We start from the raw sequence: 130,741 nt of genomic DNA, 5'->3' as shown, positions 1-130,741 counted from the left end.
AAAACGTGAGTTACACGAATCAAAAACCGCAGAGATTGAGAGCGTCACACCGCGAGGGAACAGGCAAGACCCTCATGCTGGTCAAGATACAGAGCAAAGGAACCAGCGAGACTTCAAGAGGAAGCCCTTCCAAACAAGTGGCCGGAACTGTGGGTATTGCAACCGCCGACACCCCCCTGGCAAGAAGAACTGCCCAGCGGCAGATACACGATGCAGCAAGTGCAACAAAATGGGACATTTCCCTATCATATGCAAGAGTGTACCTCCAAGGACAGTCAACGAAGTTCTTGAAACTGAGGATAACTTTAGCCTCACATTTGTGGGAGGGGCTTATACACCCACTAGTCCAAACACCTCCAGGGCCGAACCAGCAATAAACTCTCAAACCAGTAGGTCCGACCCTGGATGGCATGTCAACCTCAAGATTCAAGACCAAGAGACGCTGGCATGGTGCATCGACACAGGAGCACAAGTGTCTGTGATGCCTGAGCACATCTACAAGTCTTCATATGGAACACTTTCAAAATCTGACAGAGAACTTGTCGGAGCAGGGGATGTTCCTTTAAAGACCCTTGGATGTGCAGTCATGAACCTCCAACAAGACGAAACAGTCATTAAAGAACGAGTGTACGTAGTCAGTGGGGCATCCAAGTTGCTTCTGGGGATACCCGCCATCCGAAGTCTTGGTCTTATCCATGAAATCCCTGGGACATACAGTGTTAAAGCTGTCCATCAAATGCCTGATAGCCATCCACTCCACTCAGGGACCAAGGAGGACATTGTCAAGCAGTACCCATCACTTTTTCAAGGCCTTGGCAAATTGGAGGGTGAGCATACAATTCAATTGAAGGAAGGGGCCACACCCTTTTGTTTGACCACTCCCAGGCGAGTACCACTGCCACTAATGAAGCAAGTGCAAGAGGAGATCAAGCGTATGGAACAACTGGACGTTATTGAACCAGTGGATGAGCCGACAGAATGGTGTTCACCGATTGTGGTAGTGCCAAAGGCCGACGGCAGGGTGCGGATATGTGTTGATCTTACCAGGCTTAACCAAGCGGTCCGCCGAGAAGTCTATCAAATGCCAACAGTTGAAGAGACCCTGAGAAGCCTAACAGAAGGCTCAGTATTCTCCAAACTTGATGCCAACTCAGGGTTTCATCAGATAGTCCTAAACCCAGAAAGTGCCAAGCTAACTACCTTTATCACGCCCTTCGGCCGTTACATGTTCAAGCGTCTTCCCTTCGGCATATCCTCAGCCCCAGAACATTTCCAAAAGAGGATGGACAAAGAACTCTCTGGAATAGAAGGGGTCAAGTGCCGCATGGATGATATTCTAATCATCGGGAAAGACCAAGCGGAACATGACAAACGACTTAAGCAAGTCCTGGACAGGCTAGTCGAGAGGAAACTCACACTCAACCTTGAGAAGTGTTTATTTTCTCAATCCAGGTTGCAATACTTGGGCCAAATCATTGACAGTGATGGAATCAGGAAAGACCCCTCCAAGATCAAAGCCATCACCGACATGGCAGAACCCCAGAACATTGCAGACCTGAGACGTTTCCTGGGTTTGGTCAACCACCTTATGAAGTTCTGCCCAAATCTGGCTGAGACGACGAAACCCTTAAGAGACTTGCTCAAGAAGGAGAACGCGTGGGTGTGGGGCACCGCCCAACAAGAAGCCTTCCGACAGCTGAAAGTAGACATGGCATCCGACCAAGTTCTTGCACTGTACGATCCAGAGAAGGAGACCGTGGTCTCATCTGATGCCAGCAGTTTTGGACTTGGTGCGGTCCTCGTGCAGAAGCAGCCGTCCGGTGAAATGAGGCCAGTGGCTTATGCTAGCAGATCAATGACCGAGACAGAGCGTCGTTATGCCCAGATCGAAAAAGAGGCCTTGGCTATCACATGGGCACTTGAACACTGGGCTGAATTCTTGATCGGAATGAGATTTAAAGTGGAAACCGATCACAAGCCATTGATTCCATTGTTTTCCACAAAGCTGATTGACGAGCTACCAGTACGCATACAACGCTTCAGGATGAGACTCATGAGATTTGACTTTGCCATCGCACATGTTCCTGGTAAACTCTTGTACACAGCTGATTCATTGTCTCGATCCCCCCAGGAGGGTAAAGCCCAGGAGCCTAAGTCATGGGACGACCTACATGACGAAGTCGAGTGCTATGTGAATGCTGTATTGGTAACCCTACCTGCCTCCGACCAGCGGTTAGATGAGATACGTTCTGAGTTGAAGAGTGATGACACACTTAAAACTGTGATGCAGTATGTGCAGAATGGATGGCCTGAAGAGAAACGAAGAGTCCACGGGCCAATAGCTAAATACTGGAGTGAACGTGGCAACATCTCCCTCCACGACGGCCTGCTCCTGAGAGGACGACGAATCATCATTCCTCCGAGGCTGCGGGCAGATGTATTAAGGCGTCTTCATGATGGTCATCAAGGAATTACCAAAACACGTGCAAATGCGGCCTCCTCAGTGTGGTGGCCTGGAATCTCCCAAGACATCACAAGAGTCGTGCAGAACTGCGCCATGTGCGAGAAATATCGCAGAGAACGCATTGAGCCAATGAAAGGTACTGAGTTTCCAGAACGACCGTGGAGCAGAGTTGGCGTAGACTTCTTTCAGCACAAGGATAAACATTACCTCCTAGCCGTAGATTACTTTTCAAGAGATGTAGAGATAAGTCAAGTGTCCAAGAATGTAAACTCTGCCCAGACTATCCTGCAACTTAAGAAGATCTTCAGTCGACATGGGATTCCAGACATCTTATTTAGCGACAATGGCCCCCAGTTTGATTCACACGAGTTCACTAACTTTTCCACAGACTGGCAGTTTCAACACATAACATCGTCTCCACGATACCCCCAGTCCAACGGTGAAGTGGAAAGGGCGGTCCAAACTATGAAGGCGGTCTTGAATAAGAGTAATGACGAATACTTGGCTCTCCTGAATTACAGAGATACTCCATTGCACCACGGTTACTCTCCAGCACAATTGAGCATGGGTCGGAAACTTCGTACAAGAGTCCCCTGTCACCCGGAGGAGCTAAAGCCAGAGACCCCAGACCGTGATCACATCAGAAGGAAAGAGAAGGAGTACCGAGCTAAGATGAAATTCGATTATGACCATAGACACAAAGTAGTAGAGGGAAAGGAACTGTCACCCGGTGACCGCATTTGGATCCCCGATTTAAAAGAGGAAGGAACAGTGATTAAGCCACACGAGAGTCCAAGATCTGTAATCATACAGACCCAAAACGGACAAGTGAGAAGAAACCGCCGGATGACAAGAAGAGTTCTGGTGGGAAGTTCTCCGGTCCCACCCCAGAATGAAGACTATGAGAATCATGAGCCGATACCAACAAGAGAGAGGAACCCAGACGTATCCTCAGCTCCTGGAGCCAGCCAAGAAGATTATGTAGAACTACCTGTCCCTGGGGACCAACCAGCAGTGGACAAGCCCTTGCAGCCTGAACCGATGCTGACACGCCTTAGACCTAGAGGAGCTCTAAGAAGACCGGACAGACTTATCGAACAATGCTAAGATTAGTTTCACTTTAGGACACTGGAGAACTGCGTTGTCCTTATTGACATTTAGTCAACTTAAAAAAAAAAAAAAGGAAGATGTAGTAACATGAAGTACTAACTGACCGCTGACCGGCGGTAGAGCTGTCATTCGAGAGAGCTGTATGAATCTATCGTATTAAAGTATGTTGTGTTGATGCTGTCGTCTCTGTACCTCTTCGGACTCAACAATGTGATGAAGGCCATCAAGCAAACTGTTGCTAGTGGAAAGATCACTCCTGAACTCAGTCAATTGTATGAGAATTAAGTTTTAGTTCAAAGCTTTATTCAAGTTTGGTGCAGTGTCTGAACAAATTTTTCCACTAACACAGCAGTTGACTTGAAGACACTTGTTAGTAGTACCTCAAGCATAAATCTATAGACATACATGTAAACAGACCTTGAACCCCAAAGTAACCTAGATTATTTCTTTTTTAGGCCCGGGTCAAATAACGTACTTAGGTGGACCCAACATAATTATGTTTTCTTGCCAAATCAAACTCCAAACTTAATTCAAAGGTGATCCAGCCAAACTGAACTCTAGCCGTTCTTCACAATGGATAGCCAATCCAAATAAAATCGCTCGAACCTAACTTAAATGTTCATGTGAAGTCTTAAGTTTGACCCAGGCCTAACATCAATCCAATTTAATATCAACAGAAATATATAATTGAGTAATAAGAAATTAATTATTGTATTATATGTAATAAATTGTCAAGTCAAGTTTGTTCAGTGCTGCGGGACGCCACTTGCATTCCAGTATCCGTAATGAAATTTCAGTTCAAACAACTCCTTTGGCTTATTAAATTTGATCTCCATTGGCTTTTCATTCGACACCAACACCTCACACCTCTCAAGGCTATTTTGCACAGGTGCCATACGCCTTTTTAAAATCACATCAGGATCGACTTCTGTACCATCTAAATCCATCCTCGCGAATAAATATTTCGCTTTTCGCATATCTGTTATCTCGTATACAACTTGTGTATTTGTTTCCCTAAATCGTTGACCGAAGCTTGTGCGTTGCATAAGGTCTTTAGAAATGCATTCAAACACCTCTTGCGGCATGTCCATTTGAAAATCTCCACGCCATGGATTGGCAAGTCTTGGCCTTGTACTCAGGCGGCGAATTATTTTGGCGTGAATCTTTCGTAGGGACCTTGCAACCATCCCTCTTGCTGGTAATAATCTTTGCACGGTCGAAAATCTCCCTCCACGATGACTGTATTTGGTATCCAACACGGATACAGCAGCTTCTAGCTCTCCGAAAAATTTACTGATCCGTTGTATACCATCGCCAGTATCAACCCTTCCCAATAGATCAAGTTTGCAACGTTGAATTGGTTGTCGAAGGCTTTCTGCAAATTGTAAATTGGCCGCCATATTGGATTTTACCCGTTATTCATTGCGCGCCTCTAATGCAACATCGATGGGGTGGTTTGGCCCCACCGTGGATTTACGGAGTGAGGCTATGCCACGCCGTCCTCTGAAGTAAAGATGCACATATCGAATCGGTGTTGTTATTTCAACGGATAGCATTTCGTGTCGGTACGAAAAGCTATAAGGTATAAAGTGAAAATCTGAGCCTCAATGGTATGGATTGTCACTACCTAAGAGCAAATTAAGGATGCATTCTTTATAGTTGCATGCAGGTAGCTTGCGAAAAATCAATTATACTTTTCTGCGTTCGTTGTTTTTCCTTATATTTTGCTAAATTTGAAGACGACAATTAAAACATACTAATGGTACAACACCAGTCCCATGAAACGATTTTTAAAAAATTTTATCAAATTAATTCATACTGGATCTACAAAAGAAAATGGAACTTTAATGAGTGCCCTAGTCAAATGTTCTCTGTCAAATTAGAGAAAAGTTAATTAGTTGTGTCAAACAAATAAGAGCTGCATCAAATTATTATCTTTTTATTAAGCCGTTAGAAAAGCTCGGGTTAATTCAGTCCTGGTGTTTTCTCTAACTATCGATCTACAAAACACAGATTGTGTGATATGTAGTTATTGTACTATACATGCACTCTACGTAGTTTCCCAGATAGACCTTTTTAGGTAAAAAATGTAATATCAATAAATTGTTATTATTATTATTATTATTATTATTATTATTGTTATTATTAGTATTAGTATTGTTATTATTATTATTATATTATTGTTATTATCATTATTATCTAATTTAAGCTACCAGCTGATGGTCCAGTGCTGGCAAGTGAAACCAAATGATCGACCGACATTTTCCGTACTGAAGGACAAGATCACAAGCATGATGAAAAATAATAACGTAAGTTGATTATCGATAATAAGATAAATTGTCACTTAACTGTTGAAAGAGATGTATTTACAGAATAGAACAGAAAACAAAACAAAAATAGAAACACAAACAAAGATCACTTACACAAACAAATGCAGCTCAGCCTCCTATAGCCTTAACGATCGGGCCTTAACGACAGTTCACTAACATGAGGTATTGGTTCAACTCCGAACCAATTCAGGCACCTTGAAGCTCGGTCAATCGCAAAATTCTCGAATCCGATTGGTTGTCAGCAGCCTTTATTTCTTGCTTTCTTTGGCTGACAAAGTCGTATTGGTATTCAATAAAATATCAGCTGACCATCTGCCAAATTTTCAGCACAGGCAGCCCAGACTTTATGAGAGTTCGTTGGAATTTGAATTTTAAAGCTACAATCGTGGACAAAAGTCCTTTGGACAGTGCTGCACTATTCATATTTTTCTTTCATCTCTCGGTTCCCTCATAAAATAGTGCATCCTTTTCAAAATTTTTTTGCAGTTCGCCCTCCCCCTACCCTACACAAAGTTGAAACTCGGAAAAAAAATTCTGGATACACGCGTCCAACATTGATTGTGGGGTGAGGGGAGGGGTTGGACTGGTGTGAATTGGAAAACGCCCCCGAAATGCAAAGTGTCCCAAGACTTTTGTCCATGACTGTAGTTGGGTAAATTATCGGCCTCGCACGCGAGTTTGCCTGTTGCACCCAGTCAAATCGACCCAGGTAACCTTCCACCGTGCAACTCGTGTCCGATTCCGAGCGAAGGCAAATTGTCGAGCTGACGCTAGCTTTAAGTGACCGTTGATTACGTCAAGTCCAGGTGTCCAAAGCATCGGGAAAAAAAAATCCGATAGAAATAAGTTTGAAATCCAGCGCTTTGTGAGCGGTTATGATGAGACTACAGAAGCATAAGAGAGAAAGACACATTGTCGGCAGATCCGTTATCGGCAATCTTGGTAAGTTTAGACCATTTTTATCGGATTTATGGAGCTTTAAGTCATAGACGGTAGGATTCAGACTCAAGAACCTTTCCTTTTTTTTTTTTATTGTAAGGACAACTGAATCAAAATCTAAAACAAGCCAAAACGACTTACACGTAGATTGTTCCAATGTTTTTCTCTTCCCCGTGCTCGTTTCTGTTCCCCGTTCCCCTTTTTAGTAACTGCCGTTCAAAGGGTAAGCACGATACTTTTATATTTTAGGAGACTTAGATGAACATGGAAAAGTATGACACCAGCGAATATGGTTTCATTGCCGACTTCTTGGAATAGAAGCGGATCAAATCCGTTCTTACTGAGTCTTTCACTCAAGATACCTTTTTTCAGGAACTTGCTCAGTTTTATTTGTGGGCAACTACTTGCTGTCAGCTTACACGCTCTCAAGTCTTAAGGAGAGGCATTTTTTTTAATAATGTAGCGCGCAGTCTAAGGGAGTATAAATGACGTTAACATATCTAGTATTCATTAATGAATAAATGCAACATGGCATAAACAGGAACGAACGATCTACGTTGTACCTTTATTGCTTCAAAGGCTGCTGATACTATAATTGGTTACAACCTAATTATGTCCCTGAAAAATATAATGAGCTGAGAGTTACACCGGTAAAAACTGTTAAGCCTTCTTTTTAAATTTGGTAAAATTAACCCTAGTCAGGCTCTGGAGGCCCATTTAATGAAAACAAAAATAAAAAATAAAAAACTGGTCAAGCCATGACCTCAAGACCTAACGGCTTCATCTTAAACGTGTTTGATCTAGAAACATTTTGAAGTCGTACGTAATGACGTGCTCGTCAACAATAACGTTACCGAAGAAACCGAGTCTTGACAGCCATGTTTTTACAAAACTTGCAGCTTCTTCTACAAAAGGGTTATATTTCTATTTTTACTTATTGTATCTGATCAATTGAACATAATTAAGTATTATTTTATCAAATTAATCACTACTGTGATCCAGGCTTTTTAAAGACTAATTTGAGGAAAAAAACGTGTATATAGAGTGACCGAATAGCAGATCCTGAATTCAATTTTAGCAGTGTTCATTTCTCTCGCTTCCTTTTTAAGATGTTCTTCAAAAGCCTTAACACTTACGAAGATCGAAAGCCAATTACTTGTATTATCTGATATTCAGGCGAAAACTGCTCTCACAATTGCAACAGCTAAAAAAGTCGTCCCCACTGTAATAAAGGCTATCTTGAGACTTTTTACACTTGGTCTTGGAGCGCTGGAGGACTGCTGTGCGGTGGGTAATTGTGCAGCAGTTGAACTCAGGGAAGCTGATTGAGAAGGAAACGTAGACGCTATAAGAAGCTAGTCAAATTTTAATCTATATTCGAAGTATCAGGCTTGGCTGACATAGTGGAAATCTCTTTCTAGAGAGTAAGTCCTCGTCGCTGAGCAATATAAACTGTAATTACAGGGAATGGCCCGCTTTAACCTGTGATACAAAAAAATACTTCAAAACGTTTGTGTTATATTGCACACCCGAGGGCGGTTTTGTTGCAGATGAATCATGGGTAGATGGCTGAGGTGTAAGCGTCGTTTCCTGGGAAGGGGCAGTACCCGGATCGGAAGCTAAAGCAAAATATAATAGTAAAAAATACAGTTACTTAATATTTTTGACATATTCCCCCTTAACCGTTTCCCTTTCATTTGTCAACATGGGGAAAAATATTATCAAGAATATAAGACAATCGCAAAAAATAATTAATGTACTTCCAATCCTCTTGTTAATGCTTACTTTACACAGCTTACCAGTTTTTCTTTTCCCTTCCCCATGAGTTTTACCGTTTTCATTTTTTTTCCAAATTTCTATGGATAGGTAAGTTCTATGGGTTAGTAAAAACCCAAAGCAACTTAACCAATCACAAGAAAGTGAAATGTAGAAATCACGTGTTGTCTACGTGCTGTGTTCTGCCTGGCGCCAAATTCCTACGCGAAAACTGAACTTAAAGTTCGAAAATTCAGCAGGAGTTTGAGCCCTGCCGTGAATGTTTTTCAGGTTTTTACTTTGCCTTTAAACAAATTCAAACACTCGCAGTTTTTAAATCCGATTTAAAGAAATCTTTTATAATGAAGTCGTTGGAACCATTTACAATATGTAATTACGCGTACTTTTGACTTCTGAGCGAGAAATTATGGCTAGATTTTGCTTTTCTTTTAAGCGCGAAGGAGCCTGAACGTTTGTTTTTGTCTCAAAATTTAGGAATGCATAGCTCTTGCGAAGTTTAATCGATGTGTGATTTATTAAAAGGGTAAAAATGGTCGAAACGGTATACGATTTATGGCAGCCTTCAATGTTTACAACGACGTTTCGCGCTAAACCGGGTTTAAGGTTTTTCTTCCCCTTGGGCAGTTTATCCGTGTGTGACCTCAAACATGAAAGTGAGCAAAACCCAGACCGACCCCAACCCAAACTATTTCCACATGGGGAGCCTTGGGGAAGACCAGTGTGACTGCACCTGATGTAGTAACTTCTTAGTAACAAGATTTGTGGAGGAAATGTGAGGTATATTCCTGTATAACTTAGGTTATAGCTCGTAGACATGACATTATGACATTTAATAAAGAGTATCTCTTTTTTATCTCAAAAACTCCACCAAACGACAGCTTTATGCCTCAGACAATTGAAGACCCTAGGCAAGGCCCCGTCCACACGTGTCGGGATATTTTTGAGTCCGCAAATTTTTCTTTGCGGATTCAAAAGAATTTCTCGACTTTCTTTCTCAACAACTGTTTCGCCGACACTAGTTAGCTCGTTTAGCTCGTTTGGCATATTTTAAGTGTAAGCAGTAATTATTTTAGTAATAGCTAGGTTTAGCTGCACACGTTATAAGACTTAATTGAGATAAGTCCAAGATGTAAAGAAGCGATAAAGCAGATATCGTGAATATTCACGATCGGTCGGTCGGTCTTGTTACGTCATTGGTTAAAATATATCCGGATTTAGCGTCCACAAGATTCCGGATACATAGCGTATTAAGAAAGTTCCACTCTGTCGCGGAGAGCGGATTCAAAAAGTTGAGGATTAGTATGCCGGATTCACCGGATCATATATACGTTGTGGACGGACTGTCGAATCGACAAAGGAAAAGTTGCAGATTCAAAATTATCTGGATACGAGTGGAAGGGGCCTAAATTTAACCGACTAGGTTGTGAAATTAATTTTTAACTACACCAGGGATTGCGTTTACTACGCAACGCTACTATAGTCCTGAGTTCTTTGTATTTGTTTATTCAATTTAGGCGAAATTTAAGGTACTAATCTACCGTCCTGTTACCTTTCAAAAATGATACCGACGTTTCGCGAAACCACGTCCTTTCAAGAAAGGTGTTTTGGAAGCCACGGTAAAAAGGGGACGGATACTAAAACCAGCAACCTTTTTGCAACGTTTCCGCAAGACGACCTGTAAGCGACGCTGCCCGTGTTTTACCACCGAAAATTAAACCCGCTTTGAGACAAGGTTGTCGCAGGTTGGGAAAAGGGATTAAAGAAAGTAGAAAGTAGTCTGTCACTACTTTTTGGAACAACTTTTCGCAACCTCCCGTGGGAGAACCTAACTTGTTGCACTAAAAAAATTATTTTGCTTACCATTTTACATCGGTTTGGTTAAATGTTGTGGTATAATGTGCACAATCATGTAAACTGGGGATGCTAACTTTTTCAAAAGGTTACCTGCCATTTTTAATATAGGCGGTGTTGCCTAAATTAAACTGAATGGCAAGTCATGGCTTTTAATTGAAATCATTCTTAATCGGTGCAGTAGACAACGCATCTAGCTAGTTCACGATTCAATTAATTGATGTTGTGCTAAGAACATCAAATTTTGTATTCGCCTGTCTTTTTACTGCCAAAATGGTAACTTAAGTTAACTTTCATCAACATTTTTTATTGTGAATGAATAGATGCTTATAAAATACTTACTTATCACAACTGCAAGGCTTGAGCAGTTCCATGTCCATTATCAGCAATACAATTGTATGATCCAAGATCCTCTTTTTTGAACATTGAAAAGATATAGCCAGTTACCAGAGGCATTGAACTGTGCTGCTTTAACACCATCTTCAGTCCTAGCTGATATCAGGGAGAGGGTCACCAGATGCATTGCAGCTCAGGGTTACATTGCTCCCAATATTTACTCTGGAGTGGTTTTGAGGTAGCACAGTTATTTTTGAAGGAACTGAAATATAGTTTAAACAGTATTTCTGTTATACTCAGGCAAGCACCAACACCGCTTGTTATCTGTGCTCTACAAAATATGTACAAAACAAGCCAATTTTTCTAGACGGTGCGTATAACCCAACAACTTAGCTCTTTGTCCCCAGCCAGTTCACCAGCAAAAAAACGACATTTTAGCCCAAATTCTCCTGTTTGAACTATTCTTCGGCCAGTTAGTATTGGTATGACTAAAAAAGAAATTTCCAAGACTAAGGACATAATTTTCTGCTTGGATGTAATTACCAGCTTTTCCGTTTTTCTGCGCACAAGTCAAAATTTGAACTTTTTTTCGAATTTATTTCGAGTTTTTTCTCGCTCCCTTCTTTTTCCCTTTGCCTTTCTTTTTATAGCCAGTTTTGTTGCCCACTTCATCGTCTTTCTTTCGCATGAAATTTTGGCTGGCTTTCTTTCCAACAAAGGGCAAATTTAATTGTGTAGTAGGTAAATAGCAGAAATGGCATTGGATTTTTTCCCCAAATGTTGCTTGTTTTTTTTTGTCTGTAACTCTGTCATTAAGATTGGTCAAGAGTTGCTGAATGAGGTACCAGTGGAGAGATTTATCCTCGCTGATTTTGCTATTTAGTATTTTTTAAAACTATCTTTTAACCCTATTCAAACCGGGGAGGGGCTTTTCAGGTCCTCCTCACTAAAAAATTGAATAACTTCAAACCCGTTCAAGCTATGACCACCAAACTTGGCGACTTTTCCTAAAAACTATCTGGGGACATTTTAAAGTCGTCAGGACGAGTACGTTAAAATTGACGTTACTACGACAACCAAGTTTTAACAGCCATGTTTTCAAAATTTTCCTTTTTGAACAAAAAAGGTCAAGTTTTAGTTATGCTCATTCAATAAATTATAGCTTTACACTTAATTTAGCAATATTTTGTAAACTTTATTAAACCTGTTAGTGTAATCCGGCCTCTTTAGTGACTGATTTGAAAAAAAAAAACATGATTTTAAAATGACCCAATGGCAAAAGCTGTAGCTGAAGGATCCTTTTATGCAAAGGTGACTTTTTTCTATCACAATTACCTCGATTTCTACGCGTTTTAGTAAAATTGAATACATTTCAAAAATTCAAAATGGCGGATCCAAGATGAGGGACAGTTCCAGATTATTTTTAATAATAAATGACGTCATCATGACGTAACTGCTACTGTTGAAAGTCATTAATGTGTTAATCAACTTCTCGATTTTGTCAAACACCTAACTATTTATTTAGTATTTTTCGCCTCGAAGGGAAAAATTGATGCAATTTGGATTCTGCCCATACACCGTATTCACAAATGGCGGACGCGCGGGAAAAAACTGGTACCTAATCATGAAAACGAGGCGTTGGAGGATAACAAACACAAATTTCTCACTGATAGCACAGTTTTAGTCAACTCACAGAGCGGTGATTTCTTCTTTTTACAACGTTTCGGCGGACTTTTTTTACTGTAACAGGTTTCTTAGGATGTGGTCAAGTTCTAAAGTTTACTGTTGTGTTCCCCTTTGCAACCAAACAGGCCGCGTAGATCCGCAAGGAAACAGAGTGGGATTTTTTACTTTTCCGAAGGATCCAAACATTCGCCAGCAATGGCTACAGAAAATCCGAAGAGATGTTGGCCCTAACTTTTCATTAACGAAAGATACCAAGATCTGCTCGTTACATTTTCGTGAAGAAGAAATAAAAACAGGCATTTCCGGCAAAAAAATTGAATTGGTGAAGGGCACAATTCCTTCGAGGTTTGCGTGGCGTACTTCTCCACGGAAAAGACATTCGCCATTAGACGGAAGTCAAATACCTGAAAAAAGGAAGCAAATGGAGGATTTATCTACATGCAACGAGAATGGATGTGCGGCTGAAGACCTACACAGTGTACCGGTAGCTAGCACGAGCACAGTAGACAGCAGCAGTCTTTCAGACGATGATATGGTTTCAAACAACCTCGAAACTTCTGACCATGAAATTCAAGAAGAGTCACTCGAATCATTGAAAATGCAGCTGCTACATGCCCAGAAAGAGATTGCTTGTTTAAATGAAGATTTATCAAATTTGAAATCACGCTTAGCTAAAACTGAAGCTGAACTGGTGAATTCAGAAAAGGAACTCAAACGTCTATCGCAGGAAAACAATGACCTAAAATCACGTACGTTTTGCATAAACAATCTGTCAGACAACGATTCTATTTCATTTTACACTGGTTTCCCAAACTTAGAGACGTTCAAAGCAACGCTTTCATATCTGAATCCAGGGGAAAATGGTGAAAATATTCGATACTGGCGTTCAATTGATGTGAAAGTAGACGACGAAAGGAAAAGTCAACAAAGGGATTGTAACAAACCTGGGCGAAGAAGAACTCTTCAGCCAGAGGAAGAGTTTTTTCTGGTGTTGTGTCGATTGAGACAGGGATTTAACGAGAAACATTTAGCATTTTTATTTGGCATTTCTCAGCCGACAGTTAGTAGAATTTTTATTTCCTGGATTAACTTTATGTTTCTTCGTTTTGGCAATATAAACATTTGGCCTAGCCGGGAGGAAATTAACAAAACTATGCTTGAAGATTTCAAAGTTAAATATCCAAACACGCGTGTCATCCTAGACTGTACAGAAATAAAATGTCAAATGCCAAGCAGCCTGCTTCTTAACAGCAGATTATTTAGTTCCTACAAGAACCACACTACACTCAAAGGGCTTATTGGGATTGCCCCTTCAGGAGCAATAACATTTACAAGCCAGCTGTATACCGGCAGCATTTCAGACCGAGAAATTGTAGAAAGAAGTGGTATCCTGGACTTACCCTTCAGCGAGGGTGATGATATAATGGCAGACAAAGGTTTTACAATCGAGGACTTGCTTCCTCTGGGTGTTACATTAAATATACCTCCATTTCTTGGCCAAGCAGCTCAGATGTCGCCAGAGGATGTGGTTAAAACACAAGTAATTGCAGCATTACGTATCCATGTGGAGAGAGCTATTAATAAGATCAAAAATTTCCACATTTGGGACAGAGTAACCCCTCTATCTTTATTTCCTGTGATTAATCAAATGTGGGCAGTCTGCACCTTTTTGTGCAATGTCCAGGACTCCATTATAACTGAGTAATACGTACCAATGCCATACCTACCTATGAAAACTGAATTGCCAAAAACAAAAAGAGTGCAAGAGGCCTCATAATAATTGACTTATTTAAGAGTACTGTAATAGATAATGTGAGATCTGGAAAGTTTACTGACTTGATATATTGCTTTTGTTTTGTGAGTGCACATGTGAGTTACATTTGACATTGAAATTTAAATGGGACTTGCTGCCAGGGTGTAACAGATTAAAATTAACCTGCTTTTATTTTATGTTTACATGTAGGTGCTGCTCTTAGTTCTTTTAAACGTTAATCATGTCTGACTCACCTACACTTGGCACTTGAAATCCGAAAGTCAATTAACCCTATACAGGGAATACATAATCAGGCAAAAAAACTGACATGGAAGGAATGCTGTAAGTAGTCTATAAGGCCTCAACTATGGCAAACTTAATGAAATGTTCATAATAATAGTAAAGGAGTTTTCTCTCAAGCTCTTGCCAGTACAGCAGGTCAAAGAGGACTCTCTCGATTGATATTCCCTTTTTGGTAAAAATCACAAAATCGCACCATTCAGCACCAGTTATCCCCATTTGCCCTTGGATTTGTGCATAATAGGGATGTGTTACTTTCAATTTACAATTCCCATCAATGTTCTCACAACAAAAACTGGCATCTGAACAAGCATCCAAAGGAGTTACTAGAAACTTCGTTTCTGGACATTTAACTTCTAGTAAGCCAAATGGCTTGCTGCAACCTGCATCAAAAACTTTTCCGTCAGGTGAGCAAGCCAGTACTGGTTCCTTTTTGTACACAACCAGACCGCTTTTGAAAACCTCAACCGGGATTGATCTCTCATTCATATACTTCATATAGGCATGAACTGCTTCGGGCTCGTATTTAATTCCATGTCTCGTATGTCTTGATGTAAAGGGTTTTGGGTTCATAAGCGTGTTAGCGAAAGTCTCGTGATTTCTTTGTCTGTGAGAAATCAAGTGAAAATTCGACGCTGTAAATCTGTATTTACGTTCTGACCTCCACAACTCGCTATTCGCTTGGTCTCTCGTCGCAGCCTCTAATGCGTTGATTTCATCCTCATCGAGGTTAAACTTCTTTACAAATTCATTTTCCTCATCAGGAAGTTCACGTCGCTCACCTTCCCCTTGCTTTCGTAAGGGGAAGGAAGGAAATTGCTCTATTTGTTGATTACGAGGCATGTTACGGGGAACAGCGTCTATGTTAATAGAGACATCAAAATTTGATTCCGTAAATGATAACTGATAACTTGCATAGGAACCAACTGGGCTATTACCAAATTTAGTTTCGGTTAACACATTGTGATTGGCTGCTACGTTCGCTAGCCCCATTTTTGGATTGATACTTCTTAATGTATCTTTGAATTTTGTTTCTTCTGCTTCCTGTACTCTGTCATTTGTTCTCGCTTCATAGAGAAGACACTTTAATCCCTCTTTTTGGGTTTCATTATTGTTCGCCAGCTTTGTTTTTTTCACAACCAGATCCATAACTGGTTGGGGCACAATAGTATCTCCCCTCCCTTTTCGGTGCCATGTTTGTAGTTTTGAAGTGCAAGCTTCTTTACTATTTTGGTCCGCGTCATCATGCAAGTCGAGCGTGCTTTTGCTTTCGTACAGAGAATATTTGCACATTTTAAGCATCAGGGCTAAAGCATGGTTACAATAACCTGTTTTCCCCGCCACGCAAGAACATGTTGACTGAACAACTTCACCTTTTATAATACACAATGCCAGCTGAATGTTATGTGGGGCATCGTTTTTTCTGAAGGAATGGTGACACTTGCAGCGAAAATAGAAATGTTTATCGTCACTGGTACATTCAATGTTTTTAAGGTATTCGTCTTCCAAAAATGTCTTTCCCTTTCTCCAGCTTGTCGGGACGGAATGATTAGTGCTTCCCAAGCGCTTTCCGCTGTTAGAGATGAAACGATCCATCTCAGCTTTCGTAAAAAGTGGCATTTTTTCTAAATTAATTCCCCAGCCATGCTGAGGAAAACTAAAATTATTAGCAGTCGAAAACGTGATAACAGAGCTTGTGGTAGTGTTTGTGGCGGTGTTTGTTGCAGCCGATTCATTTTGCTTTGCGAGTTTTCGTTTCGTGTAAATTAAATCCGGGTCTGGGTCGACAAGAAAACCATCCTTACCCTGATTAATGTATTCTTCAACTCTAAAAATGTAAGAAACATATAATATAAAAAGATAAGCTTTAATTTAGAGTGAAAAAGCGACAATTCAACAATCGAAAATGATGATGGTGGTTTCATACCGCTTTACGAGTTGAGCTTTTGTGCGAAGTCCTTTTGCTGGATCGTTTCTACATTTAAGCCAAAACCGTAATTCTTCATTTTTCAGCTGTGCTGGATTTCTTCCAGCTAAAGATGACCCGGGAATATCTTCTTCGTTAAGGAAAACGGACATGTTTACCTATAACTTCTTCTATGATCTGTAAGTGTTATCCTCCAACGCCTCGTTTCCACGTTTGGCCGATCACTCGTCCCAGGACAGCCGCCATTTGTGAATACGGTGTATAAATCAACAATACGACGTCATAGGGACGTCATATTACGTAATTGCGTCAATCGAATTATGCCTAGATGTTAGAAATGACGAGTATATTATTGTAAGCTGACCGTTTTTGAAGTTATAGTGGGGTGGGAAGGCGGGGGGAGGGCTCAAGCAAAAAAATAGGGTCAAAATAGCTTAAATGGAAAGCTGAATAGGTCAGAAAGAATAATATGCATGGATCCTTATGGACCAAAAATGACCTAAGCGTACGTCAAAGAGTTTGTCAACATGAGAATTGCTTTTTTCTTGGATTTAATTTCCTGCCTTATGCTGAATTTGGTGAATTCGACAATTTTAAATGGAACCTGCCCAATTTCAAACAATTTGGAAACGTCCATTAGAAAAAATGTGTAAAGAAAGGGAAATAATTAAGTTATACTCAATTAGATTAGTATTTAGCGACTGTCATATCTGGGGATATGAATAAATATATTTGTGAATGAATGAATGAATGAATGAATGAATGAATGAATGAATGAATGAATGAATAGGTAATTAGCTATTACATAGTATTAACAGTATTGATTATTATCGTCCGCCTTAGAATACACTGTCTTTCTAATGTTATGTAGCAAAAAAATAATTTCAATTGACAGCTGTTGTAACACTTTTTCATAACAAACTGTGGGCAAATATATACCTTTGATAAGTTATTTCCTTTTCGAGTTAATTGGGATAAGAAAAGGTTCAACTGGTTATCATAGAGTAACTGAAAAAAATCTTTGTAATGCACAATAGTTATTTATTCATTGCGTAAAATTGCCTGACTAAAAAGGACTATTCAGTTGGTATAGAATTAATTTACTAATCTTAAAAAAGCTAGACGCTCATGAGAACAACTATAGCGACAATACTGTTCAAGTCATATTGTAGATAATTTTTTTTCAAACGTAGTTAAAAGTGGGATTGTAAATTAATCAAAACATTTGCAGTCTATCGATTTTCAAAGTTGCCGAAAAAAATCCAAGGTTAAGTTCTGGAATGCAAAGGAATTACTATGCGGTGCCTAATAGTTAATTGCATAAAGAGTCTCTACCTCAACTTAATATTGAGCGATCTGGACTTTGTTCATTCTATGACGCGTTTAAAATATGAGTGTGTAGATAGATAATGTCATGAAAATGATAATTTTGTAATAGACTGCTTAAAACTTCACAAAATTATTTTAAAAAAAGACTGTTAAACGTGAAGAGCTAAAAAAATTATAAGCAAAAATTTGAATCATCAAGAGCCACACAAGAACGAAGGCACGTTTTGATGAAGTAAATACTCGATTACTCAACTTACCAAAAAGGAATACTATTAAGAGAGGAAGAAATAACACATTTTTGACTTAACCATAATAAAGTTAATGTAGGCAGTTGAATATGAATTTTGCAAGAGGTAGTTAAAACACCTGACTGAATATGTAGAGCCCTCACAAACCTTGAACCATCACTTATACTTTATCTTTAAAACGTAGCCCGGTGTTGGCAAATTATTCTCGCGAAGCGAGTTTATAATCTCGTCGCGCGCAAAGCGCGCGTGCATCACGTGAACCGTGCGTGGTCTTAGCCAGATGCAAAATGCGATGCGCCGTAAATAAATAAATCTTCTTTCTCTGAATATATGCTTGGTGTCCGCCAATGACTTCATATAGCGCTACGTCATGGAGCATTTTGCGTTTCCAGGCAACATAGACTTTGCCGCTGATGACCAGCGCATTGCCATGTATTATTCATGAAAGGCTGATGCGTTTATTCATCTATGAAACAATGTTTACAATCGGTGAATCACGAGCAATTTCACATTCAAATTACACAGGACAACAAGCACAACAAGTGGCTGGAAATCCTCGATTTTCAACCGAAACACCTCTGGAGAACGCCGACCAAAATTCATCGCGAGCAGAGAAGACGACAACAACAAGAAGCCGCGTGCAAGGCACAGAGAACATCGCTTAGCCCAGCGAAGGCAACTTCGTCAACACAATGACGAAAAAATACTACAATTACGCTGCAAATGGAGCCGATGAAGAGAGAGAACACCGACTGCCGACGCTTCAAAAAGCGATAGGGACCCAAGCGATCCCAGACCTCATTGCACCGAAAGCTTATACTCAATCTCCCTATAGTTTCCGGAGTGAGGAATTTCAAGTGAGCATTTCAAGTGACCCTCCATTTCTCAAGTTTTGTGTTACTTTACTCCACTCCAGCTTTTTTGCTGGCCAGAATCCAACCGATTTCTAACCAGTAACCTAATCCAAATTTTTAACTTCGGAATATTCATTTATTGGGACGTAGATCGAAAGAGAGAGCAAAAAAGGCCGTATCTGAATCATATCGGTAAAACGTACGATTGCTTTTGTATTGCCCTTATTAGTAGCCATCGTATTCTTGGCGTTTTGGCAGAGGAGCGATATCATAGGTCATTTACAGATAGTACATGACACACTGGGGTTTTACAGTAAATCATTCAAGACATATGACGCAGGGTCTTACCGCTAAGATGGCCCCTAAAAACGCACATTTAATCTCATTGTCTTTAGAATAGAGTGGTCTTAAGAACGAGTTTTGTAGAAGTGACAATCAGGTCCTTTGTCAGTTGTCAGTAAAATGTTAGGCTATTTGTCAGGTGTCCGTTAAAATTTTGGCAATTCGTAACTTGTCAGTTAACCCCATCCAGTCCCTCTATTATGAATAGAAAAGCAAGCACAAAAAAATTACAGAGAGGTCATTTTCTTTATTTTAACATTTATTTGAAAACCCTAATTTTTCTGTACTCAAACAAAATTCGCGTTACAATTCCTATGTCATTGATCTTTCCACTCAACTACTGTGGCCGAAGCTTTCAAAGCTGTCTCGAATGTGAACGCGTTCCCTAAAATACCTGCTTCAATTTAACATGTCTAAAAGTCAGTAACACAATTCTTATTACTGCACGTTTATTTTCACATAATTTTGACTACATCGCACTAAATATACTTTAAATCCCGTGCTAAAAAACTTCACAAGTGAGTGTTTCAACTACCGTACAGTTCCCATAGTAGCGACCCTCCGAAAGTTACGACCCCCCGAAAGTAACCGAAAGTAGCGATTCCCCAAAAGTATCAGGACTAAGTTTTTTTCAATTATAAACATACCGAATCTTATGCCTTTAATGTTTTCCAATTGCAATCTATAGTCAAGTTTTTAATGTACAGTATTAAGATGTTCGTGCAGTTACAAATTTATCACTAAAAGGCACTTTACAACAAGGAAAACCTGGCATGCCTGAAACTATCATTCGTCGTTGACGTCAGTTCACAGATTTCACAATGTAAAAACTATACTGATATAGAGTTCATATAAAGAACAGGAACGTTTCTTCAAGTTAAAACTGAAACTTCTGCATACTGCACAATAAGAGGAGCCCATCACCCGGAGGGCTCCTGACTATAAAACGCATTTTTTTTGTCGTGGACTAAAAGCACTGAGTTTATTTTTCTTCGCCCCTGAGTCAGAGAAGAATTCGATTTCTTCTACATCGGCTGATTCACGCGTTCGGTAGTCCGATAGACCATCGATGTTAATGTCGGTTTTTGGTCCCCGAAAATAACGACCCCCCGAGGGTAACGACACCCCGAAAGTAACAAGCCCTGAGGACTACTAATTCCGAAAGTAACTAGGGTCGCTAGTATGGCCACTTTACAGTATTCCTTTATGTTTTCATGTTTTATTGGTTTATTTTTGTTCCCTTAAGGGAGGTGATCTGCTCCATTTGCCCCAATTTTACCGCACTACAACCAGTTGCAAACGTGTATAGACACTTCCACGAAAAAAACAACCTTTAAATGCTTCGCATCGCTGCTAGTCACAGGTCTATGAGATGTAATACTAACCTCCCTCCTCCCTTCCATTCAAAGTTGTTCCTCCAAGTTTTGAGCATGGTCTTGTATTGCTAGCAACTTTGATTAGGGGTGGAAGAGGCATCACAAGCATAAGATCGTGGACAGGCCATTTATGCCAAAATACAGTACAGTGTCTATAAACACACACACTATTATTATTAACAATCTACATTTACATAAAGTCCATTTCTGCCCGCAAATAGCAGGTGCTAGTCGAGGCGGGCGGAGATATTAGGTACAGCAGTTAGTAATAAATTACAAATAAACAGATAAATAAATAAATAAACAAAAAAATAACTAGATATATATAAATAAGTGAAATAAAGCTTAAAGATAACTGCGACACTAAATTAAGATATGTATACTTTATAAATTAAACTATGTAGAACTATTTTTTGAAGCAGAATGGGCGATTCAACATAATCGTCCCCGGCCTCTAATGACGAAAATAACATCAAGTACCTCAAGTACTTTTGCAGCTGGTTGTAAAAGTGTAAAATAACATCAAGTGTCTCAAGTACTTTTGCAACTGGTTGTAGCTTTTCATTGGCGTGCACTAATGGACAAATGGCTAACCGACCGATCAGAGCATTTGCGTTACTTTTGTTATGTTATAATTAAGGATTGCAGCATTCTAAAAGATCTGCAAAGATCGAGCTTAATGTTCATACTAATGATAAGGACATTAACTTTCTGATCTGAAACTATAACACGAGAACTATAACTATCGAATAAAGCATAAGTTGTCAATCATCTGCGTGCATGTGTTGTAGGTTAGGAGGATTTTTAATTAAAGCGAGCTTATTTTTCTCCTTTTCCTATTCCTCAGAAAAGCGGATATGGTGAGCCACCTGCAAAAAAAAAAACGTAGATTCATAAACTTCAAATGAGCGTTTAGAATACCATTTCCGCGTCAAAAATTTCTACCTAGCTTTATTTTCTGTATAGGGTTATTTAGGAAAAGCACTCCTTTAATTTGCATCTTGATAGTATAGCCATCTGTGATCTAACTAGAACCACCTTAAGTTAAATAAAGGATCAGTTTGACAGCAATTGTATCTACGAAAAACAGCTAATTAACTGTAGCAGAACATGGTTAAAAGGCAACAATGTTATTTCTATTTTCATTAACATTATCTTATCATTGTTAGGTATGATATGCGCTCAAAATGTGAAATTGGATTTGTTTTGCGTGATAACGTTTAACGTCTGCAATATCAAACATTAGATTACTTACCTTCATGTGCCGCCGATATATGACAATGTTAAGAGAAGTAAAGACCAACACAAAAGCTCCAACTGTGGCCATTCTGAGAAGAAGAGTAAAAAGACTCATTGAAATTAATACTATTAAAAAGAATCAGTAAGTGTTGTACACGGCTTAGAAAGTGGGGAAGATTTCTAACAGGATGCACCTCTGTCTGGTAAAAGAAAGCTTTACCTGTCCATTATCTAATAAAATATTGAAATGAACCTATGAAGGGAACTTGGACATGAATTCTCACTTACCATGGGTGGCGGTTGCTGTGTAAATGGTGGTTGGTAATGGAATTTTTGTTATGGAATCAGCATCAACAACAAAGCTGCCAAGTTTTCTTCCATCAGCAGCATTTTTCAGGGCAGTTATCACATTGTTGACATTCACGTTTTGATTGAACCACAGAAAAAGTTCGACGATCACGCCTGGGCTACAGAAGAGAATTAACAACAAGAGTTTCAAAACTGTGCCTAAAGGGATATATCTATGTTACACCAGCTGGCTAAAAACATGACTTACACAGGGATTGATCACTAAAAATTACACTTAGACTTATTGAACTGCAAAGGAATCACTAAGGGCCTATGCTTGCTGATAGGACTGCCCATCAAGAAGCTTTCCAGTAAACATTATTTCACTGAACAAGTGCCTAAATTGCTACCTACAGACTGAAAGTAGGAAATATGGAAACTTCTTACACAAGGACACTTATGTTTTACATAAATTTAAGAATAAACAACTACTGAATTCGCCTCCCGTTTGATATGAACAGTTATGCATAAGTCCTTCGTATCACGCGATTATCATAGAAAACAATTCCAAGCTCACAATATCCTTACCTCCCCGTACGGTACGTTTATTCAACCATTTGCTTGTTCCTCGGCAGTATCAGAATGTGTACGGATGCTTTTTCATTGCATTTATTCCTCAGAAAGACAATCTAGCAATATTTTGATCATGAACGAAATAGATACAAGTAGGGTAAATCTGTACCTCACATTTTCAATAGAAACCCTGATGACTCCAAAAGGAATAAGTTGCTGTTTAACCTGAAAACAAAAAAAAAAATTTGCAATGCGCCGAAAAGACTCAACCCTATTTGCTTTATACCTATATCTACGGCAGGTGTGTCGACGCAAATTTTTGTTTGGATGAAATTTAATTATTTTATTAATTTATTATTTTATCACTGTGTCATTGACGCTTGGGATCATGAGCTGGGGCAAAAGGTATCTGTATTTACATTTAATGGTAAATGCATTATAGTTAAACCTCTAGATCTCAGATCTCTTCGTTATGTATTTTTGTTGGCTTTCTTGGCTTCGACGGTGCACAGCATTCAGTACGCGTTGTAATCATGTTCATCTTTTTCCGCCAAAGAACGTCGAATAGATCAGTTATTCAGTCACGCTTTTTAAACTAAAAGCTATAAAGAATTATGCAAAATCAGGTAGCTCTGAACATAAACAGCACCGTTGTTTTTATCTTTTAGAAGCTTGCCGGCTTTCATTACTTGAGTAGGCCTACTCTGGGACCTTAACTCGCCTTAACTCGCTGTAACTCGCAACTTGAGATTATGTTCAAATTTCCTTATCTCGCCTTAACTCGCCTAAACTCGCATTATCTCGCACAAACTCGCCCAATCTCGCCACTGCCAAGTGGATACCAATTTTAATATCTCATCCTACTCTCAGTGTAATTTCACAATTACTCCATAAAGGGAAGATGCCAAAGAATACAAATTTCAAAAGTTTAAAAAATAGTGATTTTTAAGGAAAACAGGGTTTTTACCTTTAAAAAAATATGTACTTGACCAATCCCATCCTTCTGGAATTTCCAATAGCCTCTGTGGTAAGGGTATTTCACCACTAAAGATTCGATGAGGTTTTTCTTACTTAACATTGTCATGCCTTGGAGTCACAACTGGACTGTCAATGGAACTACCAGGAACAGCCTGAACATGCACTAACTCGTTGCCTAAGAAAAGGCTTCAATGCTAAGCATGGCAGAAATTCCAGAGGCATGGGGTCACAGGGTCTAACAAATCCCACATTCACTGTTTGTGTTTTGGTCCACAAAGTAAGTGACATTAACTAAAAGCACAAACAGTGAATCCACGAAAACGTTTTCAAAAAATAGTTTAAGTTTTAGTCTTACACTTCTATGCAAGACAAAGAACACTCTAAATTCAAGATTGCTTTGAATCTCTCAATTGAAGAAAAAATATTCTCCTATGATTTGTTTCTAATTTTTGGCTTAAAATAAGAAATCTTGAATTTAGAGTGAAATACAAAAACATAATACCAGAATATCAAATTTTTAGTTTTAAGCTGGTTAATGATTTACAAAAAAAGTTTACTTGTAAGATCTTGTAATGGAAAGTTTAATTACTTTGCAAATATAATGCATGCAAGCTGTTTATGACATATGAAGAGTATAGTAGCATACGTATCATCTTATAATCTGATGGAGCTTAATGAGGATTCCAGCTGACAATCATCAATGAAAGGCTAGGATGTAGCCAGAATCGAGAATCCTTTAAATAGTCCACATACTGATTGCAGTCCATATTTCTTATAAATAATTCTTATAAATATTTACCTCGTACTAGAAGATCTGTACATTGGTTCAACGAGACATCCTGTATGGGCTACATTGTAGTCAGACTGGCAACCATAACCCAGGCATGATTCAGAAGACTTGTTACATTTAGCCCTTTACTGAATAAAGGATTGCTAAAGGTACAATATTTTGCATTGATAGCCAACTTCGTTCGCCATCTTTGAAATTACCCAGAAGATACTGGTAACTCGTGTCTTCCCAGGGCCCTCTCGCTCAGCGTATTGTCCTCGATATGCGTTCTGGGTAATTTTCAAGATGGACGGGAAAACTTCTGAAGAAAAGGAGAAGAACTCGTGCAAAACTTTTGATGTTAAATCGAGAAGTTTCAAAATGTATCACATGCAGGTAAGCTAAGCTAAAGCCTTTTACCTTTGCAACGTTAACTCTATAAAAGCCTTGTTGATCCCAGTCCACTGGCAAGTTTTAGGTTGGAAGCTTCAATGTGGCGTACGTGACATGAAAACACGCACAAAACGCCTGAGCCGGTGATCATTTTGTAAAAATGCGAAGCAGGAAAGATTCATCAGTGACAGCTCTTAAGAGTTTGGAAGACAAAGCCGATAGTAGAGAGTGTTTTCTTGTCAATCAAGTTAATTAAGGTATAGTCCTCTGCACAACTATGAACACTTTCTGACATTTTGTGAAAAACAAGTAAGCCTGAACAGAAAATATGGTCATTTATTTTTTGCTGTTTTGCTAGGCTAAGAATCATCAAGAGTTTACTATCAAGTTAGCTTGATCCTCCTTTCTTTTGTAGAAATCAAGGTGTCTCTCACAGGATTGTCCAAGTTTAAGGAGGGAGTTTCTAAAATATGGGAACTGCTGTCTTTGCGAAAAGACATCAGCCTTCATTTGCAAGAAATTAGAATAGATTATCCGAGGAAACGAAAAGGCAATCATTTCTGGCAGTGAAAACAAAAAAACTGAGCTGGACTCCAAGGGAAACCATCAGTGAAGTGGAGAGAATGGATCAAATGGAAGACTTAAAGATAAGTCGTAATTTTCAAGGAGAAAGAAATTTCATTTCATTTCAGTAAAATTGATTGTGGCATAAAAATTTCCTCAGCTGAGTTGTAATTCGTCAGCTTCCCCTGATTTTTATACTAGTTCTTTGAAGATCATTGACAAAGACTGCAAAAACTTTTTTTTTTCAATTCTGGAGTTAGTGATAACAATTGATGACATGTCATGTGATACCTATTATGCTCACCTGCCTCTTAAAACATATTGTTATTGATTTGAAAAAATAAATAAAATAAAATAAAATATCCTACCTGTGCTTATACTAAAGCTACATTTTTTTTATCAATTCATGATTGTTTTGTTTTCATTTTTTTCCTCACTACTGGTAATTTATTACTCTGCCAAATAATTATATAGCTTAAATAAATAATATATGATGATGATGACAATGATTATTATTATGATGCAGCCACCAAATGGTCTAGTTTAGAGTCTAACTGCTATATAATTAATAAAGAACAGGACTCCATATCACTAGCATATCCATACTTAAGCTTGTCCAATTAGGAAAATATTTCAGTTAATAAATTTTATATTAACAAGATTTGGCTTCATTCAACTTTGGAGCTCATCTGAAATTTTTGGTTTAATTTTTTCGTAATTGGACAACATGGAGCCTACTATATATAAGAGATACAAAGATTCCAAGGCATCTTTATATGTATGTTACTAAAGCATATTATAAGTTTTAAGCCTTATAACCTCAACATAAGATGGATCATTTTCCCTTAACTCGCCTTAACTCGCCTTAACTCGCACAAACTCGCAACTGATAGGCGAGCTCAATTTTTCCTTATCTCGCCTTAACTCGCCTAAACTCGCATTAGCTCACACAATCTCGCGGCGAGTTAAGGTCCCAGAGTAGGCTTTTGAGTCTCCTCTACTAACTGTCATAAATCTGTCAAAACATTTCTTACCTTATTGCCAAACTCATCTTGCAATTGACGGTCTCTTTTAAATTCTTCAAAATCCTTGTTTATGATTATTAAACTTAGCGTCAGTAACTTCAGTATGGGATGCGTGTGTATGATTTCTGAAATAAAGTTGCCATCATGAAGGCTTTAATTTCATCATTTTAATGGTCCTTTCCTAAGAAGGCATAAACAACCTACACGGAGTGCTGTAATGCAACGTTGCTCCACTGTCTTCCGTAAATTATGAAATATCGGCTCACATGAAATAAACCGCCTGCAGACAACAACTCTAATGTCACATAAAAGCTAAATTTCTAAAAGTCCTCTTATAGATGAACAAAACATAATTAATCAGTAGAGTAAGAGTCACGATAATTGACCAATTAGAACGAGTTAGAATTTGTTTAGGTATTATTGCGTTTTTGCAATTAGCCTTTTTGAGAGGTGTAGGAGAGAAAGCTTTCAAAATTTTTGCCGCTGGCTAGTTTGATCTTCAAAGAAAGTTACCAGTTTGTTTCAAATTAGCATTTTTCCGTATAAATTTTTAAACTCAGGAGGCAAACTTCCAAAAACACAATAGCTTTATTTACGGTGTCACTTCTTTAAAAATGCTCTTCCAGTGAGCCGTTTGAACCCGTTCTTTAAACCCTCAGGATAAAGGTTATTCAGAGCTGCAAATAGCGTCTTTGTTCAAGGGTATGCCATCCCGCGTCTTGAAGAATACCCGCAAATCTTGTATTTAATGCCAGTGTTATAACTCGCCTTGCCCTTTTTTTACAACCTCTGGATTCTGTCACACAGGCCTTTTCCAATACATCTCCAAACTTCGGAGCAGTTATCTAAATAAGGAGCGACTAAAGCCTCATCCATTCACACTAAGGTTTGGCAAGGCACCAGGCAACGAAACAAACAATCCGCTTTCTTGATAACTTCCGACAGTTCAAATTCAAATACAAATCTAACGTACTTACACATACAAATAAAATTACAGTGTAACTCTTATATCCATCAGTACTTAAAACTGAAATAAACTCCTCGCATTCCGTAGAAATATCCAAGATAAAAATCCAGAGGCAGTCTGCAAACTGTGTGAATGGAGAGGTAGGTCGGTTACCGTCCGCCAGACGCAACGCAAGTCAGTGTACCTCGCAACCATCTTTCCTTTTAGTCTCTCTTTCGTTTTTTCTTTCTCCTTTTTTTCTCTTTTCTAACTCTTTTATTCGTTCGTTCGTTCGTTTGTTTAATTCATAGTAGCAGTAAATGCGATAGTAGAACTTGCCCTTACCTGTACCCGTGGTTGGTGACGGAGTGGCTGTTGATAGCACAAATGGAAAAGAAAACGAAAAACCAAACAAACAAACACCAAAAAAATATTAAACTAGTAATCTTTCTATACCATAAATATTTTTTCTTCAGAAAACTGTTATGGAATATCTATCGTATTTAATTTGCACTAAGTGTCTATAAAAATCACTAATAATGGCATAATGTTTCAGTACTTGTCAAATTTTGAAAAAAAAGTCAAAAAATAATAAACGAATTACTGGAATCGGCTCTTGGCTCTCGTATGATATAAACAAATGATTTCTTTTTTTACATCAGACGAAAGCCGAATCCGACAACTACTAGAAAGGACCACTGTTAAAAGTAAACGGAGGCATTTGTATGGTATATTGACAAACAATCCGGACATCCTGTGATAAAAAGTATGAGGGAGCGCAGCCCGTTCTCCCGGGATGAAAGTTCCAATTTACAAAATAATAAGTGTTACAGCACCCCAAATGATCCCTAGACCGCAAATGATCGTCGACCGTAAATGGTCCCTTGAAAAATTGAGGAATGGAATGGATCTTACTTGGATATTGGATGAAGAATGGGGCTGTTTACAAGGTAATATGCGTGGGAAAAAAGGAATCATAATCCTACTCGCCTTCTAAAGAAAAGGCAAGATCACCAGATCAGTACAGTACGTCTTTCTTTGGCAATTGCTTCAAAAATTTCGTTTCGTCGCTGTAAAAATTTTAAGACAGGCAGGACGTTACGGAGAAATAACTATTATTTTAACGCCTAGAAGCTCAACTTCATCATAGCAAGAGCTTTATTGACTTAGATGATTTTTTTTGGAAGTGTCGACTTAATTCTCAGAATAATTAATTTTGATTTTTCTTAAAAGTATTAATTCTACGTGTTCAACAGCAAGACATTTGTATACCTAAGTGCCCTTTACGAAACAGGACATGATAAAATAACGTCAAAATGCTCCAGAATTTATCAATCTGCACAGGTTTCCGTTTATTTCGAAATAGCAATGTGCTTACAGCCCTTGAAAATATCGCGAATGTTGTCGCTAATCTGTATATCTACTCTTGTGCCTTTGCTGGAGACACTTACCGAGAATCTAAACCTGGTAATGAAAAACCAAAAAGTGAGGTAAGCGGTTAAGTTATGTTATCCCAGAAAAATTGTCATCACTCGGATTACGGTAAGCAAGTGACTAGGGACTCCATTTAACAAACTTATTTAGACTGACCCCAAGTCCCACAGAATTTACGCTAGAATCGGGCCTTTTGGCTAGACCACAAATGTTTTCACCTGTTACCGAAAATGCACAAAGGGACCATTATACACAAACTACATGCTATTTAACTTAGGTAACTCGACCCAGTTATTTTGTGAGGGTACCATCCTACTTTGACGCTCTCTGCTATCCCCACCTTTACTTCGATCGTAAATCTAACATATAGCATGGATAACATATAGATCGATCTACAATATAGCCGAAAATTTTTGGCCATCGGAGTAAATGTCACGTGGTTATAGTGCCACGCCTCTTTGGAATCTGAGTCGCAATTCTGCTATTGCCGGCATTTTTTCGTGAAAATCTCTCGGCTACATATAGTGGGTATTAGTGCCTTGCGATGAACAGAGTTTCACCAAAATCGCAAAGACCCAACGCGAGAAATTCAGCGGTTTCCAAATTTAGGCCATAATTTATGAAATTTATCCCTTTATTTCGGGGATCGTCATAACAGATGGGTCCTTCCAAGTCAGCAAAAAGCTTTAGGGCCTTGTAAATGCGCGCTATTTATAGTTTTAGCTATTTGTTGACGTTTGTCAGCGTTTAAGAGTCCTTCTCCCGAAAAAAGCATTTTCTTAAAAATTCGTAGTTTTTTTCGATGGCGTGAAACATAGAGGTTAAACTCACGATTTTTAATCAATTCTTGTGCTTCTTGTGCCTTTGCAAAAAAACAAATGCTACACACTAAATCTACTTGCTATTAAAAGAAATATCAATTTTACATAGGTTTAATGCAAGCCAATAATTAAACCAACCCATTAACTACACTTGTAGGCACTGTCAGTTTTCTTGTGACTCTTGGTTTCGCTCTAGATTAACCAATGATCAGCAGTTGTTGTGACGGATTAAATTCCGTTATAACAATGACTGGTCAAAATAACTATTCATGACAGTCAAAATAACGAGACCAAATGGTTAAACAAATGGTATATTTTTGACTACAGCACGCGCGCGCGAGAGGCGAAGCCTCGTCAGGCGACGGCCATTTTCTTCTCTCAACGTTTCCCTCGACAGACTAGCGGAGAGAACTAATCGTCATCTCGGTTAAACGATTTTTCAAGATGTCCAGTACAGTTTATATAATTCAAACCAACGATGGGTGCCTCGAAAAGCCAGAAAATACAAAATTCCAGCGGGTTTCCGGTATTTGTCTTAAGTGACCTAAAGTAACACTATTTCGTCACACGTCAGGAACCCTAAAAGGCGTTAAAAGTTCTCAGAAAATCAAAAATCTTACTCAGTAACCGTTTTATAAGCTTCAACCATTTCATGGTTCGAAACATGTTAAGCGATTTTACTCGAGAAACAATTAACGGTTTTCAGAAAATGTTGCATTGTTCCTGTCAACTGTACTATATTACTTAACACCTTCGAATTTCTGCGGTTAAAATTCGAGTTGCACATTTTGAAACGCACACAACTCGAATTTCTGCGGTTAAAATTCGAGTTGCAAATTTTGAAATCGAACAACTTGGATTTTTGCAGTAAAAATTCGAATTGCAAACGTAAAGTGTCGTAAAAATAAATGGATGTCCTATATGAGCCACGGTATCTGTATGATAATTCATCCTCACTTTTCTAAATTCAAATAATTTTATACAGACACTCATTGAATATTAATTATCAGAAAAATGTCAGTAATAATAACTTAAAAGAATACAAAAACCTTTTTTGTGTCAACAGATTCAGTCACGACTAATCTTAGTAAATCTAACTAGTACGGTTTCTTTCTTATCAACTGTTTGCTGTAATAAGACCCTGTAACTGTCTGAATGGAGAGGTAGGTCGGTTTACACTCCCCCAGAAGCAACGCAAGTCAGTGTACCTCGCCACCATCTTTCCTTTTAGTCTTTCTTTCGTTTTTTCTTTCTCCTTTTTTTTTCTCTTTTCTAACTCTTTTATTCGTTCGTTTGTTTAATTCATAGTAACAGTAAATGCGATAGGAGAACTTGCCCTTACCTGTACCCGTAGTTGGTGGCGGAGTGGCTGTTGATAGCACCAATGGAAAAGAAAAAGAAAAAACAAACAAACAAATATTAAACTAGTAATCTTCCTATAAAATAAATATTTTTTCTTCAGAATGGAATATCTATCGTTTTTAATTTGCACTAAGTGTGTATAATAATCACTAACAATGGCATAATGTTTCAGTACTTGTCAAATTTTGAAAAAAGTCAAAAAATAATAAACGAATTACTGGAATCGGCTCTCGGCTCTCGTATGATATAAACAAATGATTTCTTTTTTTACATCAGACGAAAGCCGAATCCGAAAACTGCTAGAAAGGACCACTGTTAAAAGTAAACGAAGGCATTTGTATGGTATATTGACAAACAATCCGGACATCCTGTGATAAAAAGTATGAGTGAGCGCAGCCCGTTCTCCCGGGATGAAAGGTCCAATTTACAAAATAATAAGTGTTACAGCACCCCAAATGATCCCTAGACCGCAAATGATCGTCGACCGTAAATGGTCCCTTGAAAAATTGAGGAATGGAATGGATCTTACTTGGATATTGGATGAAGAATGGGGCTGTTTACAAGGTAATATGCGTGGGAAAAAAGGAATCATAATCCTACTCGCCTTCTAAAGAAAAGGCAAGATCACCAGATCAGTACAGTACGTCTTTCTTTGGCAATTGCTTCAAAAATTTCGTTTCGTCGCTGTAAAAATTTTAAGACAGGCAGGACGTTACGGAGAAATAACTATTATTTTAACGCCTAGAAGCTCAACTTCATCATAGCAAGAGCTTTATTGACTTAGATGATTTTTTTTGGAAGTGTCGACTTAATTCTCAGAATAATTAATTTTGATTTTTCTTAAAAGTATTAATTCTACGTGTTCAACAGCAAGACATTTGTATACCTAAGTGCCCTTTACGAAACAGGACATGATAAAATAACGTCAAAATGCTCCAGAATTTATCAATCTGCACAGGTTTCCGTTTATTTCGAAATAGCAATGTGCTTACAGCCCTTGAAAATATCGCGAATGTTGTCGCTAATCTGTATATCTACTCTTGTGCCTTTGCTGGAGACACTTACCGAGAATCTAAACCTGGTAATGAAAAACCAAAAAGTGAGGTAAGCGGTTAAGTTATGTTATCCCAGAAAAATTGTCATCACTCGGATTACGGTAAGCAAGTGACTAGGGACTCCATTTAACAAACTTATTTAGACTGACCCCAAGTCCCACAGAATTTACGCTAGAATCGGGCCTTTTGGCTAGACCACAAATGTTTTCACCTGTTACCGAAAATGCACAAAGGGACCATTATACACAAACTACATGCTATTTAACTTAGGTAACTCGACCCAGTTATTTTGTGAGGGTACCATCCTACTTTGACGCTCTCTGCTATCCCCACCTTTACTTCGATCGTAAATCTAACATATAGCATGGATAACATATAGATCGATCTACAATATAGCCGAAAATTTTTGGCCATCGGAGTAAATGTCACGTGGTTATAGTGCCACGCCTCTTTGGAATCTGAGTCGCAATTCTGCTATTGCCGGCATTTTTTCGTGAAAATCTCTCGGCTACATATAGTGGGTATTAGTGCCTTGCGTTGAACAGAGTTTCACCAAAATCGCAAAGACCCAACCCGAGAAATTCAGCGGTTTCCAAATTTAGGCCATAATTTATGAAATTTATCCCTTTATTTCGGGGATCGTCATAACAGATGGGTCCTTCCAAGTCAGCAGAAAGCTTTAGGGCCTTGTAAATGCGCGCTATTTAGTCTCGCTTGCTTTAGCAAAGCGAGAATCTTAAAATGCAGTTCGGTTTTTTTTTTTCGGTGGGACCTAGTTTGTAGGTCCCGCGTTCCTAGCGAAGACCGTGGAAACTGGGGATAAGAATCGTGACGACTTTCATTGTATGGAAATGAGTCTCGTGATGGGCATGTGGTTTATTTTGGGGGATGACTGGAATAACGCGCAATGTTTATCACGTTTAAGTGCTTTTCTTCCATGCAAGAAATCAGACTTTGTCTTTTGCGTTAAAACAGGTTACGTTTCATGCTTATGACATAGTAAGCCGATAACATCGTAAGTGCAAAACAGACATAACAAAAAGTAAAACTGTAAACTCTCTCTGATCTTATGGTAATTTGGTTCTGACCTTCACGATCACGTGCGAAAAAGTAAATACAGCTAAACGTGACAGAAAGAATAGTTTTGTAAAGACGTGTTCCGGGTCATGGTAGCGGAGAATCTGGGGATGAAAATCGACACGATGCTCTCAATCTCAGTGAACGCTTCGAAAAACAACGCGCAATTGTCCGAATGTTATGTTTTGAGACGAAAAATTTGGAAAGATTAATGGATTATACGGTGATGTCGCTTACAAATCCACACACCATTCGTGGTAGACCCATACTAAAAGATGTCGAGCGTTTTCGGAATGGTTCGTTCTACGAATTCTGTCGTTTGAAAGCGTTGATAACTTTGAAAGAAGTGAATACATCAGATGTTGAAACAAGGAAGAATGTTCATGAGCAGAACTTCGATGATGAGCTAAAAAACAACAAGCAAATCGTCGTTAATTTACCTCTCGTGTTCAACAGCCTGATTCTTTTCCTTTTTTCATGATGCTGGATACTTAATTGTAACGAACAACTTGATATTTCGTACATCATTAATATTATTGTACAGGTGATGATAAATGTCGAGGAAACAAATCTTGGGCCGATTTTGGAATCTTTGAAACTCAAATGAAATTCAATGAAATTGCCTGATTTGACTAACCTGATCTAGAATTCGTATGTATTTGCGAAATACTGTAGGAAAACGGCATAAAAAAGAATTCAAATTCATTTTCGGCGACCGAAATTTACGGCTTCGAGACAGCACTTCCGTTTGCTGTCCACTTGCTGTCCACCGCAACAGATGATGACGGAAATGACGTACTAAGGTAAAAGTGTTCAAGATCAGAGCAATAAAAGAAGATGGTAAACCTACACGACTTTTACGTCATGCCAAAATGCTGCTCGTTCCAATAAAGTTTTTTTCGTCTGCTGGGTAGATTATACTCTGGAAGGTTCTACATTTTCACTGAGTAAATGTTATTTTACCCGCATGTTTCACACTGAGAGATCATGACACACATATCGATTTACTGTGGCTATTAGCGGGGAAGAGCGTTGCGTGACGACATTAAAAACGGCTGTGTAGCAGACTATTTTGAAGCATGATGGTGAAGCTTTTTATTACGGCTGAATGAGGGTTCCAATTTTCTCCAAAGTATCTTCTGGATCTGAATAACTAAGCGATTTTCTTTAGTCCATGAATGTAATGTTTTTGTGCAATGCTGTATACGTTAAGCCCAACTCATTAGTTTTGTTTGGAAAATCTTAAATTATTACGGGTAGTGATTTACACGTCGTGTGTACTGTTGCAATAAAACGTAATACTGAGTAGAGCGGAGGTACAAGTTAAGGCAACTGTAATATCATCACGACTGAGCCATTCTTCGGTGGTTCCAACAATGTGATCACTTGCGTCTTTGGCTGTTCGTTTTGCGACTGGGAAGTGGGAAGCCTTTACACAAGCGAAACCTGCTTAAAGACATCGAAGACTGTTGGCATGTACACAACAAATCTTCAGTCTTGCAAGATCTTCACTTCACTTAAAACTCTGTTGCCTTCGCATAGATCTCTAAGATCTTTAAAACTCCCTCCGCAGCTGATGTTTTGATTCTCGAATTAGCAGCGGTCTGTTGCTTTTGCGTTTCCGGTGTCATTCACTTCCGTCACCGAGAGATGCGGTTCACAACGAACCAAGTCACGTGGTACAAGTATCCTCCCTTATCCTTTTTTTTACTCGCCACTTCGCGCTTCGGTCGCCCTTCTGGCGACGGTCTTCCGTCACCCTTCGGACGACCTGCTGTGCACCAACGAGAATATAGCTTGCGGTTATTGATTTTCAAAATGGCGAACAACAAAGTCGATCTGGATCAGGTAAAAAGCAAAGAAATCCTTTACAGTAGATTCATTAAGATCCCATTGGGCTAATTAATCGTTCTAAGCGACAGGTATAAACATTTTTCGAGGTGAGACTTTAAATAATTAATATATTTATTCACACGCAACTCCTCTGGACCCTGTGCAGTAGATTGAAATCATAATTCAACTTTTTCACTTGCGATCGGTGACTCTGAGGAATTATGACGAACCCCTGGGGAGGACGACTCTGCATATGAAAGGCAAGGGGATGCTCGTCGGAAATTTTGAATTAAACCCCTACAAGAGATCGATCCGGGCGTATCTCAAGCTTTTTTGACCCCTGAGAGACTATGTTACTGAAAACTCAGACAATACACTTATTTTTATATTTTTTCGCATGCAACCCTAAACAAGACCTTCACGGCTAAATATAATACCGTTTTGCCCAGAACACCGTAAGTGAGACCAAAATCCGAAATTTACACCCCGGCCTAAGCAAGACGACGAGCATCCCAAGCCCTTTTATATGCGGGGCGCCCCCCCCCCCCCCCCCACCCCCCGAGTGACGAACGCTCGCGCTCTATTCGCCTCCTCACTTCTTATCTTATCTACAAACAAGCGAGACTCAACGCTACTTAGAGCGTTCTTGTTATAGTTTTAGCTATTTGTTGACGTTTGTCAGCGTTTAAGAGTCCTTCTCCCGAAAAAAGCATTTTCTTAAAAATTTGTAGTTTTTTTCGATGGCGTGAAACATAGAGGTTAAGCTCACGATTTTTAATCAATTCTTGTGCTTCTTGTGCCTTTGCAAAAAAATCAAATGCTACACACTAAATCTACTTGCTATTAAAAGAAATATCAATTTTACATAGGTTTAATGCAAGCCAATAATTAAACCAACCCATTAACTACACTTGTAAGCACTGTCAGTTTTCTTGTGACTCTTGGTTTCGCTCTAGATTAACCAATGATCAGCAGTTGTTGTGACGGATTAAATTCCGTTATAACAATGACTGGTCAAAATAACTATTCATGACAGTCAAAATAACGAGACCAAATGGTTAAACAAATGGTATATTTTTGACTACAGCACGCGCGCGCGAGAGGCGAAGCCTCGTCAGGCGACGGCCATTTTCTTCTCTCAACGTTTCCCTCGACAGACTAGCGGAGAGAACTAATCGTCATCTCGGTTAAACGATTTTTCAAGATGTCCAGTACAGTTTATATAATTCAAACCAACGATGGGTGCCTCGAAAAGCCAGAAAATACAAAATTCCAGCGGGTTTCCGGTATTTGTCTTAAGTGACCTAAAGTAACACTATTTCGTCACACGTCAGGAACCCTAAAAGGCGTTAAAAGTTCTCAGAAAATCAAAAATCTTACTCAGTAACCGTTTTATAAGCTTCAACCATTTCATGGTTCGAAACATGTTAAGCGATTTTACTCGAGAAACAATTAACGGTTTTCAGAAAATGTTGCATTGTTCCTGTCAACTGTACTATGTTACATAACACCTTCGAATTTCTGCGGTTAAAATTCGAGTTGCACATTTTGAAACGCACACAACTCGAATTTCTGCGGTTAAAATTCGAGTTGCAAATTTTGAAATCGAACAACTTGGATTTTTGCAGTAAAAATTCGAATTGCAAACGTAAAGTGTCGTAAAAATAAATGAATGTCCTATATGAGCCACGGTATCCGTATGATAATTCATCCTCACTTTTCTAAATTCAAATAATTTTATACAGACACTCATTGAATATTAATTATTAGCAAAATGTCAGTAATAATAACTTAAAAGAATACAAAAACCTTTTTTCTGTCAACAGATTCAGTCACGACTAATCTTAGAAAATCTAACTAGTACGGTTTCTTTCTTATCAACTGTTCGCTGTAATAAGACCCAGTAACTGTCTGAATGGAGAGGTAGGTCGGTTTACAGTCCCCCAGAAGCAACGCAAGTCAGTGTACCTCGCCACCATCTTTCCTTTTAGTCTTTCTTTCGTTTTTTCTTTCTCCCTTTTTTTTCTCTTTTCTAACTCTTTTATTCGTTCGTTTGTTTAATTCATAGTAACAGTAAATGCGATAAGAGAACTTGCCCTTACCTGTACCCGTGGTTGGTGGCGGAGTGGCTGTTGATAGCACCAATGGAAAAGAAAAAGAAAAAACAAACAAACAAACAAATATTAAACTAGTAATCTTCCTATAAAATAAATATTTTTTCTTCAGAAAACTGTTATGGAATATCTATCGTTTTTAATTTGCACTAAGTGTGTATAATAATCACTAACAATGGCATAATGTTTCAGTGCTTGTCAAATTTTGAAAAAAGTCAAAAAATAATAAACGAATTACTGGAATCGGCTCTCGGCTCTCGTATGATATAAACAAATGATTTCTTTTTTTACATCAGACGAAAGCCGAATCCGAAAACTACTAGAAAGGACCACTGTTAAAAGTAAACGGAGGCATTTGTATGGTATATTGACAAACAATCCGGACATCCTGTGATAAAAAGTATGAGTGAGCGCAGCCCGTTCTCTCGGGACGAAAGGTCCAATTTACAAAATAATAAGTGTTACAGTACCCCAAATGATCCCTAGACCGCAAATGATCGTCGACCGTAAATGATCCCTTGAAAAATTGACGAATGGAATGGATCTTACTTGGATATTGGATGAAGAATGGGGCTGTTTACAAAGTAACATGCGTGGGAAAAAAGGAACAATAATTCTTCTCGCCTTCTAAAGAAAAGGCAAGATCACCAGATCACAGGTTAATTCAGAAGATGTAATAATGTTGCTGCTGTCTAAATGATCAAAGATGACGAGCTTTAAAGGTTCATTATAACTTTTTTTTATTATAACAGTCTCGATACAACGCGTAAAAAATAACGGAATAAATCTGAAAAGGATATGGTATCAACAGTACGTCTTTCTTTGGCAATTGCTTCAAAAATTTCGTTTCGTCGCTGTAAAAATTTTAAGACAGGCAGGACGTTACGGAGAAATAACTATTATTTTAACGCCTAGAAGCTCAACTTCATCATAGCAAGAGCTTTATTGACTTAGATGATTTTTTTTGGAAGTGTCGACTTAATTCTCAGAATAATTAATTTTGATTTTTCTTAAAAGTATTAATTCTACGTGTTCAACAGCAAGACATTTGTATACCTAAGTGCCCTTTACGAAACAGGACATGATAAAATAACGTCAAAATGCTCCAGAATTTATCAATCTGCACAGGTTTCCGTTTATTTCGAAATAGCAATGTGCTTACAGCCCTTGAAAATATCGCGAATGTTGTCGCTAATCTGTATATCTACTCTTGTGCCTTTGCTGGAGACACTTACCGAGAATCTAAACCTGGTAATGAAAAACCAAAAAGTGAGGTAAGCGGTTAAGTTATGTTATCCCAGAAAAATTGTCATTACTCGGATTACGGTAAGCAAGTGACTAGGGACTCCATTTAACAAACTTATTTAGACTGACCCCAAGTCCCACAGAATTTACGCTAGAATCGGGCCTTTTGGCTAGACCACAAATGTTTTCACCTGTTACCGAAAATGCACAAAGGGACCATTATACACAAACTACATGCTATTTAACTTAGGTAACTCGACCCAGTTATTTTGTGAGGGTACCATCCTACTTTGACGCTCTCTGCTATCCCCACCTTTACTTCGATCGTAAATCTAACATATAGCATGGATAACATATAGATCGATCTACAATATAGCCGAAAATTTTTGGCCATCGAAGTAAATGTCACGTGGTTATAGTGCCACGCCTCTTTGGAATCTGAGTCGCAATTCTGCTATTGCCGGCATTTTTTCGTGAAAATCTCTCGGCTACATATAGTGGGTATTAGTGCCTTGCGTTGAACAGAGTTTCACCAAAATCGCAAAGACCCAACCCGAGAAATTCAGCGGTTTCCAAATTTAGGCCATAATTTATGAAATTTATCCCTTTATTTCGGGGATCGTCATAACAGATGGGTCCTTCCAAGTCAGCAAAAAGCTTTAGGGCCTTGTAAATGCGCGCTATTTATGGTTTTAGCTATTTGTTGACGTTTGTCAGCGTTCAAGAGTCCTTCTCCCGAAAAAAGCATTTTCTTAAAAATTCGTAGTTTTTTTCGATGGCGTGAAACATAGAGGTTAAGCTCACGATTTTTAATCAATTCTTGTGCTTCTTGTGCCTTTGCAAAAAAATCAAATGCTACACACTAAATCTACTTGCTATTAAAAGAAATATCAATTTTACATAGGTTTAATGCAAGCCAATAATTAAACCAACCCATTAACTACACTTGTAAGCACTGTCAGTTTTCTTGTGACTCTTGGTTTCGCTCTAGATTAACCAATGATCAGCAGTTGTTGTGACGGATTAAATTCCGTTATAACAATGACTGGTCAAAATGACTTTTCATGACAGTCAAAATAACGAGACCAAATGGTTAAACAAATGGTATATTTTTGACTACAGCACGCGCGCGCGAGAGGCGACGGCCATTTTCTTCTCTCAACGTTTCCCTCGACAGACTAGCGGAGAGAACTAATCGTCATCTCGGTTAAACGATTTTTCAAGATGTCCAGTACAGTTTATATAATTCAAACCAACGATGGGTGCCTCGAAAAGCCAGAAAATACAAAATTCCAGCGGGTTTCCGGTATTTGTCTTAAGTGACCTAAAGTAACACTATTTCGTCACACGTCAGGAACCCTAAAAGGCGTTAAAAGTTCTCAGAAAATCAAAAATCTTACTCAGTAACCGTTTTATAAGCTTCAACCATTTCATGGTTCGAGGCATGTTAAGCGATTTTACTCGAGAAACAATTAACGGTTTTCAGAAAATGTTGCATTGTTCCTGTCAACTGTACTATGTTACATAACACCTTCGAATTTCTGCGGTTAAAATTCGAGTTGCACATTTTGAAACGCACACAACTCGAATTTCTGCGGTTAAAATTCGAGTTGCAAATTTTGAAATCGAACAACTTGGATTTTTGCAGTAAAAATTCGAATTGCAAACGTAAAGTGTCGTAAAAATAAATGGATGTCCTATATGAGCCACGGTATCTGTATAATAATTCATCCTCACTTTTCTAAATTCAAATAATTTTATACAGACACTCATTGAATATTAATTATTAGCAAAATGCTAGTAATAATAACTTAAAAGAATACAAAAACCTTTTTTCTGTCAACAGATTCAGTCACAGCTAATCTTAGACTTCTTCTTCGGTTTCTTTCTTATCAACTGTTTGCTGTAATGAGACCCAGTAACTGTCTGAATGGAGAGGTAGGTCGGTTTACGGTCCCCCAGAAGCAACGCAAGTCAGTGTACCTCGCCACCATCTTTCCTTTTAGTCTTTCTTTCGTTTTTTCTTTCTCCTTTTTTTTTTCTCTTTTCTAACTCTTTTATTCGTTCGTTTGTTTAATTCATAGTAACAGTAAATGCGATAAGAGAACTTGCCCTTACCTGTACCCGTGGTTGGTGGCGGAGTGGCTGTTGATAGCACCAATGGAAAAGAAAAAGAAAAAACAAACAAACAAACAAATATTAAACTAGTAATCTTCCTATAAAATAAATATTTTTTCTTCAGAAAACTGTTATGGAATATCTATCGTTTTTAATTTGCACTAAGTGTGTATAATAATCACTAACAATGGCATAATGTTTCAGTGCTTGTCAAATTTTGAAAAAAGTCAAAAATAATAAACGAATTACTGGAATCGGCTCTCGGCTCTCGTATGATATAAACAAATGATTTCTTTTTTTACATCAGACGAAAGCCGAATCCGAAAACTACTAGAAAGGACCACTGTTAAAAGTAAACGAAGGCATTTGTATGGTATATTGACAAACAATCCGGACATCCTGTGATAAAGAGTATGAGTGAGCGCAGCCCGTTCTCTCGGGATGAAAGGTCCAATTTACAAAATAATAAGTGTTACAGTACCCCAAATGATCCCTAGACCGCAAATGATCGTCGACCGTAAATGATCCCTTGAAAAATTGAGGAATGGAATGGATCTTACTTGGATATTGGACGAAGAATGGGACTGTTTACAAAGTAACATGCGTGGGAAAAAAGGAACAATTATTCTTCTCGCCTTCTAAAGAAAAGGCAAGATCACCAGATCACAGGTTAATTCAGAAGATGTAATAATGTTGCTGCTGTCTAAATGATCAAAGATGACGAGCTTTACTGGTTCATTATAATTTTTTTTATTATAACATTCTCGATACAACGCGTAAAAAATAACGGAATAAATCTGAAAAGGATATGGTATCAACAGTACGTCTTTCTTTGGCAATTGCTTCAAAACCCGCCTTGCGCCAACCTGAATTCAGTGCTTTTGATTCATTGCTGCGAAAAGAAACTTTTTCAGGCTCCTGACATTTTATATTTCGCCCGGATAAGGCCCCTCAGTTAAAAGTCAATGGGATCTCTTTTCTTAAACACGGACAGCGATGGAAATTGGGCAGGTAAAAAGGTAATACGATTTCAAATTTATGCAAGTCCGGAGACAACGTCTTCAGAATAGATCTCTCACTTGAATTTCAGTTCTTTACTGCTTTTACAAAATTCTTAGCTAACGAATACCTTGCAAACCTTTTATTCAAAGGAGGATGATAAGAAGATCACGGCGGAATTTTCTTCAGTTGACGGCCTGAAATAGATATGCCCCATCGACTGCAAATAAATGAACAGAGGCAAAATCTCGAAAACTTGCTTCACTGACCTTCCCTGGAACAGCATAACCGGTATGTATTGGTTATTTTTAAACAGCACTCTAAATCGTTTTAAAAATTATCTTTTTGCAAACAAATAGACGCGTTTTGAGACAACCCCACGTGCTTGCGTGGCCCTTTAAAGTTTTCTATAGAATGTTCAGTACAGTTGCACAGATTTTCCAGTCTTCGGATGATCATCTTTATTGCAATATTGTACTGCTGTTACAGAGCTACCATACACTATTACAAGCTTTTTTGATAATTTACCTTTGATTCGCGCGTTGCTCACGATGACCACACACACGTAGCCTGCGTAGCATGGCGGTTTTGGTTGGGCGCGCTAAGTAATAAAGACGGGCGAGCGCAGAGAAACCGCGAGGAGATTGGGGCGGGAGCAACTTTTCTCGCGGCTACGCCGCTTGTGCGCCCGGCTCGACAAAACCACCGAGCTACGGAGGCTAACACACACGCGTCTGTGCGTATTCCTCACGCGTATAGCTGAAAGACTAATTTTCCGTGCGTTAATCAATGAAATTAAAAACAAAATATTTTCGTTTATTTCAGAAATATCACAAAATTTGAATGACTGAGACAATAAAACAACTTTGAATGATGCAGCTCGGCGAGTACCCATATTTTCATTACAAGCAAGACAAGCCCTGATGATGAGTTACCCTCAACGGGCCCGCACTGCTTGGAATAGGAAACCTTTTTTTACTTTCTAGTAGATAAACATGGTTTGTAGAACAATGAAGGGCTCTGGTAATTTTTCGATCATATGCTGCGCGTCCGTCATTAGCCAAAGACAGAAAGTTGAAAGTATATTGATATTACAATTTATTGTCAATTTCTTGTATTAAGGAACAGAAGCATTTTTACTTCCAATGTTGTATGATTGCCTTTTCTATGAAGTTATTGGTTAACTATGTTGTTGTTGTTGTTGTTTGTAGAAAACGATTAACATAACCATTAAAAATGTTGCTGAAGACTTATTGTGAGGTTAATGTAATTCATTATTATCAGTTAAAACAACCTTTTAATTTTCTTCCAACCCATGTGATGTGGTTAAAGCTACCATCTCATGACTATTTTAAATGGTTTACCACAGATTCATCATATGACTAGTATGCACAAAACTGGTTTACCATCACCGCGAAAATGGTTATTATAACTTATCTGTATGGTTTGAAAAATATTTATCCTTTTATTTCGGTTTTAACAACTAAAAATTTAAAGTTATTTTAACCAAAAAGTAGAAGTTATAACAAACAATTGTTAAACGTTATGAGAAGTGACGTGGGCTAAGGTAGAAACAACCATTATTAAGGTTTAATGTAACCCATGAGCCGAACCTTCGAATTAAGGCCGACCCTAATTATTTAGACCGGTTGAATTGATTCAGACGCCGACCTTAATTGCAGCTGAACTAAGTTCAAAAGGTGAAAAATACTCATTTCTGTCAAACTGCTTACAAAACACGTTATAATAATTTATGCATTAGGTTCGGTACATGAAACGTCTGAATCAAAGCCGTTCCAAAGTCGCCCCAAAGGCGAAATTCTCAGCCAGACTAGGCGAAAAGACCCGCTGAGCCGTTCCAAATTGAAACAGGCGTTCCTAATTGATTCAGACGCCGAACTTTTCATGTATTTAATTCAATGTATTAGGTTCGGCTTACGAAAAGTTCGGCGTCTGAACAGGGCCTTAAACATTTTTGGGGGGTCACTATAACTGGTCCGTTTTTACAGTGGCGATGACCCGCAAACTTCACGGGATCATTTGCGGTCTATATTGGGGATCATGTACGCTCGAGGATCATTTGCGGTGGGGGATCATTTGTGTTACGGTACAGGTGCCATTCATTAATTGCAACATTAATATCCGGGCTTGCCTGAAAAAAAATACTGTATACCTGATTCAGGGATACTAGCTTTGAGGTATTCCGAGTAAGAGAATAACTCTCGGACATGGATGTATCAGACGACTTGTAAGTCGTTCTTGTGGGGGCAGTGCCGGGGTGTCTGAAGGGAGAGAGCCACTCCAATGGAGACGCCCCTTTCCCCTTTTGCAGGGAATGAATGAACCTTGGTTACATACTTGGATTTAAAATAATTTCTCCAGTAACAGCAAATGGACCAAGCCTTCCGCTCCCAACTTCATCACGCAGAGGTTTCAATGGATCATTGACTCCAGTTTTAAATCGCAGCTGTAGGTGAGCAACTATACTACCATCTCTAAAATGTTAAACAAACATACATTTCCCGTTGCCTTCACGTTGCAAGTGGCGCTAACAAGTACCAGTGGTTTTGAAAATATAATTATTTTGGCCTTTCTTTTTGTTCTGTTACTTATATAATTATTTTGATAGTATATATAATGATATATATTTTTTCTGGCACTTGCCCTTTGTACCATCTGATCTCAAGCTCGCAAACAAAACACCCAAGTCCAGAAAAAGGCCCGAACATGTACACTTACGGAGAATATACATAGATTATTCATACTAGAAAACACCGAGAAGGGAACATTTCTTTATTCTAAAGGGGAAAACTATTATAACAATTAATGTCAATGGGGCAGCGTTAAAAACGGTAACAAATGCACTTTGTAATTATAACGTTCTTACCTTAATAGTATAATTTCCTGACCATAAAACTGTTTTTCGGGATTCCGGGTGTAAACGCTGGCAATCTAACGTAAATAAATGCACTTAAATCATGTAAAAGACAACTACATAAAAATCGTTGATTGTTGAGACTGATTAAAGTTTAAAACTACATATTTTTAAACCGTGAAGGAAAAATAGTAACCTTTTGATGAAGTCACTTTTCGCCAGTGCCAGGGCAAAACATCCACATATTAATGACTTCCACAATGTGAACAAACTCTTGGTTATTAAGTCTCTTCGTTTTGTTATCCTATATCCTTAGACTTTTCTTCAAGTGCGGGCAAAAAAATTGAAACAGTTTTGTGTTTTCCCAAATCCCTTTTCCTTTTGGGAAAATACCATTCCCAATTAAACAATAAAAAAATTTCCAGTCGTTCATCAAAACAGCTCTTTGGCCAGAGGTGGCTCATAACGCAACAGTTTTCTGCATTTCGACTCATTTTACTTTTATTATGTATTCTTGGGGGGTACGCTTGACCTTGTTTGACTGTAAAACTTATAGAGGAGATTCAGAGTCATGTAAGTTTAACGAAAGTTTAAGGTAGCTCTGAGCCAGCTATCAAAACGTTTTGAGCGCACGAAAACAAAGCGCAGATTAAACCTAACAGGTTACAGCACAAAAACAAAGACCATAAAGCTGCCTAAAAGTTTTGCAACTTAATATAATAACTTCCCTCTTCAGCACCATAGTATGTTAAGTCAATGTAACAAATGAGAATGGGTAAAAATTAGGATACTAGAGTATATATACCTGAAATTTTTATCGTATTTCAAATCATATACTAGAATTCTTTATCTGCTAATCATCTTCATGAGACACGCCTAGACACCATTGTAATTTCTTCTAATAAAAACACTAGCAAAAAAACGTACTATGCTCCATTCGAACCAAAGCTTAAACATGTTTAAAAGCTGTTTATTTAAACAGTTTAAATTTGTTTTCTTCATAAAAGCTGCCTTATATACTTTACTTCTATTGATGGCAAATTTAGTGCAATTATAACATGTTAAAGTTCATTCAAATTCGGTGCTAAAGCCTTTGGTCTAATTTTCCATTTCTATTTTTCACTTTAGTTAAACAAGTCAAGTTTTCTGCGTTCTGAATATTAATTCAACTTCGCTGTAATGAAAAGTCAAAAGAGTATCAAAGTTGTAACATCTTTTTTTTCTCATCCCCTGATATTCAAAAAGGTAGGTGTACTTTTAGCAAACTTACGGCTGATGTCAAGTTAGATTCCAGCATCTTAAACTCAATTGTGTTCATCCTGGAATAAGCATCCTTCCATGGCCATTGGTTATCGTTTATAGTAATTCCAACTGTTGTGATTATACACTCATTAGGTGGACCTTCAGTCAGTAAGTCAAAAAAGGATCCGCATGCAACAAGTTAAAAATATATGGTAAAAAACACTAACTGGAGGCTGTGTTTTTACCAAACTTTGTCTAAGTCAATGAGCGTGTGACAACCCTAATTATTGTGAAAGCATAGCATGCAGTTAGTGTAAAAAGCCGCAAGCGACTTGAAAAAAAACGTTATTCCAACAACTCGGCATAACTTGATTTACACAATGACGTGATTTCACGTCATCATGACGTCATATTATTAAATTGATTGGCAGAATCCAAATTCCATGAAATATTTCCCTCAAAGCTCAAAATACCTAAACAATAACACAAGTGAGGCAAGACGTTGCCTTACACATTATGAAGAAAAGCAGTGATGTCATGATGACGTCATTTATCAGTATATAGATTTAGCTAGCGCTAAAAGAGAGGCTCCAATTTATACATTTTAAATTCCCATGAGACAATTACCCTGAAATACAGACAAAACTAAGCTCTCTTTAAGTCCATCTGCGAAACAGCTTCAAATTATTGTTCTGGGCCCCCACCTGTGAACCGGGATTTGAGTACGCGAAATGATCGGCATTTTAAAAATGCCATTGTCGATTAACCAGTCAGGATGAAAAGAAATTCGAAACACTTTTCCGGTAATTCGTTGAGTTCGTTGGGAGGCCAGAACAAGGATCTTGGCGCTGGTTTTCAGACTTAACTAACTGGGGTGAAATTACGCCTGCGGCTACAAGCGATGGACTTTAAACCATTGCAAAGAAATCTACAAGTGTATACAGTCAAACCTCCACGCGCGACCAGCTTTCGTAAGTGACCACCTTCCCAAATCACGGAAAATGGTCTCAGTCAAAGCCTTATACTGGAACCCCTCGTAAAGGATGATAATAATAATAATAATAATAATAATAATAATAATAATAATAATAATAATAATAATAATAATAATAATAATAAAAATAATAAAAATAATAATGACTTTTCTATTTATATAGCGCAAAATACATTGGTATATGATCTAATGCGCTTTACATCACAATGCTTATAATACATTGAAATGGACAAAAAGATTTCAGCTTTTCTAAATAGTTAATAAATAGATACTAGATAAAAATATTATATATTTAACAATTATTCTTTGAAATCGAGGTGAATAGTGGCTAAACATTTTCCGAGCCACGAAGTGGCGAGCTAAATATTTCTAAAACCACTATTCAACGAGATTGAAAAGAATAAGTTTACTATATACACACGAAGTGATCTCAACAAAATCAGAGAGGAAACCATTAAAAAGTACGATTTGATTGACAGATCCGGTCAGCTAGACACGCGGCAGTTTAAAAATAGATCTTTGTAGAATTTTCAAACATGGCAATTCACAAGCTTATCACTTCGCAAACAACAGCGTAATGACTTAAATGGAACCGCTAAAAGGTTTAATTCTCTCCTTACCTGAGAAGAAAACAAGAGCTTTGTTGTTTTCTGTTGCCTCGCAAAGTTTATAGCCGAAAAGGTTTGTTGTGTCGTTCTTCGCATGAAGCGCTGACAAAAATGGCGATTCGGTTCCTCGAGGTAAGATGTCTCTTCATGTAGCATCAGTCTTTCTCGTGTTTACTTGAAACGTAGAATTTCTGCAAACATTTGCATTCAAATTTGTTTTTCATAAATACACTTCGTTTTTGGGCCAAATTTTTCTTGTTAGGAAACGCTGAGTTCACGAAACGGCTTCTTCTAGGCGAACAAAGGGGAGTTGTAAACAATCCATCGACCACAAAACTCAACAACAGTAAATTGAAAAACGCCGTATTGAATCCTTCCAAGTCTTTTCTTGCCTTAAAAAAAGTCAGCACGAGGATTTTGGCGACTTTTAAAAGATCGTTCTCTAGGAAAATGATAAAAACACCGAGCTCACACATTATCCACTCGCTAGGAGGTGAATATTGTTGAATAGTCCGAGATAGCGAACCAATCAGATTGCTTAAATCACCAAGATCACTGAGTGTGTATATACTAAATATATATATATATATACACCCGTTTTCAAAAAGGTTTTCATATACAGAGATATATAGATAGATCTATACTTTTGTTTTCTTGCACGTGCGCCCGTGTGAGTTTACACTTGTTATTGTCCAACTTGTGAAAAAAAACTTGGCTAAACGATAAATTTTCTTTTCGTCAGGTTCTTTGTTCCAATTTGTCAATTAAAAAAAAAGCACGAACATTGTCTGCAATTCTCTTGATTTGCATTCTCTTGAAAATTAAAGAATGAGGAATTCGGTCAGTTGTAGGTCATATCATTGTTGTCGTTACAGGATAAGGGGAAAAACATCAAAGATTTTCATTTTTAAAACAACGCAGATCAAATGAAAAAAATGTGTTTTCGAAACCGCTGAGAACGAAGATGTGACGGTGGATGTCCATATTGGATATGTGGGAAGGAGCAAAAATATCATAGCAGTTGATTAAAATGGACCAAGAAGTTGACTAGATTCATAGAAGTAGATTTTATCATAACCATGATGAGCTGGTCATATATATTAATGTCTCACCTTTTTTCGTGTAAAATCACGGCCTGTAAGGCAACGTCTCACTGAAGACAAAATAAACTCTCGGCCACAAATGTTTTCAAGTTAGTTTAACAGTTTCTCTTAAGCACGCCCCTGGACAGCGCATTTTTTAATACACCCCGTCAATAAAAATGCTTCGCCACTTGCTTCAGATGCCATGAAATTTGGCCTATCAATTCGGTGACGCCGCATGCGCATGACACGGCTGCTTCGCGGGCTGTTTTCCTCGTTCCCAAAACCAGTCATATAATTCGCCATTGCAAATTTTTATTGCAGGGCGGAAGCTTTTTTTCTAAAAAAAACTCAAACGACATGTTCTTTTCAAATTGGAACAAAGAACCCGACGAAGAAAAAAATGTTTCGTTGAACCGAGTTTTTTCACAAGTTGGACAATTGCAAATGAAAAATGCACACGGGCGCACGTGCAAGAAAACAAAAGTATCTATCTATCTATATGTCTCTCTATATGAAAACCTTTTTAAAAACGGGTATATATATATATATATATATATAATTTACACGGGCTCTCTTGCCAAGAGAAGGTGTCTAGGTTCAGCGTGCTTCTCATTCCCCGTTACGGAACCTCCCTTGCGGTTTCGCACTGGAAATTAAGGATGGTACTTATGGTTGAGTACCGATCCAGCCGTCTCGACCAAAACAAGCCATTTTCCGGACCGGTTTCGACTTTACTGTCTTCTTCAGCGGATTCTACAGTTTCAGCTTGTCCGGTCGCTTACGCGCCGTTGGACTTATTGCATTAACTATGTGTCACAACTCTTTATATACCATAAATTGGCAATTACGTGTATGACGTGGGTATGGCATCAATAGATTGATCAATGGATCGTACTTATTTTCGTGCACAATTCTTTGGCGTTTTTTGTGTTAACGCGGAAAACTTTAAATCTAAATGTCTCTCTATCCTTACAATTTGAGGCTAGCTTGTGCTACTTTTGAAGTTTTAACTTAATTGCCACTAAAGAACCGTTTTTCTCTGATTGTATAAGCGGTGATGTCTCTGCTCTTGCGCGAATTCTATTACGTATATGACGTGGGTATGTCAATTAATTAATTAATGATAAGATGTTTTTCGTGAGCAATTGTTTGGCGTTTTTGTGCATAACGCGGAAAACTATGACTCTTATTGTCTTTCTAACCCCACATTTTGAGGTTTACTTGTGCTGGATGTGTCTTTCTGCAAACTTGTCTACCACTCAGCAGAGAATTGTTCGTTTCTGATTTTATTGGCGTTAGTGGCTTTAATCTTTGGCGTAATTCTATTCCATTTACGTATATGACGTTGGTGTGGCCTGCAGTTAATTGCCTAACGAGTGGTTCTTCTTTTTCGCGCACAATTGTTTGGTGTTTCTTGTGTTTAACACGATAAACTGTGAATGTTAATGTCTTTATATCCCCACATTTTGAGACTTGCTTGTGCTGCTTGATTGTGTATTTCTCAAAATGTGGGGTTAGAAAGACAATAAGAGTCATAGTTTTCCGCGTTATGCACAAAAACGCCAAACAATTGCTCACGAAAAACATCTTATCATTAATTAATTAATTAATTAATTGACATACCCACGTCATATACGTAATAGAATTCGCGCAAGAGCAGAGACATCACCGCTTATACAATCAGAGAAAAACGGTTCTTTAGTGGCAATTAAGTTAAAAGGGAGGGAGGCGTACTCATCAGGATGCAGTTTGTGAAACTCCATTATTTCACACCACCTTCGATGGAATTCTGTCAAGGAAGTGAGTAAGCTGTACGTTTAGTGCCGACAACACTACTTGTCAGTTTCTTGATTAACTTTTTCTTCTGTTACCCATATTCTAAATTTTCTTTCGGTCATTGGTCATGGAGTATTTACTTACTTCCACCTTCACAGTCAAATTTGTTGGAAAATGTGATGTTGTGTCTGCGGTCAAACAAAAAAGCAAGACTTGCTAATTATTAGTATTTTCGCTACGAAATTATCATTTTTGTTTTGTTTGCTATTTAAAAAAAGCGCCCTTATTTTGCTGTTTAGCATATATGGGATCAGTTTAAGCTTCTTGGGATACCTATAAACCAAAGAACACTCTGTTATTCTTAATTCCATACTCACATTTTACGTCAACAACTGCGAGGCTTGTAGCAGGAGTGCCATACCCATTATCAGCAGTACACTTGTATGACCCTACATCCTCTCTTTTTACATTAACAAGAAATAGCTTATGACCAGAGACGTTAAACTGTGCTGCTGTTAAACCTTCTTTTGTCCAAGTGATATTGGGGGTGGGGTCACCAGATGCATTGCATGTCAATGTAAAGTTTGTTCCAAGAGTAATTCTTGACTGCCTTACAGGGAGGACAGTCATTCTTGGAGGCACTGAAATATAATATAAAATTAAAATTACCAGGCCGCGGTTGTTCAAACGTTGGATAAGGCTATCCAACGGATAAATCACGTATCCAGCGGATAGTATTAGGAAAAACGATTGCACTATCTGCTGGATATAGATTTATCCACTGGATAGTATTATCCACCTTTTAAACAACTGGGCCCAGTTCAACATGTAGATGGTAACATTTATACAAGTCCCTGATTTAGAAAACTGAAAAATATAGTTACTTCATACATAGCCCCATATTAGATATTATGGAGTGATGTGTCACCGATTATAATTGCTTTGTAGGACATGCTGTATTCAAGTCTTATGACCTAAATTGTTAGAAACAAACACTAGAGAAGACTATGATTGGAGAAGTATCTCGGAGACAACTAGATAACAATTATTCACCGAAGTGGAGGTGGCTAGTGGTGGATCTTTGTTTGTTACGGCAGCAAATCAAAAAGGCATTTTGCTCGAAACTTACGCGAGTTTGGTGTCGCTCGCTAGGAGGAACTGGAGGTGAATCAGTGAATAGCGCAGGATATTTACTGATTGAGTAGCCAATCAGAGCGCGCGAAAAAAAATATCCACTGTTTTAGTACATACTTAACCAGATTATTCATATTTGCTACAGCCCTGAGGTGTAATGAGTTGCGAATTGTTTCAACAAATTATTCGAAGTGACGGCCTTGTCCAGCAAGAAGGTAGTTGGGCATACAGAGAAAAAAACGGGTTTTGGGATAATGAGTTGCATGGCATAGAGATGCATACTAGGGAAAAGGAGAATGCAATGAGGGAGCTGGCGTGCTTTTGTTATTTTATTTAATACGATTTTATTAAACGAGTCGTTTGTCTAAATCACAGAGCAAATTGACATCCCGATAAATCTTTTAGTATCGACAACCGACTTTTCGTGAAATGCTTTAAAACGTTATACAAGACCCCAGTTTTGTTAAATTTATTAGTATTATGTATTAGTGTTAAATGAGTTCAGGACGCAACTTACTTATTAATAGGTTAATTTATAAACGTTAAACCTTCAAAGTTACCAACCAAACATTCCTGTATCTCGTTTGTGTTTCACAAAGGATATGAACGTGCAGTCACGACAAAGACTATAACGTTCAAATTCGATTGAAAGCGCAAAAAGATTTAAAAAGAAATTGACAGCTTCCTTTGGAAACATATAGCTATTTCGAGAAAAGTTGTCGAAAAAGCTGTGCACGCGACGATCCCGAAAGGGAGCATGGGATATGCTCAATACACTGTTCCTGACACTGTAGGTGTCGAGCCTACTTTGTTGCTTTCCTAAATTTAACACTCGCAAAAATACGTGCATGGCCTCTCGTGCCATTCTTTCAAATTTCTTTGAAGAACAAAAATCTCAAAACCACCCACAATACCTTTATTTCGGGATTGTCGCGTGCACTTTTTCGGACAACCATTTTCGAAAAAGCTGTATAGTTCTTTCCCACTCCTTGCTGTGCCTTGTGACTTATCTTTGAAGAAACCTTAATTCAGGAAAAACGTTAAAAGCTCTCTAAAACTGCGCTCATTAGATATTGATTCTTTTTTCTGAGGATTTTCGAAGACGTAATTCTTCGATAATCTAGGAACAATCCATAGACCTGGACAGCGTGTGGCCACTGTTCGATGCATGTAGACACAAAATCTCCGCCTCCATCGTTCACGATCTAAAACCTAAAGAAGGCTTGCTCTTAGTTTAAAAAAGTTGCTGACGGTTCTGGATTTACTGTCAGAGATTTGTACCCTTATTATACTCAGCCATGGCGTCTATAGCTGACTGTATCGACCATTTTCTTGGTGAATTGAATCTAGACGAATAAGGATAAGTCAATTCCTGAAGGAATAAATAGGCGTTTAATTAAACATTTGCTTTCAGGAGAATACTCCTCCAAAGTACCAAGGGGAATTAAAGCATTTGATCCCTCACACCTCAAACTTACATCACGAGTTTAGCCCCTGATAAAGGCGTGGTTGAGGATGAATCGAAGCTAATTTATACAACAGGATAAATTAAAGTTAATGTGACAACCATAGACCGCCTTTACCAGTAATCGAACCAGCTCACTTCCTTGTAGGAGTTACTTCCTGCATGTGACCCCTGTCACACTAATGTTTCGCTCAGCCAATTAGATGCCAGCTGTCACATGAAGAGTTGATGCCTATATTTTCGCGCCTAGATCAGAAAAAAAGCATTTCATATTCTTCTCTTCGTGGAACAAAATGCTCATTACTTCTAGCCCGGATTTTTCTTCAAGAATTAGAACTTTGCAAAGCTGTAGTGACTAGATCACCGTTTAGGGAGGGCTAACTTGATCGTCCAACTGCATACAAGGTTTACGCGTTCGCGTTTTCTGGACAGAACTTCCACGAAGAGATGTTCCACCGGTCTGGGTCAAAAACTCCGTCCTTGGAACATTGGCCTATAATAACCCTCCTCTTGTATCTTGTATGTCGCTGTTTTCTCCTCGTCTTGAACTTTTGATAACCTCTCGCTCTACCCTCACTTTGGGCGTTTCGACTCTCGTGGCATGCACTTCACAGTCAAGGTTCCTCTGCAGGAAATCATCGGTTATATTTTTCTGGTTTATCGATAGTTAACTTAATATTTTTATTATATTGTGCCTGTTCACGTGACTGTACTAAACGCTTCGAGTAATGGAAAGTTACTTTTAGGTCTCCGAGGTTTTTCAAATAATGGATTGAATTTCAGTTGCAATTGTTTAGTCACATCTAACAGAATATTTCCATGGATTTGTAGCATATCTGGTAATATATGAGTTAATATCAGACACCTTTATGAGGTACCTTTAAAACATTTCAGAGATTATGATTCATTGTGTGAGATTCGTGAGATATTAAGTTTTTACATGTTGTCTATGTCGAGTGTCTCTTCAAGTTTATGGTAGGGTGCACTTCGTTCTCCATTATGGCTAAAAATATGCAATGTACGCATTTATGTTGTGTTGTTTGGACTTCAGTTCCCCTGTTTGGGTGTGCATTGTATTTCCCCAACTCAATATCATGCTAAAGATAGAGGTATAAAGTGAGTGATATATTTGTTTTGAGGGTGTCTTCAAGGTAAGATATGATGTAATTTTTAAAGGATTCCCACATTTGGATTCGCATGCTCATTTGATCAGTGCACGATTTTACTCAAGGCAGTGTCTAGTTTTTCAGTGCGTAACTGTTAGTTGTTACTTGTAATCAAATAACAATCTGAGCCTTTCTTATTTACTCTGTTCCTTTGCTGTTCTCTTTGCTGTTCTTTTTTTAATGTTTTATAAATGATTTCTTTTCTCTTGCTTAAAATTAAGAAGAATCTTATACTCTTTGCAGTCACAAGAACAGCAGATCATTTTTGTTTTCACTGTGAATCCACTGACAATTGTTAGGAAGATATGGCAAAAAAGGGTGAGGTTTCCACCAAGAGAGGATAAAGGGGACAGAGAAGGCATCCCCCATACACACCCTATTCGATAGGTAATTCGTCTCGAGTTATTTTTAACACCACAAATCTCAAGGGGGATTAGACAACAGCCAATCACATAGCGCGAATGTGTTGCGGGTGGATGACCCACGCTCAGAGCCACGCCCCCTTCACGAATTGACGCAGAACAAAATGGCGGAAGACGCGGAGAGCGATATTGCTTGCTATTCGTCTTGTTGACGAAAACGACTACAGAGAGATTTCTGCTAAAGCTGTGTCAGCGAAACGGAAATTAAAAAAGAATCGCTCTTCCTCTCTTAGAGAGCTAAAAATACAGCAGGGAAATCCTTAACACACTGAATATTCTCTCAGGATCATTTATAATTTACAGTTTGAAGAGAGTAATTTCTGGTTTGATATTTATTCCGTTATTAGTCTTTCATTATTCAACAAAAACAACACTTGGCGTCCTACTTGCTTTATTGTACAAACGACCGGTTTCAATAGACCGGCGAGATTTCTCATTTCATTAAAGCACTGAGGTTACGACAACTTCGAGTTGAACTGATTTCATGGGTTGTCAAAGAGTCCAGCGATTCCCTTTTCCCAGGTGAGCCCCGACTCATTTCGCTTCAATAGTCAGGGATGCTCTCGATCTCTTTAAGCTTTCATTGCCTTTCGTCCGACATGTTTTGCACGGCGTTTAGTCATGCGAAACCTCCACGAAACATCCACGCAGCGCGCGAGGTAACTTTATCCCGATTCTAAAAATAACTCGAGACGAATTACCGATGGAATAGGGTGTGTATGGGGGATGCCTTCCCTGTCCCCTTTATCCTCTCTTGGTTTCCACTGAGGGGAATCATTCTTAGCCGGCACCGCAACATGCCTGTGCACTTAGTTACTTTGGGCCTTATATTTTGATGAAAAAGTTGATAAAAGTTTAGTTGTCATTTATTTACAACTTGTATTAATATATTTTTGTCTAACCTCTGTCCCTCGAGGTTCATGTTAAGTGTCTGGCTCCGCTTTCGGGAGGGTTCAGGTCTCCCTCAAAGATAAATGAGGGTTTTTCCTGACGGGCACGCAAGCACGCAACAATGACTTAAATTACTGATCATATCTGTAGTGAGTTGTTGGCAATTTAATAAACATGGATTTGGGATGAAGTGCTCCTATACAGGTCACCGTTTGCACCATAGACTCTTGTTACTCCTTAAACCGGGGAACTAGACATCTAGAGAGGTCTTTCCACCTCTCCGATACCCAAGGGGGATTATCACCCCCAAGACAAGAGAGGATTTTCACTTCTCACTTCCCTGGGGGATTATCACCCCCCAGAGAGGATTATCACCTCTGCCCTTGTAGATTTCGAATTGTTGCACCAATATGTAGAGATAAGGGACAGACCATTAGAAAAGTTGTGGTGGGGGGGAGGGGAATTTTCGAGCCGCACGAATTTTTTTTCGTTATCAAATTCCTTGTATGAATTTTTTTAGGCCATAGCATGAATATTTTTTAGGATTAATTGGCGTGCAATAATTTTGTTTCATTTAATTTTCCCTTGCACGCATTTTTTCTTGTACTTCGAACAACCACTCCCCCACCCCCCACCCCCATAAGTTTTCTAATGGTCCATCCCTAAGTGACCCGCTGTCAGTATTTGGAGTATATCATTCCTTACCTCTTTTCCCCACAATAATTCTGGTCTAGTTATTTGCTTTTATCCAACAAAGGGCTATGGGTTGGGAGCATTAAATGATGCTTTTCCGCAGGTGTTGATCTCCCAAACAGTAACATAAGCACTTGGAAAAGATTTAAGTAGGGTAATAGGTTCTGGCACTTCGACGCAATGAAAAGAAGCAGAACGAAAGCGGAAAAAGTATACGTAATTATATACAGTTGACTCCCGATAACTCGAACCCTCGCTAACTCAAACCTCGCGCTAACTCGAACCAAAGTCGATCTCCCCTTGATTTCCTTCTCAAATTTACTGTAATTTTACCCTCGTTTACTCAAACCCTCGATAACTCGAATTTCCCGCTAAGTCGAAGTAATTTTTGTTTCCCTTCAGAACATTTCTATACAATTTTACCCTCGATAACTCGAACCATGTTTATTAGCGAGTGACAAGTCGGGGAAAAAACCGTGTGTCCGAAACATTGAATACAACCGAGTCAATTCTTTGTCTTTAATTTTTTGTCACTCCGGTTCAAATTCAGTGTCCATCCTTGTATACTTTGTTGCTTAATTGTATTCCCTCCCCATCCATTTGCTTATTTCCTTACTTCCTGTTATTTGCTTGCGTCAAACTCCCGATAAGTCGAACTTTTTTTGATTTCCCTTAAACGTTCGAGTTATCGGGAGTCGACTGCATATATATTTTTGAGCGAGAATGTGCCTTTCTTTTTAGTGCCAATAAGTAGACGTCTTTGTTTTCAGTTTCAAAAAATTAAGCTTGTGAAAGATATATCTGAATGCTCTATTAAATGTAAAACGTCAGCCAACAGTCAAAATGTTAAAGAAATAGGGCGGCCATTGTTTGGGTTAATTTTCCGGTTCATTATTTTCACTAAAAATACAATGCCAAATTCTACAGTGAAATACCTTTAAAATCAATACTGCTTAAACGATATAAACAGCTTAAGACACTTATCAGCAAAAGTTCACCGAAATAGATATCACTTCCGCATGCGACCGCTATTTCCTTTGACTTTCAAATTTGTAGCAAAGGTAATCGTGACACGGCAGTTTCGATTAATCATTAGCGCGTATTCGGCAGATTTATAGAAATCATTTCACGACACATCCTCGCGGAAAACTGCACATTTATGAAGTAAAAGAAAGTAAAAACTATCACTTATTTTGATCTACCTTCTTCCAAATAATTTTTAGGCAAGCGTGATATTGACACATCCTACGCTCAGTTTATATTTACGATGGAATTTACAAGACATTAACATAAGAGGGCTAGCATGAAGATTACTATCTTACGTGACTCTTTTAAAATGGCGGAAGCCTAGCAAGAGGCCTTAAAATCAATCAACAACACGAAGTATCGTTTTCCCACTCTATCGATTTCATAGAAAAGACAGCGGTAAACAACTTTTTTTTTTACTTCATAATGCCTAGAGTTTCGTTCGGGGACACAGTAGAATGGAATCGCGATTAAAATCTGGAGGATAAACTGAAGAATGCCCTGTCACTTCGAAGCACGTCGAGGGTATAAAGCAAAATTGTTAGACTTACCGCGGACGATAACTGTCACACTGTCATCAGTCCGATAAGGAACGTTATTTAGGTCGTAGCTAACTTGCAGGGTGTAAACATATTCCTCGGTGTTGTCTACATTCAATAACCTCAACGTTGCTGGGAGGTTCGCTCTGTACTCGTTGGCGAAGCCCTCAGCTAGAGTGAAGGAACTACTGTATTTCCTCCATGCAATTTGTACTTGATTGACATCGTCCGCCCTCTGTCTTATCAAGAAAAGGTTTTGAACAACCTCGCCACTGTCAGGAAGAATTTCCCATACGAGATCCGCATTTGTGCTGTTCACTCCTTCGACCACGATTGTTGGTTTATCAGGCCTTCTAGTGAAAGTCAAGGCCTCTAAAAATAACACCAAAACCCAAAAAATATAATATTAAATCAAGGTTTTCCTTTCAACAAAAGAATGATACCTTCCCCTCCTCATCAAAAGCAATTTTGTTAGAAGTTAAAATCTCCGCAAATTTAAGCTCCAAGGCTTACCAGATTGCTGTAGTAATGAGGCAGCAATCAAAACCGACGCCAATAACCAGCAAGGAATAATCCATGGATAAGCTTTCATCTTAGTTGTTTTGGATAAATGTAGGAAATTCTTTCGCTTTCAGTTTCACATTAACGAAGCGCTTTATACTGAATCCCAGACCTTCTCAACGCGCGATGAGGTGGAACGGTGGAACGAAGGGAAATCAACCAAAATCTAGTAATAACTGCAAATTAGGAGAGTGCGTGCGATGGGAAAGGGGGGGGGGGGGGGGGTTGGGAGTGGTAGTCGTAGGGGGGCGCAAAACGTGATGAGCTTGCAAGATCAAAATCAAACACTTTTATCAGTATGAATATCAGCAGCTGTCTTTATCAGTGTTTTTGCTTATCTTCCCACTTTACAATTCGTCGCTATTTTTACTATTTTTCCACAAAAATGCAAGAGTGTCCTGTATTTTTTACATTTACTTGGCTTAGCCTATGTAGGTAAAGTACATGTAAGACACTGACTGTGATCCTCAAGACATTCTTTTGCACTGCAGGATAATCAATAAAATGAGCTAAAAATTGGGCTACAGAAAATTAAAGTAATCTGAAAAGTTCATTGATTAATTAAGGTGTTGAAGCGTCATGTATGACTTCAAACCATTGTTGCGCTAACACGACTCACCTACTCAGCACTGTTTTTCAAATACAATGCACCCGGAATTAGTGAGATGACAAGGTCAACGTATCGTTCATTTTCCCGCATATTTGCTATCAAAACTGCAGTTTAAATACAGTATTTAAAATATATGTTCAGAAAGAGGGGTGCTGGCGAGTGGCTAAAAACTTTTTCAAATACCGTATTTAAACAACATTTCGGAAAAAAGAACCTAAAGTCAATTTTGAAAGGTAAGGTTCGAAAACAGTTTCAAACTAGGGCTTTTAAACACTGTTTAACACGGCTCATGGCGGGGCTCCATACTCCTAGAATATAGTCAACCTCTTTTCGTTTGGTTGTCACGTGATTGAGCTACGGTACGTAGGTACGTACGTACGCGTCTACAGATCGTACGGGTGGGGTAGGGGAGACTATCAAAAGGAAGGGGTCAAAGATAAGCCTCGTTGGTGTGTAAGGAAATCATTGATATGCATAAGGGTCGAGTCTATGACGTCAGCCATTGTTTTGACCTAGGGAAAAAATGCGTTCCTCCATACATAATTAAGTGGATAGTCCTTTCTTTTCTTTTGAGAGAACACAATAGGAACAATAGGCTTGCCTATACTTGCCCGTTAAGTAACTTGAGCCCAGTTTACCGGAACGTCTATTAAAAGGAATAAGAAAGCGATCACCTACAAGTAGCAACACGAGAAACGGCTTCCTATATCTCATTTAGCGCTAAAACTCGGATATATAAACAAAACACATACAGAAAGTGGAGTTGAAAAATCTTTATTTCAATTTAGTTTATGTCTTCTTATTTAGGTCTTTATGGATCCTAAGTTCTTCAGCATATTCGTTTGCGGTCCTTTGCAGTCCCTTGTGGTTAATGTTTGTATATAAACAAACACATATACACAAAGTGGAGCTGAAAACGCTGTATTTCAATTTTGCCTGACTATTACAGAACCGCGTTTTCCCCATGATAATTTAGTATGAGAAAATAGAAGGGATTCCTGTCACGAGTTGGTTTAATTATTGGCTTGCATTAAACCTATGAAAAAATGATATTTTTTTAATAGTAAGTAGATTTAGCATGTAGCACTTCTTGAATTTTTTGCAAAGGCACAAGAAGCACGAGAATTGATTAAACCTCTATGTATCACGCGATGGCCTGTCTCACTGTACCAAAATTATCATATCTCGGTGAGCATTCGCAAGTCAGCCAAGCGCGGTCATTGCACGCGTGCTGAACAAGAATGCTGTATAATGACAGACTATAAACAATAGAGAACTCCCAAAGCACAAACTCAGCCAAAACGCTAAAAATCTTCAATGTTTACTCAAGTTTGCTGCTGGAGTTCCATCGGCTACTTGATTGTATGTTGCCAGCAAGTCTTGTCCCTCCCAGCCTCCAGATTCGGCCACCTACTTAAAAACATTTTGAAACCCCTGAAGTTTATGTACTGATGGTGAGCTAGTATAATTTTACAAGGGAACCCTATCAAAGGATCAGAAAGCTAAGCCAAGTAGTGTACCATAAAGACTGATCATCTCAAAACCCACCCCCTATTCCATGTCACATACCTGTATAGAAGTACCACAACCTTCTCCCTGGGTGGTAAAGTAACGGTAAAGAGGGGTTTCAGGTGTAGCCTCTTGTCTTTGTTTTATTTTTCTGATATTTGCTACGACCTTTGCTTCTTTGTAGGGAAAGATGGTTTGGCAAGAGGAAAGCAGAAGACAGCTTGGTCAAAGGATTTATGAATTCACATTGTCCTATTCCATCTGTTCAGAGGATTTTCTAAACAGACCATTTAAATTGTCTGGAATTTATTAAAGTTGAAAAAAAAATACATGCTGTTCTTGTCGTTCCTTTATAAGACAGCCTTAAATAAATTGCAGGTCTAAAAGATGGAGTTAGCTATGTTAATTTTTGATAATCTTTTTTCCATCAGATTTAATTACTTGTAAAAACCTGCAACTAAGAACCTGTATTTTCTTAAGTTAGCCTAAACAAGTCAGGTTCTTTCATAAAAACTAATTAGCACAGATTTAGGCTATTTAGGTTCAGTCTCAAATAGGTCCTTATTTTCGGAACAAAAACAAATGCTTTGTAGCTTTGAGCTAAAAGTATTTAGTGGCATTCAGCTCTTTCCTTAGTATATGTAAAACCTGTCTACCATTACATTGCAGTCAGAGTAATAATAAATATTATTACACATTTATGTCTCAAAAGAGAACCCTGAATGTTGACTTATCTTACTTTCCCAAGTGTACAATGTGCATGAGTTTTTTCTAAGAGATTTTATAAGTATTGGTAATAGGACTGAGTGGAGTCCAATTCGGTCTGTAATCATACAAGTGTTACTAAATTGGACAACAGCGAATCAGGGGTCAGATTTGTTTAATCATGAGTATGATTACAGACTGAATTGGACGACACAAAGTCCTGTTACCAATTAATTATAACCGTTACAATTTCCAAGAAAATAGATGCAGTCCTTTTTAGTGAAAGAGCGTTTGTTCGTACGTTATGTCCAAAATAAGGGAAAATATCATTTGTGCCTAAATGTTGCATATTCATCCATTTTAGATTAATCCCCAGTCTGTTTGGGTAAGTGATTGTCGCTATGGGTATTGTCATAACTTCTGTGATTGGTGGATTTAGCTGAGTGCACTTAATGATTGGCTAATGTAACTGTCCGACAACAGGCAACTGTCCGACTACAGCCAACCGTCTGATTACAACCATACACAATGATTAAAGAAAAATAAAGCAGTTAATGCACCAATCAGATTTGAAGAAATTGTAATGGTTATGATTAATAACCTGTTTTAAATTTGAGTGCTCTTTTATAAAGACAGCCTAACTGGCAAATTTTAGCCTGACAGGTTCTTAAAAACCAGTTTCTTAGTTGTGCATTTTTCCCGTATCCTTGTTGAGCTTAATACTGCACATCACTATGCTGGATGTCAGCCCATCCCTTTTTTGTTTCTCCAAGTCAATGAGGTCAGAAAGGGATTTACATTTGGTCTTCTAGACCACGGTGCCTTTAATACAAAGCTTTCTTCTCCTAATCAGGATCATATTAACAATCCTTTACTCTGACTGATTAATTGAGGGATGAAGAACACTAAGGGATGAAGTTGTCATAACACAACCACCAATTCCTTTCCACAGGAGGAACAGAATGCTTAGGGATGGAAAATAAACATGAGAAACTGATTGAAGTATAGAGAGTATGCACATGACATCACGGTGGCCATATTGGTGTCTCAAAACAATGAAAAGGTGACCATGTTGGTGTCCCAAACTAATAAGCCGCGTGAGTGAATACTCTCTATTAAATTCAGGGCTAGTTTGGTTTCCTATAGTTGCATCTACGATGTTTGCCTTCTTATCTCCAAGGGAAATATGTGCAGCACAGCCCCCCCCCCCCCCCCCCCCCTTAAGAAACCTTGATTTCTTCAAAGCTCCTTAGTGCAAGATCATTAGTTTCAGTCTTTCCTGTGAAGTTTTTTAAGTCTTACAAAAAAAAAACTACAGTTAACATAGTCGTCTAGTTAAACTTTGCTGATCCCTGACAAGAAAGTGAATGTCAGGGAAACAGACACTTAGCCTTGAGGTCGTTGAAAGAGAGTTGGCATGTAAAGCCAGGAGATGTCTTACCAAGGACCAGCTTCGAAGCACACTACTGTACACTGGCCTAGACACTGTCAGAGAATTCCATCTAAATAGAATTGACATCCTGAACCAGCTCAACATGATTTCAGTGTCTTCTGTTGCTGCAGATATTCTGTAAACTAGAGAAGTGTATTCCCTAAAATGTCAGCATTCTTCCTTCCTTTTAACTTATTTAACAGTGAGTTGTACTAAACATTTATGTTTTATGGCTCTGTAACAACATTTTTGTCCTCATTGACTTTTATCTCTCTTTACGAGTTGTATGGTAGATATACCTTTTAATACTTCTTGATATTCTCTTGTTTGTGCTCTTCTGTTATCTATTTTTGTCTTCCCAGCTAAGCAAAATAAAATACATAATTTACACATTAATGCCCAGAGGACTAGCCTGTGCCACAGACAGAACTAAACTTGTGGTTAAGTCCCCCTGTGAGATAGCACTGAAATCCTGCTTCTGGGCACCCTGTGGCCCACCTGTGAACTAGCACTTGCATATGTGCTATGACTGGCCTCTTAAAAATACCATTATCAGTGTGCCAATTATCCTGCGAAGCCAAGGCGTATTTAAAACAGTGACGACCGGAAATACGTCTGCGCTTCGCAGTCGCATGCTATGTGCCAATCAGGTTGAAAGGAATATCGAAACACATTGGGATTGGCAGACCAGAATATTGGCACAGCTTTGCAGATGTTACTAACTTGCAATAGATTTTGTCTGCGACACAGGCTACACTGACAACCAGACTTACAGTGCAGGATTTAAATGTATATTGTTTATAAATTCAAAAGTAAGCTTATATTCAAGTCTTTAAAACTACACAAAATTCAATTTTTACACCTTAGATAATCGTCAGATAAAATAAGGTGCAGTGCAGAATTATGAATGACCCTAACTGACACTTATTAATAATTCATAGCATGCAAATTACATCAAGAAATACAAGTAATAATTACCAAGCCAAAATATGTGTTTTGCTGCAGGAAAACTTATACATTTCTTCTATCGTGTTCTAAAGTAACTAGACCTCTTATTGAGTCTCATATTATAGCTCTAGTGATGTCTCCAGAACTTCAAACCTCTAAAACAGTTAAAACAGCCGTTTTGTTTTTTCACTATAATTTCATTCTTTTCTAATTTACTAATTAATTACAGAACTATAATCACTTTAAATCGCACCGTTTTTTTTTTCAACTTTAAAGGTCAAGAACCAATCAACACATGGTCGGGAGCGATACATTTTTAAATAAGTGTTGTATTTATCAGTTAAGATAAGGAGTAATTTCAAACTAGTCATGTTGACAATGACTAATAGTGCATAAGGGCTTCTTTTCAGGTGCGTTACACTTGCCAGCTTAGAAAAAAAGGAAGGGCACAAACTTTCTTGATTTCTCTCAGATAATGACAAATTGGACTACTTTTGGGCTTAAGGCTTGTTCTTAACATAAATCTTCAAAGACAAATTAAATGCTAAAAATCCAACACTAACCTTCCAGAAGCACGCAACATGTGACCGTTTCGAAATTAGCTGAGCAGAGCTTTCAGCAACTTTACGTCGAGTGGCAAAGCCTTCCAGATGTTAACACTTTAAACTGTGACCATAGGCATTTTCTCCACGGTGTTTCGCCTAGGAAAGGGTATTTTGATTGATGACTTCGGTGAATCAGAAGATGCAAAAACCAAAATCTTGAGTGACGCTCGATTAGACACAGAGAAAGACTCACCATTACACTGCTCAAACTGTACAGTCGAAAGAGCTTTGAGCAATTTTACGACGAGTGATAAAGCCTTCCAGCAATCAACACTTTAAACTGTGACCATCAGCTTTTTCTCCACTCTATTCCGCTTAGGATAGGCTATTTTGTTTGACAATTTCGGTAAATCAGAAGCTACAACAACCAACCCCTTGAGCGGACACTCATTTTGAAACAGCGAAAGACTCGCCATGACAGGACAGTTGGGTAGAGCTTTCACCGACTTTACGTCGAGTGATAACGCCTTCAAGCAGTTGACACTCTAAACTGTGACCATCGGCGTTTTTCCCATTCCATTCCGCTAAGGATAGGCAATTTTAGATTGATGACTTCGATGAATCAGAAGCCGCAAAAGCCAAACTCTTGAGTGACGCTCGATTACAAACACCGAAAGACTCGCCATGACATTCCTCAAAACCATGCAGTTAAGTGGAAGTTTCTGCAACTGTACAGGCCGTGATACAGCCTACCAGCGGCGAACACTTTAAACTATGGCCATCGGCGTTTTCCCCATTTTATTCCGTCCAGGAAATTATATTTTGATTGATGACTTCTCTCAATCAGAGGTCGCAACAGCCGCAAAACGTTAACGACACTCGTTTTGAAACATTGCAAGACTCGCCATGACATTCCCCGCAGCTGCATGATATTTATCGTTAAAATAATACTAAAACTTCTTTGTTTGGTCACGAAATTTGCTTGAAAGGCCGGCTATATACCTTTTCAATATTCTTGGCTTTCAAGATACATAATTCCGTTAGCCTGTGGGTTAAAATAACGAAGAAACCAAATGCATAGGGCGTCCATCATGGTGCTTCGCGCGAAAACAGAGCAGCAACTTTGAAACCGGATGTGATGTCATAAATCGGTGGATCATAATTATACGAAACAAATACCGGGCGCTATTGGAGTCGCCCCCCCCCCCCTCCCCCAACCTGGTCGTTGCTTACCTAGGCCTTATTTCGACCATAGCTAGCTGCGCGTGATGACTGTTTCTACATCTCGCTGGTGAAAACTAGTTAAAACTTAACTCTAGCTAGCCTACTTATAAACGTTTAAAATAAGATTCTAGAACTTTCCAAATAGTATAATTTTAGATTAAGAAATATACCGTTTTAGAAACGCTTACATAAGATCCTAAAATACACAAACTGCGAACTCTCACCAAGCTTCTAAAATGTCACGTTAAAAGTCACGCAATACAATTTTTCGTAACATAACCACCTTTCAGAAGAAATTTTCTAAATTTCCAATACAACAGAAAAATTGTTAGCTAATGTACTACAGGGGTAGTCCAGTGTCTCTCAGGTTACTCTTCTACTCGATTAAGATAATCCGCTCCAACATTCTCTGATCCTTTGATGCCTTCCACCTTGAAATTGTGACTTTGTAGAAACATGGCCCATCGCATTAGTCGTGCGTTGGTGTATTTTGCACTGTTCATGTACTTTAGCGGCTCGTGGTCTGTCTGCAGCACAAAAGGTACACCGTACAAATATAGGTGAAATCTCTTGATACCCAGACTACTGCTAGGCACTCTTTCTCAATCGTAGAATAGTTGCGCTCCGCACTTGCCAATTTCTTGCTTGCATAACAAACCGGGAATAATTTCTCTTCCTGCCTTTGCATCAATACTGCACCGATTCCATTGTTGGAAGCGTCCGTCCGTAAGAAATTGGTTTTAGCTGGATCGGGGAGGCGTAGAATAGGTTCACTTGTTAGGTAGGACTTGATTGTTTGGTAGGCTTTCTCTTGTGCTCCACTCCACTCAACTTTATTGGGTTGGCCTTTCCGTGTGAGATCAGATAAGGGTGCTGCGATCGCTGCGAAGTTGGGAATGAAATCTCTGTAGTATCCTGCTAGACCCATAAATGACCCACCTGTTTCTTTGTGCTTGGCCTTGGGGCATCTTTAATTTTCTCCACGTTATCCTGATGTAGACCAATTATTCCTTGCTCCAATCGATGGCCTAGGAAATCCACACTGTTTACTCCGAATAGGCACTTCGTAGGTCTGATAGTCAACCCAGCTTGTGCAAGGCGCGAAAACAGCTCTCTGAGGGCTCTAATATGTTCTTCCCACGTACGGGTGTGAACCAATCTATCTTCCCAGTAGAAGTCGACATCATCTAGATCTTCTATCAATTTCTTGATTGCACACTTCAGTGTTGCCGCCGAGTTAATCTTTCCAAACGGCATCTTCAAGAACTCGTACCGTACGACCCGTCAGGTGTTACGAACGCAGTTTTCGGAATGTCCTCCTCTGGTATAGCTATCTGCCAGTATCCCTTGTTAAGGTCAATTTTTGAAAAGAACTTGTCTCCACTAAGCTTCTGGAACAAGTGTTCAGCAGTTGGCATAGGCTCAGGATCAAATACAATTAGTTTATTTGATTTCCGATAATCTACACACACGCGGTTTGTGTTGTCTTTTTTCTTCACTACTACAACATTTGACGCATACGGAGAACTGGACTCTCTAATAACTCCCATTTTGATCATGTCAGCTATATCTTTCCTCAGTGATTCTCTCATGCTGTAAAGTACTGGGTAAGGTCTTGATCTAACTGGCTCGTCTGAGGTGAGTTTAATATGATGCTGAACGAGATCGGTGGTACCTGGTGCTTCAGTAAACAAATTCGTGAACTGGTTAGTCAGATCCTTAAATTCAGTTTGTTGCTCGGCCGTAAGATTTGGTCCAGTTTTAACGTCCTCGATTGACTCCTTGGCCACGTATCCACCAAGCTCTAAGAAATCAACTTCTTCTTTCTCTGCTTCATCAACTTTAGCTTCACAGTCGACAGCATCGTCTATACTCGTAGAACCTGCTCCAACAGCTACTGCTCCTTCGACTGTAGTCTCCTCTCGCTCAAAATACTTTTTAAGTAGGTTAGCATGATAAACTTTCTCCTTGCCTTTTACTTTCACATTGTAGTCATTGAGACCTACTACTGAACTAACTTCAAAGGGACCTTTCCACTGCAAAAGTAACTTGTTGTGGTCGGTAGGTAGCATCACAAGCACTTTCTCACCTGGTTGAAACTTCCTAACCTTAGACTTGCGGTCGTAATAGTGCTTTCCTTTCGGCTGGGCTTTCTTCAATTCACTATGGGCGAGCTTAAGGGTATCTTCCAACTTCTCTCGCAACTAAAAAACGTACTGGTAACTGTTCTTTACTTCAGGCTTCTCAACTTCCTTCGTCCATAGCTGTTTGAGTATAGTCATTGGTCCTCTAACAGCTCAAAGGGTGGAAAAACAGTGGACTCTTGTGGGACCTCACGATAAGCAAACAACAGTGGATTCATGTAGCGATGCCACTGTCTTGGCTGCTCACTACACAGTCTCTTCAGCATAGACCTCATCGTTCCGTTGAACTTCTCCGTCAATCCGTTACTCATCGGGTGATAGGGTGTTGTTGTAAGCTGCTTAGTAGTCGAGTAACTTCTCTCATGCAATCAGAAACAAATTGTGTGCCCAGATCACTCAGGAACTCTTCAGGTACTCCTAGACGGCTAAAGATATCCACCAATGCCTCTGCTACTGTCTCCGTATCAATGTTCTTTAGTGGTACAGCCTCAGGGTAGCGAGTCGAAAAATCTACCAGCGTCAATATGTACCTGTGTCCTTCTTCACTCGGAGGACTGATAGCCCCAACAAGGTCTATTGCTACTCTCTTAAAGGGCTTGTCAATCAGCGGCATCTTCTCTAACGGTACCTTCGGCACTGATCCCTTACCTACAGTCTTCTGACAAACGTCACAGGACTTGCAAAACCGAGTCACGTCACCTTGAATTCCAGGCCAATAAAACGCACTCTGGATCTTTTCTGTTGTTTTCTTGATGCCCATGTGACCGCCCATGATCGATCCGTGAGCTACTTCCATTATGGGGCTTCTCAACTTTTCAGGTACCATGACTTGTTTAAGCGGTTTTCCACCATTCACATAAGGGCGCTTGTACAGACGGTCAGTACTCCACATTTTTCTTCAAATGAAATCTCTGCTTGACCCTTTACTAGTGCATCGTCTCGATCCCAGTACTTGCGCAGACTCTCATCTTCACCCTGCATCTGCTTGAGCTTCTCTCTATCCACAATAGGGTTCTCACGGCTACTTGGCACCTTCAAGGCTGTGCGTTCATCGATCCTTTTTCTTAGCTTGACTTCTTGTAGTTACTGCACAGGCCTCTTGCCAACTGGGATCTGGATTTTGTGCGTCCCTGGCATCAGGTACCTTGCCAATAATGAGGTCGTAGATAGGATCTGAAAGGCACTGCGCTTCTACGTGACCCGTAAGATAAGGCGTATCGACATATATTCTTGCTATGGGCACCTTTCTTGCAGTGTTGTCAATGAGCAACATAACGTTTAAGTCTCCGGTGAACTGATCCTCGCCGACAAGGTCCTTCTTGACTACTACTCCGCTGCAACCAGTATCTCTTAAAACGTCAACAGTCTTCTCTCCCACTCTACCCTTTACAACAGGCATCTTAGTTCTTACTCCAATTAAGGGTTCAACACAGGCATTACTCAGCAACGGGACTTTCTTGCCACAGGCTAACAGAAGCTGATCATCTTGAATACACGACTTGATTTCCTCGGAGGTAGCTTTAAAATCAGGTGACTTAACAAAACAGCCAGCACTAACTTGACCACGTTGCACAGGGTTACCATCCTTACCTTGGCCTGCTGACTTTCGTCCTCCTGATCGACAGTTCCTCGCTTCGTGACCTTGCTTGCCACACAGGAAACACCTTTTAACTAGAGTTGGGCAGTTAAAAGCTTTGTGTCCGCGAGCATTACACTTGTAAGACTGGAGGGTTGTTACGTCACTCTGTGTAGTCTTTGTTTCCTCCGCCTTGGGCTGTACTTGTGGCTTCTTGCTCGCAGAGCTGAACGGATGCTTTCCGTGTGCTTCTAAGTACTGATCGGCAATCTTTGCTATCTGAATAAGCGTTTCCGGGGCTCTTTCGCGAAGGTGAATAGCTAACTCTTTTAGACAAGAGTCAAAAAACTGTTCTTTCAGAATTAAATCTTTCAGAGCTTTAAAAGAACGTTCAGTTTTCGACAGTTCTAACCAACGCAACAAGTATCTATCCAGTCTCACTATAAACTGTTCAGGGCTCTCGTCAACTTCTGGCTTTGATGCTCTAAATTTACGACGATAGCCGTCCTCTGTAAGTTCATATCTCTTCATCAAAGCTAACTTCACTCGTTAGTAATCTTGGGCAGCCTCCTCAGATAATCGCGAATAAACTTCTAGGGCACGTCCAGACAAAAGAGCACTAAGTTTCGACGCCCACCCTGTCTTCTCCCATTTGGCTGTAGTTGCAAATCTCTCAAATCGTTGTAGGTAAGCATCCAAGTCGTCCCTGCCATCAACAAATTGAGTGAAGCTTGGGTGCCTTGGCCCATCCTCTCTCACTTCAGCACGTTCGGTATCGTTACGGCCTTGTGCTAGACGAGGGAGCTCTAGTTCATGCTCTCTCTTAGCGGCTTCAATAGCCTGTTTCTGTTTCAACAGGTCTGCTTCCAGCTCTAATTTTCTCGGTTCGCGTTCTTGCCGCCTAGTTTCTCTTTCGTCGTCTTCCCTTCTACGTCTTTCCTCTTTCTCTTCTTCTTCCTTCCTTCTGTCTTCCTCAAGTATTCGACGTCTCTCTTCCTTTTCTTCTTCTATCTGCCTACGTTTTTCTTCTTTCTCTTTCTTTTCCCTCCTTCTTTCTTCCTCAAGTTTTCGACGTGATTCTTCTTTTTCCTCTTCTAATTGTCTACGTTTTTCTTCCTTTTCTTCTTCTTCCCTCCTTCTTTCTTCCTCAAGTTTTCGACGTTTTTCTTCTTTTTCTTCTTCTTTCCTCCTTATTTCTTCTTCTAACTTTTGTTGCTCCCGCTCAAACTCGAGCAGTTTTTCTCCTACCAATCTTTTCTCCAATCTGTATAAACTTATCCATTTTCTCAGTTCACAGCAAACACACTCTATATACTTCCTCGTAACAGTTCTTCTCACTTCCCTGTATACTCCTTTTTCTTGAACTGTCCTTTCCTGGTTACTGTAGTCGGCAAACAATTCAATTCCTCTCCCGGACAGGCCCCCAATGTTACGCGGGTAATCTCTTAGAGGACGAGTAGCTTGCAAACCAAACTGAACGCAGGGTTGTCGGAACAGCAACAAGAAGACATTCCAAAAATGAACGTAGTTTCCACTGAGTAAAACTCTACAACAGCACGTAACTCGTTAAACTTACACGGCCTCTCCTCGCTTGTGAAAACTAGTTAAAACTTAACTCGAGCTAGCCAACTTATATAAGTTTACAATAGGATTCTAGAACTTTCCAAATAGTATAATTATAGAAAGATTACGAATTATACCGCTTTAGAAACGCTTACGTAAGATCCTAAAATACACAAACTACGAACTCACGCCAAGCTTCTAGAATGTCACGTTAAAAGTCACGCAATACAATTTTTCCTAACACGTCTCAAAAACAAAATTTAACGGCCCTTCGGGCCTCAATTTGGTCTAAAAATAAGGGGGGACCGGGCCGGACCCCTCCCCTAAATCCGCCACTGATTAATACCGACGTTCGAGATATTTATACGACAACAATACCTTTATTCGCCCTGTACTTAATTACATACATGAAAGAAAAAATATATATATATATATATCTTTATTTGTACTTAATAAGGCCTGGAGCTGAAATAATCCTAAGGTTTTCTAGCCAGTTCTCCAGAATTTAAAGTTTTAGAGAATTGAGATAGAATGTACAAAGCCCGGGGATTGACAAAATTAGCATTTGAGTGATCAAGCATGGCCTTCCTGCTATTTTGCCATCCGTGACGTCCATAATTAACGAGTCCGTCGCAAGTAATACCTTTCCAATTGAGTGGAAAGCAGCTGAAGTGATCCCCGTGTTGAAAGAAGGCGATCACGAAAAGCCAAATAACTACCGCCCTATATCCCTATTACCTGTTCTTTCAAAACTATGCGCGCGTATCGCATTAAATCAACTTATGCCCTATTTGGTAGAGAACGATCGTCTCTCCGCCCATCAAAGTGGTAATAAAAAGTGGCATTCCACCGAGACTTCACTGATCTACACTTCTGATCGCATTCTCAACGCAATTGACCAAAAGAAAACATCAGCTGCAGTTCTCCTTGATATGAGCAAAGCATTTCGACAGTGTCAACCACGATATTCTGCTTAAAAAATTACAAGATATTGGCTTGTCACCCTCTGCCATCCTGTGGTTCAAGAGCTACTCGTCAAACAGGTACCAAGCTATGCGTGTAAATACTGCTCTTTCCGAACCCCTGCTAATGAGTTACGGTGTTCCCCAAGGAAGCATCCTCGGTCCGTTACTCTTCACGGCTTACACCAATAACTTGCCATCAATCTCACAACACTGTTCCACGGACTACTACGTTGATGACACTAAATTGCTTATGTCATTCCAAGTGCAGGACTGTGAACCGACTATGGCCGTGATGAACGATGATCGTATTAAACTACGTAATTTGTGTTTTAATAATAGGCTACTCCTGAAACCGGACAAGACTAAACTGATTGTATATGGAAGTCGGCAAATGATATCGAAACTTCAGGAGTTTCGCCTTACCCTCTTGGGTAAAGAACTTTTACCCGTCGACTCTGTTAAGGACCTGGGTGTAGTGTTCGGTAGTAAACTCTCATTCAACGACCACATGATTAAAAAAGCATCATCTTGTATGTCTGCCCTAGGACAAATTAGCCGAGTTAAACATATATTTAAAAAAGACATACTTGTTACAATAATTAATTCTCTCGTGTTTAGTAAGTTGTATTACTGCTCGTCCGTCTGGTCGAATACTTCTGCCAGCAATATACGCAAACTACAAGGAGTACAGAATTTCGCTGCTCGCATAGTTTCTGGGACAAGGAAGTTTGATCACGTATCTCCAGCCCTGAAAGACCTGAGATGGATACCAGTTAAGTCCCACCTGTATCTAAGAGACGCCATCTTGGCCTTTAAATCTATGACAGGTCGGGTATCAAACTACCTCAGTTCAAATTTTATCTCCAGAGGGAATATCAGTGGTCGGACGACCAGATCATCTTCCCAGCTTAATATATCGCTTTTTAAAACCAAGTCGGGACAGAGATCTCTTTATTACAGAACTGTAACATTGTGGAATGCGTTAAAACCCTATTTTGAATTAAGTGAATCTCTTAACATTTTCAAACGTAAAATGAAAGCCCTCCTTTTAAATCAATTTTTGTCATAAATTTATATGTAAATAGTTTCTTAATAGCTTATTGATGATCAATTTATGATGTCATAAATGCTATATACAAATAGTTTCTTAATAATTGTTTATTGAAAATTCTTGAGTGTTTTTTTTCTTTTTTTTGATTACCTGTACTATTAATATTTGTCTCTGAAAAGCCACTATGGGGAGTTGACAATAGAATTTGTATTGTATGGTATTGTAATTTATTTCCAAAGAAGTAGTTTTACAATACAATGTATTAAGAAAGAAAGAGTATATGCTTAAGTTATGTTAACTATGTTGTTCTGACAGCAAATAAGGTTTCAATTGTTTTTGGAATTGGTATGTGTTTAGTTCTTTAAGAGTTAAGGGAATTTTGTCCCAGACGGTGTCCGATTGTTTGCTTCCCCGTATTAGTGTTTCGATGCATATCTGGTATTGTATTTGTGGACATTACTGACATATTGAAAATAGTTTGAGAACAGCTTTGGCAGGAGGCCTTTATACCAGAGGTACGAGAATTTTAGAATCTGAAATCGATAAACATTATGTACCGTAAGAACGTCTAATAAATTTAGCAGGGGAAGTGCACTTTCTGTGTGTTCACCATAAGTGGTGGCAAAGAAAATAAGCCTAGCAGAATGATTTTGCTCAGCTTGTATCTTATCAATATGTGTTTTGTATGCATTCCCCCATGCTAATATTGCAGAAGAGATATACAGGTATATTAAGCTGTAGTAGATTTGTTTCATTTATAGAAGAGCTAGATAATGTCTCAGCTCAGAGCTGATTTGTCTGTGTACCGAAGAGCTAAACTTGAACCTAGGGACGTGGAATCGATATGTTTGGATGTCAAGGACGTTAACAATAGCCGCTTTCTTGTACGCGGCTGCTACAGATCGCCAGGCAAATGCAATGAGTTAGAATTTATGGCTTCGATGTCCAGCGCAGCCGAACTGATGTATAAAACCCGAAAGGAACTCCTTTTCATTGGGGATTTTAACCAAGATATGTACACGAACTTTGTCGAAAATCGACTTCCTAATAAAAATCTAGTTGATTTTTGTCATCGGTTTTGCTTCTTAAAAAAAAATAACGGAGCCCACACGGGTAACAGATAGAACAAAGAGCTTACTTGATGTTATTCTGGTCAGTCATGCAGAACGCTACATAAAATCCGGGTAATTTGCAGCTTGGTTTAAGGGATCACGATCTGGTCTTTGTTGTTAGGAAAAATAAACTTCCACGCTTAAAGCCATGCTTAATTGAATATCGCAGCATCAAGAACTTTGACAACGCGGAATTCTTGACCGAGTTAAAAAACGCCCCTTGGGGCACGGCGTATTGTTTCTCGGACGTGGGCGATATCTGGGTTCACTGCACGGAGCGCTCTCTATAAGAACATTCTTGACCGGCATGCGCCGGTCAAGAAAAAATGGGTGCGCAGTGATCAGTTACCCTGAATCTCACTTGAAATTCAACACGAAATTGCCCGGCGCAATCGGCTATTTAAACGTTACAGGAAGAACCCAACTAACAATCTCTGGCTTTTTATAAGTAACAGCGAAACAAAGTCACCTCGCTAAAGAGAAAGAGTATCAAGGAATTTTGTAGTAATGCAACATCTAATGCAAAACACCCTGGGGAGTTCTGGAAAAAATGAAGCCATTACTCCCTAATTCGTCCCTGTCCAAACAGAACAGCGTGACATTAGTAGAGGATGGCAAAGTTCTGACGGAGCCCAGTGAAGTGGTGGGGGTGTTCAATAGGTACTTTGCGTCAGTTGCTGTACCTGAAATCCACCGCGGCAGCGTGGAGGATTTCAGTGACCATCCGAGTGTTGTTGGAATTGCGTCATGGAACACCCATTCACCTTTGAACCAGTAAGCTCAAGTTATGTGAAAGAGATTCTAGATAATTTAAATCCACGAAAGGCGGTGGGCGCCGACGGCATTTCACCATGTCTTTTGAGGCTCTCGGCACCAGTCATGGCCGAGGAGATTACACGCTTGATCAACTTTTTGATTGCTAATCGCTCTTGGCCAGACGAATGGAAGTGCGGCAATTAGACACCCGTGTTCAAGAAGGATGAGGACACGCGAAAAGAGAACTATCGCCCTGTGTCGGTCCTTACGGCGTTGTCAAAGGTCTATGAGAAAATTATGTACGATCAACTTTATAACACTTTCTTGTCGCCACTTGTCACAAAACCTCTCTGGATTTCTAAAGAACCATTCGTGTTGCACCGCTATTCTGAAAATGACCGAGGATTGGAGAAGGAACCTTGACAACAGAGAGTCAGCCATGGCCGTGGCCGTTGATCTATCAAAGGCTTTTAACTCTATTAATCACAATCTTCTGTTGGCAAAGTTGAAAGCTTACGGTCTCTCTCAATTCGCCATGAGTTTGATTTCATCCTATCTACTGGGTCGTAAACAGAGGGTTTGTTTGCACGCGGTGTGCTCGAGTTATTCAGAGTTGAGGGCGGGGCTTCCACAGGGGTCCCTCCTCGGGCCCCTGTTGTTTAATATATTCATTAATGACTTGAATTATGCGGTCCCGGACGTGTCTTTGAGATTATACGCTGAGGACACGACGTTGTATGCATCAGATGTCTCTCCCATTGCCCTACAATTTTTTGTGAACCGGGGGTCTCAGCCGCCTGTCGGAGTGGTTCGATGCAAACTGTTTGTTGATAAACAATGCCAAGACGCAAGCCCTTCCGATCGGTCCCTGCAAGTACGATTTTGACTTAACTATGAATGGTTCTTGCGTTACTAAACTTCCCTCTATCAGAATCTTGGGCGTGGAACTTGATAGCATGTTAATTTTTATAGAGCATATTTCCAGTCAGCTAAAAAAGGCGTATGCGAAGACCGGCGCACTTAGGAGAATTAGGCATTTTGTACCTATGGACGTTATGCTAGCATTATACAAGTCTTTCATTGTACCACATCTAGAATACTGTTGTCCCCTCCTGTTAGGGGTGGGGAAAGTCCAGGCCAATAAAATTGAAGACGCCAATCATTATATATTAAGAACTCTGACAGGGCACGGGAAATCATTGTCCTACCAAGAACTCTTGAATATATGTAAGTTTGACACTTTACAGTGTAGGAAAAAGCAGCAATCTCTGATCTTATTATTTAAATGCATTAGGAATATAGGGCCTAAATACATGAGAGACTTTTGTAGCATAAGAGAGACGTCTTACCATTTAAGAGGAAATGGTGTTAATCTTTGCGTTCCCAAATTTAATCTTAATTTTATGAGGAACTCTTTTACATACAAGTGCGCTCAACTATGGAACAAACTTCCAAAAGATGTCAAGCTGGCCGATAATGTTAATATTTTTAAGTCTAAGCTAAGGTCGACTCAGCTGTAATTTTGTACATTTTTGATTAATTTTTTTTTTTGAATTTTTATAATTTTTTATATTCATGTGTACATAGATTACAGATTGTATATATATATATATATATATTATTATTATTATTATTATTATTATTATTATTATTTTTATACTAGATTTTTATTACAATTGAAGTTTTAATGCACGTGCGTATTTTGAACGAGCACTTGTGCTCTTAGGCGTTTACGTGGGTAAATAAATTATTGATTGATTGATTGAAGAGGCACGCCGCGTATCCCGTACCGTTCCATTTTTTTAAGTAAAATTGTCTGGTTCACCGTATCAAACGCCTTGGAAAAGTCCAAAACCACGCCACAGGAATACAAATTGTCATCTATCGCATTACGTAAATTATCGGCAATTTCTGCAATGGCTTGCAAGGTTGAATGTCCCTTTCTAAAGCCAGATTGGAACTCGTATAGAATTTCATGCTTTTCCAAGTAATTAACAAGATGTTCACAAATGATTGTTTCGAAAATTTGGGTTAGTACAGAGAGTGTAGAGATAGGTCGGAAATATTCCTTGCAATAGAGATTGATTGAAAACCATACTTAATGCCCCATGTATATGGTTTGCTGCGTATTTTATGCATCTTCTTGGAATATCTAATGCCGACTTGTCTACTTTCAAACTCATTATTTGGTCATATACTTCAGTAGGGCAAATGCCACGGAACGTATCAAACCTATTTCATGATATTATTCCGGAAAGATCTTTATAAAATTGAAAACACATGTGTCTGTGTTAATGTTATAAAAATTGAACCAAATTTTCTGTAGCTGTTTTCCCATTATTCAATAATTAAGATCTTTTGTTCAAGAGAACAAAGCACTAGCCACGCGCGTGCACGCTCACACCTTCATCGAATTAAAAAAAATAAAAACAATGAAAGTTACAAAATTGTGAGACTTTGACAAGGTTTTGAGAGACGTTTTGTGGCGTCCTCAGGAAATTTTGCGTTGTTTTTCGGGTTTCTTTGTTCTGTTGTTTTGAGCATTTTATCGGGGTGTTTGATGCAGTTGCTCGGTCCATGCTTTCATGTTATCATGGAGTTCATGGACAGCGACGTGGAAGGGCTTTTTCCGACACAAAATTGTTTTTTGCAAGGAGCATGGGAACCTAATTTTACCATGGTGAGGACAGACAGATCCATGGAATGCTTCAGCAGACCGTAGAATGATTTCTATCGTTGGCGAGGAAGAATTTGAAAAGAGGAAGGCATCTTGAATACCGCAAATACAAGGAATTATTAAACACATCGTGGGCAGTCCGTGTCTGGTCCGAATTGAGTGGGACGCGGAACACAACGATTTTATCGTTGGAGACAGTGAGACAGTTCCCCAAGTCAATCCTGCGATTTTGAATATCACTGACAAGGGCGAACTTAAATATTGGCTCAGCAAATTCGTCGTCGAAGTTTAAACTGGTCTAGAGGAGGAATTTATGTCGTCCGGTTTTCTAACCCTCTGAGAACAATCGCAATCTGCATTCTGCGTTTTGCAAAATACCCCTGCCCGTCAGAAACAACAAAGTTGAATTGCAATTAACGGCAACGAGAACTTTTACGGCAATAAATTTCCATTATTTTTTTCGTTTTTGGTTTTATTTGTATAAAATCCCTCAGTCAAGGGATTCATGCAGGTAAATTCCTAATTTATGAATTCAATTCATCAGCCCCGCTCTTCCCTGCTACGTTATCAAGCCCTCCCGGGACTTTCAGTTTGTTCAATATTTAAGAGGGTTGTAAGTAGTCTACTGTGTTGGAAATTAAGCGCCGTTGGTGTCTAGCAAGGTCTAGCTAGGTCTAGTCAATGACGTCACCTATTGTTATAACCTAGGGAAAAAGTGCCTTCCTCCATATATAATTAAGTGGATAGTCGATTCTTGAAAGAACACAATAGGCACAATAGGCTTGCCTCGGCTTGCCCGTGAAGTAACTTGAGCCTGGTTTACGGACCGTCTATTAAAAGGAAATAGGAATGAGAGAAGCGATCACCTAGCAACGCGAGAAACGGCTTCCTATATCTTATTTAGCGCTAAAACTCGGATATATATAAACATACACAAAGTGGAGCTGAAAACTCTCTATTTCAATTTTGTCTGACGTTTTCTCCGTTCCATCTCGAGCAAATGAAAGCTATTTAAGTCTCAACGTTTCACGCGCCGTTAGTCCGGTAATTATGCGAGCTCACAAGCCCAAAGCTGAATACAAATTAGCCTTACAGGAAAGACCCAAGGGATCACCTTGACGCATTATTATAAAACAAATAACTTAACAAGGATCAATTAAAACACGCGACTAATAATTGGTAGCAATAAAATCAGACACGAGATACCCTTTTAAAAACTTTTTTGAAAACAATGACATAAAGAGTCAAATGCACAGTGATTAGTAAGGAATGGAAATTAATTAATCTTCATCTTCTTCGCCCATGGAGTACTTGTAAGGTTTGAATTTCTTATGTCGAGTGGACGTTTCCCCAGCCGTTTAGAGTGAGCTTTATGATCATCCAAATAATTTACAAATTGAATCCGACGCCTTTTACGCTTCGGGCCTTGCTGAGGTGGTGGAGGAAAACAATAGAAATGTGGTGGTGGTGGTGGTGGTGGAAACAAAACAACAGAAATGTTGTGGCGGTGGTGGTGGTGGAGGGAAAACAACAGAAATATGGTGGCGGTGGTGGTGGTGGAAGGAAAACAATAGAAACGTGGTGATGGTGGAGGGAAACAATTGAAATGTGGTGGCGGTGGCGGTGGTGGTGGAAAGAAACCTTTGAAGTGAAGGGGAAAACAATTGAATTTTGGTGGTGGTGGTCTTGGGGGAGGAAAACAATAGAATTTTATGGCCTGAAAACCTATATAAATGCGCAACATTCTACCTCTTTCTCAGTCTACATTTTGGTCCTGAGCTAACATGAGTTGGTTCTGCTCTGTCTGCGAAAAATCCTTTAGTAGAAAAGATAGTATGTAAAGGCACGTGATTTCTAAACATCGCAATGCTGGTCTCACCCCATTTCAAACAGTTCCAGTGTTTTCACAGAAATGTCAGCGGTTTCGCTTCAAGCATCCTTTCACCTCCATGATTGCAGGAATGACCGGGTCCGGAAAAACGTTCTGGGTTCGATCTCTATTGCAACAAGCTTCAGAGACCATTTTCCCTCCCCCGGAGAGGATCGCTGGGTGTTATTCACAATGGCAGCCTGCGTATACACAAATGTTAGACGCCATGCCACACATTGAATTCGTCAAGGGAATTCCTACGGCCTTGGAGCAGTATTCCTATTTTGATGTGAACAAACGGAATTTGATCGTGTTTGTTGATCAGATGATTGACGCCAGTAAAGACGAGCGAATTGTGAACCTCTTTACTCGTGATTCTCATCATTGCAATCTGAGCGTGATTTATATCGTGCAGAATCTATTTCCTTAGGGGAAAGGTAGCCGCAGAATAGGCCTAAACAGTCATTATTTGGTGTTATTCAAGAATCCACGAGGCAAATTGCAAATCTTGACTCTGGCGAAGCAAATGTATCCTGAGCATTCGGATTTCTTTTTAAATCAGTACGAAGAGGCTGTAAAAAGACCTTTTGGTTATCTTCTGATTGATCTGAAAACTACTACCCAAGATAATTGTCGGTTGCGAACAAACGTCCTGCCCAGTGAAAAAGGCTTTAACCAAGCAGGGTTTCAAGAAAATATTCCTCAAGAGCTTGTATAATATCTGAAGCAGCAAACTCTTTCGCCTGTCCCGCTTCTTCCAGCTATGCAAAAAATACAAGGCAACATGGATGACGTGCTTTCTTGAAACGATATTCGGGACGATGAAAAAGCTAAACGATACTTTCAGTTGCAAAACAGGTACCTGTCTTTTAAAGAACAATTGAATACAAGAACACGACCGGAAGAAATAATCAGCACTGTTCCAGACTTAACATCAAGGACACAAGATTCTTCGACAGCAACGACAGCATTCTCCACTGCCCTCAACCCCTTCAATGTAACACCTGAATTAACACAAGCGGCTATCTCTCAAAAACCTGACAAAGAAAGCCTCACCCCTCCACCCCCCTTAAGTCCTGCTTTCCTGACCCCTCCTCCCACAGTAGAAACCCCATCACAACAAGGCGCGAAGCGCAAAAGGCGTCGGATTCAATTTGTAAATTATTTGGATGATCATAAAGCTCATGCCAAACGGCTGAGGAAACGTCCACTCGGCATAAGAAATTCAAACCTTACAAGTACTCCATGGGCGAAGAAGATGAAGATTAATTAATTTCCATTCCTTACAAATCGCTTTCTTTTGGACTCTTTTTGTCATTGTTTTAGCGCTAAATAAGATATAGGAAGCCGTTTCTCGCGTTGCTAGGTGATCGCTCCTCTTATTCCTATTTTCCTTTTAATAGACGGCCCGTAAACCAGGCTCAAGTTACTTCACAGGCAAGCCGAGGCAAGCCTATTGTGCCTATTGTGTTCTTTCAAGAATCGCCTATCCACTTAATTATATATGGAGGAAGGCACTTAATTAATATGGAGGAAGGCACTTTTTCCCTAGGTTATAACAATAGGTGACGTCATTGACTAGACCTAGTTAGACCTTGCTAGACACCAACGGGGCTTAATTTCCAACATAGTAGACTACTGTTGTACGTTAAATAAAGGTTGTTGAATGACAAAAGAAAAGGTGTGAATCATGAAATAATCACGCGTAACACGATATGCCATATTGGTTTATTGATAATTATCAAAGACTATGTATAAAAGTACTTGTTTACTGCATTTTTTCAGTTGGTTAGTTTTAACTAAACTGCAAAAAAATTGTTAAACACATAAAAACTGAGTTGACCACACAGACTTTAAAAATTAGCTGTAATGATATTAAACGTCTAACCTCCTTTATGCAATCATGTCCAATCCTGTAGACGAGTAGAATTATATGATTTAAAATTGGTAATGGAAAGCTCAACTTGGCACGACAGACATACATCTCATCAGTCCGTCAAGAGTCCGCTTCGAGATTTTTAAGGAGTCGTAGGGATGGTAAAATATTGTCGCACCGACAAAATGACTTGTTTTTTGGCAAAAAGCATCACATGAGCAGACAGAGAATCGATTGCGTTTCTGATCCGTAATAGCAAGAGCGTGGCTCGTTCTTTAAGCCACAATAGACAAAGACACTTTATTTTACGTAGTGAATATGTTTAACCATAAGGCTAGTCTACAGACTGATGTAATCTAGGATGTATGGTGAGGTTACAATCTCTGTAAGTAGAAGAACCATTTTGCGCAGGAAGGTACGTCCATCGCTTGTTCGTGTATGCCAGTGAGGAAACACATTGCCATTTTTTAGAATAATTTGAGAGCTTTTAAAGCGGAGATATATGCTATATCATTGTCTTTTTTTTTTCAAAAATCGCCTCTTTTTATATTTTTTCAACGATCGTCTGTTATACTTCTCAACGATGACGGTGTTAACAAGTTAATTATCATAGCCAGCTTTATTTTAAGCAGCGAAACAAATTGCAAATAATTTCATCTGATGTAAGTGTAGTCTGAATTAGAGACTTGTATACATGTGCCAATAACGGTGCTTTATCGGTTACAGGATTTCTTTTGGTAAAACAACATTCACAGAGAGCAGTGCAAAACCAGAAAAAGAGTGAGGTACTCCACGATGATCACTTGAAAACCGTTCTAATAACAGCAAGTAAAGTTGTTGTTCCAGCGACGAAAGCAACAACACCACTTTTTATACTTGTACATGTGTTGCTAGCAGTAGAAGCAACTCTTCTTCCTTTAGCCGGGGATTCGGGCGCCCAGGTTTTACGCGGCGAAACTGAAAGAGGAGAAGACGAGTTTTTTTTGTTATTTATTTTTTTCCTGAGGCTCGCCCAGTCTTCTTTTTTCCTGAGAATATCCAAAAAGTGAAAAAATCCTGGTTGGATAATGGGAAAATCAGATCTTGACATGTAAAGCGCAGTTTCTAAAATTTACGAAACAGAATAAGTGGGAGCGGAATTATTTCGGGGAGTTTACCGTTACTGTGGTGACTGGGAGACGGGTAAAACACAAGATTAAGGAGGTTGACCAATGGTACAGGAGACGTTGAGTACTAAAGCAACAAGAGGTCACATACCTGCGGCAGACTGGTCTGTTTTAGGACTGTAGGGAACTGTTTCAAAATCATTCGTCGTTTTAAGAGTGCTGGCTGTGCTCGGAAATTCTGAAAAGAAAATTAAAGCGTGATACAATGATTATAAAGACCGTTCTCAGGAGCCCATCAAATAGGGCTTCCATCTCCCAGACAAGCCCTTAACTTTTATTTCATCCCAGCGGCTGTAAAATGGTAAAAATGGACGTGTATTAAAAAGGGATAACAGTCGAAGGACGGGCTTCTGAGTTCGACTCCATCAAACTTTATTTTTTCACTGTGACATACGAGACTCACGGACATATAACACTTTTCGCGGGAAACAAGCCGTTCTATTTATAAGTCTACTCGGGAAAGGGTTGACTCGAGAAATTAATGTAGATGGAGGCTCCAAGTGGTGGGCTGCTGCAGTTCTACATTTTTGCTATTAGCTCTCCTTTGAAAGCAGGAATCTTTATGAAAATGTGTATGCGGAAATAAAAAAAAATTGACATTGAATGATGAATTCATCTAAACTATAAAAAATTCAGGAGGCATCCCCGTTTTAACAGCTGAACGTAAGCACAAATCTCAAATGATGGTGTTGCTGTTTCTAGTGACCTTAAATTTTTTAATTGTTTATTTGGATAGTATCAGTTAGTACATTTAAGCGTGACTTCGAATAGCAGTAGAGAAACTGAGGTTCGCATACTTGGATTGAGATCTAACTGCTTTGAAACTTCGAACGGTCCAAGATTACCATCACTGACGTCATCTTGCAAGGGCTTCAAAGGACTGGCAACGTTTTTGTGGAACTTGAGCTGCACAACAGCGACAAAACCAGGTCTAACAAAGAAGTGAATTATTTATGTACTACATGTGTACAATTACCTTTTTTCCTTTTTTTCCAATACATAAAACCTTTTATTATAAACGTAGTGATAATTTTCCTACGCGAAGGACTTTAGATACTCTCAGACGGGAATAATGCCTTTAAGCCATTGTGGTCAATGGGTTTCCTGCCACGTTTCCGTGAATATGTGACGAGAAAATCTTTTGCAATGGGGTTGTTTTGAATAAAGTAAGTTCCATCTCTTAAAAAAGTGATCAACAGTCACGAGAATACATAATAATTACTTAGTTCTGGACACTGTAAGAGAGCCTTCAAAAAAATGCTTCAACTAACCATGCAAGCAGGTTGGCGTGACAAATTGAAAACAAAATCATGGATAAAATGAAAATCGTAAGATGTAAAAAGAAGGTCTTCATTCCTTGTGTTTTAAAATGTGAATTTTCTAAAGAATTACAATTAAAGTTTACCTGAAATTTACAGCCGTCATTCCGTAAAATTGATAATCAGCATTATTGGGCGTTGTGTAAATGCTTGCGATCTACAACATATAAATTATGCTTCAATGTTAGAAAAATTAAAAAGCACTTGCAATATTTAGCAACAAATTTCCCAAAAGTCGCGCAAAAAGCACAAAATAAATATTACAGGCTTCATTACGACTGACAGGCCTTATTAAAAAGAGTATAAATTTAAATTGAATGATCTACACTGTTCGTCTGCCATAAGGACCAGTCCAAAGCCGATCCTTCCCTTTAAAGGATATTTCCCTGAAGTGATCTCCCTCACACCTCTAGACGTACAACTTTCGTGATCACAGGTAGTTTTTCAAACTATGGTGTAGTGATAGTATAATAGGTGTGGTTACAATAGACCTTTTCCCCAAAGCTCCCCTATCCCGGCTTATCCCGCATATAAATTAAGCTCTGCTATTCCCAGATAATGCAAGCTTCAAACACTAAGCTTATTGAATTTATGGATGTAGATAACTAAATCAACATGGATGGTTATTCTGTTGAGGAGCTTAAAAATGACAAAAAAAAAGAAAAGATTAGGCCCACTTACATCTGTTGACAAATTGGATTTTAACATCGTGTATTCACGTGTTTGAGGGTTTGCTAACTCCTGCCTCCATTGTACATTTGTTATGATAATTCCAACTTCAAGGACTGTGCACTGACCAGGAGGACCTAATGTATTGAAGTATTTGAAAACCATGAAAAACAGCTAAGGCTATGTCTAAGGCTATGCTCACGACATGCCGGATATGCTATCAGGTATAGTATGAGCATCAACGTCACAGTGACTGGAACAAGTCCTTAACATACATCCTGCCGGAGCGGCTGGCCGAGAAGGTTTGATGAACCGCAAATCCCTGTCCTCACTCCTGAATATTTACATCCGTCCCAGTGGATTCCAGTCCTCGCTCCGAATCCGCTACGATCCAGATACCTGTTTACACTGCACCAAAATGTGGCATCAGAAATGAGCTATCCTGTATATGTCGCTACACTTAATGGATCGGCGCGGCGTGGCTTCGCTCCAATACAGAAAATCACCGTTCTTGTGTGTGAACAGAAGCCCTATCCGGTATGGTTTTCGTGCCGGCCAAATGTTATCCGGTACAGGGTGAACATAGCATAAGCCATAGTTTCCGACATCTTTCAAGACTGGGCATTTATTCACGACCAAGAGCCAATTACACTGCGCACGACCCATTGAGCTTTGCTATTGGTTAGACATTATTTAGGAAAATAGAGAAACCGTTTTTTTTTTCTTTTGAAAACTTTTCATAGCATTTTCTTTTTCGTTTTCAAGAAGCTAGAGTTGCTTTCGGCTACGCCTCTAGCAACTCTTAGGCTTCTTTAGTTCTTACCAACCTACCAGCGGGCATCCGTAACGTAATGGCTGCACGCTGCACGTTTATCATTTCTTAAATTAATATAGTCTGCCTTACATGTAGGTAAGAATACATGTGGAGTGTTATTACTTACAATGGATGGTTACCATGGATATGCTACTGGCAACGCCATATCTATTGCTGGCTATGCATCTGTATGACCCAATATCTCTTCTCTGTACATTAGCGAGATTCAACTTGTAACCAGAGACGTGAAACTTGCTTCGCGCTACTCCATCTTTTGCCCACTTGATATTTGGCGTTGGGTCACCAGATGCATTGCATGTAAGGGTCAGTTTCTGCCCCACACTGACTTCTGATTCCAACACCGGCGCCTTTGTTATTCTTGGAGGAGCTGGAAATAAAGGCAGGATGTGTGTGATACACATACTGGAATTTGACGTCCCTTTTAATCAAGCTGTGATTAATAAACAGAAAATAAGACTAGCTGCGAGACATTTGGGCCATAGGAATTAATTCATCGTGGGAATATCAAACCTCTATTTAAAACCCATTCACGTGGTTATTTCGATCACACAGTCACATTGCGTTACGTTTCCCTTACGCGTACCGCAGACCTAAAGGACTCATGACGCGCAAGATCAGCTTACGGTTTAAACTTCGGTTTCCGCCGTTAAACTCTCATGGCGAGGAAGCCCAAGAGAAGCCACCGGGCTTATAACTGGATGCCCTTCAGCCAACACTTTTGTCACCCTTAAAGAACTGGCTAGCGGTTATTTATTTCCAAAATGGCTGTTTTTCTGTAACTCGTTGATCAGCAGATATGAGGGACTTAAAGATCTAACGACGCGACGGCGATGAAAACGTTGCTTAAAAAATGAATTTGCGTTCATGATCTTTAACGCAATTATTCCTACCCACTGATTGGCACAAAGCTCCTGGATAATTCTTAATAACCAACCGGCGTTGTCCAAATTTTGAAAATGAGAGCAATATGCAATCGATTCGATGGCACATTAGCCTGGAAACGAGGTTGATCCATGGTATATTTTCCTGTAAAAGAGGCTGCATGTGCAATAGACCATAGATCAACCTCTTTGGCGTGCGCGGCTTCCTAGCTGCAATATTCACAAATGAACTAAAAACTAAGAAATGTTAGAACCAATTATTAAATTCTGCTTTCGTATGATGTGAAGAATTATGCAGATCTGGAAGCCTGTTATCCACCGGTAATAGGCTCCTCGATCTACATAATTCTTCACATCATAATCATCCTCATCCAATTATTGCTAAATATTTAATGCTGTATAGAATGCCTTAGAAATACAGTGTGCATAAAAAGAAACATGACTCGAAATAATAAGATATTAGCTGATATTAGCCGTGGGAGGTAGAGTTCCTGTTTAAATCATTTACATATCAAATGCCCCGAGAATATCCGCGGCATTCAAAGTGCCGGGGAAGATCGAATGGGGACAAAAATCAAGACGCTAAACATGCTTTCGATACAAACAGGAATGCAGCAATTGTTGGTCCAACAATGTCGGGAGTTGTTGCGCCCGTTTGTACGTAGCTTAACATTTGACCTGTTTCAAACTTTTGGCATACAACTCACAACAACACGCAACAACATGCAATAACATGCAAAAGGGTGTGCAATCGGACGCAACATATATCATCCAAAAATGTTGCGTCCGTTTGCACGGGGCTTAATGTGTCAAATAGAATAAAAGTAATCGTAAAGGGTCCAAAATACTATTTTCAGATCTCTCAGTTTTGCTGATTGGTTTGTGGAAGTTAACAGATATTATAAATTCTTGCTAAAATCGTTCTGAAAATAAACTGATCGGTGAAAACCCTTTGACACGAGTACATGGAAGTTGCTCGCCTTCTTGCACACACACCCACCCTTGTTTCGTCGACAAAACAACAAAAAAACTTTAATCGAGGCACCCCAGTTCTCTCCCGTCCAAAAATATGATATTGATCATAACTGCTAAAATCGTTTTATCAAAAAATCTCAAACCTGAATTTCGAAAAGGTTTTTTTTTGTTTTGGCGGGGTAGTAGCACGGTAGATACTCATTTCAAGGGAGCCTTGAAGAACTTGTAAGGCTGATGAATGAAATTTACAATGTAAATTCTGGCGCAAAATATTGAGCTTTTGAATATTTTAAAGCAAAATAAAGAACAATATATTGAGAACAATATACATGTTATTCAAGTTAATTACTTTAAATTCGGTAGCTTAGCGATAATCTTTGAAACAGTATCATTTCAATTACGATTCTTGTCAGATAAAAATGTTCCATAAACGCACACTAAATTTTTTAAGGGCAAATGAGAGCGTTATCCGAATGCTCTATAATACAATCTGACAGGGATCAAATTTTATCCAGTTCTTGCTGTGTATCTCTAGGGCATTGCAATATACTAAAAATATATATAGGCTACTTGTTTTCGAATTGAAGAAACTGAAATAATCCATGAAAATCACCTGCGTTAAATAAATTTCCAAAATAAGGAATGGTCTTGCTTACCATAAACAATCACCTCGACTTGATCTTCAAGAGGGATTTGAACAATATTGTTGCGAACGTAATTTACAATAATAGAGTAAAAGTATTCCTTGTTGTTATTCACATCTCTTAATACCAACGTATTTGGTAGTTTTGCATCGTACTCCTTTAGGAACACGCTATTGAGAAAGGTAAACGCGTTATTGGAGTGCCTGGACGCAAGGACGATCGGCAAAGGATTGCCTCTTCTCTGTCTTTGTAGAAACACGCTTTGAACAACGTCACCTGAATGCAGAAGGAAGTTCCACTCGAGTTTTACTCCAGTGCTGTTCACTCCTTCTACTATGATGGTCGGTTTGGATGGCCGATTTATCCATACGATGGCATCTAAAATCAGACGACATTAGAGACATATGATTTGCCACCGCAGGTAAAAAAAAACAAAAGTAATAATAGCAATAATGATAAGATATTTTCAGCTATGTACATTTTAGTGGCAACTCAAATCGACAAAAAACTGATAATAGGTAATTACCCGACTGACGCAATGACGCAAAGATCACAAGAGCTGAAATGATCCAGCTAGTTATACTCCGTAGAAATGTCGTATCCATATCCTTGCAAGAAACTAGACGTTAGTCATCCCTCTGATGTGACACTGAGAAAATTCAGAGAACATTAGAAGCATTTATGGAATGTATTGCAAGCAAAAAGCCATTCAGGCGTGCGAAAACTAAACTGCGAGCAGTAATTAACGGTAATTAATATGTGATTTGTGGTCCGGCTGCTTGTGCGTCCTGATCTCTGCTGTTATTGGTCACCACACATTCAACACTGAATCCTGATGCATTTTAGGCATTCACGGTTTCTGAGTTTGATTATAATGGTTTTAGATGTTTGTCTGTATCTTGTGTTCCCTTTAAATCACAAAACGTTGAGGTTATTTGCCAAATATTAAAATCAAACCACCTGTCTTCCAATACACACAAGGTACATTCCATTATATAAAGTCCATCTAGTTTTTAATAGGGCTTTTCCGGGAACAGCAGCCACATAAGGCAAATACTAGCCTATCTTTTACAATCGGGTGCACTGATCTGAAACCTCCTATGGTGGCACGCGTCTCGCGGTTTATATTTTTTCTCTAAATCTCCGACCAGTATGAGCCTTTGTAATACTCTTATAAGAACTACACTATATCCAGTAACAGCCATGACTCTGGCCTGTTTCAAACGTTCATTTGGGGGAGGAGCCTCTCAAAATGAGGACAAGTGTCAAAGAAAACAAAACAAAACAAAACAGAACAGAACAGAATAAGAAACAGAAACGAAACTCCTATCCCCGTTTTATTTTCTGCTCCGTACCCGGCCTTATCTTGCCTGATTATACTAACTGAATCCTGTTAGCCAATGGTACCTTTGAAAAATAAAGCTAAAAAATTTGGTATATTACCCTAAGAAAAGTTCCTTCCGCTCGATCAATCTGAACTTGATAGAGGCGGCATTTATACCCCAGCTAAAGAAAGCCTCTATGCGTTTGAGATTCTTGAGCCTCAAACTTCGTACAAATTTAGTCATGCAATTTACTCGATATTTCTTGGTGTGAAAGTAAGATTAATTTGCATTGTAATATCCATTGTACGCACTGTATTCTTTTCTGTACCTAGTTAATCTTCATTTAGTTCCTTCCTGTATGTTTCTCTCTGTGTTTATTGTATTTTACGGTTTTGAATTATGCAGCTTCAATAAACAATGAAAAAAATGGAATTGTGCTGTGATCCTATGTCCATATTTATAAACGGGTTTAGTGCAAAAAGGTTAAGTGTGTATTAGAGCAGTGTACTCTGCGATATAGAGGCACGCGACCTAATAAAATCACATTGATGACACATACTCAGCATAACTGATAACAAGTACAAGCAAGATATTTCAGCTAAGAGGGTTTCGCTTTGTTAAACTTTTCACTTGTTTTGTTTATTGGGGTACGTCCAACGTAGCTTTTATTCACTTTTACCAACTAAGAGCTGGTCTTACTGTGGTAATCATTGAATTCCGGAAAATGCTGTAGTAGCACTGAGTACGACCGTGCTTGTCACCGATTATCTCTAATATCTAAATCCTTGAATCTCTGATATTGCTCCGATCAGTTTACCCATCACGGCTCAATAGATAAGAACTGAAGGAAAACCCACATATTTTAGCACGGTGCCTTCTAATACAAAGGAGATTTGGGGACAATCGGGAAAAAGGAACCTTCTAGCGAGTATTGCTGAACGAGACGGAAGGCAATGATGACTCCAAAATCTCTTATCTACAATTTATATGTTTACCGGAGATCAGTCTACCTTTGGCACATGGGCCCCGTTAACACGTATCTTTTTGTCTGAATAACGTAAGAGGAGAGTTATTTTTTCCGTTTTCGAACAAATTCGTATGAAAAAACGCAATAGTGCCTGAAAGTAGTACCGTCTTTGATGGGGAGTGCGTGCCGATTTACTGGTATCCAGCACCGGGACGTAATCAACGATTTTCAAAAACCTCCGTTTTCATCAATCTATATTATACACGATGGAGTACAGCTAGCAATTACGGTGTTTAAAAAGTCTTTTTCGGTGACTGTTTTCAACAAATACATGTGGAGGGGAGCCAAACTAGATAAAAATATCCTTGTCAAACAAAAACGAAAAAACGATATACTTTTTCGCGAACGTTTCGTGGTCACTCTACAGGAGCAAACAAATCCTTCCAAACATTTAAGGATTTAGAGCCAAGATCATCGCTAAATATGAGACAGAAGAAAAAATCAGCAACAAAGAATTCTTTAAAAGAAAGTGGATACTGACGCCTTACTTAAGTTAACTGTATTAACTCCGTATTATTTTATTGCCCTGTTGTACTTTTTTTTAGCCCTGTAATAATTTGACAATTAATTTTGCTTTACTCTGTTAATGTCTCTTGTTAAAGTGTTTTTTTTGGTTTTGTTTTTGGAGTATTGTAAATGTAATTATTTAATGTGATTATCAATAAACATTTAAAAAAAATGTACATTAGAAGCCGCTATTGTACGAAATAATGTTTTATTTCAGGTAGAAATGCATTCAGCGGGAGGGTACAAATTTCGAGCCGTGAATCGTAGAGCAAGAAAATTAACACAAAGTTGCATTAATAACTTTAAAATGCAATTCTTTAAGAATTATCCTTGTCTTAATTATTGCTGTTTTTTTATATTTATCGCTCCATTCGGTGACAATTTAGTTTTGTACTCTTTAGACATAACATACATGTAAGGAAGGAGAATCTTTGTTCCCAAATAACACTCTTAGGTGAGTTTGCAAATTAATGTACGCCTGAGGTTTTTGAAAAATAACGCCTTTAGGTGAGTTATTTAAATGTTTTGGAATCTCAAGGCCATTCGGTAATAAAATAATACCATATACTTTAACGAAACCTTAGTTAAAGTGGCTCCTTCTTACTATTTCAATATACAAATACGTTGCATATATTTATCTTGTCGTTCAGTGGAATACAGAAGTATCAAAAACCCCTTAGGATAAAGAAAAAGAAAACAAAAACAACAGTAACTTCAAAAAAATGTACGAGCAAGCCCCCTTTGAAGTAAAACGTTTAATGTAGACTATATATACCATTGAAAGGCATCTCGTAGTTCAGAGATTGGACGGCTGTTCCGTAGTCCATTATAGGAAATCAGTATTCTCTATATTCACTGTCACGCCATTGAAGATAAAAATGCAAACTATTCCATACAGAAAGGCCAAAATCTAGAAAATGAAAAAAAGTTGAATGTAATGAAAGCCTCAACAAGAATCAAGTCTGCGCGTTATTTCGTTTGCGAGATATTCGGCCAAAACGCTTTGTATGGAGACCCCGTCAGACGCCATATTGGTGTCCCTTTGAGGGGCACAAATATGGCCGCCGGAAACCAACAGAAATATCTGTCTTTGAGTTTTTCTACAAATGCGTGAAACCATTACTTAAGGACCTTATAAGGATAAAAGGAGACTGGGTAAAAGAGAAAAGGAATTATTCCGTCAGCTAGGGGAGTTGTATGGCTCACTTAGGGGGAACAAACAAAACATGTATAATCTAAATCTTTGAGTAAAAAGCATCACAAAAATGCGTGATAGCAAAGGTAGAATGGTAGCTTTCACTTTGTAAATCGAATTTTAAATTTGCCACTTAAACCCTTATTTTGGTTGCCATCTTGGATTTATAAACAAACCGTTTGATTCCCGCTTAATTTAAACACACGATTTTTTTGAAGAAGAAGATTTGAACTATATCTACTAGGTATCTGAGATATTATTTTAGCATTGTTTATGATTACGTCATACATGACGTCATAGTGACCGCCATTTTTTATATCTCAATCATCTATGTAAGAAAATTGTCATTAATTAAACATTGGAACTTCTTCATTTTCACATTACAAACCTGCTTTGTGATGAAATGGGCAAATTTCGGGGAAGGCTGAAAAGTTGCTTATATTCTTTCAATGTAAGCAAATCTTGTTTTAGCGTAGATTTAAAACATATTTGAACTAAAAACATGACTTCCGTTTATTCTAGTGCTTTTAAAATTATAACTACCTGAAGTCCTATGCGAATCAACATCGCCTAAAAAAATGTGAGTTTTAGAAAATTGTTTCGGAAAATAGTAAGGAAATAAATCATATTTTTACATTGCAAGTGTGTTCTATAGAGTCTCCTCTTGAAAACTATTTCTGGGTGGACAACCTTATACGCGTCGATGACCGGAATCAGTTTCAGAGGTTTCAGCTGAATGTGAATTCCCCACACTTCCCATCAAAATCAATGTGATGGACGAACTGAGTTCACCAACGAGAGAGATTTGCAACTCCGCTAAGGTTGTCCACGCAGAAATGAGTGATGACTGACTGCCCTCCACGGGCAAGAGAAAGCAGCCAGCGACTGTGACTTTGTAATGAGCCGTTGCTCATCCAATCCCACGCTTTCTTTGATCCAGTGAAGGAAGCCAAGGTGAAGGCCGTGCATAAGGTTCGCAACAAGGATCCAGTACTTCCTATTGTGCTTGGATGACACCTCTGGGACAGTTACGGCAAGGCGAGAACATAACCGGCAGTTCCGACAATCGGCAGGCTCCAGAAGTTGTAGATCTCCTCTGGAGCTATCAGTTCCATGTGGTCGCTTAGAGTAACTAGCTTCGTGCAGCAGGCGCGTAGAGGTAGGTGTTGATCAAAAATGTCAAAAGACTGAAAATAATGTCTACCGCTGACATTGTACAATGTAGGGATTTACTGTAATGCACTATACTGTGAAGGCATGGAACGAGCTACTAAGTGTCAGCGCAAAATAAGCTAAAATCCTCAAATTCCTTGTGCCAAAGGGCAAAACCGAAGCATAGACGTGTGATAACCGAAGACTAGTCAAGTGACTAGACGCAGACACATGGTGATCAGAGACCCTGTTCCTGAGGTACAGTTCCATGATGAAGAGGCTGATACGCGTATTTCTCTATGCTCAGCATGCGTGCAGGAATGACAGTGTGATGCACTCTGCTACACTGACACTGACACTGACACTGACACAGTTGTCTTTGTCCTACTGCTTGCTCATGGCAAAAACTAAATTTTGAAAAGGTGCTACATGAAAAAGGGAAGAGTCGTGAACGTTCTATGCAACTCGACCCAGGCAATGTTAACCACTGCTTCATGATGGGCCCTTATCGGTGTAAACTCGATCACAGACCGTGATAACATCTCTGCCTTCTTTGGTAAATTAAAAGGGAAGTGGAAAGCAGTCCAGCTTCTCCAACCAATGATGGGGACGTTCGAGTTATGGCGAGTATTGCGGGAAAGAGTGATCAGTATCCAATGAGAAATTAAAATTCAACATACGGAAGCAGTGTGTGAACTGTACGGAAAGAAGTGGCATAGCGGGGATGTGCTTGCCACGAGATTCATCCCAAGCTGGAAGGTCAAGCTGGAGAATCTGGCGCCATGCGAGTCATCTTTTCGACTTTACAGGAGCAATTGTCAAGCCTCAATGTGAAGGAAAACAATTGCTATGCTCCTCTCGTTGGCACGTTAAGTAGAGTACTTGCAACTCATGCGTAGGAACCTTTCTTCAGCTTATGATGTTTGAGAAGCAAATGCAGTACGTGTGTTAATCTGTGTTTATGATAGATTTTCCAAACGCGAATGTCAGCGGTGAAGAATGGTGTTGTGCGAATGATGTCAATTATGGGATCATAGTGCCTTTGTTCTAAAACAAGCTCTAGACTAAAGAGTGGAGCACGTTTCGAGATGGGGGGGGGGGCACTCCCTTATTTGGCACATACAGGTCAGGTATGTGCTTCTGAACACAAGGTCTTGACTATTAAACAGGGTGTAGAATTTTACCAGTTTAATATTAAAAATAGAAAAAGTAAAAGTCTAATATTAATTTATTTTATTATTTTAATAGGAAAGTTCTATTTCAATAGTAAAATTCGCTGAAAAGCGTCTTGAACAGTGTCTTTTTGGGCTGGAAGCCTTAAATTTTAAAAAGACTGTGAAGGCTTGCAATGAGAAATTTACATAATTTATTTCCGTGATGTTAGTTTGAAAAACTACTTGATTCTTTATGTAAAACAAAACAAATCAACGTCAGAATCTTAAAAAGGGGCGAGGTTTGAAGGCCTCGCAGGCACAGCTCTACCAAGACTTCCCTTGAGTGCACCCCCCTCCCCCAGAACACGTTATCTGCTCTTATTTGTGCCTTACTGCTTCTTGGTAGAGGTAGAGGTTGGTAGAGGTTATTTGCCGTAGAAAATGACGTTACAATAGCTCTAAACATGTTCTTCTAGCATTGTGATTTCCATTGCCTTAAACCTTCGACGACTGCTTTGGTCAATGCGTGATCATGCATGTTTTTCTTCCTAGAACCATTTAGCTTTCAGTTGAAGTAAACAAATTGGTAAGCAACAACGTTAGCGAAGGGTTCCAGCGATATCTCGTTTTGGATATTCTGACTCAATCCTAACAACGTTACACTGACAAAAAGGTCACATTTTGAGGAAAAATCCACTGCCAATTTCGCTGTTTACCTGCTACTCTTTGAAGTTTAAATTTGTCCCTATCCTAAAAAGTTGGCCAGCCACAATCCTTGCAAAAAAGACGATAAAGTAAGCAAAAAACTGCTAATAAAGAAGAAAGGCAATGAAAACAAAAGAGAGCGAAGCCGATAGAGAAAGATCGAAATTAAATAGATTCGCAAATGAAAAATTCAAAATTTTGGTTTGTGCGCATGCATGAAAAACATAAAAAGCTGTTTAATTACGTCCGATTAATCGGAAAATATGCCTTTTTTATGCATGCTAATTAGCCGAAAACCGGTCCAAAGAAGAGAAATTGGTGAAAAATGCGGTTTTCCGCAACTTGCCCGGCGGTCGTCACCAAAGGGTTAAAGAAAATTACCAATTTGTTTCAAATTGGCCTTTTTCCTCATAAAAAAGTCAAATTCAAGATGGCGGCCAAAAGGAGATTATGAGAGGCAAATTTAAATTTCGATTTTCAAAGTGAAAGCTACCGTTTTTTCCTTGCTATCGTGGCATTTTTGTGATGCTTAATAGTCAAAGATTATCAATATGTCACATGTTTTGGCTGTTCCCCTCGAGTGAGCACTAAACCCAAATTTTCAGCTCTCAGCTGAATTGGACTAAATGTTTAGACAGCAAAATTTCAAAACTTCTGTAGTGGTTTTAACCCAAATAAAAGCGTTCCCGGCCACCATGGCCAGCTAAATGCCGCGTCACGCAAAACCCTGGAAATTCAAACGTCCTCTATGGCCAAACCAAGAACTCTTTCGATCCGAAAATTAGTAAAAATAAAAGTGTTTGGGTGCTGTAATACCTCATGAAAGTAAAAACTCAGAAGAATCGATAGTTTCTGAGTTTGAATTTTGGTGACGTCATGTGAAGACCGAGAATTAGTTTGAAGAGTCACGGTACGCGCGACTTCAGGATTTTAGTTTGTAAACCTTCACCGGGGTTATAAGAAGTCTAACGTTACACAGGACCTCACAGATATAACTGGGACTAACCTGCGTAGCAAGCGTTTCCAGTCGAGTTATAGCGCGAAAGTTACAGCGGGAGCAAAAAAGAATGAAAGGGGGAGGGGGAGGGGAGAACAGGAAACGCTTGCCCGCAAACCCCACGCTTCTGGAAAACGCCCCTTGATATTTCACGGTTCGGGTCATTTGTAAATTGACAGCTCGTCAAGACAGATAACAAATAGCTGCAAGTAGATTACCAGATTTGAAAAAATTACTTTGTTCCCTAAAACACGCTCCACGCGATTGCAAAACTGTAATAAAAAGAAGCTTAACTATAAAAGAAGGTTGATACTCTAAGCAATTGCTGCGTAATTTCTTGTTCTTTATAGTTGAGTTAAAATTTTAACGTTATGTGGCTTTATCTCATCTGAAACCTTGTCAAAACGTTGCAAAGAAATGATTTGTCCGGAACAATTCACTCCGCCGGCTATGAGTTTTGCAGAGCAGCTGCTCTCCATACGCCAGCCAGTGTCGAAAATTTCACTACAATACATGCCGCTCAATTTCCAATCACTTGTCCATGGCGGCTCTAGCTAGTGTCTAGTACTCGATGTTCTGACTTACGTTGATGTTATCTCCAACAAACGGTCCATTTTTTCCAGTCAGATACGCACCCCCGTCATTCCCAATAAATTGGCCTTCACTAGTCTCCACTGCTCGATCTCCAATTATACTTTTGATCGAAGGGACTCAGATCTGATAAACCTTCGCACAAACGTCACTCAAATAAATATCAGACCAAAGCATTTGTAATCTGCGACTACAAATCAGATCAGACCAGATCTACGACGCACGTAAACAAAACATACCTGGTTTGATTGATGTATTGATTGCTATTTAATCAACACTACCATCGCCGCACCAATCAAAAGCTGCGTTCGTGGGCGAACGCAGTTTTTCAAAATCGTGGGGTTTGCTGGCAAGCGTTTCCTTTGCTCCCTTCCATCTCCACCCTCATTTCTTTTTTTTTTTTTTTTGCTCTCGTCCCAACTTTCTCGACGAACCCGCGCGGAAACGCTTGCTATGCAGGCTAAACTGGGACAAGCTTTTAGTTTGTAAATCTTCACCTGGGTTATAAGGAGTCTAAAGTTACATAACGTATTTATTCGATTAACCGCCCTGGGCGCTTATTAAATTTTTGGACCTTGAGAGTGGGCGCTTATTCAAGGTGAGCGCTTATTCGAAGCTGGGCGCTTATTAAATTTTCACCATTTTCAGCAAGTGTAGTATGTTTATTTTGCAACAAAACAATAAATGCTAATAACAAAACGCGAAGAAGTAACAAAGCAAGGTTTCTGTAAAATACTCTGAAGAACACTCCGTCCTCGGGGAAGTCTCTAATTAGAATTTATTCACTCAAGTGGGTGGGATGGGGTTGAGCGCTTATTTGTGTTTGATTGGGAGGAAGAGTGGGTGGGCGCTTATTCGAGGCTGGGCGCTTATTAACTTTTTCGGCCTTTAGGATAGGCACTTATTCGAGGTGGGCGCTAATTCGAGGTTGGGCGCTTATTTGAATAAATACGGTAGCCAGATATAACTGGGACAAGTTTTTAGTTTGTAAACCTTCACCTGGGTTACTGAGAGGTCTAAAGTTACATAGGACCTTACAGATATAACTAGGACAAGGGTTTTAGTTTGTACTCACCCTCGCTATAAGAAGTCTTAAGTTACACAGGACCTCAAAGATACTTAAGGCAACACTTGGATCCTGATTGATAAAAAATTGAATGGACACCGAGTAATAACAGCGAGACAGCACGCTGTTCGTCGCTAAAAATTCCCAAACTCTTTCTGTCATGCATGCTCAGTAGGTTGTTTAAGGATATCAGCGGAGCCTCCATTGCTATAGAAATAAGAAACCCATCGATGTAAGAAAATTTGGTTATGACTTACGCACCACCCGTACGAACGACCGTCTGTACTGACTGGCAGAGAGGGACTATTACAAAGTTGACTCTGCAAGGGAGGGGTCGAAGACATACAGCTTGCGTTTGTGCTAGCGGAATTTAAAATGTTCGCCTAGAGGCAGCCAATGGTGATGGTACATTAAAATTCTTGAAGTCTATTTTTTTTTACTTACGACAAAACATTTTGAAATTAAAGTATATTTCTAAGGCTTAGCCTTTAGCTTGGTCAAGCTTTTGGTCACGCTCCAGGACCAATATAGTCTCAAACTGGTCAAAGTTTTGATGTGCGACAAGTGTATTCATGCTTTCAATTTTACAGTGTATATGCAGCATCTTAAAGTTTGTTTACCTACAACTGAAACCTTGTGCTATTTTAAGTTTTAAACTATTTGTGTTCTTTCAATGCTGCCACAACTTAAAACACAGGCTGCTATTCAAGATTCTTGTTTGATGATTTGTTTATTTATTTTGGGTTGAGGAAAACAACGCATAAAGTAAACGGGAATTGTCATAGATGTAACAGTGTTTTTGAAAGTTCATGAGAGTTCTTACCTTACTGCCCCTTTGTGGGCTTGATAACTTTGTTTTCTTTCTGTCTAGTATGAATTTACCTATGTATCGGGCCTAATTTATATTTCCTATCACTTACGATGCATATTTTTAAGATTTGATACGTGCGATGTATCGTATGGCCTCCATTTATCCGGTTCACTCACTCCGATGAGGACCCGCATATGACTTTTTTTTGCACACCGCATGACGCCGGCGTTGTTAAGGACGCTAGGTTTTGAGTGACAGCAGGAGCCGATTAGCGGTGACAGGCAACAAACTTCTTACTGCGAAAAGCGATTAGGTCCTTCACCGTTTGGTGCAATCATCAGTGGTCAGTTATTCAATAAAGCGTCGCATTTTTTAACAAGATGAAGGCGGCATCTGGCGATAGACCAATTAGAGAAGAGATTACAGCAAAGTGCTTTCTCAGCTTTCTCAGCTCACGAGTTATCCAGATTAATCGCGCGTGGCCTACGACTCAAGCGTTGTCTTTCTGATCTTTGCCAATATTAAAATACAGCGTAGTTCTATATAAAATTGAATGTATTGAAGGTCGCGAAACTCAAATAGAATCGGACGAATGTTGCTACATAAAAGCGTTGATTCAAAATATTATTTTGTAAAACCCGTAGTCCGTGAATACACAGCATACTACTCATCGTAAAGGAAAGATGGATGCCAAAGCAAAGTGATCTTCGAGGCTTTGTGTGTGCAGAGTCAACGAAGTTTTTGCTAAACTGCAGTTTCCGCAGCGAATCGCGTGTCACTCACGCGTCACGCACGCGCTGGTGCGTTGTGCTTGTATTTATGGCATCTCTCTGATGGAATCTTGTACATTTTAAAAATTTAACCAAAACAATGGAAATAATAGTTGACTTTTTCTTAATATGGAAGTACTGTGACATTATGATTTGACCTCTGATCGAATATTAAAGCCAGAAGTGCATTCTTGGAAAGATCGTAAAGGACAATGTGTGCGTCTGGGTAGGTCTAGATGACATTGCGAGAAGAAGACGGTCTTCCTATGCCTTCAAAATGTTTCTGAGCCCAAAGATATTGCGATAAAATTGTAAGTGGTAATAATCATCGGCAGTCTGGTAGGTATTTTGATGTTGAAAACGTTAGATCGTCTAATCCGACTGCATTTGTTTGGTGACCAATGCATCATGATCTGCTGTTAATGATGTAAAGAGTGTGCAAACGGACTACACAAAAAATTTCCTTTATTTAATGACGGGTTTGTGGAAATACTATTGTTACTATTAACTCGGCCTAATTTTCTTAAGATGTCATAGTAGTATAGTGGCAGAAAACGCAGAGACCAAGCGATCAAATGGATTCGGTCGAATAGTGAAATCGCCATTCCGCCAAAACGTGCACAAAGCCCGCCCAAAATTATCAAATCTAGCCCCTGCCGCTATTTAACTCTATATCCAGTCAAGAAAAAGCTATGTATTGCAGGATTTTAGAAAATTAGGTATGGGAATAAAAATCATTGTTAAGGGAGTCTTTTGATCAATAGCTGCTTGCGTAGAAAAAGGTGAGTTTCACTTTTGCTATTAAAATTCGTAAGGTTCTTGCGAGAGGACTGTATAGAAATTAAGAACAAGGAATGGAACACCGGAGAAAAGCCTGAAGAGAAATCACTAAGACGCACCTTAACATGTTTACTTTTACTTTAATGCCATGATGTTCTAAACTCCCAAGTGCGATTGATTCTGTGAGTTTGCCACCAAGGTATTATGAAATCACTTGCGCGATAACTGGAAAATTAAGGAGTACACAAGCTATAAAAGCTATATGTGTGTCTTAGAGTGTTGTTTAAAAGGAGATTTTCTTGTAGGAGACCCTCCGCCAGTCACATTTCTCGGCATTTATTAGTCAAGATTTGTTTACTCGTTACAAATAAAACACGCGTAGCAAAATTCCCATTTCAGGCACTTTTAGTACGTCCTAGAAACTGGAAAGCACAGTACGTAACCGCTTATTCGGAAGGAGGCTTTTCTTTTTCTTTTTGATACTTACAGTAGAACCCCGACCACCGTTGGACCATAAAATCCTGGTCGTAATAACGAGGTGGTCGCATTAACGGGGTCTTCAAAATAATAAAATGACTCAATGGTTTTACGTTTGGTTTGAAAGAATATGGCCGTAATAACGAGGTGGTCTTATAAACAGGGTGGTCGTAAGGCGGGGTTCCACTGTATTTAGAACAATTTTGTTACGATCCGTTCACGGAGAATCCCTGCTAATGCGGTTACATTTCTAAAACAGTATTTTTGTGGTCTCGCGTTCTCCTCGCGCGCGGCCTTTCGCTTTTTTAAAATCACCTGGAGACTTTGGTTTAGTTTTGCTTTGATTATTTTACGTGGTAGTTACAAAGAAACGTTTCGGCGCGGCCCGCACAATGTAAATAAATTTAAGTAAAGTGGCCTGAGGAGGTTCCGGTTATCGTTTGGGGACAAAAGCATATTTTGATTGACACTGTGTCAATTGCCCCAGTCGGAATAAAATGTCATATTTAGCGAGATGACGTGCGAATAATAAGTTCCGGGATTTCTTATGGTTCCCGACCTACGGTCCTGCACTATGTTAATGTCAACACCTCCTTTGTTTTATATTGTGCAATCGGTCAATGTCGTCGTGCACGTTTCTATATCCTGCGAGCAAGCTCTCCTATTTGGGCGAGCGAAGCGAGCCGCGCGAGAACGCGCGAGGAGAGCTTGCTCGCAGGCTAACGTTTCTAAGGCTTGCGGGTCATCAGTTAATTGAAAGAACAAGTTCTAAAGAATGCTCAGTCTTGCTTTGAGGTACTTGGTACGAGGTGCTTCGGAAGCAAAAGAAAAGCATTTCAGTCGAATTAGATCTTTTTTAATACTATTTAGATGTTGATGGCAACACGTACGATATCAACTGAGTGATAAAAAGCCATTCTGTGGACCAAGTTGCCGACAACATACTTGCTTTTTTTAAATTTTATTTTACAATAACAGAGTGATTTTTCGTACGCAGCTACTGGTCTAGAGCTACCCGATTAGAGTATAGACCATGATAACTGTGACGTGGTATGGAGTAACTGCGGCTCATTGTTCCACTAGAGGCTTGAACATTTTGACGTTATTTCTGTTATCAATAAGAGTATAGGCCATAGAAAATTGGTATTGATTTGCTAGCTTGAGAAATTACGGACGGTCAACAGTTAAACGAAAAAGCTTTCTATATGTTTACAGGCTCCACGCAGACTGGGACCCTTTGTTACAGAGATAGTTTTAAATATTAAAAATATCAATGACAAAACAACTTGTTCGATCGATCAAAATTTTAATTTATTCACCAGATCAGACCAAAGCCATTTATTGCTTTAATTTGACGCCACTTTTACTGATTAAATAATTTTTAAAGTACTATACACTGAGTCAGTGCAGATAGGAACTTTTTCGGGTGAAAGATTTTGAGACGGATGAGTGACAAACATTAAGATTTATACATCTTTAATGAAAAACTCGCCCAAATTTCTTATTTGTCTGAAGCATGAAAAGGATTACAATTACAGTCTCCAAGCATATTTTACATGATTAGGTTAGGCAAAGCTGTTGGTTTAACGCTACTTTTCTCCAGTAAACTTAGCTTTTATTTTCATTTCAATTCATTAACTAAAGCCTAGCGAGAATGAACGTGGCACAAGAATATTCTAGACCCCATTTACACTGGTCCGGACGAATGTTTGGACGGACGAATTTTTTACCTGTGCAACCCGGCGCACTTTTGCCGTTTAAAAACTTGCTCGGTTCTATGGGTCCCGAGTAAACATTTAGTATATGTCCGTTCAAAAATTTGTCCGGACCCTTGTAAACGAAAGAAGTAGAGTATTTTTTGAAACTGAGTACAAGCAGATGATGAGATTATGATTAAATATTATAAGTCATTTCATCTCCTCGTTAAATGGGGACGATTGGGATACGTTTATTATAATAAAGGCAACTAATACCGTATCGTTTTTTGCATTCTATAACTCAGGTAGAAACAACTGAAACAGCTGGAAAAGAAGAATCAAAATTATTTCTTCAACAATTCCTCTTCTCTGTATATGTTTGGATTCAGCACGTGAGGAAGTAGGACGTGAGCTTGTAGTAGGAACTAGAAGAAACAAAATTTAAAAGTTATAGCAGTGTCAGGTTAAGAGAAGGAAGACAAAAGTTGTAACCAAAGATTTAAAAAATAACAAATGATACCCTTATTTATTTATTTATTTATTTATTTATTTATTTATTTATTTATACATGGCCGCCAATGCTAGAAATTGCATTGTTGCTTAGTCTGGCGAAAAAGATAGATATATATGTTGTCGATGTTGTGTGCTTTTCTTTTCACAAAGTAGCTCTAAGGATAGTACGAATGGATGTGAAAGCAATTCATGCAATTTCATAAAACTTGTCATGGTTATACCTCCTCAAATTAGTGTTTCAAAAGTCGTTGTTTTGAAACCTTTTTTGCTATCAGTTTTATGTGTAGAAAGGAAACAATTCGCGAAATGTACATTTGATTTATGTCCAAAATGTTTCGAGTGAACAAACCGAAAATATAAAGTGAGTGGATAAAACATACTTGGATTAAGATCCAATTGCCTTTCAACTTTGAACATCCCAAAATATCCATCCGAAATGTCATCTCTGAGAGGCTTTAACGGTTCGTCTACGTCTTTTTGGAATTGAAGCTGTACAACAGCCATGCATGTGCTACTTCTTCGCCTAAAATGAAAATAACGAGAACATTAATCAAGATTTAAGACTTACGAAGTTGTTGCAGCGACCAGTGTATCGAACTCCATTGAGACCGAATTGAGACATAATGGCAGTAAATACGGCAGTCACTGTAAAATTCATACGAAACAATACCCAGAACCTTAAGTGGAGCATGCGCAGCTAATGAGAGTATGGAGTGATGTTATTGACAACCCTGAATATTCTTAAAATAAAGGGATTTCTCCTTCGGTATGTTTTTGTTCTTAACGCGTTTTATCACCCAGAATTGTCCTCATAAAATCACTGCTTTTAAACTAAATATTATGTGAAAAAAATATATTTTAACAAGTCTTCATAAGAAATGCTTGCAGAAAAGTATGGGAAATATACATGCATGTTAATATGAGACAAAAAGTGTGGATAGTTACCTAAATGTTACAACAGTCAGTTTAAAGAGCTGCTTTTCAGCATTGTGAGGCATGCTGTAGAGACGTGAGATCTATTGAACAAAAGCCTTGAGATTAGACACTGATAATCAAACTGCATTGGTGATAACCATTCTCAGGAACCTGGGCTGGAAGTTAATTTGGGACTAATACTATTGAAACTGTATCACTAAGTAGGTCCTTAGGCCTTTGCCGTTATTCTTTTTTTAACTCTTTGCAGCGACTTTTCTATTTAGAATAAAGTTTACGCCTGGCAATAGCAGCTCCGGCAGACGTTCTTTTGGCTTGTCACGCAACCCTTCCCAGCGAACGTTCGCTGAAACGAGCGGGAAAGAAACGTAGACCAATCACAGCACACTTCCAGATCTGGGAAGTACACTTTGAACCTTGCGAAATGTCGCGAGACTGCAAGAAAGATCAGAAAGTCTCATCTCACACTTTTAAAACAAACTATTCTTATGAGTTAACTCGCACGTTTTCATACTAAAGGTTAACCTCACAATCTCATTGAAAAAATTACCTCGCAGAGTTAAAACTGCTGAACGGAGGCTACATAACAATAAACTACGAAAATAAAATTGCCTCTTGTTCAGTTACAACGTACCAATCCCACCTTTGCCTCTCCAAAAGAAGACATTTTTGAGGAAATAGCATCTGATCCAGTGTTTATATGAAGAGAGAAATTTACAAAAAGCTAACCCTTATCTCCTAAATTTTTGTCCCGGAGCAAAATTCTTTGGTCACGTCTCACACTCTACCGAGCTTGTGCGTCATGTTTGGCTTGTCAACAATTTGACTCCAACAGCGCCGATTGGTTCTCCGATAATCTGCACTTTAGCTCCAGTTAATATTTGCGCAAAGGAAAGGAATTTTTTTTAACCACTAGTTTTAGCAGACGTTCATGAGGCAGGAACGCGTGACGAACCCCTAAGAACGTCTGAGTGGAAGGCAGTCGGCAAACGGCATCCGTCGGATTCAGGTCAAATTTTCTCAAATTAGGAAGTCAGGACGCAGGGGCGGGCGGATCGAGAAAATTCAGAAAGGGGTGGCCTGGACACTATGTAAGAAAAGCTGGTTGGCCCAGGTAAGGGCAGGATAGAGGTCCTTCTACCAGGGACAGTTTTTCTCCGTTTAAAAGGGGTTTTCCTGCTTTATATGCTTAAACAGTGGCCAAATTCATCTTATAATTTATGTCGTTATTTTCCTCTGCCCGAAGTGAAAAGCCTAGTAACAGTATCATGATTTAAACATTAAAATAAAGAAAGCACACATACGGTCGACAACTTACTGCTGATGACAAATTCGCCTTAAACATCTTTTGCTCGACTGACCGATTATTTGCAAATGCCATGTCCCATTCCACGCTTAATATTGTTATTCCAACATATTGGACTTGACAGTGGTTTGATGGACCTGTCATTAACAGAGACAGGGATAAGCCTGGGTTGATCAGACGGTTGTTGATCATGGCCTGGTTCTAAATCATTTGTGATTTTTAAGCAAATTTTCCAAAAACCAGGTTTAAAGACATCCTCCAGGAATAAGAGAAAATAAGGTTAACTAACCTTAAAAAAATTGAAAAAAAGAAATCCAGATTACCAAGTCACGTGATCGACCACGCCCTCTTCTGTTCGAAAATTGCAACCAACGATGCTCATCACTTGCTAAACGTGAAGCTCCAGTTTCTTTTAATCAAAACGTTGACCCTACAAAGTGTCTACGAAATCTGCGCGGAATGGTTGGAATCTTTAAAATTTGTAGGTGCAATTGGTGTTCATTGACTAGTGCCAGTTCTGCTCTAAGTAAAATTTTCGTTAGGAGAAAGACTTTAAATCACTTCGGCTCATTCCAACCGTTTTTACAAGAAGACTATGAATAGCCACTGTTTGGACCTACAAAAGGAAAACAGTTTGTTTTCTATATAGTGGGCATTTTGACCCAAAGGATTTCTCGATAAAACAGGGTGTGGCATGTCACGTGATGCAGTTATAAACAATTTTTAAAATGTAATTTGAAGATTTCTTAGTTATGGTTAGCCTTAATTTATTAGACCTGGGATATCTTAAGAGAACTTATTATTCATTCAAAATATTTCCCCGATTCTGATCGGCTAAAAGCACACACATAATTCACCATAACCAGCTACTGATGACCGAATTTGGAAGAATTTTGCGATTAATCAACCGATGACGTCAAAAGTGCAGCTTCCTTGCAGGTTAATGCACTGTTAACCGAGAAGACCTGAGGACGAGGGTGATTTGTTTTGGTTGTGAAAACAAAAATGGCAGACATTTCACTCGTTTCAAGAGTAACAACTAGGCGAAATAATAGCTAAAAACATGGCAAGAACAGCAAGAGGACAACTTGAAGGGCGACATCTGCTATTTGGAGAATATTTGCGGAGCTGAACAACCCTAAACGCGCACTATCGAAGATGAACTTAACATCGATGGAGGTAAGCGTGTTTTAGCTGTTTTTAAACTAGGAATTATTTTGAATGAATAATAAAACAATTATTGAATTCGGCTTTCGTATCATATGAAGAATTTTGGAGATGTCGGAGGGTGTTACCCGCCTCGGGCTACGACCTCGACAGATAACACCCTCCTCTCTTCGATCTCCATAATTCTTCATAAGATACTCAGCCTTATTCATTGATTGTTAATTTACATTAGACCACTCCCTTTAAATTTCCGAGGTATCTGTAACGAATCAGGCCTTAACTCAGATCTACTTGAGTAAACAAATCCACCGTTCACAGCGTTGAAGACCAAGTTGTATTACCTGTAAGTGGCCATTACGTTGGTCCCGCTTACATTTGATTTGGCAATAGAAAACACTTTTTCGTGATTGCATAGCCTGATTTAAACACTAGAAGGTGTTTGAATGCAAGACATGAATGATTCTCCTATTAAATTATTTCCACACATATACGACCCCTAAAAATGATTTTATTTTATATTAACTACTACTTACAATTTATGTTAACGACGGCGATACTGGTGGTACTTCCATATGCATTAGTTGCTGTACATCTGTAGGATCCAACATTCTCCCTCTGTACATTTGTGAGAAGTAGATCGGAACCAATTGAATTAAATTGTTCAAAAGGGACTCCGTCCTTGGTCCAGATGATTTTTGGCGTTGGATCGCCATCTGCTTTACAAGAGAGCATCGAATTTTGTCCAACGTCTACTTCTGACTGTTTTACAGGCTCCTTCGTTATTTTTGGAGGAACTGGAATGTAAAAAATGGCCAAAGTTGAAAAAAGGGCGAGAAAAAGGGTCATAAAGTCCAAAAAAATGTCATTCTCCTCTATTCAGTTGCACACTGTGCCTCAAAGAATTTCAGGCACCCACAAACGATTTTACCTCAGCCCCCTCCTCCACCCATCCTCCTTATAGTCTTGCAAAAGCCGAGAGAGTTCAATAAAATGTTAAGTTTAGTAGGATGTTTAAATGGATTGAACGCCAGGCGTTTTGACTTTAGTGAATTTAAAGTTTCATGTCTAGGCACACTCCAGCTGCCTTATGGCGGACCTCCACGCTCGTGAAGAGCGCGCGAGCGCAGCCCTATACCTAAGAAAATGTGGTAATCTACCCATCCAAGACATTTTGGTAATCACGTAACCGTATGCCCGCCCGACCGACCGACCGTCTGAACGTCCGCACGACAGGCAAACGAATTTAAAATAACTCAATCAACAGGTATTGCAGCTCGATGTTATTGTGGCGGGAAGTCGCATAGCCACCCGCGTCTAGTGAAGCAGAGACACAAGAGTGAATAAAGACAAATACGGACAGCGGAAATTATTTCTGTATCCATGTTGTCTAAAGTATTACTGTATTATTAGAATACAGAGAAAGAGTAAGGTAGAGAAAATGAGAAAGTAGGCGACAGACAGCTAGAGCGAGAAATAAAAGACAAAGTAGACATTTTTTATTTTGTTGGAAGAACAACATGAAAATTTTGTAGCGGCGGTGAGAAAATAAGAAATGCTAGCGGCCATCAAGATTAAAAAGAGCAGCAGTGAAAAAAAAAATGAACAAGAGCATGTGCGAAATTTTCTCTTTAACATTTGTAACCAGGAAGTTTCTTGAAGTTTCACGCTGTAGTCGTGCAAAATAACGGCAAAGAAATGTGCAAACAAACTGTGCTACACGTGCGAAGTTGCTTTTTTGCTAATTAGACATATTGTTGTTTTTTCACCGTTTTCGTTGCCTTCGCCGCTTGGCATCATTACACGATTATACATTGTGTCTGGGCAAACTATAAATATTATCGAGAGCTTCGCTTTTAGCCCTGGCTAAATCTATATATATGTTGTGATTCTCTCATAAAATTATCATATGATTTCGAATCTAGCAAAATAATGCAAAGTTGATAATCAGTTATTAAACGGAAACTTAAGCATGGTTTTCACTAGCTCATAAGCATAAGCACACGTGTATGCAAGTGAAAACTGGGTCGACATAAGCATAAGTATAAGCACAAGAGGAACGGACAAATTCGTTCTTCTTGTGCTTATGTCTTATGTGCTTATGCTTATGTCGGGGCCGTAGTTTTCACTAGTGAAAACGGGGGCGACATAAGCACAAGCAAAAACACAAGGACGTGGACCAATCATAGGCCACTTTGACCCAGACCTCACGCGAATATATCAAAAGCAATATGACGGACGAAGCGTCTGCCATCTTGTTTACCATGGGGTTGAGGAGAGCTGTTATAGAGAAATGAGTCAAATATGCCATTCTGCGCGTGCGACTTATGCTTATGCTTATGCTTATGCTTATGTGCTAGTGACAACCAGGCTTTAGAGCAGGAATGTTAAAGAATCACATTTACAACTTTTATTCATCAGCACCACATAGTTTCTATGATAATTAACCTCTGCCGTTATTGGTCAAGCTTTGGTTGATATTTTCCAAGCCTACACAATCATCCCGTCACCCCGGCGACCATAAAATTAAATGAGGTCGGAGAATTGGGCTGGCAGAATGAGGATAGAATTTTCTTTTCAAATGAATGAAAAAGGCCAAGGTTTAAATTCTCTTTATGCATGCTTGTTTATAAGATAAATAAATTGTTAAATGCAAAAGGTAAGCCATATTTTAGATATTAAAATATTGAATCAGTAAAGGATGCATGACTTTACATCCAATATTAACTTTGTATCTCACTAAGTGTTTTCATCGATCAATTTAACCACGCACAATTTCACCAAACATCTCATCATGACCTTTCAAGTTAAGGAAGAAAATATAACATAACAAAGGTTTTTCTGCTCAATTAATTTTTTTTTTTTTGCTCGAATCTACATATTTACATTTACTGAGAAACTATGTTCTGTTATCACGATATTCATTTTTTTTTTTTTAAGTAGACTATTGACTTTTTTCTTAGGGGAATAAAACATGCCATTATTTATCAATAATGACTTGATTTTTTTTATAACTCTATGTGATTTTTTGGAATTTTGAATTGCGAAGGGGTTTGGCTGGAATTTTGTATTGATATTTACGTTTTCTTTTTATGAATATCAGTTTTACTGAAGTTTTGTGTGCAGCTTTTTATAAGAATTTAGTAAAGAATACTGTTTATTAATAATTTATCCTCACTTAGAGTTGATTGTTTTTTACTGCTCTCATGGTTAAATTTTTTGGTGTGTGTGCAAAAATTGACTGGCACGCTTAGTATCCTTGAACGACTTCAAAAAAATATAGGAGAGACTGACTTCCATAGTTGTTTCCCAAATGCTACTGAACGGTAACCAGAAGATCACTGACGACGAAATGCTAAGATTTTGATTATCTACTTTCGTATTTTTGAAGGTAACAGTTTCTTTTTTAATTTTTAAGCTAGGGTACAGATCTAAAATGCTTCACAAAGGTTGATGCTAGCTTTCTCTTTTGCGAACGCTTGTACTTTTGGAGATAAATCAAAAGTTATCCATTCATCATTAATTCAAAACTAGAAGCAGTGACGTGATGGTAGTATTAGTGTAAGCTCTAGGTAAAAACCTGCCATGCTAACGCATAGGCTTGAGGGTATCTGACAGTAAACTACGATGCGGAATCACTTGATCTTTGATAGTCTAGGAGATCGCGAAATCAAACAGTACACCATTAAGAAAGCATTACTCACCGAAAACAATTAATTCCACTTGATCGCTTTTACGAGGTTGAGCGACGTTGTTTTTAATGTAATTTACCACGATTAAGTAAATAAATTCCTCGTCATTAGTGACATTTTTCAAAATAAGCGTATTCGGAAGACTTGTATCGTACTCTTTCCTGTATGTACCATCCAATAAGGTAAACGAGGAGCCAGCGAGTCTGGATGCGAATGTGGTTGGATTCTTTTCTCCAGGCTTTTTTCTTTGAAGTAAAACGTTTTGAACAGTCTCGTTTGACTCAAGGAAGAATTCCCATACGAGGGACTGATCAGTATTGTTAATTCCTTCTACTAGGATTGTTGGTTTGGTAGGCTGTTTGCTCCACCCAATAGCCTCTGAAATAACAAGCAAGGAATCAAAATATCATAGAGGTCTATATAACAAAGATTATGTGAATGATAACCTATTAAATAATTAAACAAATTTGCATTACTACGGCTTACCGGATTGCTGTGCTGTCCGAAACATTAACAGGGCTGCTAGAGATGAGCGTATAGCAAACAACAAAGATGCAGTCATCTTGATCGAAAGGATTAACTGCCTGCGCAAAGGTTTAAGACTAGTTCCTAACAGCCAGTTACTTGCGAATTTATAAGTGAAGTACTTGAGACAACACTTTATAGACACGAGGGATATCAAACGTGTACACAACAATATGTTTTTTCGTTTTTCTTTCACTTAGCGTGCTTCTCTAGCCACACCTGTTACAACACTTATTTTCCCTTGCTCTCGACTACAGCTTTGAATGAATCCGTAATTGCGACACGTGTTTCGAGCGAATACAGCAAGTTTATAGGGTCACCTGTTCAGAAATTGCGCGACGTTTTCCCCGATATTTATTCATGAATGTCAGTGAATGTTTTCATCTGACACTGACAGCTTATCATTGATATTGCTGCTCGTAGATAACATGATAGTCACTAGAGAGAACTTAAATCATGCAAGAAATACACGAAGCACTTTCTGCAAGAGATACACTAATCGCGTTGTCTAAGAAACTTCCATTTTTGTCCATTTGGTTTTGACGATGACTTGGAAATCATGATATCGCCGTTTGTTAGTGCTGGTTTCAAGGGAAGACCGGAATGCGGCAGGCTCGTGTCGTTAAACTATTTATGTTACCGATTGGACCATATTTACAGCACGAAGCATTCAGAGTTCCTTTTCTCTAACAAGAATACGCAACGCAGTCACAAAGGTAAAAGGTTAGTAGCCATTTTCGTTTATTGTATTCGCTATTTCTTTTTACGTGGATTACAATCAGAAGCAGGTTTATAGAAAGCTTAGTGGCCTTGTGCTTGGCGGTTTGTGTGCGTATGTCTCAATACCACCACGATAAAAAATATTCACGAGAAAAATTCATTTGGTTTTGTTTGATCTTCCGAAAGGTTTAGGTTAAAATTTTGTGCATGAAATTATGGGAAAAAACTGACTAAACGCATATATAAATTGAGGCAACGTGGTTTTCTTCAAGGAAAACCTATGTAGACTACGCAGTTTTCTTTACCTACCCAACAGCCGTCGCGGGTGAATCTGACTTTCCGAATGACGAAACAAGGCTAGTAACAGTTCCCTGTCTGGCGTTTTTTGAAATTGTTCAGACGAGCTTTTGAAAAGAATTGCAGAGGGGTGTCGCTTGAGCTAACAATTTATTATTTTGTTTGATAACTTTTCCTAGATCCTAGCAGTGTCGAGTGTATTTGTAAGTGAGCACAAACGTTCAAATGTACTGTATTCGAATATACTTATTGTTCGCGCTGGCATCAAGTGGTGCTTGTGCCGTATAATGCCGATGCTCGCGTTTGTTCTAAAATCAGGAAATACAGAAACCTCTTCTCGTTCTTGAGCCTTGAACCTTACTGACAAAGTATTGGTTTGACATGAAAACAAAAATATTAAGACAGAATCCACCAGGAAATTGAGTAATTTTAACTTTCATGGACAAAAACCTTGTACCAGAATGATTTAAAGAATATTGCATTCTTTTTTACATTTTTCAAGGGCTAAAGATGTAATTAGTCATCTGTAATAACACCAAAGAAAATTTCTCATGGGAGCCCGAGAAAAATGAATGTCAAATTTCACAAGAATTGTGAAAACACAGGTAATTTTCTGAAAATTTCATGTGTAAGATGTAATTTTGTGAAATTTGACATTCATCTCGGGCTCTCGTAAGATATTTTCTTTGGTTTTATTACAGATGACTATTTACATCTTTAGCCCTTGAAAAATGTAAAAAAGAACGCAATATGCTTTAAATTATTCTGGTACAAGGTTTTGTCAACTAGAAATTAAAATTACTCAATTTCCTGGTGGATTCCGTCCTAATATATTTATAGCAAATATACACTCAAACATTCGCGTTTACAGGCAACCGACGAAAAAGAATATTTCAGTACTAAATCAGAAAGTGACGTTGTGAGTCTTTGTAAAACCATAAACAGCTAATTTACCAAGCTTTTGTTTTTCAAAACAGTGTGGCTCTAATATTCCTCAAAAAGAAGGAATTCTCCCTGATACGGGGAGTAGACGGCGATAGAGAAAGGGCTTCCTGGGTGGGAGCTATAACACTAGTCGGGGAGGGCGGCGGCTTTATACATAAGCTGAGGGAAGTCGCGGCATCTCCGATCCAGGAGGCCGGTTTCTTTCTGTAAGCCGACAAGTCAACGTGCAAAAAACAAGACAAACAAAGCGTTTACTGGGCTTCATAAAAATATATCGCGTTGTAGTAATCAAATGCTCTTTTTTGAGGGGTTCATTAATAGGGACACCCTATGAACAGAGGCCCTTCGATCTTCCTAGATGATTACATTGTATAAGTGGAGAGAGAGGACAGGAAATTACAAGTATGGAAGATCGAAGGGAATTTGCTCGCATGGTAATATAGGGAAGCTCTTTTTGTTACAGGAAGCGAAATTGCGCGGTTTCAATTCGTAAGGTAAAAACTACATGAGAAAATTGTGCCAGCTACTTTTTGATGTGCAAATGAATATGAATACACCCATAAGTGACAGTGTAAGCCTTTCAGAAAAAGACTGAGATGAACTTAAACTTATCGCAGAATACAGACCGCCTACAGACAGTACTGAAATACTGTAAGTTAGAGTCCAGACTATATAGACTTCTAGTAACATACTGTGTCGGGTAGAAAGGAAAGCCAATATTTTCACTCAGGTCATGGTGAAATGATTTTGTCTTTAACATAAGTTTAGCTGAGGATCCATAAAGGACTGTACTGTCGGCTTTCTTTCCACTAATTGATTTTCATTTTGTCGACCAGTCAATTTCACTGTGTGATTTTAATTTCAGACGACGTTGAAATGAAAAAGCAGCCTGACAAAAATATACTGACAAAATTTGGTTGAAAAAAAATCAAGTTGGAGAATGGGTCGGGAGTCCTTTCAGTTTCAGTCAGGCCGAAAACACTTGGGGAGGGCCAACGACACTTCACTAACGTAGCTTCTACTGACCACGTGCTCCCAAATATTGCTCAAGCACGGTCAACTGCTCGGCGTTGCTGTTAAAATCGGTAGAAAACTACGAAGGATACTTAAAGTTTATCAAGCGCCTGTCGTAGTTCCTTAAACCTAGAACACTGAACTCAGTTGGTTCGGACATCGGAAGAAAAGCGTAGATGTTAATACTGAACCACCGTACTGTATTTCCATTGAGTAAATCGTTAAAATTAATAGTTAATGGCCGCTGTTAAAACTGCCCTTTGATGTGTTGACTGGAAAAAGTGACCCCAAGCACTAACCGAGAAAAGAGAATAGTTGCTCTGGACATGATCATGGTGTAAGTGTACAGTATGTATTAAGGACATCGAACAGTCATACCATGAATACTACCTCCTCTTGAGAAAACTGAGTTCATGTTCAAAGTAGGATAGAGAAAATCACACACCAGTTTTGGTTTGAAATAAGTTCGAGCTTTTACGAAGCATTCCACACACCTCTAGCTAAATTTTCGCGGGAAACCGCGCGTTGGCAAGAAGAAGGACGTGCATGCACTGATGTTCAAAGACAAGTTCAAAACCATCCTATAAGAGGGGGGCGTTGGGATTTTCGGTTTTACGGTTTTGGCAATTTTCTAGGTCGGTTTTTCAGTTTTTGCAATGAAAAACTTCGGTTTTTCGGTTTTGTTGTCCGTTGTGGTTTCCGGTTTTCCCCTTTTTTAGCATCTGGTTTTCGGTTTTTTGGCAAAAACAACGCGGTTTTACGGATTTTGGTGACCGATGTGGATTTCGGTTTTTCCAATTTGGAAGGACGTCAAAGACAAACCTGCACGGGCTAGATCGCAATGTGGTTTTTGTGGTTGTGTCGCATTATCAACTGCCTTCAAGTTACAATTTTGCTCTTACAAGCATGTCTTTTCTGATATGATCGGAGGTCCCAAAAATTGTTTTCAGCAGAGGCTGATTTTCTATTTTAGACTCCAGTTTGCCATTAATTTCTTTTAAGATCTTGTATCGCTGGGTGATACCGGAAAGGCAATATTAATAGTCTCTCTTTAATTTTTGCTTTTGTTTTATTAAGTCAAAGTTGACCTCTGACAATAGCCTGTGTACACATGCTTTCTTTTTCTATTTTTTTTACGCGTTTGTTCTAAGCAATCTTATTGTTTCGCCTTTAATGCCACGAGGGTGGCACGAGGTACATTGTATATCAGTCGAAAGGTTTCAGTCGCGGCTTGTAACTGGTTTTGATGTCCACAAAAAGCACATTGAGAGTCCGTACAGTAGGTCTGTCTTTAACTTCCTTCCCGGGTTAGATTCCTCTGTTGGTCTCTGTGCAGTCACATGTTTGGCTACTTTATATATTTCTATTTTACAGTCAATCCAGGTCAAACTGGAATGTGGGATTTTTGATTTTTAATGGGGTGTACACCTGGAGAGCTTTTCGCGGACGCAAAATTTCCCCCAATGTCCGCTATTGCCATTCAGTCGAGGATCTTTGTAAATTCTCCAAGAGGGCCCTAGGCCAGATATGCCGGTTTTAGGACCGTAGCATCCATAGATAGTGTTGATACTTTGATGATATTAACATCTAGAATGATGATGTGCTATTGTGTAGTCCTCATGTTCCACATATCACCAACGTTTGAGATCTAGACTAGGGTTGGGTGAAAATTGAGCTGTATAAATCTTCGGTTTTGATGTTTTTGTGTGCGGTTTACGGTTTTGATCGAAATCTATCGCGGTTTTTCGGTTTTGGGTAATTTTTAGAGCGGTTTTTCGGTTTTTTATAGACCCCAACACCCCCCTCCTATAAATATATATGGTCCTTGGTTTGGCTGGCCCATGGTCCGGCCGGTTTTACTTTGTGATGTAATTTTCGGGAAGAGAAGAATATTACAATACAAACGAAACTTTGCGAGTATTTATTGATCTATTTGCCCTTTTAAGCTAGATTCGAGGCTTTCCTGATGCTAGCAGAGGCTGGGAAATCAAGTTAACGCGAACGCATGCATCACTTATTAATAAGTTAAATATATTGACCATTTTTGCTCGAGACTTTCCCAAGAGCACGGCACTTTATTTATTAGGTAATGTTATTATTCATTCAAAATATTTCCCCGTTACTGATTCGTAAAAACCACACGCATAATTCACTATAACCAGCTACGATTGACCAACTTTTGTCATATTGAATCCGATGACGTCAAAAGTGCAGCCTGGTTGCAGGTTATTGAACCGTTGACATTGAAAAACTGGGGACGAGGTTGAGTTGTTTTGGTAGTTAGAAGAAAATGGAGGAAGAGTCGGCGGAACATTTTCCTCTTTTCACGACGAAATATTGTCCAAAAACATGGCAAGAACAGCATGAAGACGGACGACATCTGCTATTTGGAGTATATTTGTAGACCTGAACAGACTTTTATCTTCTAAACTTCCCGATAAAGATGTATTATCGATATGAACTTACATCGACCAAGGTTAGCATATTTTTGCTTGTTTTTAAACTTGGAATTATTTTGCAAGAATAATAAAACAATTATTGAATTAGGCTTTCGTAGGATATGAAGACTTCTGCAGATCGAGGAGGAGGGTGTTATCCACCTCAGCCTTCGGGCTCGGTGGATAACACCCTCCTCCTCGATCTATAGAATTCTTCATATCCTACTCAGCCTCATTCAATAATTGCTAAATATAGAAGGACATAACAAGGGCTTATGTCCGTCAAATTCACGGTTAAAGGGGGCTTTTGGAAAGTCAAAAAATTCAATCAATGGGTTTTAACGAGCAAAACACTGATTACTCTGCACGTGCATGGTGACGCACGCTTTTCGGTCGGATTTCTTTGTCGTTGCTGCACGGCTAATCCCAGGAACTTTAAAATATAAAATTTCCTGATAAGAAGTTTTTCTTGGGAACGTAAGCCAGCGACGAAATTTTTTTATTTCTCTCTAAACTTTGATTGGATTCATTTAAAATGGTGGAGATTTCGCTGCCGTCGCATTGTTAACTGCACAGCATAGTCATTCACTCAGAACACAGGCATTGTCGCGCGGACGCGGTCGCTAAGCTTGAATATTCACGTCGCGTATTACTGACCTGGTAGTTTGCGGTCATATCGAAGCGTAAAGGTCAACAGTGTTTGTTGATGAGCGAGCGATTATTGTGCAGTTGCGATGGGTTTTGTGGAGCCAGCGAACAAGAAGCAGAAGCACACGTTACCTGCAGATTAGCCGATGGCAATTTGGAGCGGATTCGTCGATTATTCTGGAATTTACAGCGCTTCGCGTGAACGCGCGTGGAGATGGTCCGTTTGTTTTGTAGCCAGCCTTTAATTTTTCTTTAGTGGATTAAGTACCTACAATTGCAAAACTCAACAAAAATATCACTTTAACCGGCCAGGAAAGACAAGGATACGTTCAGTTAAAGGTATCTTAGCTTTGTTTTGTTATATTTTGACTTTTGGACTATTTTAGTTCATGGGAGTTTCGACGACTCATCCTAGTTTGTCCATGTGAATATTAATATATTCATTTGATGCATACTACGTCTGGGCCGCCTGTGCTCAGAAGCGAATAATAATGCTTCATGAGATCAAACTACATATAGCCCTTTACACAAAAATCTCATTTTGGTTTGGAAGTTTTAAATGATACATATAGGAAATATATAGAAGTTTAGATCAGATAGTGCTTGGAACGTCTTTTGCACACAGTTTGCATGCCGGCATACAAAGTCACCAAAGTGGCCGGACCAAGGAACCATGCTGGCCGGACCGGGGGCCTTCAAACGGAGCGGTCATTTTCTATGATGCGGGGTTTTCGGCAAAATTCAGAAGCTGTCGGTTTGTCACAAGTTAGTAAAATGTTACGGCAACTTTTTCAGCTCACTACTCTTCTTCTAAGATAATAAATACTCATTTACGTCTTTTCCGTCCGGACCAAGGACCACATACTGTACGGTACATATGTTTTGTAAAAAGTATTAGGCCAAATGAGGTTATACAATTTGCATTCCCCGAGATAGTTCCAAGTGCGCCAATCACGACAGGTATTACTTTCACTCTCGTGGCTCTGTGGATATTTTGGTCCAATCCGCTTGTACAGCAATGTCTATAATTGTCCACTCCTACGTATCTTTGTATACTACGATAATATCTGAACGATTGTGCTTTAGCCGCTTGTCCGTAAAATAGTCATATCTCAAATTTTCCAGCTTCTCTATTCTCTGCAACTGGTAAGGGTTGATGGTCATACCACTGTATTTACACTCTAACCCACATTTTCTGTATGGTTTCCAGTGAACCTGTAGAGCCACCGCGTCGTGGCGCTTCCTGTATTCCTCCTGGGCAAGCTTTCTGCATCCAATGACAATATGCATGCGATACTGTCTCGGTGGATTCACCGCACAAACTACGCAGTGGTGTCTCAGATGTGTTATCTATGCTGTGGATGACCGAATTTGATCTCAAAGCTTATCCGACTTTTCAACTCATGATCAACAGACAGTTCCTGCTGTCAGGAATTCTGCGTAAAGCAGGGGCACCCAACGTCAATTTTCGGAAAATATCTGTTCGGAAGACGATTTGGGATCCAGAATTTTCGGAACATTTGTTGTAAAATTTCTTGCTTGCCTGCCTCTCCTAGGATTTTCGAACATCTAAAAAATGGTATAATTGCCCATTTTTAACGGATTTTTACCCTAAAAAGGTCGCCTAGAATTTTCGGGAGCCTTTTTTCTGGCTGAAATTTTCGAAAAGGTAAGTTTTGATCCCTATAATTTTCGGATCACTAGACTTTCAGCTAGGAAATCCGAACATTTAAAAAATTTTTAGGGGATAAAAATATGCCTGTATATCTACCGTTTAAATACTAAAATACGTTTAACAATGCTATGTTTAAGTGGTTTTGAACTATATTGTCGTTGGGTGCCCGTGGTAAAGGTACACTTTCACTGTCGATATTTATATGCACGTAAATTTACGGGAAATATATGAAAGGTCGCGCGTCAATGAAAAAGTTGAAGCTGACTTTCACTTTTACGCGCGGCTTTCATACATTGTCTCACTATTTTATTATACGCGACAGTGGAAAGCAGCACCCTACATCAGGTGATTCGGTTGTGGCCGTCTCTGGGACACACGCTAGAGCATGTTACACAACTGAAGTATTCAAAGTTGGAAATTTCAATGTTTACCTCGACCTGTTGCTGTTAATTTTCAGGAACTGGTTACTTCTTTCATTCAATTTTCTCTTCTTTAATCTCCTAAGTTCATGCTGTAACTAGTTTTTCTTATTATTATTTTGAAATAAAGGCATTTGAATGACTGTGAGCGTTGGGAATCTCCTGATTTTCAGATGTTTGCTCAGCTGATTATAGTTGTGATGTCTGCTAGTTCCTTATGTTATTAAATCTGTATTTTGGATTTTCTGGTCAAGTCCGTATACGGAAAAGTTTATGGCTAATCGTCTTTGATCAACTAAAAGCTTAAAACCTGCTTAGGCCTGCTGTCAGTTCGACATGTTTTTAGTGTCTTCTTCATCGTTATTGTAATAATTCCACGTAAAACCTGCATGGAGGAAAATTAAGTTGAAAAATTGTCAGGCACAAACCTGAAACAGCATTTTATGCTAATGATATCTGCTGGCCAATCAGAATGATCCTTACGCAAGCGTTAATCCGAGTCAAGGGAAGGGCTTGTTGGTCATGTAGATGACTTGTTGGTCAAAAAAAGCCTACAAAATCAAGGTTCGGTAACTGCGATGCCTAAGGGAGAATTAGTATATTCAATGAATAGTGAACTTCGCGAAGAATATTAAAAGTGGTAAGATTGAGCCTCATCTTTTTGCCGTGACTGAGTAACCAGCTAGTTCCTCCTAAATAGGTTCTTTAACAGCATTTTATTGGGGCCGGTTAGCAAGGTTACGGGCTCGAGTGTGGAGAATGACACACACATACACAAACTTATAAAAAATCGTTTCTTTCGAATTCTATCCACAAATATGCTTTTTCAGAATATTCATACTTATGTCTATCTTTTTATTTTGGTTGAAGAGAAAGAAGACAACCACGATAGATGCAATATCAAAATCAGCGTCAGGCGAGAAGCCGCCCATGAGGAAGACAGCCTACAAGAATAGTCCCATGGCTGAGGTGCAGACACTCAATACCGCGGGGACACGAAAGCTGCCGCCGGATGGAAAGGTACGTGGCACTGTCCTTTTTTTCCGACGTCAACTTTTCTACCATGCCCTGGCCTCTGCTACTTTCAAAACTATGGCCAGTTAGACTAATTAATACGCGCAATTCGCCCCAATCCAGGACCTTTTCCTGCCCCATGATTCATGGGGGCATAGACCCCGGTGGAGTGGTAAAACCTTTCATGGACACAAATCCATTTTATCCTTATCACCGTGTTGAGTGGTGGTGGTGGCAATAAAAGCAAAGTAAAGTAATAATATAAAGAAGTGATGTGATCAACATGTCACGAGCACGGAACAAAGAAAGGGAGGAGCCAGTCAAAAACGACGACAAAAAATTATGCCCAATTTTCCTCAAACGTGTCTTTGAATTCATGAAAAATACACCTCAACCATCTTCAAATTAGCTTCTACCGGGAGAATTTCACTGGAAAATACTTCAAACATGATAATTTTCCCACTTAACGTTATCCTTGGCATAGTGGCGCAGTGTATCTGCCTAGCAACAAGGCAGAGAGTAAAAAAAACTGCCACCAAACTGACCCGTTTTGTTTAATTTTGTTTATTTTTTATACTGATTTTCTTTTCCCTATTGGCTTCTCAGTCCCTTTGTCCTACTTCTGGCTCTTACACTCTGCTTCGCAAGGCTCTGCGATTCACGTATTCTAGTATTTAAACCAGGAGCCATAGTCGGTATAGGAGACCACGAGCGCGGGGTCGACGCAGTTCCACCGAAATACCGTATTTATTCGATTAACTGCCCTGGGTGCTTATTAAATTTTTGGACCTTGAGAGTGGGCGCTTATTCGAGGTGGGCGCGTATTAGAGGCTGGGCGCTTATTAAATTTTCACAATTTCAGAAAGTGTAGTATATTTATTTTGCAACAAGACAATAAATGGTAATAACAAAACTCGAAGATGTAACAAAGCAAGGTTTCTGTAATAATACTCTGCAGAAAACTCCGTCTTCGGGTAAGTCTCTTATGAGTACTTATTCAATTTTTTTCGGTTCGGAGGTGAAAGGGGGTGGGGTTGGGGTGTGCACTTATTCGAGGCTGGGCGCTCATTAACTTTTTCTGCCTTTAAGATGGGGGCTTATTCAAGGTGGGCGCTAATTCGAGGCTGGGCGCTTATTAGAATAAATACGGTAGTCAAATGTGCTATTTTTAGGACAAATTGCGCCACCTAAGTCCTTACAATCTCGATATACAGTCGACTCTCGATAACTCGAACCTTCAAGGGAAATCGAAAAAGGTTCCAGTTATCGGGAGTTCGAGTTATCGGGAGCTCGAAGAAAATAGCCGGCAGTAAGGAAAAAAACAGTTTTTACTGCACAGTGAGCATTTTAATCACATTTAATTGTAGAAATATCAAGTCAGAATTAAAAGATACTTCTAGATTATAAATCAGAACGTAACATAACAAAACCTTGGTTAAATAGAGCATGCGTTTTAAAAAAACTGTTTCAAAAAACACTGTCAGAAAACTGTTTCACGTTAGATTTGTGACAAACAACATCAGCCTCCAATAGTAAACTCATGCCTACAACACGTCAATGGGAAATTCAAAATTCAATGTTTGGGACGCCAGTGGACTATTTTTCCCGACTTTTAAGGGCTCAAAACATGGTTCGAGTTATCGACGGTAAAATTATATTAGAAATGATCTGAGGGGAAACAAAAACTACTTTGAGTTAGCGGGAGGCCCGGCGGGAGGTTCGAGTTATCGAGCGTTCGAGTTACCGAGGGTAAAATTACAGTAAATGTATGACGGAAATCCAGGGGAAATCGATTTTGGTTCGAGTTAGCGCGAGGTTCGAGTTAGCGCGAGGTTCGAGTTAACGAGGGTTCGAGTTATCGGGAGTTAACTGTAATTTATAATGTATGTGGAAGAATGAGCCAATGTTATATATAAACATCACTACAAATACGTTTATGGCAAAAATCTCGCGAGGGTGTAATGGGCCAGCAGTTAGATTAGAGCGAACTTCTAGTATGTTTAACTCGAATAGCGCTTGGAACTGATGAAACTTTGCACATAACATTATGCATGAATGTGACAATCCACTTTTTTTTATCTAGAGATCGTATTACAGACATCCGTTTTTGCAAGTCAACTGCTATCATCTGTCAGCAAACTTGGTAGGCACTATTCAAAAAGTAACTTTTGTGACATTCTCGCATTCGAGCAACGGTTTTCTTACAATCATGCCGGGTGGTCGCTTACCGGAAACAGAGAACAAAAGAATATATCAAATTTCTGGCCCATAAAGTGGTCGCGGTCGCTTAAAAAATTTAGGTAGTGGTCGCTTACGAGAGAATTTTTGAAACGGTGTTTCACTGAGAAACAAAAGGATTATTTGTTAAGTGGTCGCTTACGGAAGGTGGTCGCTATGAGAGAGTTGACTGTACTTCGATCAAGTACTGCGTCCTTGGAGAGTGATACTGAATAAAGACATAAAACTTTTAGAGTCGTCTTTAGTACTCTGAGAAAATTTTCGCGACGCTGGTTAGCTAGCCGCGATAGCTTCGAGCAGTCTCATACCTGTTTTTTTTTTTTCATTTTTTTGTTTGTAGGATTGAGAGAATGAGCGAGGAGAATCTTTCAATTTTACTCTTTCGCTCCCCACGCCTGGTTCTGTAGAAGAAAGATCGCTTGCGGTCTACTGATTTCTGCGCGAACGTTTTATACTGATCAGCTGATGATGTATCACACAAACTAGACTACGAGCAGTCTCTCTTTTTTCTTGGTCCGTCGAGCAAAACGCCCAAGACACGCAAATGACCTGGGGCCCGTTTCTCGAAAGTCCCGATAATTAACGGGCCCGGTAAGCCGTCTCCGTTTATATTAAAGATCGAGGTTTTAAAAGTTTTGCATCTAGCATGATAAAACTATCAGTTAGTGAAACAACATGAAGCAGTTTGCTAGCCAGGACCCTCGCTCTTATTCTTTATATTTCGAATTGAATATTTGATTTCGGGCCCGAAAAGTTACCGGGACTTTCGAGAAACGGGCCCCAGGCTCGTGACTGAAGGCGCGAGACGGGAGAGGCACTCGGGCTGCCGCCCTCGTTTCTCGCGTCTCGCTCAACGCTCGAGCGTATGCACTCCCCTTACTAAATCTGCCCCTTACTAAATCTGAAGAAAAAGAGAGACTGCTGGCAGTCTACACACAAACTACCCAGACTCGGGTAGTGCCTCTGACTGGCCGTGGCACGCGGAGAATTCGCTTCAACCAAGACACTACCCAGATCTAGGCGCTCTTCACCGCTATAAATTTCCAGTATGATAATACTCTGGACTATTCCATTTGCTTTCCAACTGCTCTAAAGGAATTCGAAAAAAACAAAAGTGTTTCTTAATTATGAAGTGTTATATGTAATCATTCAGTTGAGAGTACACGTTGTTGGCTTTGCCACTCGCTGTGAGTATTCTGCTGATATCGCCTGATATCACAAGAGAGTGCAGAGACTGTACGACAGGCGCTTTGAACTCATGAAGGATAGCCGAGCCGGAGCACAGGACATTTTGCGAGAAGCGCGACACGAGCGGCGGGGACCATCACCCGCTAATGTAAAGTCTTGTTCTTGCTTTTCTGGAAGAAAAAAGATAAGGAAAATGACATTGTTGGCCGACAAAGTTCTTTATTGTGCTATACCTGATTGTTCTCGACTTTGACCTCAAAAAACACGGAAATTATCGCATTTATTCGATCGATTGAGTTTAGTCAGAAACTCATAAGGGGTTGAAACGTGTAACTCGCGTTCAATGCTCGTGAATATTCACTTTTACCATATTTGGAAGCAGTTAGTGACAGATATCCATTTTCAACAAAATGGCTGCCGCGCGATCACCATGCATATGTTTTAAGACAAGAGTTCTGTACAGTACCGCAAATGATCCTGAGACCGCAAATGATCCCCAAAATGGACCGCAAATGATCCTCGACCGCAAGTGATCCCTAAAGTCGACCGCAAATGATCCCGTGAAAACTTGAGGAATGGAATGGATTGTATGGGACTGATTACAAAAAAGGACTGATTATAAAAAAGAATCCTTTTTCTCTCGCCTTTTAAAGAAAAAGGGAAGGAGGACGCTACATCTCAGGTCAATTTATACAAGGTGAAAAAAAAATTGAATAAATCTGAAAAGTATGGTATTAACCGTATACTTCTTGCTTTGTCGATTGTTTCAATTTTTTTTTAAGAATGTTTCGTCTTTTGAAAAATTTAAGACAGGTAGAACGTTAGGCCGAAAAAACTCTATTATTTTAACGCCTAGAAGCTCAACTTTTCTACTGAGGAATACAAAGCCGGGCACCCTCTACATAACAAGAGCTTTATTGACATTCTGATCTTTTTGAAAGCGTGAAATTAATCAGCCAGAATATTTAATTTTGATTTTTACGTGATAAACAGCAAGACATTTGTTCGTAACTTAGGTGCCCGTTACGAAACAAGACATGATTTAACATAAACACAAGACAAAATGCCTCCGAAAGTCGATGTCCACAGGTTTCGGTTTATTTCGAAATAGCAACTTTCTTACAGCTCATGAACGTGTTGTGGATAGTTATATTGGCGCTTTTATGTATATTCATTTGTTGTGCCTTTGCTGAAGGCAGTTACCAGGAATCTAAACCTGGTAATGACAAACACAAAGCCAGGTGAGCGGTAGTTATCGCGTGACAAAACATCGTAGCAAACCGTCACATTCACGGACTAAAAGAAAATCGCTTATGATTATTCGGATCCAGGAGGCACTTTGGAGAAAATTAAACAACCTAAAACCCTTATTTAGCGGCAATGAAGAGCTGACTGCATTTCAAGAGAGGTCAAAGGAATGCTCTTGCATCAAAGGGCAAATCATAACGACCAGAAACAACAATAATCGCAGAAAATGCATGTCATGACCTCTCAGTATGAAATAAGCGGCAAAAATCACAATTGCTTTGAATGATTTTTTCCATTTAGTTTTTAGTCATATATTTATTTGAGAAGCAAAATTTAGCTTTTAATCTGACTTACTGTAATAATAATAAAATCGACACGATGGTCCGATAACTTGAGTCCAAGTCATTCCTATTTTTCTTTCGGGATCATTTGCGGTCGACTTTGTGGATCACTTGCGATCGAGGATCATTTGCGGTCCATTTTGGGGATCATTTGCGGTCTCGGGATCATTTGCGGTTGGGGATCATTTGCGGTACTGTACATATTTTTATCTTTTTATCCCCTAAAAAGTTTTCATCTGTTCGGATTTCCTAGCTGAAAGTCTAGTGATCCGAAACTTATAGGGATAAAAACTTACCTTTTCGAAAATTTCAGCCAGAAAAAAGGCTCCCGAAAATTCTAGATGACCTTTTTAGCGTAAAAATCCGTTAAAAATGGGCAATTATACCATTTTTTAGATCCTCGAAAATCCTAGGAGAGGCAGGCAAGCAAGAAATTTTACAACAAATGTTCCGAAAATTCTAGATCCCAAATCGTCTTCCGCAAAGATATTTTCCAAAAATTGACGTTGGGTGCCCCTGTTTAGAGTCGTTTGATTGAGGCTGATTGAGTGAGCTGATAGAAGCAACCCATTCACCCTCGCCCACAAGTTACCATGGTAACATTAGGATCTCTGTCGGGAAGGTCTGGACTCCAGTTAGCACCCTCATTTGGCGTCGGTCGATGATATCATTCAGCAAATATAAACGAACATTCCTTGTAGCTGAATACTCGTTGAATTAGACGGTGAGAGAAGTTCCTATATTCATCCAAGACAGCAAAGATGATAGTGTATCTAGGGAGTATTCCTTGCTGGTTATTGGCGAGTGTTTTGATTGCTGCCTCATCACTACAGCAATCTGGTAAGCCTTGGAGCTTAAATTTGCGGAGATTTTAACTTCTAACAAAGTTGCTTTTGATGAAGAGGGAAAGGTATCATTCTTTTGTTGAAAGGAAAACCTTGATTTATATATTTTTTTGTGTTTTGGTGTTATTTTTAGAGGCCTTGACTTTCACTAGAAGGCCTGATAAACCGACAATCGTGGTCGAAGGAGTGAACAGCACAAATGTGGATCTCATATGGGAAATTCTTCCTGGCAGTGGCGAGGTTGTTCAAAACCTTTTCTTGATACGACAGAGGTTGGGGGATGTCAATCAAGTACAAATTGCATCGAGGAAATATACTAGTTCCTTCAATCTAGCGACCGATAGCTTCGCCAACGAGTACAGAGCGAACCTCCCAGCAACGTTGAGGTTGTTGAATGTAGATAACACCGAGGAATATGTTTACACCCTGCAAGTCAGCTACGACCTAAATAACAACGTACAACGGGATGAAGACCGTGTGACAGTTATCGTCCGCGGTAAGTCTAACAATTTTGCTTTCTTTCTCAGACGAATCTACAAATCTTTTACGTAGATTCACACCAACTTCTTTTCTCGTTTGTCAACCAATTTTAGGTGACCTTCATTTCTTCGCCTCTTAAGTTTTCTTGGCATTCCTTGTCCTTCTTTCTAAGTTAGCTTACTTCAGTGCTTACTTACTCTTGAAAGCATCAGCTTATTAATGCCAAGGTTTACTGAAGTATAAATGCTATGAAGATTGCATGTAAAACTTTCCCTTTCGAGAGGTCAGTACCTTGCCGCTTCCAGGCCTTATCCGCAGTTTATTAACTTTTATAGCATTTCTATGTTCAGTGGCTGTCGGGAAAAATTCGATCGAAGTGGATTCGTGGATACGCCGCCCGCAGTCACTACAGTTTTTACTATTACTTTATTCTATGTTGAACACGGTCTCCCAAAATTGATTTAACTGATAGTGTGTTTATATAAAGCTTGTATGTTTGTTGGTTACGAAGTTGATTTGAGAGTAGGTAGTGTAAAATCCACGCATAAAGGGACGTACCGTTTAAAATAGCATTCCATTCAGTATTTGGGCTGTTTGAAAATTACAGTTCTCTAGGGGTGTCTGGGGTGTCCCTGAATGAAATACTCGACATTGTGTAATGCAAAACAACGTTGTTTACCACAGTCCTCTTGTTGTAATCGATAGAGTGGGAAAACGATATTTGTCTTGTTGTTCTGTTTTTGAGACCTCTTGCGAGGCTTCCACAAACCACATTTTAGGGTTTCCTGTGCGCCATTTTAAAAGACTTCCAATATAAACCTCGTTTAGTCGTAACCTTCAGAATCACGCTAGCCTTTTTTGTCAACATCAAGTGTTGGAAGTTCATATAAACCCAGTAGTTTAAATTCTTGTTTGCCTCTTTAAGGTTACATGGAAGCAGATAGATCAAAAGGAATGGTAGTTTTTACTTCATAAATGTGTAGTCGTGAATTGATTTACATAAATCTTCACACCCATATTGTTAGTCACTGTATAATCGAGAGACTGCCGTGTCATGTTCAATTGTGTTTAAAATTTGAATGTCAAAAGAAATGGTTTAATGCATGCAAAAGTACTAAGTATATAAATACTATTTTGGTGAACTTTTGCCGATGAGTGTTTTAAGCTACTTAATCGTTAAGCAGTTTTTAATTTTAAAGAGTATTTCATCGTAGAATTCGCCAGTTGTATTTTAATTCGTTCTCTTAAGACAATAATTAACGGATCGTACATGTAGCTTTAATATGAGGAAAAAATTTCAAATGTTGAGCTCCTTTTGTTAACCCAAACAATGGCAGCTTAATTTCATTAACGTTTTGCCTTTTTACTGGCTTTTTACATGCAATCAAGGATTATTTGGGTTTTTTTCTTAATTTTGTTTACTGAAGATAATAAAAACAGTTTGGATTGTAATGAGATATGTTGCTTTTAACCTTGACCAACCAACGTTCAAATTCTTGAATTTCTGGCGTGTATTTAATCATGTTCTGTAAGCATGCAAAAGCTGTAGATAACAACATGTAAGTGATGTTTAGGCACAGTTACACAGCAAAAGTGCATCTGCTCGTTGCTAAAATTATTTCTAACTCCCGTAGATCTTAGATTTATGTACACACGTGAAGGAAGAACATGAAGATAAGGATAAGTTGGAAAAAGTATTATTTTTGAGTTGAAGAAGAAACGATGTAAGAATAAATTGTTCTTTACTAAATTACAGAAAGGAAATACAGGTGTTGGCAAAATTCCTGCAATGTGGACAATTTTGAAATTTATTCACGTAGAAGTACTAACTGATGAAAATATCTGCCTTAGGATGGAAGAAAAAATTGCAATTACCAGGAACGTGTTCTATTAGAAAACAAAGTAATTTTACAAATCTGGTAATCTAGGGGTAATCTGTTCATTATACTTCTATTTTGATGAGCTGTCAATTTTCAAATGAACCGAACCATGAAATATCAAGGGGCATTTTCCAGAATTGTGGGGTTTTTTGGGCAAATAAATGTTTCCTCTTCTCCTCTCCGCCTCCCCCTCCCCCTTCCACCCTTGTTTTTTTGCTTCCGCTCTAACTTTCACGCAATAACTAGATTGGATACGTGGGGTTTGCAGGCTATTTTTTTCCCAAAAGTAAATCTTGAGGTCTTCTTGTGCCTAAATGTTTAATTATGGTCATGTGATTTATTGCATGACTAAAAATTGAACGTGTAGGAGATAAATTAATGAATTGGTAGCAAATTTTCTTTTGTTTGAGGCTAAACACCTGTAAAATTGGCACTTCTGATAGAGGGTAAATATACCCTACTTTCTGCATTATTATGGAATAAATGTTTGCCAAAATTATAGCCAGTAAATCATTTTCCACAGGTATAAACCCATTAGACCCAGGCCTTAAACTACTTGAGTAGTGGCTTAATTTGCATCAGGATGGCAAAATGTTTGTGTGACAAACATGGCAGGGTATGGAATTGTTAGTTTTTCCCTTTGATTTGATTAAGAGGCCCCGATTGGCATGGGGAACCTGTTGTGTTGCGGCAATGGCATAATTTTTACCCCCTACTCTAATTAATTACGTTTTGCCGTTTCATTTCTCATTTTACCAATTATGTACATGTACAGCTATATATGTCTTGCTTTTTTTAGCGTATTACATAACCTGATTTTTGCCTCCAATGTATACAGATAATTATTTCAAACTGTATATATTTTTTAATCCAGATTTTGATTTTGTAAATACACTGAAGAAGCTATATAATATGTTACATAACAATTATTCACCTCAGTGTCGGTGGCTAGTGGTGGATATTTACCTCGTGGATATTTTCCACCACTAGCCACCTCCACTTCGGTGAATAATAATTGTTTTACTATATACTAAGACAGTGAGATAATTGAGCACAAAATTGACGATTTTTAACTCAGTTACTGTTGCCAACGATAACAATTTTGGCGCACAATGACCAAACGGTCGTCACGTTTTCTTGGTAACAAATAAAACTTTTGAAGGCTTTTGTTTAGTTCTTTCGTCAAAAGGAGTTGTGAATTCTCTTTGTATTGTAAAACCATTCTTTAAAGAAGTAAGCTTTTAATATTTATGAACAATTCCGCTAAATAAAGTAGCGCAAGACTTAAGCTGAATTTGCATTTTGTGTACAAAGAAACTTTTTCACCAGTTTCATTGATAAATTCAAGGCAAACAGACAAAGCTTTACCTGTTAAAACTTCCAAACCGAATTTCGCCACCTTCATCGTGTATTTCAGGAACATCTTGTTTGATTATTTGTGAAATTTCTTTGTTTCTTACAGCAACAAACCGGGAAGCCATTTTGCCCATAAATTACACAAGTTTGGGGTCGCTCGCTCAGAGGAACTGGAGCTGAATTAGTGAATAGTGCACGATATTCCGAGATTAAGCAGCCAATCAGAGCATGCGAAAAACACTATGCACTGTTTTAGTAGTCTGCTACACAGCCGTTTTTGGCTGTCGTAATGCAACGCTCAACTAGAGTGGTGTTGTTGTAGTCAAGTCCTATTCAAAATTTATGAGATAAGCAGCAGCAGCGAGCAAGTCGAGCAACTGTGACGCACTACATAAATGTGCTTATAAAGTTGCCAGGTATAGTTTCGGGAAATCGCTCATCGGTAATTTTATAAGATTGCTTTTGTTTGAATCAGTACCGCAACACAATAAGCACGGCATCCGGCACACGAAAATTCATCATACATATGCATGTTAAAAAAGAGCCAACTGATCCTGGTAAGAGTGTTGTAGGCCTATCAAATTTTTTTTTCTCTTTGAACTTTGTTAACCGCTTTAAACAAACCTTTCTGCAAATTAACCTTTTCATTTCTTGCAGACACATAGCCCGTCCAATTTATCATTCAATGGACCTTTTGCGTCCAACAGTTTTTTTTCGGCCAAAATCTCCAAAGTAGCTATTGTAGAAACTAAGAGTGCAACTATTGATTTTTTTTCTTCTCCTCCTTTCCTTCTCCTCGCTCTTTCTTTTTCTCCTTTCCTTTTCTTTCATTACTATGATTTTGGAGCTTCTCGGGCTTAAGAAACATACCTTTTGACGCTTTTTCACTCAAATGACTGCAAATTTTGTTAAGTTGGTTTTCAAAAAATTGGCTAGATATATATTTAAGCAGTAGAAAACGTTTTCCGTGCTTGCATAGCCTGATATAAAGACGAGAGGTGTTGGGAGAATTCAAGACAGTTATGCAAAGCCAAGGGTTTGCATAACTGTCGAGAATTCTCCCAACCCCTCAAGTGTTTATATCAGGCTATGCAAATACAGGAAAAAAGTTTTTATTGCTTTTATAAAATAACTTTCCTGAGAAAAAAGCAAAACTCTTTGTTTAGGGTAGTAATTGAAAGAGAAATTCTTACCAGTTGTAAAGTCTTGTACACGAAGCTTGTACGCGTACTCAGTTCTTGTTTTGAAATAAAGTTGCTTTCCAAAAATACAATGAAACCTGTATTAAGTGGACACCCTCTGGGAATGGTGAAGTGTCTGCTTAATACAGGGTGTCCGCCTAATACAGGTTTCGATAGATAACGTCAGATGAGGTGTCAAATGCCATTCAAATGAACAGTGGAGACGTTTAGAATACTCCCAGAGACTATGACGATATCCGTTTGCATTAATGCCGTTATTAATGAAAGAGGACCACTTGATCATAGTACCATAAACATATACTGCAACTCAACCGGCACTCCACGAATCATAACAAATCATAACTATGCTACTAACTGAGTACAGACAATCATTAATTTCACAATCATAGGCATGATGCAATGTGTACACTTAGAATCATTTCTGGAGTCATAACATTATTTTAAGAGAACACATAACAGCATCTCTAGAATCATAACATGATTTTATGTGTACACTTAGAACCATTTCTGGAATCATAACCTTATTAATTTTTATGTGTAGACATAACATTATCTCTGAAATCATAACTTGATTTTATGTGTATACAAAACATCATCTCTGGAATTATAGCCTGATTTTATGTGTACACATTACATCATCTCTAGAATCATAACCTGATTTTATGTGTAAACATAACACCAATGGAATCATAACCTGATTTTTTGAGTACACACAACATCATATCTAGACTCATAACCTGATTTTTTGTGTAAACATTACATCATCTCTAGAATCATAACTTGATTTTATGTGTATACAAAAAAATTAAAAATCATCTCTGGAATCAGCAGCTGATTTATAATAAATATGGCAAAGTCAAGACCCTTTGAATTTCAGGGGGCATTGAAAGTACTTGAAATTGATTTTTGGTTCTTGAAAATCCTTCATTTTGATGCTTTTACGTGTGAATGTGCCAAGCTTTAAAGTTGCAATGTGACTGTATATTGCTGTTCTTCTGGTAAGCAAAAAAGTTCATTAACTGGTCTTTCAAGTTGTCATTGTTGCATTTACAGTACATGCATGAACAACTAACAGCAACACACCACCTCTCAATAGCTCCTACATTATAGTTCTACATGTCTTTACTAACAGAAAACAAACCGTAACTGGCCAGTTTAATCTGTATGTTATTAATGATAATTATAATTTGTGCTTTCATGATATGTAACAGAGATGCTAGCCTCTGGAAATCCAAAATTTTGTTCACGACATTGTAAGCACTAGTTACTGCTTCCTTTGGGGAGAAAAGTAGCTGACTTCTTTGAGCAAAATAACCAAAGTGTTTTGTCAGTCATCGATGCTTATTGAAACCCCCTGGGTTAGGTAGATTAAGGAGGATGTTTCAGCCTGAGCTGGTAGGTTCACCCACCAAGATGTGCCTAA

The 130,741-nt window shown here is 38.9% G+C and overlaps 8 protein-coding genes across 9 annotated transcripts in view; 3 read left to right on the top strand and 5 right to left on the bottom strand.

Moving 5' to 3' along the window:
- LOC140949644 (proto-oncogene tyrosine-protein kinase receptor Ret-like) overlaps window positions 1–5,892 on the top strand; it is a 14,920-nt gene extending 9,028 nt beyond the window's left edge. The window contains exon 8 of the mRNA XM_073398797.1: window positions 5,784–5,892. Coding sequence (XP_073254898.1) covers window positions 5,784–5,892 — 109 coding nt within the window. The remainder of the gene's footprint in view (window positions 1–5,783) is intronic.
- A 6,673-nt stretch (window positions 5,893–12,565) lies between these two features.
- Window positions 12,566–14,197, top strand: LOC140949643 (uncharacterized). The gene is made up of 2 exons (XM_073398796.1): window positions 12,566–13,986; window positions 14,137–14,197. The coding sequence occupies exons 1-2, from the start codon at window positions 12,566–12,568 to the stop codon at window positions 14,195–14,197; spliced, it is 1,482 nt and encodes a 493-aa protein (XP_073254897.1).
- A 211-nt stretch (window positions 14,198–14,408) lies between these two features.
- Window positions 14,409–16,721, bottom strand: LOC140950286 (uncharacterized). Its single transcript, XM_073399507.1, has 2 exons — window positions 16,473–16,721; window positions 14,409–16,373 (listed from the first exon to the last, which is right to left on the bottom strand). The coding sequence occupies exons 1-2, from the start codon at window positions 16,622–16,624 to the stop codon at window positions 14,597–14,599; spliced, it is 1,929 nt and encodes a 642-aa protein (XP_073255608.1). The 5' UTR covers window positions 16,625–16,721; the 3' UTR covers window positions 14,409–14,596.
- A 2,792-nt stretch (window positions 16,722–19,513) lies between these two features.
- LOC140950293 (uncharacterized) lies at window positions 19,514–58,021 on the bottom strand. 2 transcript variants are annotated; one of them, XM_073399520.1, is made up of 13 exons: window positions 57,884–58,021; window positions 57,383–57,742; window positions 50,412–50,675; window positions 45,600–45,730; window positions 44,342–44,406; window positions 43,813–43,949; window positions 40,456–40,482; window positions 27,742–27,768; window positions 26,460–26,575; window positions 22,891–22,946; window positions 22,149–22,327; window positions 21,877–21,949; window positions 19,514–21,490 (listed from the first exon to the last, which is right to left on the bottom strand). In XM_073399520.1, exons 1-12 carry the CDS (start codon window positions 57,960–57,962, stop codon window positions 21,879–21,881), a joined length of 1,512 nt encoding a protein of 503 aa, XP_073255621.1. In that variant the 5' UTR covers window positions 57,963–58,021; the 3' UTR covers window positions 19,514–21,490; window positions 21,877–21,878. The 2 variants fall into 2 exon arrangements, with proteins under 2 accessions (XP_073255621.1, XP_073255622.1); XM_073399521.1 differs by lacking the exon at window positions 40,456–40,482.
- Window positions 58,022–68,096: 10,075 nt separating this feature from the next.
- On the bottom strand, window positions 68,097–69,155 carry LOC140949642 (uncharacterized). The gene has a single exon (XM_073398795.1). It carries the CDS (start codon window positions 69,153–69,155, stop codon window positions 68,097–68,099), a length of 1,059 nt encoding a protein of 352 aa, XP_073254896.1.
- An 11,162-nt stretch (window positions 69,156–80,317) lies between these two features.
- LOC140950302 (uncharacterized) lies at window positions 80,318–87,969 on the bottom strand. The gene is made up of 8 exons (XM_073399529.1): window positions 87,510–87,969; window positions 86,996–87,361; window positions 84,590–84,850; window positions 83,661–83,785; window positions 83,066–83,136; window positions 82,458–82,591; window positions 81,752–81,838; window positions 80,318–81,451 (listed from the first exon to the last, which is right to left on the bottom strand). Exons 1-8 carry the CDS (start codon window positions 87,586–87,588, stop codon window positions 81,294–81,296), a joined length of 1,281 nt encoding a protein of 426 aa, XP_073255630.1. The 5' UTR covers window positions 87,589–87,969; the 3' UTR covers window positions 80,318–81,293.
- A 12,933-nt stretch (window positions 87,970–100,902) lies between these two features.
- On the bottom strand, window positions 100,903–109,637 carry LOC140950310 (uncharacterized). The gene is made up of 7 exons (XM_073399535.1): window positions 109,332–109,637; window positions 108,858–109,223; window positions 105,690–105,950; window positions 104,002–104,126; window positions 102,696–102,766; window positions 102,131–102,273; window positions 100,903–101,662 (listed from the first exon to the last, which is right to left on the bottom strand). The coding sequence occupies exons 1-7, from the start codon at window positions 109,405–109,407 to the stop codon at window positions 101,532–101,534; spliced, it is 1,173 nt and encodes a 390-aa protein (XP_073255636.1). The 5' UTR covers window positions 109,408–109,637; the 3' UTR covers window positions 100,903–101,531.
- Window positions 109,638–124,192: 14,555 nt separating this feature from the next.
- The window catches only part of LOC140950292 (uncharacterized), a 35,433-nt gene continuing 28,884 nt past the window's right edge, over window positions 124,193–130,741 (top strand). The window contains exons 1-2 of the mRNA XM_073399519.1: window positions 124,193–124,395; window positions 124,534–124,896. Coding sequence (XP_073255620.1) covers window positions 124,317–124,395; window positions 124,534–124,896 — 442 coding nt within the window. The 5' untranslated portion in view covers window positions 124,193–124,316. The remainder of the gene's footprint in view (window positions 124,396–124,533; window positions 124,897–130,741) is intronic.

Source organism: Porites lutea, chromosome 10 (genome assembly GCF_958299795.1).
Source record: "Porites lutea chromosome 10, jaPorLute2.1, whole genome shotgun sequence".
Lineage (NCBI taxonomy): Eukaryota > Metazoa > Cnidaria > Anthozoa > Scleractinia > Poritidae > Porites > Porites lutea.
Note: the sequence above shows the minus strand (reverse complement) of the source record. Positions and strands in the feature narration are given on the sequence as shown.

Excerpts from the sequence above, each read along its gene's own strand:
- LOC140949643 (XM_073398796.1), top strand. The coding sequence starts at position 12,566 with ATGTGGTCAAGTTCTAAAGTTTACTGTTGTGTTCCCCTTTGCAACCAA. Across the intron at positions 13,987-14,136 it reads TTAAATATACCTCCATTTCT|TCAAATGTGGGCAGTCTGCA; the intron begins TGGCCAAGCAGC and ends TCCTGTGATTAA.
- LOC140950286 (XM_073399507.1), bottom strand. The coding sequence starts at position 16,624 with ATGTCCGTTTTCCTTAACGAAGAAGATATTCCCGGGTCATCTTTAGCT. Across the intron at positions 16,374-16,472 it reads AAAGCTCAACTCGTAAAGCG|AGTTGAAGAATACATTAATC; the intron begins GTATGAAACCAC and ends TTACATTTTTAG.
- LOC140950293 (XM_073399520.1), bottom strand. The coding sequence starts at position 57,962 with ATGAAAGCTTATCCATGGATTATTCCTTGCTGGTTATTGGCGTCGGTT. Across the intron at positions 57,743-57,883 it reads CTCATTACTACAGCAATCTG|AGGCCTTGACTTTCACTAGA; the intron begins GTAAGCCTTGGA and ends TGTTATTTTTAG. Across the intron at positions 50,676-57,382 it reads TGTGACAGTTATCGTCCGCG|TGCCTCCAAGAATGACTGTC; the intron begins GTAAGTCTAACA and ends ATTATATTTCAG.
- LOC140949642 (XM_073398795.1), bottom strand. The coding sequence starts at position 69,155 with ATGAAGAGATATGAACTTACAGAGGACGGCTATCGTCGTAAATTTAGA.
- LOC140950302 (XM_073399529.1), bottom strand. The coding sequence starts at position 87,588 with ATGGATACGACATTTCTACGGAGTATAACTAGCTGGATCATTTCAGCT. Across the intron at positions 84,851-86,995 it reads AGTCGAGGTGATTGTTTATG|CTCCTCCAAGAATAACAAAG; the intron begins GTAAGCAAGACC and ends CTTTATTTCCAG. Across the intron at positions 82,592-83,065 it reads ATGACGGCTGTAAATTTCAG|ACCTGGTTTTGTCGCTGTTG; the intron begins GTAAACTTTAAT and ends CTTCTTTGTTAG.
- LOC140950310 (XM_073399535.1), bottom strand. The coding sequence starts at position 109,407 with ATGACTGCATCTTTGTTGTTTGCTATACGCTCATCTCTAGCAGCCCTG. Across the intron at positions 109,224-109,331 it reads TCGGACAGCACAGCAATCCG|AGGCTATTGGGTGGAGCAAA; the intron begins GTAAGCCGTAGT and ends TTGTTATTTCAG. Across the intron at positions 105,951-108,857 it reads AGTGGAATTAATTGTTTTCG|TTCCTCCAAAAATAACGAAG; the intron begins GTGAGTAATGCT and ends TTTACATTCCAG.